The 144,179-nt window shown below is 36.0% G+C and overlaps 8 protein-coding genes across 8 annotated transcripts; 1 reads left to right on the top strand and 7 right to left on the bottom strand.

Moving 5' to 3' along the window:
• Positions 1 to 45,357: 45,357 nt before the first annotated feature.
• On the bottom strand, positions 45,358 to 46,900 carry LOC131874005 (ribulose bisphosphate carboxylase large chain-like). The gene has a single exon (XM_059217205.1). It carries the CDS (start codon positions 46,898 to 46,900, stop codon positions 46,001 to 46,003), a length of 900 nt encoding a protein of 299 aa, XP_059073188.1. The 3' UTR covers positions 45,358 to 46,000.
• A 536-nt stretch (positions 46,901 to 47,436) lies between these two features.
• On the bottom strand, positions 47,437 to 49,458 carry LOC131033488 (DNA-directed RNA polymerase subunit beta''-like). Its single transcript, XM_059217206.1, has one exon. It carries the CDS (start codon positions 49,456 to 49,458, stop codon positions 47,437 to 47,439), a length of 2,022 nt encoding a protein of 673 aa, XP_059073189.1.
• Positions 49,459 to 49,574: 116 nt separating this feature from the next.
• LOC131033489 (DNA-directed RNA polymerase subunit beta') lies at positions 49,575 to 52,402 on the bottom strand. Its single transcript, XM_059218107.1, has 2 exons — positions 51,939 to 52,402; positions 49,575 to 51,246 (listed from the first exon to the last, which is right to left on the bottom strand). The coding sequence occupies exons 1-2, from the start codon at positions 52,400 to 52,402 to the stop codon at positions 49,575 to 49,577; spliced, it is 2,136 nt and encodes a 711-aa protein (XP_059074090.1).
• A 1,015-nt stretch (positions 52,403 to 53,417) lies between these two features.
• On the bottom strand, positions 53,418 to 54,284 carry LOC131874006 (NAD(P)H-quinone oxidoreductase subunit 2 A, chloroplastic-like). Its single transcript, XM_059217207.1, has one exon. The coding sequence runs from the start codon at positions 54,282 to 54,284 to the stop codon at positions 53,418 to 53,420; it is 867 nt and encodes a 288-aa protein (XP_059073190.1).
• A 257-nt stretch (positions 54,285 to 54,541) lies between these two features.
• On the bottom strand, positions 54,542 to 55,056 carry LOC131046925 (small ribosomal subunit protein uS7c-like). Its single transcript, XM_057980760.2, has one exon. The coding sequence runs from the start codon at positions 55,054 to 55,056 to the stop codon at positions 54,589 to 54,591; it is 468 nt and encodes a 155-aa protein (XP_057836743.2). The 3' UTR covers positions 54,542 to 54,588.
• Positions 55,055 to 56,966, top strand: LOC131026696 (light-independent protochlorophyllide reductase subunit N-like). Its single transcript, XM_059217208.1, has 2 exons — positions 55,055 to 55,069; positions 55,579 to 56,966. Exons 1-2 carry the CDS (start codon positions 55,055 to 55,057, stop codon positions 56,674 to 56,676), a joined length of 1,113 nt encoding a protein of 370 aa, XP_059073191.1. The 3' UTR covers positions 56,677 to 56,966.
• Positions 56,967 to 57,843: 877 nt separating this feature from the next.
• On the bottom strand, positions 57,844 to 59,403 carry LOC131874007 (DNA-directed RNA polymerase subunit beta''-like). The gene has a single exon (XM_059217209.1). The coding sequence runs from the start codon at positions 59,359 to 59,361 to the stop codon at positions 57,844 to 57,846; it is 1,518 nt and encodes a 505-aa protein (XP_059073192.1). The 5' UTR covers positions 59,362 to 59,403.
• A 13,655-nt stretch (positions 59,404 to 73,058) lies between these two features.
• LOC131027335 (protein ABCI7, chloroplastic) lies at positions 73,059 to 91,908 on the bottom strand. Its single transcript, XM_057957357.2, has 3 exons — positions 91,001 to 91,908; positions 77,215 to 77,474; positions 73,059 to 73,776 (listed from the first exon to the last, which is right to left on the bottom strand). The coding sequence occupies exons 1-3, from the start codon at positions 91,853 to 91,855 to the stop codon at positions 73,461 to 73,463; spliced, it is 1,431 nt and encodes a 476-aa protein (XP_057813340.2). The 5' UTR covers positions 91,856 to 91,908; the 3' UTR covers positions 73,059 to 73,460.
• Positions 91,909 to 144,179: the final 52,271 nt, after the last annotated feature.

A 144,179-nucleotide genomic window follows, 5' to 3' on the forward strand; every position in this document is an offset into this window, starting at 1 on the left:
CATTCAGAGAGACCTTCCTTCTCATCTCCTCAGAAAGTAGAGAACCAACAACATCCTCCATCTTCAAGACAACTGCAGTGCTCCCTATAGCCATCACAAGGCTATCCCATGAGTCTGGCAACGAACATAGCAAGATTTGGCACCTTTCTTATTCATCCATTGGTACCCCTACTGAGGTCAACTGAGTCACCAACATATTAAAACTTTCCAAATGCTTAGAAATTCATCCACCTTCTTCCATTCTCAAGGAGTACAATTTCTTCCTCAAGAAAATTTTATTCACAAGTGATTTTGCTTGGTAGATCTCACTTAGCTTCTTCCAAAGCTTCTTCGCAGTAGATTCTTCATGGACATTAATCAGAATTGAGTTTGCAAGACACAATCTTATGAGACCTTTATCTTTTCTATCTATTACATCATATTGTGCAGCTAAAGTCAGATTTGCGAGCCTCGACTTATTCTCATTCACCTCATCCCATAGATCTCGATCAATCAAGAAATCTTCCATCTTCAGCTTCCAAATTTCAAAGTTTGTGCAAGAAAACCTTTCTACATCAATCCTCCTTGATATGCTTGCCATCTTTACGATTCTGGAATACAGAAATGAAATACTCTGCACAAGCTCCCACTCAAACCTTGATTAGCTCAAAAAACCCTATACCCAACAAATAGAACCAAAACTGGCTAGGCTCTGATACCACTTATAAGGAAGCAAAGGTGTGCGGAAACACTTCTTATGCTAATCTTGAGAGGATGATTATGCAAATTTTAACTTAACTATTACAGAGATCACAAGAAGCACATAGAGTAGAAATAAAACAATAAACACGTAACACAATGATTATCGTGGGGAAAACCCATACGGGTGAAAAACCCCACACTCTAAAACCTGCATAATATATTAACAAATCAATAAGAGATTACAATACACTTGCAATGCAAGTTCTTACAAGAGCATCACCTCAACTCAAGCTCAGAGAGACTTCACTAGCATCCTTCTAGCAACCAGCCTTTCAAACAAAAACTCCATCATACAAACTCCTCCCCAAGCCCTCATTATATAGGAATTTTACAACCTGGAAACCATTTGTGGTTTTACAATACCATGGGCAAAACCTCCATGACACATGTTGCCCACCCTTGACATTTAATTTTCCAACATAAGAAAACTAGGTTAAAAATAGTTAATCACGTCCAAACTCTTATCCCCTATTTTTAACCCTCATAATTAACATGAAATATGTCATATAATCTCTAAAAATGGTCCTCCTATACTATACTATGGATAAGGCATCTTTTGACAACTCATATACCTTTTTCAAGGCACCGACACATAGGAAACCTCCTAACTACTTTTGGAACTGTTTGCTGGAAATTGCAAGGTTGAGACACATGTATCTCAAGGCCAACAGGAAGAACGGGTCTAACGTTCGTGGCAATCTCTCGCATGAAAAGCTTACAAGGACTACGGATCATGCAACCATTCAACTATGATAGATACAAGAATTGAAGAAAGACAAACAAGTTTTTCACAGGAAAAGAGAAGAAGAAAGACTTCAATGCATTGAGAACAATTCACATAAGTTTTCACTTCAATATTACTATAGGATTAAAATTCCTTCATCTTAATGACAATGTTTATTTTCAATTCTTTATAGTATCAAACAGCATTCACACTTTTCAAATTCTTTATTGACTATTGAGATGTCTTATTTGTTGTTGACTCAATCTTATCAAAATATTTTTGTAATTATTATTTATAACTAATAATAATATTTATTAACATTTATTCACCATTAAAAAAATTTTAAAAATATATTAAAAATGTGAATGTCAAATTTAGGATCACAAGATTAGTTCATGCTTATATATAATTGACTCAAAATGAAGGAAAGATAATATATGGGTAAAGAAATAAAATAGTTAGATACACAAAATACAACAAATGTAAAATATATATAAATATGTATAAAATAAATAAAATAAGATTAGATGTTTAAAAATGTTAATGTATGGAAAATTAAATTAAATTTCATGTATATATAATTCTGTAAAAACATTCTCTCAAAATTTTAGAAAACAATATTAAAAATTAAAAGCTTCTTTTTCTTTAATTAGGTAAATGAATACTAAACAATCTAATATTGTTGTATTTTTGTGGTGGTGTTCTTTTTATTTCCAATGTTCTTGATTATATTTTTCTCCCCTTGTGCAAACACACAGTAATTAACAAATCCAGCAGAACTGCAACGTGGTTGTAGAGTGAACATAAGTAATAATAAAATAAAATAAAAGAAGAAGAAGAAAAGCAAATAGGACCTGTTGATATGTAGAGGTCTTTTGGTGAAATGGGAAATGGGGGAAAATTTTGGTGTTAGGTGTTGGATTTTTTCTATGGAGGTAGGTTTCTACTCCTTTTCATACATAGATTAATTAATATATTCTACATGAGGGAAAATGAAAATTTTGTGTTGAATTTGTAAATGTGTTTTTTGAATTTGTTGTTGCTTCCATTTTTATTATGTAAATCATGTGAGGGCAAGACAATATAAACATGGGGTTTACTACTATTTTGTTGAGTTGTTTGGCGTTTACTAGTATTTTATTATGGTAATGCTTCACTTTTATCAATCAAACTTATTGTCCACATTATTATTCTTCATAGTCATTCCACATTATTATTCTTCAGTTGTTCCACATGAAGATTCATCTCAGAGAGTCATGCTATGATTGTAATCTTAATAATATGGCACACACAAAAGTCGGACTATTATTGTGTCAGGAATGACAAATTCATTAAGATTTAATGGTGGACCAAAACCTAGGGCATCCTATAGTCATTCATAAGTTTACAAAAAAAATTTAACAAAATGTAAACTAGAAGAAAAAAAAATCTATATAATAAATAAATTCATGCAAATTAAACCAAAACAATAGTACAATGTTGATTGCATAAATGGCCTACAGATTTTACAGAATATAAACAAATAAATTTAAAAATGTTTAAGAACTACTTAAATGGGTTGAGCAATATAAAATACAATAATAATATGTTATTATAGCAATTAAAAGACTACAGTGCTTTCAAGAAATTAAATTCTTGTGTTGTGAGAATGGTAGTAGAGACTTGTAATTCCACTTGAATTCGTCCCCTCAATAATGAGGAAAAGAATGAAGATCTCAATAGACACTTACACTCAATTGGTAGATTAGATACGCCAATTTGAATAAATATGATTTATGCATGAAGATCCCATCATCACATACATCATTGTACATCAAAAGAACTATGATTTATGCATGAAGATCCCATCATCACATACATCATTGTACATCAAAAGAACAGGAATGATGTATTTCATTGTGTAGCTTCTGTAACAAGAAATAAAAAATTGAAGTCATTTTTAGTGTTTAATTTTTGGGCATTACTTCTTTTTTTTTAAATGTATTCTATGATTAAACTATTTAATATGTTTGCATGCCCTTTGTACATTATTCAACTTTGATTTAACTCTTTTAATTATGTTAGATTTGAACATAATAGGATTGTTAATTCAAGAATAAAAGGTTTTCTCAAAATAACTACATCCTATTCACTAGTTAAATCCTTCTTTATTATAACCATTTGTAACAAGATGGTATTGTGAGTATCTATAATTTAAATTAGAAAATACATTTCTTTGTAAAATATAATGGTGGTTTTTTTCTTTTTTATTTTTTATTTTTGTTTGTTGTGAAAACTGCTATCTTTAATATAATGGTGAAATTTATTTACCCATATCTATTCCCATTTAATTTTGTGTATATATTAGTAGATGATTCAATACAATTACATATTGATAAATGACACACTTTTGTGAAATATTGGGCCTATTCTTCCATGCTATTACTCATCCTTGTTTATGTGTTGTCTCGAAATGGCACCATACCATGTATATATACATGCATATTTTGACATATTTGACATTTATCGTGCCCACTATTGTGCCCCATCTTACAAAAATTCAAAATTCTTTTCTTGCATTAGATTAACTACTTTTTGGTCATGGTTTGATCTTGCATGTGTGGGGTCAATTGGGAGCTTACAAATCTAGCCCATTAAATTTTAAAATTCAAATACATTTTTTGGTCAACTCCCTAATTGCTTTCCTAGGATGAGAAGACTTATACATATGTAGCATGTTTTATCCCTATAGAAATTCAATGTGCATTTATTTAATACTGATTTCCTAATTCATTGTCAACTATAAAACTATTTTTACTAGGAGTGAACTATGAGAATTTGAGCTTAAAGAAATCATTTTGACTATAAAAGTATTTTAACTAGGAGTGACCTATAGGAGAATTTGACCTTAAAGATCTTATAACATCTCGAAACCTGTGGTGTTTCAACATTCTAATATACAATTTGAAGTATATCTCACTATCTACGTAACCATTGAATTAATTTGTTAGATCATAGAACATCAATGCCATTATTGTATGTTGTTTTCAACTTTTAATGTTTTCTCCACTATTATTTTATATGTAGAAAAATTATTAATCAATCATATAAATATATATAAAAAATATAAATTTTTATAACAAACCCACTATACATTTAAATATTAAAAATGATAATTAATATTATAAAAATCATGTTATTAAAACCAAACCACATAGAAATTTAATTAAAATATAAAAAAAGTTAATAGCTAAAATATTTTTATTTATATATGTATCGCTTGTTCATCAAATTCAAAGGTCATGGAGTGGGTATCACTTGCTTGCTAGCCATTGAGAGAATGCTTGAAAAAACATGTGAAGAAAATTCAAATTTCATGGAGCAGATAACTAACTGGAGTAAACCATGGTTTTCAGACCATGTAAACCATGGTATTCTTCATATGGAGTTCATTTTAAAGGGAGGGATGGTAATTATTAGTCATTATAGTGAACGCAAGGGCAAAGGCAGCTGCAATTGCCTGTGTTGCATTTGCTGGTTTAAGATTATAACCCTAACCTTTGTCAGACCAATTGATGTTCTTTCATTTTTCTCTTCTGTTAGTGTTCGTTCTATCTTTCTGTTATTTCTTTCGTTATTCTTTTCCCAATACATTGTTTGTTCAATATTTTGTTTTGTTTTTTATTTATTTCTTGATTTTTCCTTTCTTCAAGAGTCTGTCTATAGTGTGCATTGTGCACACTGGTCTGTTTGTCATGATTTTTAACTATTTTTTTTTTTTCCCACATTTTGTGCGGTAGAAGATAAGGAGGTAGGGATCAGGAAATAGCAGCAGATTGAGGGAAAAATTCTTCTCCCAGATAGTTCTTATAAATTATATCTGTATTTCTTTCTAATATTTATTTTTATAGATTATTCTTCTTATATGTAGCAAGGCATGTGGAGGATTTGTTTACTCTACCCACAGATTTGTGTATGAAAACTAATGGATTGTTTACCCTGCCTGAATGAATTGGAATCCCAGATAATTGATTATTTGCCCTGCTTGAAAGAATTGGAATCCTAGATAATTGATTGTTTGCCCTACCTGAATGAATTCGAACCCCAGATAACTGATTGATTATTTCTTTTATTATTTTCCAATAATTTAATGTTTAGAATATAATTTTATAGATAAAAAAATTTAGATTTGACACTTTAAAGGATGTTTCTCCTTTAATCTTTAAGTTTTCACAATGTATGCTACTTTTCTTGAAAACAAATGTTTTGATCTGTTCTAATATCTAATAGATTGACTCATGTTTATTTTTGTCTTCAGCAGGTCATCGCACTGGAAATGGATTCACTGGTGGGACCATTTCTCAAAGGAAGCCTTGCTAAGTTCTTCATGACTTCCTCTGAACCTGCTAACAGGTGAGTTGCACCATCAACTTAGGTGTTTTCTTTTTCCTATTTAAAAACTTGTGGTGTGGATTTTTGTCTTTCGCATGCATTTTTTATCCTCTTACAATGTCTTACTATCGCCTGCAAGTTGTCTTTAATCTATTGACTGACTCTGACTTCTAATAAGGGTCATTGTGTTTTTCTAGCAGTAATAGTGTCATAGTCTGTCTTGACCATCTTTGGGTTTTAATATTGAGACTAGTTTTAGGGGGTTTAACAACTTCCAAAGAACACAATGAAACTCTTACAAATTCTAATAGAGACCTTTGACTATCATCTACCCGAAATTGATCATACTTTTTATTTTACAACAGTAGAAAATGGATCTTCATTAACTGCCATGGATTATAGGCACTGCGCAATTGTTTGGACACCTTCTTTAATATTACCAGTCCACTATGTTAGTCTACTCAATATGTTTAATGTGTCTTGGTACTATCCTCTACTTGGACTATCCATGTCTGATAAATTATCATACTTGTGTTTGCAATGTAACAGCCCAAACTACCTTGCTCAACAATAGCTGATAGTGCCCTGTGAGATATTTAAATTCATAATATAACTATCACATCTTTTCTTGACATCCATCGTCCATATCAAGGCTCATGTAATGTCCCTTAGTAAATTGGTTTATTTATGGATCTCAAATCTTAGTACAAGGGTTAAGAGAAGGTACCTTAGCCAAATAAAGTAAGAAGATACTACAAACTAAGTTAAGGATTGTGTGACTATATACACTACAACCAATCTGGACACTAATAATTATGTGATAAATAATCTGAATATTAATTAAGACATGAATACTGATAATAATCTATACAAGAGCATCATACATGAGAGGGGGAACTACAGTATTAAGGCACCCTACATGTTTACATAGGGTAGGGGGAACTGATAATCAAGACACCCTACCAAATCTTGCACTATAGCTCACTACCATAATTCATGATTTTTACTCTATTAATTCCTCTTTATGTTATCCATAGCTAATTTTGTATTTATAGTCACACAATCCTTAACGTAGTTTGTAGTATCTTCTAACTTTATCTTGCTAAGGTACCTTCTCTTAATCCTTGTACTAAGATTTGAGATCCATAAATAAACCAATTTACTAAGGGACATTACATGAGCCTTGATATGGATGATGGATGTCAAGAAAAGATGTGATAGTTATATTATGAATTTAAATATCTCACAGGGCACTGTCAGCTATTGTTAAACAAGGTAGTTTGGGTTGTTACATTGCAAACACAAGTATGACAATTTATCAAACATGGATAGTCCAAGTAGAGGATAATGCCAAGACACATTAAACATATTGAGTAGACTAACATGGACTGGTAATATTAAGGAAGGTGTCCAAACAATTGCGCAGTGCCTATAATCCATGGCAATCAATGAAGATCCATTTTCTACTGCTGTAAAATAAAAATTATGATCAATTTCGGGTCTATGATAGTCAAAGGTCTCTATTAGACTTTTTAAGGGTTTCATTGTGTTCTTTGGAAGTTGTTAAACCCCCTAAAACTAGTCTCAATATTAAAATCCAAAGATGGTCAAGATAGACTATGACACTATTACTGCTAGAAAAACACAATGACCCTTATTAGAAGTCAGAGTCAGTCAAGAGATTAAAGACAACTTGTAGGTGATAGTAAGACATTGTAAGTGGATTAAAAATGCATGCGAAAGACAAAACTCCACACCCCAAGTTTTTAAGTAGGAAAAAGAAAACACCTAAGTTGATGGTGCAACTCACCTGTGAGCAGGTTCAAAGGAAGTCATGAAGAACTTAGCAAGGCCTCCTTTGAGAAATGGTCCCACCAGTGAATAAATTTCCAGTTCGATGACCTGCTGAAGACAAAAATAAACATGAGTCAATCTATTAGATATTAGAACATATCAAAATATTTATTTTCAAGAAAAGTAGCATACATTGTGAAAACTTAAAGATTAAAAGAGAAACGTCCTTTAAAGTGGTCAGATCTAAATTTTTTTATCTATAAAATTATATTCTAAACATTAAATTATTGGAAAATAATAAAAGAAATAATCAATCAATTATCTGGGATTCCAATTCATTCAGGCAGGGCAAACAATCCATTAGTTTTCATACAATAATTTGTGGGTAGAGTAAACAAATCCTTCACATGCCTTGCTACATATAAGAAGAATAATCTATAAAAATAAATATTAGAAAGAAATACAGAAATAATTTATAAGAACTACCTGGGAGAAGAATTTTTCCCTCAATCAGCTACTATTTCTTGATCCCTACCTCCTTATCTTCTACCGCACAAAATGTGGAAAAAAACAAAATAAAATAAATAATAGATAAAAATCATGACAAACAGACCAGTGTGCACACTATATACAAACTCTTGAAGAAAGGAAAAATCAAGAAATAAATAAAAAAACAGAACAAAACATTGAACAAACAATGTATTGGGAAAAGAATAACGAAAGAAATAATAGAAAGATAGAACGAACACTAACAGAAGAGAAAAATGAAAGAACATCAATTGGTCTGACAAAGGTTAGGGTTATAATCTTAAACCAGCAAATGCGACACAGGCAGTTGCAGCTGCCTTTGCCCCTGCGTTCACTATAATGACTAATAATTACCATCCCTCCCTTTAAAATGAACTCATACAAAGAATACTATGGTTTACATGGTCTAGAAACCATGGTTTACTCCTATTAGTTATCCGCTCCATGAAATTTGAATTTTCTTCACATGTTTTTTCAAGCATTCTCTCAACAGCTAGTGAGCAAGTGATACCCACTCCATGACCTTTGAATTTTTTTCACCGTCCTGCTCCATGTTAGTTTCAAATATTCTCTCCACAGCTGAATTTTTTGTTCTGTTAAAGGTTCAAACATTCTCTCTACTGTCTTTTATTAATTTGATGAACAAGTGATACATATTTAAACAAAAACATTTTAGCTATTAACTTTTTTATATATTTTAATTAAATTTGTATGTGGTTTGATTTTAATAACATGATTTATATAATATTAATTATCATTTTTAATATTTAGATGTATAGTGGATTTGTTATAAAAAATTATATTTTTTTATATATATTTATGTGATTGATTAATAAGTTTTCTACATATAAGAATAATAGTGGAGAAAACATTAAAAGTTGAAAACAACATACAATAATGGCATTGATGTTCTATGATCTAATAGATTAACTGAATGGTTACGCAGATAGTGAGATATAATTCAAATTGTATATTAGAATGTTGAAAAACCACAAGTTTCGAGATGTTATAAGATCTTTAAGGTCAAATTTTCCTATAGGTCACTCCTAGTTAAAATAGTTTTATAGTCAAAATGATTTCTTTAAGGTCAAATTATCATAGTTCACTCCTAGTAAAAATAGTTTTATAGTTGACAGTGATTTAGGACATCAGTTTTCAAATGTACATGTGCTCTATAAGGATGATGCGACCTTAGATTTATGTTGTGTTTTTTTAAGTGTTCCTAGGATGATATGAGATGTTTGAATTGATGGATGCTTGCTTCTCCCTCAATATTAAATAAATGACCATTGAATTTCTATAGGGATAAAACATGCTAAATGTGTATCAAGTCTTCTCATCATAGGAAAGCAATTAGGGAGTTGACCAAAAAATGTATTTGAATTTTAAAATTTAATGGGCTAGATTTGTAAGCTCCCAATTGACCCCACACATGCAAGATCAAACCATGACCAAAAAGTAGTTAATCTAATGCAAGAAAAGAATTTTGAATTTTTGTAAGATGGGGCACAATAGTGGGCATGATAAATGTCAAATGTGTCAAAAATATGCATGCATATATACATGATATGGTGTCATTTTGAGACAACACATAAACAAGGATAAGTAATAGCATGGAAGAATGGGCCCAATATGTCACAAAAGTGTGTCATTTATCAATATGTAATTGTATTGAATCATTTACTAATATGTACACAAAATTAAATGGGAATATATATGGGTAAATAAATTTCACCATTATATTAAAGATAGCAGTTTTCACAACAAACAAAAATAAAAAATAAAAAATAAAAAAACCACCATTATATTTTACAAAGAAATATATTTTCTAATTTAAATTATAGATCCTCACAATAATATCTTGTTACAAATGGTTATAATAAAGAAGGATTTAACTAGTGAATAGGATGTAGTTATTTGGGGAAAACCTTTTATTCTTGAATTAACAATCCTATTATGTTCAAATCTAACATAATTAAAAGAGTTAAATCAAAGTTGAATAATGTACAAAGGGCATGCAAACATATTAAATAGTTTAATCATAGAATACATTTTTTTTTTAAAAGTAATGCCCAAAAACTAAACACTGAAAATGACTTCAATTTTTTTTTCTTGTTATAGAAGCTACACAATGAAATACATCATTCTTGTTCTTTTGATGTACAGTGATGTATGTGATGATGGGATCTTCATGCATAAATCATATTTATGCAAATTGGTGTATCTAATCTACCAATTGAGTGTAAGTGTCTATTGGGATCTTCATTCTTTTCCTCATTATTGAGGGGACAAATTCAAGTGGAATTACAAAAACTTGCCACGAAAGCAAGAAAAAATTATAATCATTGTCTTTTGATTATTGTTCTTAGGATTGAAACACTGATAATTCAGTTATGTTATTCAACAATGTTGAGACATGGACCAGCTAGGACTCAAACCTAGGACCTTCCATACATTGCTGGAGTGCTCTATCACTGAGCTACTAGCCCCTCTTAGACAAGTCCATCATCGGTTCAGGTGTGGCTTATTTCCAACACCAACACCCCCCCTTAAGCCACACCTCTCGTGTGCTTGGGGCTCCTAGCCTGGACCTAGTTCTGATACCATGTTGAGACATGGACCAATTAGGACTCAAACTTGGGACCTTCCATACGCTATTGGAGTTCTCTACCACTGAGCTACTGGCCCCTCTTGGACCTGTCCATCATTGGTCTAGGTTTGGCTTATTTCCAATGCCAACACCCCCCCTTAAGCCACACCTCTCATGTGCTTGGGGCTCCTAGCCTAGACCTAGCTCTGATACCATGTTGAGACATGGACTAGCTAGGACCCGAAACTAGGACCTTCCATACATTGCTGGAGTACTCTACCACTGAGCTACTAGCCCCTCTTGGACTAGTTTATCGTCGGTCTGGGTGTGGCTTATTTCCAACACCAACAAACAACTTATGTAACTTCAATTTTATAATTTTAAATTGATTGTAGAAAAGAAACAAAGAGAAAAACCACACACTCAAAAGATTATTTTACAGACACAAATAAATCTTTATTCAATCACATGCATGGATTACATTGTGTCTTGATAAAGGTATTTCTCAAATCTATCTTTCTCAAACTTAGATCTTCATGCCTACCTAAAACAATAAAGCAGTTGCCATTATATAGAATATTGCATGCATAATATTGATGCACACTCTCTTAGAAAGAGCTTGCAGCCGCACAGGATAACAACACTTAACTCTGCTAATAATAGAGATTGTGTATTCTCTGAATTATTCGTCAAGACTACAACTAACAAATCAAAAACTAATTTACAAACTAAACTACCTAATCTAACAGTCTAAAATTAGAATTGCAACATGATGGTAACATTTAGTTGAACAGTGGTGAGACTTGAGAATCACCTACCAACATACTCTCCCTTGATTCTAAGACTCACAATTTGATCTCAAAGCATTGAAAACTAGATCTTTTCAACATGATGTGACCATTTCATACATGATAGCTCAATGTGGCAAAATTCAAACCTTATCTCCCTCATGAGAGATCACAAAGTTTTACCTTCCTTTCTCTAAAGGAGACTCCTAGTCTCTCAAATAACATGACACCATTCAACGTGTCAATCATAGCAAGTAGCCATTAACTACTTGACTCAAACATCCAAACTTTGTTTGATCACTTCTTTTTTTCATTCAAACATTTAGGCTTATACAACCTTTTGAACATATTTGTTATTTTTTGCTTGCAAGATCCATTAATCCAACCATAATCAATCTACATACAACCTTTCTTAGATTGTTTATTCATCTCTCTATTCCAACTTTACTTTTCACAATGATTTTTCAACCCACAAATTGAACAAGGGTGAAGATCCCAACAACTCTTTGCTTTATGTCCTTCTCTGTGACAATGAGAAGATTGCATTCTTTAAGTTTATTTTCTCAAGCTTGCAATCATAGCAACATCAGGTCGATCTTTCTTACCATATCCAAGAACTTCATACTTTGGTCTCATAACTGGTTGAATGGGCTCTTGAATTTCTTGTCATTGCTTTCCTAGTCCTCTTCCTTTATATCCCATTTTCTACATCATCTTTATGCCAATATTATTTCCAGAACAACAACTTACACCTGCAAAATTGGGAGATTCACACATATCCTTACCTTCAACTTGACCATCTCATATCGGTTGATTTCTCAAGGGAACAAACCAATTGCTTTGATTTCAAAAGCTCATTTTATTTTTCCAATAATCTTTAATTGTCCAATGGGTTGAGCTTAGTAGGTTAAAGCATTGAGTTCTCAATGGGGAGACCCAAGTTCAACTCCCATGAGGGACACCTTTGTCTAGAATTCTAAGTTGTGACTCTTGGTCTTCCATTGGTTGTATTTGTCACATTGTTTAAAGTGGATTTCTAAGTTGTGACCCTTGGTATTCGAATTGTTGTTTCTAGTTTGGTGCTCAAAAGGAGCTAGTATTTGTAATAAGTTTGCTCGAAAGGAGCTGGTATTTGTAATAAGTTTGTAACGTGGATGCTCAAATGAGAGAAAAATAAGCTTTGTGATTCTATGATACTTAATACAAAAAAATAATCTTTAACTTATTTTCCAAATCCCCATTCACCTTCTTGAATTCATCAAACAATTTAAATTTTTCTTCTAGATCTTCTTTTTTTGCTTTAATATTCTCCATTTCTTTTTCAAGCTTCTCAATGTCAAACAAACTCACATCTTTCTTTTACAAACTCCTTTAAATTTGTTACCACTTGTGGATTACACTTCTTAATTTCCATCCATTCTTATTTCAACACATCTTTTTCACATACCAAATAAATATTCTCTTTCTTCATTCTTTTGCAAGACTTTCCCATTGGAACAAGTTCTTTACAAAAAGAATTTGCTTGAAACTCTAATTGACTGCAATTTAAAAATTTGTCTTCACCTTGCAGGCTCTTTAATTCTCTTCTTTATCGGTTATCATTTAACTTTATCATCTTCAACAATATGTGATTGACTGATTCAAACTTAAACTGGTGATGGTTTTGATCTTCACAACTATAGCTTCACTTTCTCTACTTTGACAATTGTTAGCACCTGCAATCTTTACAATGATGACTTTTATCTTGCTTGGCAGTTGTACCTTCTTGGTTCAGTATCCTTTGTCTTCAAAGATTTTTTTGTTTTTCAATCTACAATATCTTTTTCAAACTACAAACAATTTCCATACAATATAAGCCCTAATATCCTTTGAAATTTATAGCATTGATAAACAAACAAAAATTCCTCCTTTGACAATGGCCTTTTTCGAAAACACTTCGATAATGCCTTGCTTTGCATGGCCTGATGAAATATTGTGATCTTTTGAAACACAACGCACTTCTTACCAATGTCTCAACCAAACTATGGTAGGCTCCAGGCTTCCTTTCTGCTTCATCGATCTATAATTTTGAAGGGTTTTGACACTTCCTTGATAGCAGATCTCTTTAACACATTTAAATTTTGCAGACAACCTCCCAACCAACAATAACTTTTCCACCTTATCTTTTGATAATCTTTGCAACAATCTTTCTTTTAGATAACACACTCTTTATTCAAATTGCTTCTATAATTTTCTTTCAAACCCTTGATCTAGCCTACTCTGATACCATATGTAGAAATTGCACACAATTACTGATGAACTTATAAGGCACTAAAAGTGGGGGGGTGAATCAGTGCAAGTAAAAACAATACAAATCAGATTATCAATTTCACCAACTTAAAACTCAATAGGCATATAAGAAATAACACCAAGTAATAAATCACCACATAAAGTATAAACCACATAACACAAGAGATTATACATGGAAAACCCAAATGGGAAAAACCATGGTGGGAGTTAGTACCCACAAAGATCCACTATCCGCAGTATAGAGATCTGACCGGTTAAGGTCTACAATACCCGGTTAGGGTCACACCCTGTTAGTAGTGTCTAAGCTTGATTAAGAGATATACAATAAGGCTTGTGAGGACCATCCATGTTAGGTGTTGGCATTATGTGAACCGGCATGAGCATTATGTGAACCGGCATGAGCCTTATGTAAACTGGCATGAAGACATAATGATATTGTATGTTGTCATTGATGTCAATATGAGACATAGTGTGAACCAGCACATGAGATAAGTGAAGAAAGAGGTACCGGCATATGTGTGAACCGGTATATGCCAAAGTGAAGCAGCACATTTGTTCAAAGTGAACCGGCATGCAGTTATGGGAATCGGCACATGGAAGCACTGTATGACTACCGGCTGGTAAGGCAACTTCCACTTCGGGGTTTTCGGTTGGAGTATCTCAAGTCTATGTGACTCAATCGGTGATCTTTGTGTGATGAGTTAGCAGTATGATGGAGGATAGATTGTGTTGCCACGTAAGCTCTGTGCATGTGAAGGATCTTGCATAAAGAAGACTATTCCTCTCTACCTCGGGAATGTGCGAAGTCTGCCAAATGGTGATAACGCGTGATGGGTTATCAGCCGCCATGAAAATGATGGATAATGGATGATGGAGAATGTCTTGAGATCGACTCAAGACTGGTGCATTTAATGCAGTATGTTTCAACAGTCAGGATCGAACCGTTTGAACTCAACCTAACAGGTTTAGGGTTTAAGGTTTTTGCTACCGACCTATATGTTCCCTATAAGATCGATTTTAGGTTTCTGTCTGAAGTTGTTGGCAAAAGTTGTGAGTGTGTATCCAACGAAAGTGATACAAGATTCTTGCCAGACCATAGGAGAGAAGAGATACCTACAAAGTGTATGTGCAGAAGTAAAAGAGGAGCCTAAATGGATTTGTATTAGTATTAAGTGTTGTTAACAGATCATTGTAATACATGTTGATCTCTAACCACTTCAACAATTGTAAAATCCCCTAACAGGGTAGCCTTAACTAGCTTGATTCAAAATCCCTTAAATCGGGTGGTCTTAACCGGCTTGTTGTAAATCCCTTAACCGGGTAACTCGAAGCTAATGAGTTCTGAGAAGCTAGAGAAGCTTAGGAGATCCTTTCAGCTATTGAGTTCATAAAATCCTCTAACAAGGTGACCCTACCGGGTTTAACCCTTAACAGGGTATCCCTTAACCGGGTGATCCCTAACAGGATTGGTTCCTACCAGAACCTATTGTAATGTCCTTAACTGGATAAGGCTCCTAACAGAGTGGACTTCTAAAGAGTTCAAAAAGCAACTTGTGGGTATTCATCCCCATCATGGTTTTTCCCAGTTGGGTTTCCACATGAAAAATATGTGTGTCATGTGAAATGCTTTTGTCTTGTGATGCATTGTTTTATTTGTTATGCACATGAAGGTTCTATGTTTTATGCCTGTCTATAAAACATATTGAACTTCCTGTTGTGAAAAGTTGATAGTTAAAGTCTACTAGTTCATGCATGTGAATATTATGATAATGTGGTATTGAGCTAAGAGAAAAGCTTAGTGAGTGACCGGTTCATGACTGATTGAGGTATATTGGATGCTACCAGTTGCACTTTGTTTTACCAGTATCTCTGTTTATCAGTAATTGTGAGTGTTTGTTGTCAAACCGGTTTTGGACTGTATTTGTGTCTATATTGATTCACCTCCCCCTCTCAGTACCAGTTTGGTACTATTGGTTCATCATTGAGTTATCAATTGGTATCAGAGCACTCCAGGTCCTCTGTGTTGTAAGCTTAACCGCTTGAGGAAAAGATCCTAGCCAAATGATGAAGAGGGAAGGTCCAAAGTCCAATAGGGAAAACTTTGGTATATGGAAAGATAGGATGAAGATATTCATCAAAAGCATGGGTGTTTAACACTGGAGTTATGTTGAAAATGTATATGTTGTTCCTATTGGTACTCTCACCGATGACCAAAAGAGAGAGATACAAGAAAATGGGCAAGTCATGGATGCCCTCATCAGTAGTCTATCTGACATTGAGTTTATTGATGTTCAGGACAAGGCAAATCCCAAAGAAGTATGGGATGCTCTTGAAAATATCTATGGTGATGATGAGCATGTAAAACAGGCTAAGGAAGAGAGCTTGAGAGGAAAGTTTGAAGACATGAGAATGGTTGAGGGAGAGACCATTCGACAGTATGGAATAAGAATCAAAATAGTTGTTGGATAAATAAAGAGTGCAGGTGGAAAAATAGAAGATTCCACTATGGTAAGTAAAGTCCTGAGATCCTTGTTGCCGGTCTATGCAATAAGGGTTGCTACTATTCAGGAGTTGAGATCAATAGACAAGTCTAAGGCATCCTTAGACTCCATCATATCCAAGTTGACAGCCTATGAGCTAAATAGCTTTGATGGTAGTGTTCAAAAGTCAGAATCAGCTTTTAAAGCTTCTGCTATACCATCTAGAAAAGGAAAAGAGGCTAGCACTAGTGGGGAACCTAGTCAGAACAGAGAGATGAAGGATGAAGAGTTCCTGATGGAATTTGAAGCTTTTCTAGCTAGGAGATTCCCAAAAGGAACTGGTAAATACAAAGGTAAGCTACCTTTGAAATGTTTCTCCTACAACCAGATAGGACATATTGCTATGAACTGTCCTAATAGTGACAACAAGGACAAACCGAAAAGGTTCAAGAAATTCAAAGGAGGAAATCGGAGAAATTGTTTTGTGGCAGTTGATGAAGGTGTCACGGATGAGGAATTAGAAAATGAAGAGAATGAAGACATTGTGTTCGTTGCTGTAAAGGAAGATGTGATAGACAAGAAGGCTTGTCTCCCGATTTGATGATTCCAATGAGTGGATCATTGACAATGGTTGCTCTCACCATATGACTGGTGACCGGAGCAAGTTTCTATCATTAGAAGAGTATGATGGTGGTGTGGTTCGCTTTGGCAATGATGCACCATGCATGGTCAATGGCAAAGGCTCCATCTCCTTGAATGGAAAGAGTAGTGTTGACAATGTGTATTGGGTTGATGGTCTCAGACACAACCTTCTAAGTGTTGCCCAGTTAATGACAGTGGACTCACTCTGCAATTCAAGAATGGAGTTTGCAGAATCAAAGATAAAGATGATAAATTGGTAGCCACTGGCATGTAGACTAAAGGTAACCTATTTCATCTAAATGCTAATATAAGTACATGTCTTATGGCTAAGCTTGATGATAGCTGGATATGGCATAGGAGATTCTACCATGTAAACTTTGACAACATTGTGAAGGCTAGTAAGATCAAGGCAGTTAGAGGGTTGCTGGTGCTGAGCAAACCGGATAATACCTTGTGTAGAGAATGTCAATTGGGGAAAATGTCTTCCTCAACTTTTAAATGTAAATCTTTCACTGCTGACAACTTGCTTGATCTTGTGCATACTGATTTATGTGGTCCTATGAAAACTAGAAGTGTGCAAGGTGATAGGTACTTCATGATTCTCACTGATGATTGCTCAAGAATGATGTGGGTCACATTCTTGAAAGACAAGTCTGAAGCTTTTGGGAAATTCAAAGCTTTCAGAGCATTAGTGGAAAAGGAAAGCGGTAAAAGGATCAAGTGTCTCAGAACTGATCAAGGAGGGGACTTCACTTCCAGTGAATTCAACAAGTATTGTGAAGAATTTGGCATCAAGAGACAATTGTCTGCCCCCCGGAATCCACAACAAAATGGCCTAGCAAAGAGGAATAACTGGACTGTGGTTGAAGCAGTTAGAACTATGTTGATCTAAGGAAAGGTTGCTCACATCTTTTGGAGAGAAGCGGTGAGCATTGCAGTTTACACTATGAACCGGGTACTCATCAAAAAGGGCAAGGACAAAACTCCTTATGAGTATTGGACCGGTAAGACCCCTGTGGTAAACTATTTTAAGGTCTTTGGTAGCAAATGTTACATCAAGAGGAGTGAACATCAGGGCAAATTTGAAGCTAAATGTGATGAAGGAATATTTCTAAGATATTCCACCAAGAGTAAAGCTTTCAAGTGCTACAACAATAGGACTCAGAGAATTATGGAAAGCATCAATGTAAGAGTTGATGAATCCTCTGAGAAGACTGACAAAACCGGCAGTGAGCAAGTTGTAAATGAACCGGTTGCAACCTTCTGGGAACTGGTTGTCAATCAACCGAGCACCAGTAACAGTGTTCCTGAACCAGTGAATGTTGATACTGATGAAGATAAGGATGAAGAAGAAAAGCAAGAAGAACCAATCAAGACCATTCCTTGGTATGTCAAGTTGAATCATGATCCCAAGCAAATCATAGGTGATAAGGATGCAGGAATCCTTACAAGAAGAAAGATCAGAGAAAACTTATGTATGATCTCTGAATTTGAGCCTAAATCATTCAAAGAGGCTCATAATGATGAAGACTGGATCAAGGCAATGGAAGAAGAACTTGACCAGATAGAGAAAAATGGTACATGGTCCTTGGTACCCAGACCAGAGCATAAAAATGTCATTGGCACCAAATGGGTGTTCAGAAATAAGTTGAATGAGGATGGCATAGTGATTAGGAATAAAGCCAGACTGGTATGCAAAGGATATGCTCAAGAAGAAGGTGAAGACTATGGGGAAACCTTTGCTCCTGTAGCCAAATTGGAAGGAGTTTGTATGCTTCTGGCATATGCAGCTTTTAAGAGATTCAAGGTATATCAAATGGATATAAAATCTGCATTCCTAAATGGTGTACTTGAAGAGGAGGTATATATTGAGCAACCAGATGGGTTTACCCTACCTGAAGACAGTGACATGGTATGTAGGCTACACAAAGCATTATATGGTCTAAAGCAAGCACCTAGGGCATGGTATGAGCGCCTACATTCCCATCTTGTGAAGATTGGATTTGAGAGAACAAGTGAAGATAGCAATATCTACTTGAAGTCTGAAGAAGATCAGATCCTGATCTGTGAAGTTTTTGTTGATGACATCATCTTTGGTGGAGATGACAAGATGAGTCATGAGTTTGTTGATGAGATGAAGAAAGAGTTTGAAATATCACTCATAGGGGAGATTAAGTTCTTCATTGGACTGCAGATCCAGCAGATGAAAGATGGAATCTTCATCACTCGGTCCAAATATGTCAAAGAGGTGTTGAAGACTTTTGGCATGGAAGATAGCAAACCAGTTGGTACACCGATGGTGACCAGTTGCAAATTGACAAAGGAGGATGATTCCGCACTAGTTGATGAGAAGGTATACTGATCAATGATTGGTAAGTTGCATTATGTAGTGCATAGTAGACCAAATATTGCACATGCAGTTGGCATCACTGCAAGGTTCTAGAAGAGTCCAAGAGAATCTCACTTGAGTGCAGTCAAGCGGATTCTTAGGTATCTGAAGGGAACAATTGACTATGGATTGTGGTACCCATACAACAATAATTTTAGTCTGAAAGTATTCATAGATGTTGATTGGGCCGGTAATGTGGATGACCGGAAGAGCACAACCGGTGGTGCATTCTTTCTCAGTGGTAGACTGGTCTCATGGATGAGTAAAAAGAAGAGTTGCATCTCTTAGTCTACAGCAGAAGCGGAGTATGTTGTTGCTTTCATGAACTGCACTCAGACAATCTAGATGAAGCATGTACTGGAAGGCTTCAAGATCCCTGTATCTGAACTGGTAAGTATATTCTGTGATAACACAACTGCTATCAATATATCAAAGAATCTGGTTTTACATTCTAGAACCAAGCATTTTGAGCTTAAGTATCATTTCTTGAGGGAAAAGGTTCAGAATAAAGAGATTGCACTGGAGCATGTGTCCAGTAAGGAGCAGTTAGCAGACATATTCACCAAGCCTCTCCCAAAGACAACATTTGTGCATTTGAGAGGTGAATTAGGGGTATTGCCCATTCAGGAGGTGAACTAAAAGTGGTTGTTCCACATCAGTCAAGTACTGGATAGACAAATCTTTGGTTGATTGGTGTGTTTAAGGATGCTACTCCTCAGGGGGAGTAGCATGAGGAAACAGTGATGGTTGTACCTCCACTTTGGCATTGTTGTCAAAGGGGGAGAAGAAGTGAAGCGAAAAGATATCTGCAGCAAATGGGGAGAAGATGTGAAGTAGAGAAGATATCTTTTGTATATTGCCATCAATGCCAAAGGGGGATATTGTTGGCATTATGTGAACCGGCATGAGCCTTATCTAAATTGGCATGAAGACATAATGATAATGTATGTTGTCATTGATGTCAATATGAGACATAGTGTGAACCGGCACATGAGATAAGTGAAGAAAGAGGTACTGGCATATGTGTGAACCGATATATGCCAAAGTGAAGTGGTACATTTGTTCAAAGTGAACCGGCATGCAGTTATGGGAACTGGCACATGGAAGCACAGTATGACTATTGGTTGGTAAGGCAGCTTCCACTTCGGGGTTTCCGGTTGGAGCATCTCAAGTCTGTGTGACTCAATCGGTGATCTTTGTGTGATGAGTTAGCAGTATGATGGAGGATAGATCGTGTTGCCACATAAGCTCTGTGTGTGTGAAGGATCTTGCATAAAAAAGACTATTCCTATCTACCTCGGGAATGTGCGAAGTCTGTCAAATGGTGATAACGCGTGAGGGGTTATCAGTTGCCATGAAAATGGTGGATAATGGATGATGGAGAATGTCTTGAGATCAACTCAAGACTGGTGCATTTAATGCAGTATGTTTCAACGGTCAGGATCGAACCGTTTGAATTGCTCAACCTAACAGGTTTAGGGTTTAAGGTTTTTGCTACTGACCTATATGTTCCCTATAATATCGATGCTAGGTTTCTATCTGAAGTTGTTGGAAAAAGTTGTGAGTGTGTATCCAACGAAAGTGATACAAGATTCTTTCCAAACCATAAGAGAGAAGAGATACCTACAAAGTGTATGTGCAAAAGGAAAAGAGGAGCCTAAATGGATCTGTATTAGTATTAAGTGTTGTTAACAGATTATTGTAATACCTATTGATCTCTAACCACTTCAACAGTTGTAAAATCCCCTAACAGAGTAGCCTTAACTGGCTTGATTCAAAATCCCTTAAATCGGGTGGTCTTAACCGGCTTGCTGTAAATCCCTTAACCGGGTAACTCGAAGCTAATGAGTTCTGAGAAGCTAGAGAAGCTTAGGAGATCATTTCAGCTATTGAGTTCTTAGAATCCTCTAACAAGGTGACCCTATCGGGTTTAACCCTTAATAGGGTATCCCTAACAGGATCGGTTCCTACCAGAACCTATTGTAATGTCCTTAACCGAACAAGGCTCCTAACAAAGCAGACTTCTAAAGAGTTCAAAAAGCAGCTTGTGGGTATTCATCCCCACCGTGGTTTTTCCCAGTTGGGTTTCCATGTGAAAAATATGCGTGTCATGTGAAATGCTTTTGTCTTGTGATGCATTGTTTTATTTGTTATGCACATGAAGGTTCTATGTTTTATGCCTGTCTATAAAACATATTGAACTTCTTGTTGTGAAAATTTGATAGTTAAAGTCTACTAGTTCATGCATGTGAATATTATGATAATGTGGTATTGAGCTAAGAGAAAAGCTTAGTGAGTGATCAGTTCATGACTGATTGAGCTATACTAGATGCTACCGATTGCACTCTATTTTACCGATATCTCTGTTTATCAGTCATTGTGAGTGTTTGTTGTCAAACCGGTTTTGGATTGTATTTGTGTCTGTACTGATTCACTCCCCCCCCCTCTTAGTACCGGTTTGGTACTATTGGTTCATCATTGAGTTATCATTAGGAGCTACCCATGTTACTGGGATTTTTAAACACAAGTTGATGTGTCACCTGGTTAGAGGATTTATTGATCAGACCTGTTAGGATCCGACTGCACCCTGTTAGGAGTGAACTTGTGAGAGGATTTTCTTGGTACAACTATTAGGGAGACAACAAGTTCAAATGATCCCAGTATAACGCCATTAGTGTGATAAGATCTACTTCAGAACATTACAACATCACATATACTTCATCTCAAAACTCCTCTGATCACCGCATTATCAGAAATACAAAATCCGCTAATGATTTCATACACATTCAAGGTCATACTCATAGACATCTTCATACCTCATCACAAATATTAAAAACGTCATTAGGTCGGCTAGAACCTAAGAATAATTCTCTAGGTTCAATGAATCTAGACAAACTTGCATTGCATGCCTTACTTATATCGGCCACCAACATAACAAATCAAATTTTGTGTTGTTTTATCGATCTAAGTGATTCTCATCACTACCAGTTGAATATCCATCAGAATACTTGCTCTATCAATCAAATCTCGTTCACCTGATCGAATCACCACATGTGGTCATGAACATAACTTCATCTACCAGTCTTCATTGCTGCAACAAAACCACATCATCCCATTCTTCATAAATTTCCTGTACCGGTTGTCAAAATATTATTATGTATGTCTTTTATCGGTTAAAGTCCTATTTGTCGGTTCTGATAAAATTGTCTCTGCTTACTAGTTAAGCCTTACCGGTTGAACTGTAGGACTCAGATGATTGTAGAAACATTGTTTCCATCAATGACAACATACAATATAGTCATCATATGACAATCTAATCTCTTTACAAAATAGACATGTATCAGTTGCATCAAGCAAACAAACATTCATTACCGATTCAAATCAAATGCCAACATTCTCCCCCTTTGGCATTGATGGAAACACTTAGGAAAAAAAATTGTCAACTAAGTGTGCAATACAAAAATTGACTACATGACATGTACTCCCCCTTAGCAATTGCATGTTGTTATACAAAAATGAAAGAGACTCCTATTACTCCCCCTTTACATTACATACAAAATTTTGACTGACTCTATAAGTATTATTCTCCCTTTGACAACAACACCAAACAAAGAAGTAAAATAAATGAAAGATATTTGCATTGTACATCAAAATTTGCATCAAAGCATATATAAAGATATAAGATTCATAAAGTTTTTACAAAGCAATTTTATAAAAAGCATCACTGAAATTAGACTTTAACTGCTTTAAGTCATTATCACATGTCTCTAACAATGTGTTGGTAATCTCCACATGTTTCTTTATCTGCCCTGCTAATTCCTCCATTGCATCAACTGTGCTCATTTCTGGTCTAACTAAGATTGCCTCTGACTCCTTGTAGGCTCTCTGCAAGATTTAAACTTTTGGAATCAACTTTATCTGTAGCTCCTGCAGTGATCTTACTTGTTTTACCTATTCATTCTCATAAACTTCAAGTTTGTGATGGAGTTCTACAACTGATCTACCAAAATGAATAGCTAAGTCATTCAGTGGTCTAAATGTTTCAGTCAAGATTTCAAGTTCTTTCTCAGCATCTTCTCTCTTCTTCCTTAAGTCAGCACAAAATAGTGAAAATTTGGAAACAATAGCCAAAATCTTATCTCGGGTTTCCAGTCCATTCTTCAACAAGTCCTTATTAACAGTAAGAGCTACCTTACCTTTATCTATCTCAGACATCAATTGTTTTGTCCTTTTCTTCTTGTAGTCCTTTTCAATTGATATGTATGTTGCATCTTCAAAAGTCTTGAGTTGATCTCCGACAATGGTAACCAACTATCCAAGTTTGTCAATGGGAGTAACAAAACTTTCAATATCTGTCTCTGGTAGGAGACTAGACAAAATATCAACTATTGTCCTTATTGTTTCTGCCTCTCTCTATTGTTCCTCCATTCTCTTCTTTTGAGCTCTAGATTGGATTGTTGTTGCAATCTCCATCAATTGAAAGGGAACTCAGATTGTCCATATCAATAGGCCCTTTAATACTAAGTGAGTCGACGTCATCATCATCAATTATTTTCTTCTCCTTTGTCTCCTTTTTCTCTACCTTTTCTTTCTCTATTTTCTCCTTCTTTGTCTTATCTTCTTTTGTCTTCTCTTCTTCAGTGGTGTCCTTGACCAGTGATGGTTGAGTTTCCATATTTTGTTCATTCACCAATGCTTCATCATCCTTATTTGCATCTGTCTTTTCCTTTTGAATTTCATCAATATTTGCATTTACACATACCGATGGATTTTCAGTATCAGTAGGTTGTGCGTTCATCGGTGACTTATCAAAGCTCTTTTCTTCAATTTTCCTCTCCACTTGTTCCTCTTGTTGCTCATGTTTTTCAAACATCTAAATATCAACATCAAATACATCTATATTATCAACAATATTATCAACATTGTTTCTAGTGTTATCATCATGAATGATCGATGGTTCAGTATCAATAGGATCATCTTGTATATACTTGTTATCCGGTTCAAAATATGTGATCTTAACACCTTTAGGAAGTTCTTCCACCTTTAGCCTTTCAAAACTATCTTCCTCAACTTGTTCATATTTTTCCTCTTCTTCATCCGGGATGAGACCTAAAGCCTTCTTGATCAAAATATCAGTCTCCTTCTGGACTGATTCAGTCTCTCCTATTAACATTCTTGTTAATCTCTTTTTGGATTTGAATGATGCTTTTTCATTGATCTTTATTGCTTCAATCTCCTCTTCACTTGCTTCTGGTTGTGGGTGCTTAAAGATATAATCAATGAATTCTTTGTCTTAGCTAATGACATCATGCCACCTTGCATCAATAAGATTATACAAAGAGTTTGGAATCTGCCCATGTCATTCAATGAGGGCTCTACTAAATTTATTCATACTGAAGATGATTGCATCTTCAATCTCCCTTTGTTGTCCTTCAGTCAAATAAATAAACAATGTGTTTAAACCTTTGTATATCCCATAATCCTTAATTATTTTGACCATCCTATTGAACGATTCTTCTAATGTAAATGGTTTCTTAGGTGGTTTGTTGGTTGTCTTAGGCTTCTTAACACTTTCTCTAAGTGCTCTTTTATCCTCATCTGATTCAGTAGCCTCTTCATCATTTCCCAGTTTGTGAGCTTGTTGCTTCTTCCTCTTTCTGGTTTGTACTGGTGCAATAGGTGGATCAACAGTTTTTGGCTTTCTTCAAAACTAAATTTTAGATGGTTTACCTCTTTGTGATTCAGCCATTTTGTCTTTTGTTTCTTCTTGCTTCTTCTTCTTTGTTGCTTTGGCTTTTGCAGCTCTAGTCTTACCGGTAGGTACACTAGATGCTACACCTTGCTATGTTGCATGCTTTTCCCTAGCTGTTGCTATCTGTAATTTTTAAAATCATGCCTACTCAACGATTGCTTCTACCTCCTTCCTTATCTTCTTTGCAATCACTAGCCTATGTATCTTAGAGTGGACTTGTAGTGATTTTTCTTTGTATGTCCCAAATCTCTCTACAGTGGTATCCACCAGTTGCTTTAGCAGATGATCAGCATAATCGATGATTAGATCCTTGTCTACCTCATATCCAATAGGTAATAACCATTTGGTTCTAGGGATAATTGCTTTCATCATACAAGTATCTGTATCCACCATGAAATAGATTATTTTCTCATACCGATTAACTACTTTTGCCGGTATATGCTCTCTAGCATGCATTTTATTTTGAAACTCCTTGAAGTAACCCCAAGAAATATTATCAAACTTTTCCTTCATAATCCTAATGTTGTTCTTCATCTGTAGTAGTGCAAGGGTACCTTCAATCCATTGAACATCTCTAATACCAGGGAAATAGTTTTGAAAATAGAAGAATAAACCTAAAATCAATTGACCAAATTTGAATCTCAACTTCTTGTCTTTCTTCACAGCTTCTAGATTCACCATCAATTGTCTTCTTAGTGCCTCTCCCAAATAATAATAAATGTTCTCTTTTACCATATGGTAGGTAGTATGAATAGTTGCTGCCAGTATGTCATTCATTCTACTTGAATAGTAAATCCTATACCCCAATCACCATAGAGGCATATTTCACAGTCGGATAGTTGATGTTGTTTATTTCCATGGCTCTACCATCCCATTTTGATATGGTCAACTTCTCCACATCATTCTTGGGTACTGATCTAAGTAAGGGTACTTCACTAGTTAAGCAAAATCCGGTTACTGCATGGATGACTTCCTTAGTTATTTTATGCAGTCGATCCAACCACATAAATTGATCATGAATCCAACTCAAAAAAAATCTAACTATCTCATTATCAAAATCAGTAATGAAGTTGATTGCATGATGGAACCCTTTCTCAGCGCCACTCTTAAATTGTTCTTTCAGTATACCCTATTCATCACACAATGATCTATACTAGTCATGAATAACCGATACAACCCATGTCCTCCAGTTTGCAGTGATAAAATGATCTGACATCTTCAACATGCAAAACTCCATATGGTACACTAGATAGGGCACCGACGGGGTTTGTTTCTTCTGATTTGAAAGGATGACGTTTGAACTCCGGTCGTGGCCTCTCGGTCACATCAACAAGATGCAAAGTATCCATACTAAAATATGCAAAATCTCAAAGCAAAGAGTAATATTTTTCTGATATACCTTCCTTGCTTCAACACAAGGGTTTCAACTAACAAAACCTTCAACACCGTACACCGATACAAAATGTTCTTCAAATCGCTTCAAATCTCTGCTAAACATGTTGAATGATGCAATCATAAACTTTCTCTTCTCTATTCGCTCAACAAGTGCTCTCAAGATCGCAATGTGACAAATGAAATTCAAAAGGTTCTATTTACTTGCCTTCTAACTACTACATTAAATGTTCTTTCTGACAAAACCCTAAAATGCCTTAAAACACTCTTAAGCATATTACCGATTGCTAAAATTGTATGTTATTTACCAGTTATGATTCAAAAAGACCTATAAACATCAAAATGCATTAGAATATGCAGATTTAACTTACAATACTTCATCCAGGGGTTCACCTAAAGATTTTACAATATTCACACCCCAAGTTGTAGCAACAACTTAGTTTTTCGGTGATGGATTCTCCATGCTAGGTGAAGAATTTGATTCCTCAGATGGTTTATCTATTGATGTATAGCTTTGGTCAGAATTCTCAAGGCTGATTCTGCCTTCAAATGTGTGAAGGGCCGAAATGGCCTTACACATTTAAAATATTTGATTTCTCATTTATGACATTTATAATAAAAGACTTGCTAATAAATACACCGATCACATTGGAAGTCGTGACCATTGGAATAAGACGTGATTATGGAGAGTCAAGTTAATTATAATATAACCGATGTCTAATAAATGAGACGTGTTGGTTGAAGCCGACTTTTGATATAAGTTGTGTATGTTGGGATTGGGTATATAGATCGGTGCATTCCATCTCCTTTGGTAATTTAGATTAATCATCAAGCAGATCATATTCTTCATCTACAGCAATTTGTGATATAACTAAAATAGTTCATGATATACCTACAGTAGTTCGTGATACACCTACAACAGGCTGATATACATCTATAGCAGTTGTATGTTCACAACAGTTGGATCATAGACAGCGAGTGGACTGCACTTCTAATACACAGCAGATTGTATACATTCCTCTCACTTTGTGAATGTTGGATAGAAGTGTTCAATAGTGTAAAGACATATTGTAAATTGATAAAATACAATAAGAAATACCATTGGTGGGTTTTTCACCTTCAAGAGGAAGGTTCTCCCAGGATAAACTTTGTGTAGTTGTATTTGAATTATCTCTGTAGAATTTGATCATTAAAATTTGACATGGTATCAGAGCCACGATGAAAGAAGATCGTGATCATATTCTATACAACTTCTAAGTATTCTCTCCTCCCTCTTTGTCGAACAGTATCTCTAAGTCTCGAAAATGTTGAACGGTTTTAAAGTCAAAAATAGGCTTGAAGGCGCATCTAACTTCACCTCATGGAAGTTTAGAGTTCTCATTGCACTTGAAGAAAATGAACTTCTTCAATTCATAGAGGAAAAGGATTTATCCAAACCTAGAGATCATGAGGAGAAACTTCAATTCAAGAAAAATGTCATCAAAGCAAAGAAGATATTAATCGACTCTGTGAGGGATCACTTGGTGCCTCTCATCTCAAAGATGACAACTGCAAGAGATATGTTCAAGACCTTGCAGGTTTTCTATGAGATTAACAATGTAAGTAGGGCTCTTTCCTTGAGACAGCAAATCCACCAAGTGAAGATGGCGAAAGGAGATTTAGTCATCACCTACTACATGAAAATTTTAGAATTGAGAGATCAACTAAGCACAATTGGAGATCAAGTGATAGATAAAGATCTTGTTATGCTAGCCTTTAATGATTTACCTCATTCATCAAAGCCATTTATCCAAAGCCTAAGTGGAAGGTCCAAATTACCTAAGTTTGATCGACTCCATGCAATTTGTATTCAAGAAGAATCAAGATTGACTACTAGAGGAATTGTCAAGAGTTCTCAAAATGAAGATACACATGTTCTTGCCACTCAATCTACCAAGAAACGAAAGTATTGGAAGAAGGGAAACTTAAAAAAAGTTAGATATTTCAAATAAAATTTTGCACCTGATTTTAGGAAGAGGAAGAAATATCTCTCTCGCATCTAGTGTTTTAGGTGTGACAATTTTGGTCACTTTGCAAAGGATTGTTTGACAAGACCTAATCATCAACGAGAAAACATCAATGAAGTATCATCTCAGAAGGAGGTTGAAGATAACTCCAATGGTTTTCTTTACATGTCAGCATTATCAAGCAATGTTCCTACAGACAATGATACATGGTTAATTGATAGTGGAGCCTCTCGACATATCACTGGTCATCGAGAGCAACTTTTTGATCTAGTGGAGAAAGAGTCACATCTCCAAGTCATTATTGGGGATGATACACGCTATGCTATAAGAGGATTTGGTGGTACATCTCTAAAACTTGAATCTGGAGTTTCTCTACACCTAAGTGACGTATTGTTCATATCAGGGATCAACAAGAACCTTGTGTTTATTTCAACCCTAGAGGATAAGGGCTATCAAATTGCATTTTCTAAAGGAAGAGTTCTTGCTTGGCCTAAGAACTCTAGCATCAAGATTGCTCATGCGATCAGAAATCGACATAAGATTTTATACAAACTCTCCACTCTCCTAGTTCAAGCTCTAACTCATGATTCTTCCAGTTCCAGCGAACTTTGGCGCAGAAGACTTGAACATCTTCACTTCGGGGCTCTTCCATCTTTGGAGAAGATGGTAAAAGGTATTCATAGACTTATTCATGTAAATGATGGTACTTGTAAAGGTTGTGCTCTGGGTAAAAATATTAAAAGTCCTTTTCATAGTAGTGAAAGTAGGTCTAAAGAAATACTAGATCTTGTACATTCAAATTTATGTGATCCAATGTCAATTCCATTCCTAAGTGGATGTTTGTATTATGTAACTTTTATAGATGACTACTCTAGGAATACTTGGATTTATTTCTTAAGATCTAAAAATTCTGATGAAGTCCTAGGTAGGTTTAAAGAGTTTAAAGCTCTTGTAGAAAATATCTCTAGAAAGAAAATCAATATTTTAAGGTCTGATAATGGAGGTGAATACACCTCGGGTAGCTTCCATGATTTATCTATTGAGGTAGGGATCAAGAGGTAGTTTTGTGTTCCTTACAACCCTCAATAAAATGGGGTTGTTGAAAGGAAGAATAGATCTATTGTTGAAGTTGCAAAAGCTATGATTCATGATCAAGACCTTCAAATTTTTCTATGGGCGGAAGCCTCTAGAACAACAGTGTATGTTCAAAATAGATGTCCTCATCAGATATTAAAAAATATGACTCATGAAGAAGCCTTCTTAGGTATCAAGCCTGATATCAGCCACCTAAGAATATTTGGTTGTCCTGTGGATGTTCATATTCCCAAGGACAAGAGAACCAAGTTAGAGCCTTCTAGAAAGAGAGGAATATTTGTGGGCTACAGTGAAACCTCCAAAGCCTACCGTATTTATATTCCTAGTTAGAAGCAAATGAAAGTTAGTAGGGATGTCACATTTGAGGAAGATGTTTCATTCAAGAAATCAAAGGGCTCATGCATGGAGATAGATGATGAGACTCCTCAAGACATGGATGTTGATCTTGCTCCTGAGATTCAGAGGGAGACTACAGAACTTGATATGAGTATTGACCTAATTGAACCTTTGGATCCCACTGATGTGCCTAGAGATATTGTTGTATCTCGAAAGAGAACTCTTTGGGCGCAAAACACCATGCAAGAAGTAGAACAGTTTTCTTCTCCTAGAGGCACATTCAGGGAAAGCAAAAGACCACAAAGATTTTCTGGTTATGTTGCATTAATATGAAATCTTATTGAGTCTGAACCTTCTAGTGTAGAGGAAGCCACAAAACAACAATTTTGGAAAGATGCAATGGATGAGGAGTATCAATCCATTCTCAAGAACAATTTGTGGGATATTGTACCTAGACCAAAAGGGAAGTCTGTTGTATCTTCCAAGTGGTTGTACACAATAAAACATGCAGTTGATGGCAGCATTGAAAAGTAAAAGGCGATATTTGTGGTTCGTGGATTCTCTCAACAAGAGAGAATAGATTATGAAGAAACATTTTCTCTTGTTGCTCGCTATACTTCCATTAGAACCATCATTGCCATTGCAACAGGTAATGGATGGATGTGAAGACTGCCTTTCTCAATGGTGTGATTGAAGAAGTCTACATCAAGCAACCTGAGGGGTTCGTGATTCATGGGAAAGAGTCTCATGTGTGTAAATTGAAGAAATCCCTATATGGTCTTAAACAGACTCCTCGGGCTTGGTATGAAAGAATTGATAGATGCTTAGTAGGTTTGGGTTTCTGCGAGAATGACGTTGATCCAAACCTTTACTTCAAGGTATTCAATGGTGATATGTTGATCTTGGTACTTTATGTTGATGACCTATTTGTTACCAGAGAAGATCATCTCATTGAATGATGTAAGGAGTTGACTTCCGACTTCGAGATGAAGGACTTGGGACTCATGCACTTCTTTCTAGGGTTGGAAGTTTGGCAAAGGCCTAATGGGATTATCCTAAGTCAAGGAAAATACACCATCGATATCTTGAAGAGATTTGGAATGACAGATTGTAAATCCATTCCCACACTAATGGAAACTAACTTGAAGAAATTAAGGGAAGTTGCAACTAGTTCAGATCTTGTGGACCCTACTATGTACAGGTAATTGATTGGGTCCCTGATGTATCTAGTTAACACAAGACCAAATATTTGTTATGTTGTGAGTGCACTTAGCCAGTTCATGAGTGAACCTAGATAGATACATCTAGTTGCAGTCAAGCATATCTTGAGATACTTGCATGGCACATTTGGATATGGATTGAAATACTCTTCCAGTATGGACCTGATTCTTGAAGGATATTCTGATTCTAATTGAGCAGGGAGTGTTACTGATCGAAAGAGTACTTCTGGTTGTTGCTTCAACTTGGGATCTGCTATGATTTCCTTGTGTAGTAGGAAGCAGACTTCAGTAGCTCTGAGCACTACAGAGGTAGAATACATTGTTGCATGTGTAGCAACTCGTGAAGCATTGTGGCTTTGTAAGCTCCTTACAAGATTGTTTGGTCAATCATTGGATCCTACCATCATACATTGTGATAACCAAAGTTGTGTAAAGCTTTCAGCCAATCCACTATTTCATGATAGAATGAAGCATGTAGAGATTCAGTACCACTACATCAGAGATATGGTACAAAGGAATTTTGTTCAGTTGAGATACATTTGTACTGAGGAACAGATGACCAATATTTTCACCAAGCCTCTTACGAAAGTGAAATTTGTGCATTTTCGAGACAAGCTTGCAATTGTGGAAAATGAAGCTCTTACTGAGAAGGAGTCTCAGCATCAGTAATTACTTGATATGTATTATAATGAATTCTTCTCTATGAGATAATTTTGAGGTGCAAGCCCTTGTCGTTCATTCTTCTCTGTGAGAGAAGTTTGAGGTATCAGCCCTTGTTGAGCATTCTTCTATGTGAGAGAAGTTTGAGGTATCATCCATTATTGTACATTCTTCTTTGTGAGAGAAGTTTGAGGTAGTAGCCCTTGTTATGCATTCTTCTCTATAAGAGAAGTTTGAGGTACCAGCCCTTGTTATGCATTCTTTTCTGTGAGTAGGTATGGTGAATGTCATGTGAGAGACTTCATGACTTAGCATTTATTTATACCCACCCTCTGGGAATAGCCATGATGGATATGACTATGCAACTCAAATATCGAGAAGGATTCCTCCCTATCTAAGAGGGAGTGTTGATGTATAGCTTTGGTTGGACTTCTCCGAGTTGACTCTGCCTTCAAATGTGTGAAGGGTTGAAACAGCCTTACACATTTAAAATATATGATTTCTCATTTGTGTCATTTATAATAAAAGACTTTTTAATAAATACACCAATCACATTGGAAGTCATGACCATTGGCATAAGGCGTGATTATGAAGAGTCAAGTTAATTATAATATAACCAATCTCTAATAAATGAGACGTTTTGGTTGAAGCCGACTTTTGATATAAGTCATGTTGCTTGATCATGTTGAGATTGGGTATATAGATCGGTGCATTCCATCTCCTTTGGTAATTCAAATTAATCATCAAGTAGATTGTATTCTTCATCTACAACAGTTCGTGATATAACTACAACAGTTCGTGATATACCTACAGCAGTTCATGATACACCTACAACAGGTTGATATACATCTATAGCACTTGTATGTTCACAACAATTTAATCATAGACAGCAAGTGGACTGCACTTCTAATACACAGTCGATTGTATACATTCCTCTCACTTTGTGAATGTTGCATAGAAGTGTTCAATATTGTAAAGACATATTATAAATTGATAAAATACAATAAGAAATACCATTGCTTGTTTTTTCACCTTCAAGAGAAAGGTTTTCAGAAGATAAAATTTGTGTAGTTTTATTTGAATTATCTCTATATAATTTGATCATTAAAATTTAACATTGTCATCACTCTTCTTCTTCCAAATTCTATTCATCTCAGCTTTGGTTTCTTCAATATCAACTTTCTTCTTTCCTTTTGAGTCTGCAGAATGATTCACCAGTTGGTTCTTCTATGTTTTGCAAAACTTAGCAATGTGTCTTGGTTTGTTACAATGATAACATGCCATTCTAGATGCTATCCACGGTCCTACATTGCCTCTACATATCCTTCTTCTATAGTTCATTGCCACATGTCCATAATTTTTGCAGATTGAACAAATCACATTAAATCTTCTCTCCATCTCATAGGGACTAGACCAGTTAACATAGAGTCTTTGCCAATTAGAGTTTCTCTGGTCATTGGAATTCCTTCTCCAATCACCAACAAATATTGGATATATATGAGGTGTTGGATTATTAGCTCCATACATGCATTTGATATATCTATGCCCGTGCATGTTGCATGTATAACGATAACCTTAAAAAATTCTAGGCACATATCTAGTATTAGGTCTATAAATAGCATTAGCATTAGATCTTCTTCTACAAACATCAACAGTATGTCCTGGATTATGACAATTAAAACAAACAAGTTTGTAATCTTTCTTACCAGTAGGTTTCTGAGCCTTAGGAGTTGTTTTACCTTTGTGCATGTTTCTCTTCATACCGGAAGGTTATCCTTTCTCAAATGTATAGTATCCTAACCCAGTTGTATCACCATTCATCCTCTGAGATTGGATCTGTTCATCTAGCATGGTAGAACTCTTGTTGAATTTCACAAGCTTTTCATTAGCTTATGCAATCTCTTTAGTAAGATCTTCATTCTGCTTCATAAGAGTCTCCCTAAGAGACATTGTCATATCAAGATCTGCTTTGATTTCTTCTTTCTCTTCTTTCTCCTCATGCTAGTGTGCATATAGAGTGCCATTTTCCTGATTTATCTTAAATATCTCATGATCTTTCTCTTTGATCTTGTCTTTAGCTACCCTCCTAGCTTCAAGTACTTGACTCATATAGATTGTAAGGGCTTCAAGCTCTCTCCTTGGGTTAGTTTTCTCACCATTTAGTTTCTCCACTTCCTCAACCAATGCATCTATGTTTTCTCCATCAAAAGAGTTGCTTTCATTGATCTCCAACAATTGTCCGGTCAATTCTTTCATTTTAGCTAGTGATGCCTTATACTTGCCTCTTAGGGTTTCTAGGTCTTCCTTGGTTTATGCAAGTTCCCTAGTCATCTCTCTGTAACTCATTCCTTCCCCAATATTTGCCTTAGGATTAGAGATACCTTCCAAGCGGTTAATCCTTAAGGAAGTTTGGCTCTGATACTAATTGATGAACTTATAAGGCACAGAGAGGGGGGGGTGAATCAGCGCAAGTAAAAACAATACAAATCTGATTATCAATTTCACCAACTTAAAACTCAATAGGCATATAATAAATAATACCAAGCAAGAAATCACCACATAAAATATAAACCACATAAAACAAGAGGTTATACATGGAAAACCCAAATGGGAAAAACCATGGTAGGAGTTAGTACCCACAAAGATCCACTATCTGCAGTATAGAGATCTTAGTAGTTAAGGTCTACAATACCTGATTAGGGGCACACCCTATTAGGAGTGTCTAAGCCCGGTTAAGAGCTATACAATAAGGCATGTGAGGACCAGCCCTATTAGGAGCTACCCACCTACCTGGGATTTTCAAACACAAGTTAATGTGTCACCTAGTTAGAGGATTTAATGTTCAGACATGTTAGGATCCGATTACACCCTATTAGGAGTGACCTTGTGAGAGGATTTTCTTGCTACAACTGTTAGGGAGACAACAAGTTCAAATGATATCAGTATAACACCATTAGTGTTTGATAAGATCCACTTCAAAACATTACAACATCACATATACTTAATCTTGGTACTCCTCTGATCACTGCACTATCAGAAATATAAAATTCGCTAATTATTTCTTACACATTCAAGATCATACTCATATATGCCTTCATACCTCATCACACATCTTAAAAACATCATTAGGTTGGCTATAACCTTGGAACAATTCCCTAGATTCAATGAATCTAGACAAACTTGCATTGCACGCCTTATGTTGGCCACCGACATAACAAATCAAATTTTGTGTTGTTTTACCAATCTTAGTTATTCTCATTGTATATGGTGAAAATGGAAACAACAATAATATTGAAAGACTAAATGAATTCAACTACAAAACCCTAGCCTAACAACAACAAAGATCCACCATAACATATGAAGATTACCTAAGACAATGAAAATCAAATGAAATCACAAAGATTATACCATCACATGTCCAATAGGGTTTGGATCTCCATTCTTCCTATCTCCATTGATCTTGCTTGATATATTTGCTCTCAGATTTTATATGTGCACAAGAGCTCAACAAAGAATGGAAATGTGGTTGCAAGTAGCATCGCATATGAAAGTTCGAATGCTAAGATGCTTGATTAGAATGTATATGTCCCTGGGCTAGATAATGAAGGAAGCATCTCCTTATATAGAAGACACTATATGAAATGGAGGGATAAGATTGAGAGGTGTAAAAGATAAATGGTCGGCTATGATTAGAGGGTAGGTAAAAGAAATAAAAAAATAATGAAAGGGTAGGTAGTGTAGGAATTAAGAGATGAATGACATATGCCATAGGTAGAAAAGGCTAATGAATTAATTAAATAAATAAAGATTTAATTAATTAATAGAAGAAGTGGGATCAATTAAATAAATAAGATATTTATTTAATTTAGGAAAAAGTATAATTTAAATAAATAAAAGTATTTATTTAAATGAGAAATAAGGCTAGAAGAGGATAAATGAATTAATTAAATAAATAAAGATTTATTTAATTAATAGAAGAATTAGGCTAAAATAATTAAATAAATAAAATATTTATTTAATTAGACATGACAATTTTAGGTGTCTACATTTTGCCCCTCTTTGAGACAATGCAGCTTGTCGCATTGTTTCAAAGAAGATAATATGAACTGATACAAAGTTGCCCTAAGATGGGAATGATATGCCCCCTTGAGAGATTGGATGAATATGTCTAAAAAGATTGCAGACAATCTCTCGATAAGAAAGAAAGGCTAGAATGGACTTACCGGATAGGATAGAGTGACAGAGTCATAGGATAACGAAGACGGACTTGAGAGACTTGGACTAGGGCTAGGGCTAGGGTAGTCTATAATATAGACCACGAGGGGAAAACATCCTCATTGTCATCCACACATCCAAGAGATTAGAGTGCAGAGAGAATAGAGCAGCAGCAGTCAGCAGCGATGGCATTGGTTCATAGATTCGAACGCGTTCGCCGATTTCAGAGGCCAGCAGATGCAGGAGAGTCGGTAAGTACCTCAAAACCTCCTTGTACTTTGTCGCAATAAATATTGTCATAAATGCATCTTAGATAGTGCAATAAATGTGCTTTAGGTAATGTCAAAAAATGCCAAGGCGCATCTGCGTTGGTGCCAGGTGCGTCTAGGTCGGCTAAGCGCGTCTGTGTTTGTGCCAGGTGCGTCTGTGCCGGAAAAGGCATCTATGCCAAATGCGAGCGTGTCTGCATTGTGCAGGCACGTTTATGCTTTGTGGGAATGTCTGTGCAGAGCAGGTGCGTATGTGCAGAGCATAGGCACGTCTGTGTATTTCAAGCACGTCTGTGCAGAGCAGGCACGTATATGCAATATGTAAGCGCGTTTATGTAATGTAGGCGCATTTATGTCTTCAAGGCCAAATCGACAGTTCTGTGATGAACATGCATTGTCGATTGGATAAGCTGCTGAGAAGATTCACTCAAGCAAGTCCTCTAGGGAAAACTAGGATAGATCGAGGCACTTTGTGATGAACGGTGAGTACCAAGATATAGTACTTTGTGATGAATAGGGAGTACTAATATGAGCAGCACTGTGATGAACAAGGAGTGCAAATATGAGCATCACTTTGTGATGAACGGGGAGTGCAATTATGAGCAGCACTTTGTGATGAACAGGGAGTGTTAAAACACGTAGTACTTTGTGATGAATAGGGAGTACCACTAGGATAAATAGCAACACTTTGTGATGAACAGTGAGTGTCACTAGGATAGAGCACCATATGATAGATATAAGCACTAGGAAAATAAGCAGCATTTTGTGATGAATAGTGAATGCCACTTTAACTGACACAGCTGATTTTCTTGACTGCAGGAGTACCTAGCTATGCTGGAGTCACAGGAGAGATTCCCATCAATGCAGAGGTTATGAAAAGAGATAACCTTTAAGGACAGAGCCGCGATTGAGGTTATGGGTCTACGATTTATTCTATATGTGTCTGAGTTTCAGGCGAACATGGGGTTGCTGACTACTTTAGCTAAGAGATGGCACTCTAAGACATGCACATTCCATTTGCCGATGGGTGAGATGACAGTCACCTTGGAGGATTTTTACAGGATTCTGAGGATACCGATCGATGGGGATTTGATACCCTATGATCAAGACAGAGATAGGGCTGCACTGAGATGAGTGTTTTAGGATCCAGGATTGGAGATGAGGGCAGGACATGTTGCCTGGGATACCATGACAGCAACAGGATTAGCGCTACCAGCGGTGCTAGGAGGAGTGATCAGTGGGTTCCTGTGTCCGGATAGGGTGACATGAGGGTTGGTTGTGGGCTGGGGGAGCACCTTGGAGACACTGGTGACATAGCATACTAGATATGCCTGGGGACCGTGCATGCTGGCGCATTTGTACTATGAGCTCCATCAGTTTGTATACCATGGATCCGTAGGATTGGGCTGCGGAGTTACATTATTGCAGGTATGGGCTTATGAGCATCTGCCAGTGACACGATCGATACATTTCAGAGGCAGGGGTCATGGATGCAGTTTTGTTCATTTGAATGATATGATTACATCACAACCACGGATCAACAGGTTAGAGTACTGGCATTGAGTCATTGATGAGATTAACACTGTGTTATGGAGACCATACCGAGAGTGCGAGGATGACGTAGTGGAGCTGCCATACACCTTCAGGAGAAGGTATCTGATTGGGCGGACACCCTATGTATTGGAGAGGCAGTTGGTTGATCGGGTATGCAGGTAGTTTAGCAGGATCCAGTGGATGCCACAGGGTTTCGGGATGTATGCTCGGACAGTGAAGGATCAGGCACACTTCGGGCCATTGTTATCAAATGATCAGGTCGTGATGTAGCTGGTAGAGATGACTCCCTTGTCACGGGCTATGTGGCTAGAGATCGAGGATGCGGGGATAGATGCAAAGTGTAATCACATAAATTTGTCCACTTAATTAAAATGAATATTTAGTATTTATTTGATTATTTAACCATCAATCAATAATTAATTAAATTAATATATTTAATTAATTCATCTTAACCCTCTTCTCCTATTAATTAAATAAATTATTCAATTTATTTGATTTAATTCACTTAACCAAATTCAGACCATTAATTAAATAAATAAATCATATTTATTTAATTAAATCTTCTCTCACATTTAAATAAATTAATATTTATTTAAATCCCCCAAAATCCCACCTCTCACATTTAAATAAATAAATAATTTATTTAAATCACCTTTATCCTCCCCCCACTTGCATTTTCCTACAAATGCAAGTTGCACAACTATTTTAAATAAATTATTTATTTAAAATCCTATTTATCCTCACCCACTTGAAACCTTTAATGGTTTCCCTTAAAGTCTTCAAAACATAATGGCTTTAAAGTCTTCAAACTTGATGGCTTCCTTCTATAGTCTTCTTAAGCCTTTAATGGTTTCCCTTAAAGTCTTCAAACTTAATGGCTTCCCTTAAAGTCTTCTTAAGACTTTAATTGCTTCCCTTAAAGTCTTCAAGCCTTTAATGGTTTCCCTCAAAGTCTTCAACCATTTTAATGTTTTATCTTCCTTTTTCTCATTTAAATAAATTAATATTTATTTGAATATTTACCCAAATGCAAATTACACCATTTAATTGAAATAAATGATTTTATTTTAATTGAAAATACCAAAATTCCTCCCACTTGAATTTTCCTACAAAATCCACTTGCATGCCTAAACCCCTTCTAGATTCTTCTAAACCCTTCCTAATTATCCTAATCCATCCCCTAAATATTGTCACATTCCTAAGCAAATTGGAGTCACTTCTCAAAGACTCCAAAGTCTTTGAAAATCAATTAATGCTTTGTGTGTTCAACAAATTAACCTCTAAAGTCTTCCAAACCACTTATGGCTATTACATGACCATTAATGGTTAATTCCACTTGCACCCATGGTTAAGGACTTTGACCCCTAACTTAACCCTCATGTAACCCATGTGTCTCTTCAAAGCATTTATTTCTTTGACTAGGGTAACCATCATGTCCCCTTAAGCATTTAATGCTCCTTATCACTCCTCTCAAGCCTCCTCATGGTGACACTTGTCAACATGGGATTGGGTTGAAAGTCTCACATGGATTGAATATCTTTCAATCCTAACCATTGTTAAAATTACTCAATCTTAACCCTTCATTTCCCCATTTCTTCTATAAATAGAACCCTTCTCCTCAAGCAAAGAGGAAGCATTAGAGTATTGTTGTTATACTGGAATTAGCATAGAGCTTTCTCATAGCATCACTATCTACACTTGCATAGCATTTGCTTATCATATTCAACTATCTTGAATCTCCATATGGCATCCATGGCTAGTGCTAAAAGCTGAGAGCTACACTCATTTGGGACTTGGAGAGGAGAGGAACAAGGGAGGAGCAACTATGAGCATCTTGATTAGCTATTTTATTCTATGTTTATATGCTTTCTATTTCATGCTTAATATCTCTCTTGATATGCCTGTTTAGGATAATCTTTTGTTGCTAACACTAACGTTTGTTTCTTGTGCTCTTGTGTGTGTTGCCATCAAACAAATCTTCTAATCCTTTTTGCAGAGCATCACAGAGTATACTGCATATTGGGCTGAGCATCCATTTCCTCGACTGACAGATCCAGGAGAGTTGATAGATGGAGATGGCAGAGGTGATGATGAGGATAGAGATGGCGGAGGTAGAGGCCAACAGAGGAGGTGGGGTGCAATAGGAGAGAGGAGAGTGGCTCCGTGGAGAGAGGGTGGAGAGGATAGACAGGCTCGGGTGGTGAGAGGCCAAGGTGGTTTTCCATTACAGGTGTCAGCAGCACAGGGTCCCAGACAGGTGCAGGGACAGGTACAGGGGCAGAGGCAACCATAGGAGTAGCCACAGGTACAGGGACAGGAGCAGCCATAGGTATAGGGGGTGGAGGATGAGGCGGATGAGCTACTGGAGTTGAGGGAGATCTGTCAAGGATAGGCAGATGAGATCCAGGATCTCAAGCGGGAGAGGGATCGACTCAAGAGACAGCTCAGGCACACTGAGCGGGAGAGAGATCAGGCTATCCAGCGTTACACTGAGGCTGAGACAGCACTGAGGGCTGGGAAGCAAGTGGCAAAGGACACAGGGGCCAGATACACCTATGTTAAGCGGGCAAGGAAGGAGATAGGCTACTAGCGAGACCTATACTATGGGGCAGTCCCACCAGATCAGCGGGCTAGGAGCTGCCACAAACCATCGCGAATAGTGACGACCACTGGTGGGAGTCGACAAAGACAGGCATCTAGTGGTGGGGTTATGAGTCCTCCACCACCACCAGATAGGGGGGGTAGGAGAGATGATCCTAGGGTGGGTCCTTCCAGGGCTCAGACTCCATTGAGGCCAGGTGGCTCCGAGGGAGGGAGTTCATCATAGCCTTAGAGGGCTCCCTATGTATCAGTTTTGTACCATTTTGTATGATGATGTAGACACCTACAGGTGATTGTAGCCATATGTATTTTGACATCATTGTATCATGACACTTATGATTATATATATATGAGATGATTCATCTTTGCGGCAGCTATATGCATGTGTACCTATGTGATGTGATGTTTTATGATGTATGTTTCTATGTGATGGTTATGATATGGATGCAAATATGTACATGATGAAATGCAATATTTTTGTTCTTTTATGTTTTTAATATGTTATGCCAATGCAAATGTGAATGTATGAAATGTAGATGAATATGATAATGCAAATAACTATTTACATGATGAAAATGTGAAATGTGCTAACATGTGTTGTGTGAAGGATGTGATGCAATTGTGATATCTATATGTATGTATGAAATGCTTAATATGTGGTAATGCAGGTGCAACTACATGAAATGCAAATGTTTTTGGCATGTCATTATACTCAGTCATGTGATAGCAGGCTACACGGACTCAAGAAGGATGATGGACGTAAATCAAGAAAGGGGAATGGAAGATAGAAGATATGAAAGTGAAAAGAGCTTCTTGTGCGTTATCATCATTGAGCTTTATTATGGCAAGTAGGTTATGACAATCAAGGCATATGTTCGACCCAGAAAGTCATTGTACCTATTTGCATGGAGATAAGACAGTTGCAAACAAAGAATGCCCCAATTCATACTAGACTCACAGTGTCCTCATATCCTTGGACAAGTCATAGCATTACTAAGAGACAATCCATAGACAATAAAGAAAAATAGGTGACGATACCCTATCCTCACCTTTCTAGTCAAAGACATCCCAGAGATAAAATCTCTAGTCAGAGACATCCTGGAAAAGCTAAAAGACATGCCACCAAAAAGATAAAATCAAAAGAAAATCAAGACTCGACACCAACATCTACTGTAGTCCTCAAGTTTAGTGTCTCTTGTCACTTGTATAAGTCTTATTTGATTGTGGTCACAATGTTTACTTTCACAAAAAGGATAGATAGCACTGAACCATGTGTTGTCTAAGTCTATTGAAGCCCATTGTTGCTGCTGTGTCTCATCTGAAACTGACTGAATCCATGAAACTGATATTTTATTGTGGAGAAGATGAAACCTTATTGCGGATTGGTGATGCAAGTGTTGCTTTATTGCGGATTGTGTACTGATAGATTGAAGAAAAGTGGAAGAAATTGTACTCCTCGGAACATGTGATGCTCTCAGTTCCACACCCATCACTAGACGTAGGATTTGCCTTAGCCATAGATAGGAGCTGATTTATTATGAATGGAAAGGGGTGAAAGGGAATGTTTATTATGGATGGCTAACCAATCTTAGGTAGAGAAATAACAAGCCATGATGGGAATGGGTAAGTTTATTGTGGATGAATAGGTTGTGAGTGTGTGCAAAAGTGAAAGATGAGATTGAATCCTGAAGGAGGGAGGAGCAATGTCTCTACACATGGCACTGGTGACCCAGTTTTCACCATGGTACTTGCCCAAGGCACCACCGAAGTGGTTTTCACCGTTGGATGAAATGTTTTTTCTATTTTTCAAATTTTTTTAATTTTTTTTTTGTTTTATGATTTTTTTTTATTTTTTTATTTTTTATTTTTATTTTTTTTTTGAATTAGGATACTCTGAAGAGCTATGTGTAAAACCTACGAAGATGCATGTTGTTGATAGGATCCTCCAAAGGTTTGTCACCTAGAGTTGAAAGCTAATATGCACCAGATCCATATGTTGTTGTGATGATGTAAGGACCAAGCCAGTTTGGTTCGAACTTGCCCTTCTTCTCTCTGTCTTGTTGTTTTTTAAGATTTTCTCTAAGAACCAAGGCACCCACCTCAAATGTGTGAGGCTTAACCTTATGATTGTAACTGCAATGTTCCTTGACTGAATGATGTGTATCTCGAGTGACTGTCCTCCTTGATAAAGGAACTGAGATAAAATTACTAGCGTGTGGACTACACAGGCCCATTTGTGTGTCACCTAAAGAAGTTTGGACATCCCTGATAAAAAAGTCTTTTGAGGAAGCTCCATTAAAGGTCCATGATGTATCTCCAGAAGAGAAAGGATGTATGGAACAAGTGGATGAGTGATGAAGGCTTACGATTGCGAAAAGAAGTGAAAGTAGGATAGCGAGATGAAGACTTAGGATCAACAAGTATGTTTTTTGGCTTAAAATTTTAGAAGTTTTGCCCCCAGTTATTTTGATATTAGGGGAGATCATCTCTTTCTCTTTTTCTTTCATAGGATTTTTATCCTTGACCTTGATTTTTTCCAAGTCCAATAGCTTTTGATTTTGATTTGGACTAAAGGACTTTTCTTTATTTTTGACTTGTAGATTTTTCTTTTCAAAGACTGATTTTTTATCCCCAATGAGTAAGGGCTTTTCTGATTATTGTTGATCCAAGTTTGGGAGAGAAGTGAAAATGGAATGAGTGGATGATATGGTAAAGCTATGTGAGTTCTCAAGAGGGCTGGCGATACGCTCAATAGATTCTTTGTTGGAACTACTCTTAGGACTATTGATACCAAGAGGTACTTGCACCACTAGAGGAGATTTGCATTCAGACTTAGTAGCCACAAGACTAGGTGGTTCACACCCAATTCCTTACAAATTGTTTATAGATTGTTCATGTTGACTGAATACCTTAGGAGATAGTGGGAGTTGATCAACATGAAAGATATACTCACCACATCCCAGGTCTTTAACCTTGAATTTTTCTTTGAGCTCTGTTTGTTTTGATGTGGAAGCTTTCAATGATTTTGGATCCACATATGCTGAAGATGGAACAACTTCTCAATTGACTAGGATTGTTATTTCTGATCTAAGTCGCAAATTGTTGCAATATATGAATGGATTTGGGTTAGCTTTGACGGTCACTTCAACTCCATTGTGTGGAAACTTGATACACCGATGATATGTAGATGGTACTGTGCTCATCTCATGAATCCATGGACGTCCTAGCAATATGTTGTATGTGAGCTCTATATCAAGAACTTGACAAACCACATCCTTCATAACTGGCCCAACTCTGAGAGGTAAGGTGATTGTGCCTTTGGATGAATGCTCTTCATTATCATATGCTTTGATGGTAATTTTGTTTGTAAAATTCACAGCTTTTTCTGAATATCCTAATTGTTTAATAGTGCTCAATGTGTAAATGTTTAGACCTACTCCTCCATCTATCAGGACTCGTTTTATTCGATTTTTTTGTATGAAGGCTTCAATGTGTAAAGGTGCATTATGTGGCTGACTTACGGAAGCGTCATCGGCTTCTGTGAATGTAAGGGAGTGTGGAATGGAAAGGTATCCCACGATGGATTGAAACTAGTCCACGTTCAAATCAGTAGGGACAGAAGAGTTTCTCAAGATTTTGTTAAGAATATCTTTATGTGTTGGGGATATACGTAAAAGCTCGAGGATGGAGATAAGCGCGGGTGTCTCCCCTAACTGTTCTACAAGGTCATACTATCAGAACCAAACCGAGGAAATTCTTCTTCTTCCAGTAAACCACAATAACGATTTCTAAACCAATATTTAAATTGTTTCAAGACCAGATATCTTTCCATCAAAGAGATCGCCATATGTGTTCGCAGCCATAAAAAGTAATCTGTCTCTGGGTCAGTTCCTGGATAAAAAGGAAATATTTTTTTTATTTTCCTTGTTTTTCTTTTGTCTTCCGGAAAATAAAGTTCTTTTTTCACTAAGCTTGTCGCCACTGCTTTCAAGAACTTATCTTGTGATAGTAATTGTTCTTTTACATCGGCTAATTGTGTATTTAATTTCAATAGTGATTCTAAAATGAGGAATTTTTGAAGTCTAAACGCCATTCTATCAAATTCTATAGAAATGATTTCAGACTCGTCATCCCTCCTATCTTCCAAATTTTGAGCAAGCAAGCTAGAAATTTGCTTATTTTCAAATGCTTTATTTAAAAGCGCAAACCTATAGAATTCATTTTTTATTTTTTTACGTATTTCAAATAGTGCAAATTGAGTTGTTTTCAACCCTGTATCAATAATATCTTGTAGTATCTTAATAGTTTCTTTTGAATCTAAATTCAAATATTTTATGAATTTCGATCCTAGTGCAACCTTAAGGATATTAACAAGAGTATTGTTGTATGCTACTAATATTCTCAACGCTTTATTGTAATATTTATTTTTAAAAAATTCTTTGTAAAAATATTTGCCAGAAATTACTTTGTACAATAAAATTGAGGCCTTTCGAACCATTTTGATGTCAAACGTCGTATGTTTTTTCTCTAAAACATCTATACTAGATAACTTCGTGTTTATAGAACGCCAAGTGCCATTATCAATTAATAGTTCAATTCGCTCTGAACTAGTCATTTGCAGAGTTGCTCCACATTCTGCACAAACACCTTTTTGTTCTAGTAAAGATTTCTTATATATAAGGGTCTCACAATTCTCGCACAAAAACCACAAATGCTTAAAACGTTCCGAATTGTATCCGCTTTCTACGGGGGTTGTTTCGATATATTTAGAATCCTTGTTTTCGTTTTCCTCACACATTTTCCTATATTTTTTCTACATATTGTTAATGTACAACTTTTAACAGATAAAATACAAATTTTGCTTCCTTTTTATTCCATTTTTATTTCTTTTTTTAAGAAAAAAAAAATAAATTGATCCATCTGACTCACTCGACTTAATCGGGAATTAATTCGATCTTATCGTCGTAATTCATTTATTTGTTCAAATAGCGTACTATTATATATATATATAATAGTATTTCATTATACATTTGATTCCTTGAATCAAATTCCGCTTCTGATAAAAAAAAAAAAGAAAAGGAAGTCTCCATCAGGTTCTTTCTGATCTGTCCAACGAATTCACGATGATTCATGAAAAATAATGAACAATTGACTTAATAAAATATCTATTTTTACATTTTTACATAATACGCTATTGTAGTTTTTTTTTTTTTTTTTACTAAAGCTCCGGACAAAGCCGATTAAAAATGAGCTTTTATATAGATATAGATTAGAAGAGATTTGAGCGGGATTTAATTTGTTAAAGATAACAAATTTTGAACCTCCTTTGAGCGCGTGGCTAGAAGAGATTGAAGGCCCTTGCTCCCTGGGCCTGGATCTAGTGATCCACCGACCCGATCGAATAATCCAGAAAATATATTTCTATATTAGTAGGTAAGAGGTAAATTTCTTTCCTCTAGCCGAATTATCTATTCCCATCCATTCGGTATTCGGCTCAATCTTAAAAGAAAAGATTGGGCCGAGTTCGATTTGATTAAGGGACCAAACAGACGAAAGTCACTCGATTACAAGCGATCAATCGTATCAAATTCAAATTTGATTTCTTTCCATACTTCACAAGTGGCAGCTAGTTCAGGGCTCCATTTAGTAGCTTCGCGGATCACTTCATTACCTTCACGCGCAAGATCACGTCCTTCATTACGAGCTTGTACACAAGCTTCTAAAGCGACCCGATTAGCCACTGCACCAGGTGCATTTCCCCAAGGGTGCCCCAAAGTCCCTCCACCGAACTGTAATACGGAATCATCCCCAAAGATCTCGGTCAGAGCAGGCATATGCCAAACGTGAATACCTCCTGAAGCTACAGGCAAAACACCCGGCATAGAGACCCAATCTTGAGTGAAATAAATACCACGACTTCGGTCTTTTTCAATAAAATCATCACGCAATAGATCAACAAAACCCAAAGTCACTTCCCGTTCTCCTTCAAGTTTACCTACTATAGTACCAGCGTGAATATGATCTCCACCAGACATACGTAGTGCTTTAGCCAGTACACGGAAGTGCATACCATGATTTCTTTGTCTGTCAATAACTGCATGCATTGCGCGGTGAATGTGAAGAAGTAGGCCGTTATCTCGGCAATAATGAGCCAACGAAGTATTTGCCGTAAAACCTCCAGTCAGATAGTCATGCATGACTATAGGAACTCCCAATTCTCTGGCGAATATTGCTCTTTTCATCATTTCTTCACATGTACCTGCAGTAGCATTCAGGTAATGTCCCTTAATCTCACCCGTCTCAGCCTGAGCTTTATAAATTGCTTCTGCACAAAAGCAGAAACGATCTCTCCAGCGCATAAATGGTTGGGAATTCACGTTTTCATCATCCTTGGTAAAATCAAGTCCACCACGGAGACATTCATAAACCGCTCTACCATAATTCTTCCAATTCTGCCATTGCATAGTGAGGTTCTGCAAAAATCATTACTCCAAGTGCATTTTGCAGAAAATAACCGCATGTCTTTGTACCCACAACTAAAAAGAAACTATCTTCAATCTTTTGATATAACCAAGATACACAGCTAATTGGACAAAAAGTATGATAATTACCTGTCTCACATTCGACAGTGAGAGTTTCATCAATTTTCACTAACATAAATGATTATAACTATGTTGATTAAATCGTCGTAAATCCAAGTAAATTTTCCTTATTATTTTTATGTTTCCCCTCATCAATAGGATTGAGATAAAGGTCAGAGAGCAAACTGAATAATTCCCGATCTGGAATCTCCTTTGGCACAATACCTTCTGGTTGGGACAATATTTGATCCGCTATGTCTAAATAATATTCACATACATAGTTAAGTGATGGTTCGGATCCAACCATTTCAAATAAGGTTTTGCCCTTTACTCTCGAAACTCGAATATCTTCAATAAGAGGTAACACTTCTATTACGGGCATTGGACAGGCTTCTACATATTTATTGATAAGAGATTCATTAGATGCTAATTTGAATCATATTGATAATGATCTCATTTGTTCCTACTGAAATAAGAGAAGCATAAGTCTTTTTTATTTTTAATCTGGGCCCTCCGTCTAATTGATTTTCAAGAGAATTCCTTTTTTTTTCAATTGAATAACCTCCAAGAATATTCCCATATTTTATCATTTTTGAACGGGGGTCATTCAAAAAAGCAAAAATGTGCTTTTTATTTAGTAAAATACCTTGTCCTCTGGGTATTCTAAAAATGAAATCAGGACAAGGAATTCTTCGCTTTCCCCATTGTTTATAACACCATAATGGTACGATGAGTTTATTTTTTTCCTTTTTTACACTCATATGGGTATTTTCAAAAAGAATGGCGGAATAGATAGAGTCTTTATGTTCGTTAGGTATGGTTCGATCAGTTTCGAAATAATTCAAGATTTTTTTTCCTTTTTCAAAACAGTTTGAGTCAACTGATTCGTGTTTCACTTGATCCACCGAATAATTTGAAAGTGATTTATGTTTGTCAAGAAGAAGTTCTGGAATATCCACTTGATCTTGATCTGAAGAAAAAGGTACTACAACGAATTCATATATACTTCCCGATAATACCCATAAATGAGTTGTCTCTAATATAAAATTAGACATAGGGATACTCCGGTGCATTTCTCCTGTCAAGTCAGAATATATATGTTTCTTTACTTTTTCTTTAAAGGGGGATCTTTTAGCACGAACCTCGGCAATTACTTGTTCCGATTCGACGAGTTGATTATTCCGAATGAATAGCAAACTTTCTGGCGGAATCGTTAAGTTTTGTACTTCATATTTATTATTGATAGTCACGTCTAAACTATTATGACATATATAAGCAGGATGTCCATGACGGGTACGGGTAGGATAAACCAAATTTTCATTGAATTCAATTTTTCCGGTGAACGGGGCTCGTACATGTTCTGCAATATCACCCGTGAATACTCCACCAGTATGAAAAGTCCTTAGTGTTAGTTGAGTTCCCGGTTCTCCAATTGATTGGCTTGCAATAATGCCGACTGCTTCTCCTAATTCGATTAAGTTGCTATGAGTAGTATTCCGACCATAACATAATTGACAAATCCAATATATACTTTTGCAAGTAAAAGGGGTTCGTATATATATTGGTTGTACTTGGAAATAATATAATTGATTGGCAAGTTTAATTCCAATATCTTCATTGCGCGTGGCAATACATCTCCCGTGTATATATACATCATCTGCTAATACACGACCAATTAGTGTTTGTAGAACAAATTTATTTTTGATTGTTTCTCGATCTTGAATGAGATTTACAAAAAGACCTTGGATAGTACCACAATCTACTTTACGTACAACGAGGTGTTGTACTACTTCAACAAGTCTACGTGTGAGGTATCCAGCATCTGCTGTTCGTATAGAAGTATCCACAACTCCTTTACGAGCACCGTAACATGAAATAATATATTCCGTTAAAGAAAGTCCTTCACGTAAATTCCCTTGAATGGGTAGATCAACAATTTTTCCTTGAGGATCTGACATTAATCCTCTCATACCTACTAATTGGTGAACCTGGGATGTACTTCCTCTAGCTCCTGAAAAGGACATCATATGTACTGGATTAAGAGGATCAGTCATCCTAAAATTCAGATTCATTTCTCGTCTCAAATATTCACTGGTAGCATGCCATACCTCAATCAATTGACGTAATTTTTCTACTGCATGTACATTCCCATAATCATGATGTCTTTCTGAAGCAAACCCTCGTTGCTGCGCATCTTGGATAAGCCATGCTTTAGATGGTGTTGTTAAAAGATCATCAATTCCTAATGAAATAGCTGCGTCAGTAGCTTGCTGGAAACCTAAAATCTTCAGTTGATCTAATATATGTGATGTATATGTCATTCCAAATTGATTTACGAATCTTCTAATAAGGTGCTTCATAACAAATTTATCCATCCCTTTATTAAAAAAGGGCACTTCAAAGGGAAAGGGATGGACAAATTTGACGGGATTTTGTGTCATAAGAATAAGATATCCCCATTTTATTTTGGGGAGCAGAATTAAGCAATGGGTTTAAGCTGGGAGGCTCCCTTGATCTTTATCTCTGCATCAATGAGATAAGCGTAAGATTAATAACATTAAATTCTGAATAGTAACATTTCTTGTCGGATATCATAAGTCCACAAGCCTTTTATAGCTTCTTCTATTTCTCGATTAAAACGAATGCGACCAACGGTTGTTCGAATGTATTTATTAAGTATTTCCCCCACTCTACCTTTTCTTATTCGAAAATGATCATAGATTTCGTAGAAGGTACCTAAACATTCATATTGAATTTCGATAGGAAGTTCTCGGTTTACTGAATTAATAATAGAGGTATCTATCTCTCTCCCCCATCGGAGCCATAAAGGACTGTCTAAATCAATTTGTTTTTGTTCATAAGCTTTAAGCGCATCATCATAGCTATAAAACGAAGGCGAGACGATCTTCTTTTTTGAGCTATTTGGATGGTACCTATTTTCATAAATACCCTGGTTTTTTTGAAGAGTTGATCTATAAAGTCCTAGAAGCATATCTTGAGTCGGTACACAAATAGGATCTCCTATGGTTGGAGAGATAAGATTGAGATGAGAAAACATAAGTAAACGAGCTTCTACTTGAGCTTCCATAGATAAAGGTACGTGGACAGCCATCTGATCTCCGTCAAAGTCCGCATTAAATCCTGCACAAACCAATGGGTGTAACCGAATGGCACGTTCGTTTATTAAAACAGGTATAAACGCTTGTATTCCTAATCTGTGTAAGGTGGGTGCTCGATTTAACAATATGGGATGTTTTTGCATAATCTGTTTAAGTACGTTCCATATAATAGGTCCCCTATCTCGAATTAAAAATTTAGCAGCTCTTAGATTGGGAGCAATCTGTCGTTCAACCAGATCACGAATTAAAAATGCTTGAAAAAGCTCTATTGCGATTTCTCGGGGCAATCCACATTGATACAATGAGAGAAGGGGACCTACCACAATAACAGAACGACCTGAATAATCGACCCGTTTTCCAAGTAAATTTTCACGAAATCTTCCTTCTTTACCTTGGATGAAATCTGAGAACGATTTATAAGGTCTATCGTGACTATCTCTCACCGGTTGTGTGCCTATACTGTTATCAAGAAGTGCATCTACGGCTTGTTGGACTAATTTCTTTTGGTCAGGCAATAAATCCGGTATTAGAAATACACTAGTGGTTTCTATGAATTGTAAAACATTATTATTTCGACGGATAACCGTTTGATAAAGTTCATTAAGATCCGAAGTAATCACTCCACCTTCATTTAATTGAAACATTGGCCTCAGGTCGGGAGGAAGAACTGGTAATAGGCATAGAACCATCCATTGTGGTTCTACATTTGTTCGAAGAAAATATTTAGCAAATCTCATCCGTCTAACCAAAAGATCCTTTCTTCTTCGAAGTTTTTGAAGTTTTTGCTCCTTAAATTGAGCATATATTTTTCTATTACTAAATTGATTCTCTGGCTCCGAAAATAATATAGATATTACCTCATCTATTTCCTTCCATTCTATATATGAACGATCTATAATCATTTGCAGATCTAGACCAGCTAATTGTTCTCTGATAGCTTTTCCTCCAGTGGCAATTTCTCGCTCTTGAACTAGCCCAAAATCCCAAGAGAGATAATAAGCAATCTTTTCTGCCCAGGATTCATACTTAGATGGACGTAAACCCTGAAATCGCAATAAAGTTGGCTTTTTAGCTGTGGGCCTAGTAATACAAACATTTGGATAGGTTTTTCTAATCTGTTCCCCCCCCTCAGAATCGGACATGAAAGTTTCCTCTCATCCGGCTCAAGTAACTATACCGAAATGGAAAGTGATTATGTATCATTATGCAAAAAAAATGTTTTTTGCTCTCTATTCAAACTAAATAGTTACTCTTTGCTCAAGTTCCAAGTGAATTCGATTATTGGTTTACGATTCGTATTATGACATAAATATGGAATTAGTGAGCAGTCTCCTCCCTTTTGAACGATACATTTCTTTGTGAAAGACCTTCAATTCATTTGAAATTCATAAGGGATTTACTTGTCTGTATCTGGTTATAATCGATCCTGTAGGTTTCTGTTTTACTTCGATGGTTACAATACTATTTGAAGCATATGTGCGATGAATAGACTCCTATAACCATATCTTCTTTTTGGTCTAGATATAAATAAAGGATAATAAAAATGAAACAGATTTTTTCATTCCATTTTTTATTTATAATAAAAGAAGTATTTTTACGAAGTCCAATTAGCAATTTAATAATGTACAAGATATTAACCCTAGATTGATTCCTCTTTATCAACATCTTTTTAAGATGGTTTTAATTCTGAGCTTCATACTACTCTTCCCGAGGAGCGTGTCAGAGCTAAGGACATCCCAATTAGATTGAATAGGATGACAGTTCCTACGGATCTGTATAATCGGAGCTTGTGATCAAGTCACACATCGCAGTATACTGGGTCTTCTAATTCTTTACGAGTTTTATCTAATAGATCCGCGATATAACTGGGGCGTCGTTTGAAATACCAAATATGAACAATTGGACATGCCAGTTTAATGTATCCCATTCGATATCTTCGAATTCGAGGATCAATAGCAAGTTCAACTCCACATTGAGTACAAAAATTGGAGTTGTAGTTTTCCTTGTCATTTTCCATCATTCGAGGTTTTACACAAGCACAAACTCCCCTTTTCTTAGGTCCAAATATTCTTTCACAAAATAATCCATCTCTTACTGGTTCATAAGTTCTATAATCTAAAGTGCGTTCTGTAGTAACTTGTCTGACTCTTTCTCCATTAGGTAATATTCTTTCAGACCAAGCGAGAATCTGCTCGGGAGAAACTAATCCAATTCGAAGTTGTTCGTGTTTATCCTGGTCACTCATAAAAAATAAATTTTGATTCATTTTGATCAAACTTCCTTCTTATCTATCTGAAAGTCTATCTCAGATAGAATAGTATGATTCAATTCTAGAGCTAAAGATCGTAGTTCTCTACTGAGCAATCGGAAAGATTCTGTAGGAGTGCTAGGTTTAGGCATTGGTTCTCCATTGAAAATGGCACCAAATATTTTTTCACGAGTATCCATATGGTCAAATTTTAAAGTAAGCATCTCGTGTAAGATATAAGCAACACCAAAACCTTGTAAAGCCCAAACTTCCATTTCTCCTACTTGTTGCCCTCCTCGGTGGGATTTTCCTTTGAGAGGTTGTTGTGTAACCAGTGTATAAGGTCCACTGGAACGTGCATGAATTTTGTCATCAACTTGATGGCACAATTTCGATATATAAGCTATTCCTATTGTAACAGGTTGTTCAAATACCTTTCCTGTTCTTCCATCAATTAATCTATGTTTTCCAGGATGATCAGGTTCAAATACCCATGGATTAGCTGTTTGCTCGCTAGCTTTATAAAGCTCAGAGAAGACTAGTTTTCTAGAAGCTTCTCGCTCGTACCTTTCGTCAAAAGGTGCTAGTCTGTAATGTTTGTTCATTAGTTTTCCTGCTAAACCAAGAAAACATTCAAAGATCTGTCCTACATTCATTCGTGAAGGTACCCCTAATGGATTTAATACCATGTCCACTGGTGTTCCATTCTGTAAATCCTTTTTTTTTAAGTTCAGCAGTTATGAAAGAATTTAAAATAAAAAATAAAACCATCTGATTTAAATTGTTCTGAATAGTCATGCGATGCTCATCTTAGGGTAATCTTTTTGTCGACGGATGCCTTCTTTTTTACACTCGTAGTTTTTGAAGAATGAAAACTTACTATGTAGCATCTACGTAAAGAATAAAAATATTGTACACGTCATTAATCTGATCCTTTGTAAAAACTACCCGTAATAACTAACTTGTAAAAGCTATTTGTTGATTCAATCAAACAATTTAGTTTGTTTCTTACTTTGCTTTACCTTAATTGAATTCAATTGAATTTTTGGTAAAAGTGATGTCTTAGCCCAAGTGGGAATAACAGTCTTTTTTCCACATGTCTATAGAGTTTTTTATAAATAGAAACATCTCTAAAAAAGAGATTTAGAAATGTCATAATTTGTAAAACGAATCGCACTCCTTCATATACATCGGGGGTCCATTGATGAAAAGGAACTAGGGAAAGCTTGAATGCAATTCCTACCGTTATAGATAGAAGTGCAATCCAAATTCCTGGAGAGTTATACATTTGTGTATTTATAAGACCATTGGCTATTTCTTGAAGTTCAATCTCTCCTCCAGATAGACCATATAGCCAAGAAAGACCATAAGCAAGAATGGAAGAACTTGTTCCACCCATAAGTAAATATTTCATAATAGCCTCATTAGACCGTACATCTCTTTTGGTATATCCAGATAATAGATAAGAACATAGACTTAAACATTCTAAAGATACGAAGATAGTTGTTAAATCATTAGCACCACATAAAAACATTCCTCCTAGAGTAGCTGTTAATATGAAAAGCAAAAACTCTGTTACAGCCATTTCTGTACATTGAATGTATTCCACGGATAGAGGAATACATAAAGTGGAACATAATAAAATTAGAAACCGAAATATTTTATTAAAATTGTTTGTTTGGAAATTACCAAAAAAACTGATTGTAGGTTCTTCTCTCCATTGAAATAGCAAAAAGGTTGTGCTTAGCACTAAACTGGTTAAAGAGATGAAATAAAACCAAGTTGTCTTTTTCTGATCAGAAATGAAGTCGATCACTAGAAGAAGGAATAGGCTGAAAATCAGGATACATTCTGGAAAAATGGAACTTCCATAGAAGAGAAGCAAATGAAATTCTTTCATAAAAATGATTTAAAAGTATTAATTGAAAATGAGTTTTTCATTTTGTCCGAATCATAATTTAGTAACTTCAATGAATCTTCGAGCAACATTTTCTTTCATTTACATTTCTATAAACCTGATGAATAAGATTGAATATTCATCCATAATCTCCTTATTATCATTTATCTACGATTTATTTTTCATTCTTCTTTTCCTTTCGTTTTCATTCCAATAAAAGAAAATTTGGATAAATTTTGACAAAGTAAGTTTTCTTTTATTGGCCAGAATGCAACAAATCTGTGGATCTATTTATATAGTTAGTGGGTTAATGGTAATGCGCAAAAGCTTTATTGGATTCTGCCATTTTATGAATCTCCTCCTTCTTGCGTATAGCATTGCCTTTCTCTCTGGCAGCATCCATTATTTCGTAACTCAATTTGAAATGCATATTTCGACCAGAACGTTTTCTGGATGATTCTAATAACCAACGAATAGCAAGTATTTTTCCTTCTTTCTTTTTTATTTCAATGGGAACTTGATAAGTGGATCCACTTACACGTCTTGATTTTACTATCAATTTGGGAGTTAATTTTTGTATTGCTTGACGTAGAACAATTAGTGGATTTTTCTCTTTTTTTTGTTGAATCTTTTTTAGAGATTGATAAAAAATTCGATAAGCTAATGATTTTTTTCCGTGTTTAAGAATACGGTTAACGACCATGTTAACTAATCGACTATGATAAATCGGATCAAATTTCTCAATTTTCTTTTCTACAGTACTTTGGCATGACATGAGTGTGAAAAAGGTTCATAAATTTATTTCATAAAGACTAATAATTACTTATTTCGGCTTTTTAACTCCATATTGTAGGGTGGATCTCTAAAGGTATCAAAGATCTCCCTCCAAACCGTACATACGACTTTCGTCGAATACGGCTTTCCACATGATTCCATCTGCATATATAAGATATTCATTCTTATGCATTCAAATTATGTTTACTCATTCTCATATTGAGTATCCGTTTCCTTTCTTTTGCTATGATTAGAAATCTTGTATTTTCTATATCTATACGATTAAGTCCTTAGGTTTAAAAAAAGAGTAAAAAAAAAAAGAAGGTGTTTTAAATCGATGCTATTTGAATTGAACCTGTTCCAAAAAGGTCAAGACATTTCCAATTTATATGTTAACACACACTACAGTAAGGGAAAACTTATGAAATGAATTCAATACAATATTAAACCTTAGACATATAATATCCTTACAAATTAGTTTGTTTTAGCCTGCTCTAGTCCCCTGAAAACTCGCTTCTGACAGAAAACTTTGAGTATTCAGAGATGCGTGATCATATGGATAGGTACTTGTACTACAGAGATAATCAAAATGGATTTGGAAGGTATGGCACCCAAGCTAGAATGGGAAATTGGAATCCCAATTCTAGTGGCAAGAGCGAATGGACTCGATTATGCTTTTACTCAAGGAGAAGATACTGTGTTAGCTGCGATGGCACATCGTTGTCCAGAACCGGAATTCTCTGTTCGTGAACGAAAAGAAACTATACAAAAAAATTTCATTTCTCATTCTAGAAAAAAAGAGGAATTGGTTGAATATGCAAATCACCCCTCCTTAGTTCTTTTTGGATCTTTGCCGTCCAATGTGGCTTCTCAACTAAATCTAGAATTAAAACGTCAATCCATCAAGGTATCAGGTTGGTTACCTGCTCAAAAATACACCGATCTTCCATCATTGGGTGATGGAGTTTATGTTTGTGGTGTTAACCCATTTTTGAGCCGGACAGCTACAACTTTGATAAGACGCGAAAAATGTCAATTAATTGAAGCTCCTTTTCCTATCGGTCCAGATGGAACGCGTGCTTGGATTGAAAAGATTTGTCCTATATTTGGTATTGAACCCCAAGGTTTGGAGGAAAGGGAGGAACGGATATGGGAAAGTTTAAAGGATTATCTTGATTTGGTACGTGATAAGTCTGTCTTTTTCATGGGAGATAATCTGCTAGAAGTATCTCTAGCAAGATTCTTAATAAGATGTGGAATGATTGTTCATGAAATTGGCATTCCATATATGGATAAACGATATCAAGCTGCTGAATTATCACTTTTACAAGATACATGTATGAAAATGCGCGTACCAATACCACGAATTGTGGAGAAACCAGATAATTCGAATCAAATACGACGTATACGCGAATTACAACCCGATTTAGCTATCACGGGAATGGCTCATGCTAACCCGCTAGAAGCAAGAGGAATTAGTACTAAATGGTCAGTTGAATTTACTTTTGCTCAGATTCATGGGTTTGCCAATGCAAGAGATGTACTTGAATTGGTTACCCGACCTCTACGACGTCAGAAAAATTTAGAAGACTTGGGTCCAACCACTTTGGTCAGAAAATAATAAGTTGAAATTCCAGTAATTGAAAATATCAACATATAGATAATTTTGTGAAATAAAGATCCAAATTGATTCAAATTCATATTATTTTGAATGTTATTTGTGGATGTGAGCCACAGCTAATATTGATTTATTTTTACGGGAGATCCCAAAAATGATTTCTATAATCATTTCAAATCTCCCCATGCTTATATGAGAGATATAAGGGTCATTTCTCTCATTTCTAATGTGTGTTACACCACCGATGAACACGAAAACATTATTTATTTTATTTATTAGATGGACTTAGACAAATGTAGAAGTACAAGCATGAGATTATAAAAAAATGGATATCAAAACTTTATTTTCCATAAAAAAATGGAATTCGCGAGTAATAGTCATTAATTTTATTCTTTTCTTATATAGATATATATTCTATTTTTTTACATGTATCACCTATGTAGATAGATAGACATAGATCTATACATATAGATCTATGTCTACGTGCATAAACTTTTTTCATACTGGGATTTCATTCTTTTTTTTTTTTTTGCACTCAATGAGAATCTTGTATTTCATAAAAATCAGGTGGAGTACGCCATGGTAATGTGCCTTGGATGATCCACATCTCTGGGTCAGGCGTTGATGAGCACATTGAACTATCCATGTGGCTGATAGCCTTCACAGCCCAGGCACAACGACGCAATTATCAGGGGCGCGCTCTACCACTGAGCTAATAGCCCAGTAGGCCTCCCCAGTAGTAGGGGATGCCTGCCAAAAGCAAAAGAAATCCTCTTGCTCGCTTGCCTTTTTTGAGACCTTATTTGTGTGTGTGTTTTTTTTTTTTTCTTCCTTCTTTATTAATGAATGAAAACTTGTTTATTATGTGAAGTTTTCATTCATTAATAAAAACTAAAAAAAAAAGAATAATCAATATACTTTATTTTTCCCCCTTGCTTAGCAAATAGTGAAACTTAACTTAACAATGTTTTTATAAGTATGATTAAGTATGATTTTTACCTCTTAAAAAAAGAGAAATAGAGAAATTATTGAAATAATTTCTCTATTTCAAATTCAATATTAAACTAAAACAAACACAGAAAATAGGAGCCTATCAACTTGTCTCGACCTGGGAAAATGAGCTTACTTATGAACTTCATTCTTACTTACGTGACTATCAAGTAGCGAACTTCACTGCCGATAAACAACAAAAGACTCCATCTCTTGCAGATGGATCCTCGTGTCACTCGCTCTCTTTCGCAAGCGTAACAGTGTATGAGCAGATTTAGCTAGGACCTGAGCAGTCTCCTGAAAACTCGCTTCTGACAGAAAACTTTGAGTATTCAGAGATGCGTTTGTCATTCCCAATAAAATGGTTCGATAGTTTATTCTTTTTTCTAGAGCGCGATCCATTATTTGTACTCGTGATAATCCAACGAGTTCTCCGGGTAAAAAAAGACTACCTAGTCCATTTTCCCAATTTTTATTTTCGGACCTGTCAACATCTACAACTAAAACTTTCGATGTAATTTGGCGAACAATAATTTCTATATGTTTATCATAAATTTGTACCCCCTGGGATCGATAAACCCTTTGAATTTCATCGACCAACTGATTCTGACTATCCTCCATAGTCATTCTAACACTGGTGAATGACCCCCAAAAGTTTCCAAAAAATATTGCTAGGTATCTGTTCAATTTTTGAAATCTTTTTTTTCGATTTTTTGATATTGAAGTATTTGAGCGGGCTTCTGACAATTGTTCAACTTTAGGAAGACCTTGAATTATATCATCGGATTTTAATCTTTCGTATAACAGAGTTATTAATGTATCTCCTTGGTAAAGAATTTTCCCATAATAACTATTAAGAGTTGCTCCTCGAGTACCCAAATAGGGTTTAGCTAATCTAATGACGAAAGATTCCTCATGAACAACTACAATTTGACCAGATCCTTGGAGTTGTTTATCTTCGGATATCCATATACTTTCGGAACAAAATTGTCCAAGGCTGACTACTGGAAATGTTTTTTCCAAAAAATTGGATAGGCAAAAGTACAAATTCAAATTGAAGAAATTGAAAATAATATTCCTGCATGAATCAAATTGATAAATTTCCCTCTTTTCGTCCATAAAATAGCATTTAGCTAATTGGAAATTATTCGAGTCATTGTTAGAAATTGAACGTTCAGTTAGTAACACTTTTTTATAAGTCATGAAATGAGAGTATGGGAAACGATTAGCAATACTATGTAAATGACCCAGGAGACCTAACAATTCAATTCTTTTTTTATTTGCATCCAACTTTTTTACTGTACTCAAGCATTTTAAATCATGAAACAAAACGATTTGCAAAAAATTAGAAGGAGAAAGAATAGTAAAAGATTCATCTTTTTTATTCTCATTAGGTAATGAACGAATAGTTCCCTTACTCAGTAATTTACTTTGATCATTCAAATTAGTGTGACCTAATTTGTTATGAAACAAAAATGGAGAACTTGCTATATTTTCCCTTTTTGCGATATTGAAAAAAGGGTATTTCAGCAAGCTAATTTGAATCATATTGATAATGATCTCATTTGTTCCTACTGAAATAAGAGAAGCATAAGTCTTTTTTATTTTTAATCTGGGCCCTCCGTCTAATTGATTTTCAAGAGAATTCCTTTTTTTTTCAATTGAATAACCTCCGAGAATATTCCCATATTTTATCATTTTTGAACGGGGGTCATTCAAAAAAGCAAAAATGTGCTTTTTATTTAGTATTCTTGGTTAGATGAGTGTCCTTCAATCTCAATGTCACCTCTATCAATGAGATCTTGTATGATGTTCTTCAGTCGATGGCAATTTCATGTCTTATGACCTTTTCTCTTATGAAATTCACAATACTCATCATCATTCCACCAATTTGGTTTAACCTTTGGCTCATATGGAGGTAGATCTGGGATTGTTATTATTTTGTTTGCCACTAGCTTCTTGAAAGCTGATTCTAGTGGTTCTCCCAATGGGGTGTACTTCCTTCGTGACCTTGAAGTTGTTTCAGTATTCACTTGATTGTTTGTAGAGCTTGATCCCAAAAAAAGGATTTTGGGTCGTACTGTATTGGCCTCAACAACATCATCATTGACTGTGTTCTTGTTTTTGTTCCAAAATCTTGGCTTGTCTTTTCCTTTATAGTCCTCTTTGTTTTCTTTGAATATCTTAATGATGCCTTGCTCAATTAGGACCTTTTCTATCGCTAATCCTTTCTCAATGATGTCCTTGAAGGTGGACAAACAAGCTTTTCTTAGATCATAACCAATGTCTTTGTTAACATTCTGAGTGAGCATTTCTACCATTTGTTTCTGTGGAATTTCACAAGAGCATCTACTGGCTAGATTCCTCCATCTTTGTAAAAATGATGAAAAAGACTCTCCATCCCTTTGTTTGGTGTTGCACAAGGTAGTGACTGATATATCTGTCTCTATATTGTATGAGAAATGTTGGATAAATGCCTCTGCTAAGTCATCCCATGACTTAATTCCAAGTGGAAGTTGGGAGAACCATTCCATAGCTTGATCACCTAAGCTTTGTGGGAATAATCTCATTAAATATGTCTCTTCTGCTGCTACCTCAATGCAAGTTGTGAAAAATTGTCTTATATGTGCCTTAGTATCTCCTTTGCCTCTATACTTATCAAACTTAGGTGTCACAAAGTGTGTAGGAAATGGAGGCATTGGAATGCTTTTGTCAAATGGATAGGGACATATGTCTCTCATTGTGTAAGTTGGCTTCGGTGTATTTATGTCCTCCATTTTCTTTTGTAAGTCCTTGATTTGTTGTTCCAAATTATTCTTAGGTGGAGACTGACTTCTTGGACCATACCCCATGCCTGAACTACCGGGTGGAGGAGGAGAATGTTGCATATATGGATGGTATTGATCATAGACATGTTCATATGGAGAAGGTCTACAATGATGCTGCATATATGGACCACTTGGTATGGATTCATGGTGAGGAATAGAATATCTGTTTTGTCCATGTATACCATACTCTACAATGTCATGAGTTTGTTCTAATGTGTTGCCCCCAAATTTGACATGGGGTTTTCTTGTGTCCAAATTTTGAATATGCCTTTGGATATCCAATTGCTTTGGCGGTTGATCCATAGCATTGGTATGTGATTGAGTATAATTTTCTGCATACGACTTCCATAATGGTCTGCGAAGGTGAGTATCATAAGCTTGACCATGTGTGTATGGGACTTCTGGTTTTTGAAACAAAGATGATGGTGATTCAGGCACCATATGTGGTCCTCTATTGCCTCCACTATTAGGCCTCCTTTGATCCATGTTGAGGTGAGGTTGTTGCAAAGGTCGATTTTCCATTATTTGAAACATGTCAAAATCATGAGGGATCCTGGCTCCACTTTGTGCCATCACTTGTAAGAAGTATTGTCTATCTCTCCTCATTATTTCCTCAACCAATCAATTAAAACGGGGATCCATAATGGAGTCTTCCACTTCAACTGAATGTACGAAAATGTTGTCCATATTGTCATTGTGTGTATCATTATTGTTTGTAGTGTCCATGTGCTCAACATTTGGAATGTTTTTATAAGCATCTATGTCAGGTAATGTAGTATGATCAGAATTGAAAAAGATATCATTGTCATACTCATAGGAACTCATGTTTGCGGACTCTTGAACCTCTTTAGCTTCTCTCCTAGATTTTTGGGAACGAGTTTCAACCATGAACTAGGTATTGACCAAGATGTGTGAGACTAGATGAAAATGGAAAGAGTATGGAAGACCAAGAGTTGGATGGAATGTAAATGAATCTGAAGTTTACTTGCAATGTCCAAAGTGTAAGACCAAGTATGCATGTAGTAGAGTAGGTGTGACTTCCAAAGAGATGATAGTTTCTCTTGATGAGGTAAGTTGACCTTAACTCTAAGTAAGACCAAATGAGACCCAAAGGTGATAGACCTTGATGAGGGACCACTTAGCAAAATGTTGTTGTATGTAGTGTGTTGACAAAGTATGATGAGGACAAGCAAGTGACCTTTTGACTCAAGTTTAGACAAATGTGAATGTAATGTAAGGTGTAAAGCAATGATGGACTTTGTGAGACCCAAAAACAGGTTGAATACTAGATGAAAACCCAGAGAGATACCTAGGAAGCTCAATAAGTCTGAAACTAACTGTTCTTGTTTGCTGGACTGTAAATTTTTCCAAATTGTGAAGTTGTTATTGTGACCCAATCTGAATTTTTGACTGTTTTTCTGTGACAAGAGGACACAATGTTGATGAGGACTCAATGTTTGCAAGTGTTTAAAATCAAAAATGACTCAAAGAAAAGTGTGTTGTTTGATATAAAAATGTTTTGCATAACTTGAAGACACAAAAGACAAATGTTTTGATGTTTGATCTTGAATGTTTGATTGTTCAAAATAAGACAAGCACAATTCTTATGGCTAGCCAGGACAATAGTTGTTGATCCCACATGGGGTTTCCCGCGAGGCTACGCTATTCAGAGCAGATACTTAGATGCTTGACCCCACTGGCTCCACCCTCGGCACTCACTTCTCAGGGCAGCCAAGCATCAGCCCCCACGAAAAACTCCCCGTGGCAAACTTTGTATCTCTACTAAGAACTGTATGTGTGTGGGTCGCTCCAGAGGTCCGACCTCTTAACCCAACAACTAGAAGGATTTTGGCTTCTAAAACAAAAAGGTGCTAGTAAGGGCATCTGCTCGTGTGGCCATACATGTGGCACTTTCAGCTTTGTAAATACAGAAGGCTCCCAGTCGGTAAGGGTTACGCCCTACAACTGATCAAATAAATTTGATCAAACAGGTTTATGGGGAGACATAGTGTCGATATGAACTAATCAGCACACGTTATCCATAGTTTTCACCATGGATACAGTTATTTATAGTGGTTCGAAAGAGGTGGGTTTTCCTCACTACCACTTGGGTCGTTCTCTCCTCACTAGTAGTCCTAATGACCACACGGGGAGACAGGCCCTCTAAAGATGAAACAAAAAGAGCCTATTGCCTAAGACACAAAGGACACTGGTTCAATTTTAATGCCCCAATTGAAGTGTTTGCTAATCTATGAAAACAAGGCACACAATGAAAGATCAAAAACCATTGCCAAGGTCCTGCAACAAAGATTTGTTAGTAGTTTGGATTGTTTCAAATGATCACCCCTTCCTGCAAGCACACAAGTTAGGTAAATTTTAGATCCAAAAGACTTTGTGAAATAGGGGCCTTCAACAATGCTTTTTGTTGACCAATTCAAAGATCCGATTCATCACAAAAAAAGACCACCTATAAAATTTCAAGAACTTTCCAGAAATGTAAGAAAATCCAAAAAAATTGCTAATTTGCTCCAAAAATTAATTTTTTATGAAAAATCATAAAAAAATCATATAAAATGAAAAATGGATCCAAAAAATCTGGAATTTTTACTGGACACCTTGATGGTCTTCCAAACCTGCATAAAACAATTCTCGCAACAAATCCGAGCAGTATGTGAGATATGAGCAAAATAATTCAATTGCATCAAATGTAAAATAACAAAAAATAGAGTCTGTGTATAAATCAGAGAGCTTTCTAAAAATATAAGAAAATCCAAAAAATTCGCTAATTTGCTCTCAAAATTAATTTTTCATGAAAATACATAAAAAATTCATAGAAATTTCAAATATGCTCAAAAAATTCAGATTGTTTTACTAAAAATCTTTGATAATCGTCTTGACCTGCAAAAAAAATTTGATGCGAAAAGTCAAATCCGTTTGTGAGATCTGATCAAAACAATGAAAAACCTTAATTTTTAAAGATCCGATTTTTTAAGAAATATTTTACATCAAACTTAAAATCACAAACAACAGATCCTGTGTATAATTATGAGAGATTTCCAAAAATGTAAGAAAATCCAAAAAATTCGCTCATTTTCTCTCAAAATTAAATTTTTATGAAAAATCATAAAAAATTCATAGAAAATTAAAATATGTTCCAATAGATCTGAATTTTGGTTTGAGAGCTCTTGATACTGTCCTCAACCTGCAAAAAATAATTTGGTGCAAAATTTCCAAGCCATTTGTGAGATATGATCGAATCTCTCCAAGATCTTGATTTTGTGTCCAAAACCCTAGTTGCACGAGTTTATTCTCCAAATTGTTTTACAAAACAGCAATATAGGGTTAGAAAAACCTGCAAAAAACACGGATCTAACAAAAATCCATGTCCCACCGGGCGTGCCAAAATGTATACGGTGAAAATGGAAATAACAATAATATTGAAAGACTAAATGAATTCAACCACAAAACCCTAGCCTAACAACAACAAAGATCCACCATAACATATTAAGATTACCTAAGACAATGAAAATCAAATGAAATCACAAAGATTATACCATCACATGTTCAATAGGGTTTGGATCTCCATTCTTCCTATCTCCATTGATCTTGCTTGATATATTTGCTCTCAAATTTTATATGTGCACAAGAGCTCAACAAAGAATGGAAATGTGGTTGCAAGTAGGATCGCATATGAAAGTTCGAATGCTAGGATGCTTGATTAGAATGTATATGTCCCTGGGCTAGATAATGAAGGAAGCATCTCCTTATATAGAAGACACTATGTGAAATGGAGGGATAAGATTGAGAGGTGTAAAAGATAAATGGTCGGTTATGATTAGAGGGTAGGTAAAAGAAATAATAAAATAATGAGAGGGTAGGTAGTGTAGGAATTAAGAGATGAATGACATGTGTCATAGGTAGAAAAGGCTAATGAATTAATTAAATAAATAAAGATTTAATTAATTAATAGAAGAAGTGGGATCAATTAAATAAATAAGATATTTATTTAATTTAGAAAAAAGTATAATTTAAATAAATAAAAGTATTTATTTAAATGAGAAATAAGGCTAGAAGAGGATAAATGAATTAATTAAATAAATAAAGATTTATTTAATTAATAGAAGAATTAGGCTAAAATAATTAAATAAATAAAATATTTATTTAATTAGACATGACAATTTTAGGTGTCTACACTCATCACTACCGGTTGAATGTCCATTAGAATACCTGCTCTATCAATCAAATCCTGTTCACCTAATCGAATCACCACATGTGGTCACAAACATAACTTCATCTACCAGTTTTTATTGCTGCTACAAAACCGCATCATCCCATTCTTCATAAATTTCATGTACCGGTTGTCAGAATATTATTTTGTCTGTCTTTTACCGGTTAAAGTCCTATTTGTCGGTTTTAATAAAACTCTCTACTTACCGGTTAAGCCTTACCGGTTGAACTGTAAGACTCGGATGATTGTAGAAACATAGTGTTGGCATATGATGAAGTGGTGATAATGTATGTTGTCATTGATATCAATAGGTGAATCGGTATGAACTGGTATGAAGATTGGAAGTGGTTATGGTCAATCAAGATGGAGTGGACCGGTGTCGGGGTTCACTAAGTGTGACTACCAGTTGGTAGTCTCTGTTCAGCTCTAGGGTTTCTGGTTTGGCTTATGCCATGCAACCGATGACATTCTATGATGAGTTAGTTAAGAGATAAGGAAGAGATTGTGGTGCCATGTCAGCTATGTGCATGTGAAGGATTTCCTTGAGGATCTTGCACGTGAAGATCGAATGCATTGAATGTCTACCTCAGGAATGCGTGATGTTATGAGCGGTGTATGAAGAGCGTGTGATGGGTTACTGATTTTCAGATGTGGTAAAGATCGGATGATGCAGAATGACTTGAGATCTGTTTTAGATCGGTCCATTCTATGCAATGGATCTAACGGTCAGGATTGGACCGCTTGTAATTGTAAACCTAAAATGTTTAGGGTTTAGGGTTTATGCTACCGACCTAATTGTTGTCTATATGGTCAATGATGTTTGTTATTGTTAGTGTTGGAAAATGATGTGTTTGTGTCCGCATGTTGAGACACTTGCCAAAACAGAGTGTGGAACCTGTAGAGTGTGATTGCAGAGGAGAGGAGCGAAAAAGGATCTGCCTTAGCAAATAGTGATGTTATCAAATCAAAGATTTACGTGTTGATTTCTAACCATTTCAACAGAAGGAAAATCCCTTGACGGGGTAGCTTTAACAGGCTTGTTGCAAATCCTCTAACCAGGTGACTCAAGTTCATTGAGTTCTTTAAATCCTCTAGCGAGGTAACCTTTAACAGGGTTTATAGCCATCCCTTAACCGGGTGATCTCTAACAGGATTGGTTCCTAATAGAACTTTATTGTAAAGTCTTTAATCGGACTAGGCTCCTAACAAAGCGGATTTCTAAAGAGTTCAAAACAAGTTTGTGGGTATTCATCCCCACCGTGGTTTTTCCCATTTGGGGTTTCCACGTTAAAAAATCTGTGTTATGGGTTGTGAGTTTTCATGTGATGATTGAGTAGTTTTTTATTAAGTTAGTTATGCATGCAGTGCTAAATGATTGTGGTATTGTTGATACAACTCATGCTTGATTATATCAGGAAGTAGTCATCAAGATTTAAAGATCTGTTAAATGTTATCTGAAGTATCTGTGTTTAACCGGTATACTCATGGTTAAGTTTAGTGGTGAAGACAATCGGTCAAGTACATTGTTTTAATACGATAAAGTGTTGAGAAATTTTTTGTTTGTATTGATTCACCCCCCCCCCCCCACCCCTCTCAGTACCAGTTAGGGTATTATTTGTTCATAATTATTCTAACAACATACAACATAGTCATCATATGACAATCTAATCTCTTTACAAAACAGACATGTACCAATTGCATCAAGCAAACAAACATTCATTACCGGTTCAGATCAAATGCCAACAATTACAACAAAGAAACAAAGAGAAAAAATACACAGAGAGAAGATTGTTTTACACACGCAAACCAATATTTATTCAATCAAATGGATGGATTACATACAAGTGCCTTGAAGATGTCTTTCTTAGATTCATCTTTCTCAAACTTACATCTTCATGCCTACCTAAAATAGTAGAGAGGTTGCCATTATATAGAATATTACATGCATAATGTTGATGTAGTCTCTTAGAAACAACTCATAACCTCACAAGATAACAATAGTAAACTTTGCTAATAATAGAGACTACATGTTTTCTACATTATTCACCATTTTTACAACTAACAAATAAAAAACTAATTTGTAAACTAAACTACCTAATCTAATAGTCTAAAATTAGAACTGTAGCGTGACAATGTACGGTAACATTTAGTTGAATAGTGGTGAGACTCGAGCATCATCTACCAACAATAATGAGGTATTTCATGATTATGTGATCACATTTGCTCAGTGACATTTTAGATTTGATTATTGTGGATTCATCAAATTCTTCTTCTATCTAGTTGAAGAGGCATATAGAGGTGAGTCTGGGTGTAACTGTTCTTAAATAGTTATCAATTTGTTATTGGTTAAAGACAGTTGGTTTGGGTCTAATTGTCTTTGACAGTTATTAATATGTTTGCAATCAGTTCTCTACAATTGAAATTAGTTGCTTTTTCCACCGATCATCAACACATTGTTTATGTCTTATTCAAAGTATTCACTATATCATTGAATAAGATGATGGAGAGGATGTTGTGGATAATATTTGTTTCTACCAACGAGCGTTGGTGTGTAGATTTGTTGGGTTTTGGCCTTCTCTCTTTAACCTCCATCGTTAAGTGAGTGATTCCTGGAAGTTGTTGGTTGCTCATGGCATAGAGCTTTTTCCTTGTGACAAAGGCTTTTTCATTGCTTCCTCTCATGATCGTGATTTGGTCTTGGGTAAGTTATGGGCTTTGGGAGATCACTCTCTCTCTCTCTCTGTCAAGCCCTTGACAACCTCTTTTTACCATCTTACTGAACCATTTAATGTGCATCTGGTTTGGGTTCGCCTCCCTAATCTTTCCCTCCACTTCTAGGAACAGTCTTCTTATGAGGCCATTGGTAACTCTATTGGCCTTTTCTTGAAGGTAGATGATGCCATGTCTTCCATGAGTCACTCTACCTTCATCTGCATCTTAATTGATATTAACACCTCTTCACCTCTTTCAAAGGATGTGGTTCTTATGGTTGTGGATAGGCCTTGGACTCAACCATTGGATTTTGAGGGCCTCCCCTTTCGCTGTCAGAGATATTTCTTAATGGGTCATTTAGCTTCAAACTGTTCTCTCCCTCACTACAAAGGTGTTGCTACTTGGTGGAGGGATGTTACTGTTGATCACTTGATTGTCAATGTTTCTGATTCTAATTTTGTTGGCTCCTCTCAGGAGGATGATGTTTCCTCCTGGGATGAAGTTGTACCTTTTACTACTACTAAATCTTCTGGGGACCCTCTCGCTACTAGTATTGTGGCCTCCTTTGTTCCTAAGGCTCCACTTTCGTTGCTCTTGTACGATAGCTTAGATTTCTTCTTGTCGAATCTACTCCTGATGTTGTTGTGCGCCTACAACCTACAATTGTTGATGACAAACCCTTTGCGGGTTCCTCCTCGCTTGATTCTTCTTTTGTTGGCCCCAATGATAGTATTGCTTGGATTGTGGTGTGTCACAAGCGCAAGGGGAAGTCTTTCCCCCTTCCCCAAATCCCTCCTCCTCTTAGCTTGGGTGAGTGTGGGATGTTATAAGTATGCAAACTTAAAAAAAGATTGAGGTATACAACAATTATACAATCTATATATTTTGACAGATCAAAGCAGTGTTGCAAGTACATGTTGATTAGTTGATTCAATAGTGAATAAGGTCTGATAATGCAAGGTATATAATACTTTTTGATGAAGTTGTGTATGTTGGTGTGAACGGAGCTTCTCTAAAGATTGTGGACAAAATACAAGAGTTCATTTGCAAATTGATAACTTTGTGGAATATAAAATTGATTCATATATTTGAAGACATAGTATTCAATTTGTAATTTTTTGAATGTATGCTTCCAATATTGTAATGTTTCAGATTTGAAGTCAGTAATTCATTTATTTGTAACATCCCTATGGTTGGTGCCTCAAGGATGTTGAGTTGATGCTCAGATTGAAAAGGTTGTGATTGTAAGAGTTAGTGCTCTCAAGCAAGAAGTTTGGTGTGAGTTGGTGCCCTTAAATCCTATACATGTTAATGCTTTGTGAGGCTGGATTAGGACAGTAGATCCTAGTAGCTCTTCTCATTGTGGTTTTTCCTAGTCTGATTTTTCCACATATTTCATGTGTATTGGTTTCATTGTGTGGTTGCATTCTTTTCAGTTTCAGTTTAGAGTTTTTCTAAGTTCATCAAAAAAAATTAATTGGTTAAGGATTTGAATCATATATCTTCTACTGATTTAACCCTCCCCAACACCCCCCCCCTCTCAGCAGAAGAATTGTATTCTACATGTTTCATGCCCCTAAATGGTCCTACATCAGATAGCCTCATACAAGAAGTGGTAGAAGTGAGCTAATTGTCATCCACAAATGCAGAGGAAATGAATAGTATTTGTTATGGTATCATTCCACCAGATTATCCAACTAGTCTTGTGCATGGGGAGGAGCTCTAAATTCCAAACACTTTGGATGTGAGCCAAAGTAGCCTCATGATTGAGCATTGATGTATTAAAATAAATGTCCTCGTGGCCTTAGGCTTAGCAACTTGCCAAAACCATATTGGCCAACAACAACTCTATTGGCAAGAGATAGCAACTAGCAAAGGAAAAAAAGGTTGAGCCTACAACATAGCACAATCCAACCTCTTTAATACTTTGTGAGGCTTGACCCAATTACTCCAACTATGCCACGTCATATAATCTCAACAATAGCCAATATTGGTTCAAAGAGCCCTAATTTATTGCACATAAAAAAGCAGGCCTCTCTTTGGCCAATTGTTCAATGCATAAGCATAGCCCCACATTTATTATGTCATTTCGGTCATGTTGAAATCTCTGCATAGAACCCCATGAGTGATTATTAATGTTAAAAAAAACATAATGTTCGATTAGTGGGGTCACCATCTCGGTCAACTTAATGTTGATGCCATGTAAGAGACAAAAGGGTGAAAACACTACCCTAACTTGTTTTATAATGACTACATAAAACATTGTTGGAAGACCAAATCAGACAACATGCAATAGAAAGTAAAATCTAGAAATTTTAACTTCTTGTAAGCATAAAATATTTAAACCTAGGAAATACAAAGGAACATCAAGAATGGAGTATTTCCATGAGAGATCTTTTAGACCTTGGACATTCCAATAAATATAGTTCATAAATTAGTATCAATGACATCTACGAGTTATCTAGTTCCTCAAGACCAAAGTCATCATTTTACAAATTCACTTCATAGGCATCAAAACTTCCTTTCTAAAAGTGAAGAAGCGCCCATTGTTACTTGGTTGGCATAATTCTCCTTCATGCATTTGCCTAGGAAAGCTACGAGACCTCCTCTATCCAATAGGAGAGAAAGCAAGACAAGCATTGACAATAATCAATCAAGATAAGGTTGACACCACAAGTGGGGTTCAAATCATTTTCACCTAACCAAAAGTCTCTCCTAAGGAAGGTTCAACTTAATCTAATTTTGGAAGTTTTGAAACATTTTTATAAGCTAGTTCCCAAAGCCAAAAATACAGGTTTTTGTTACTACATTTCTTGGCTTTGTGATTGACTACAATAGACAAACCTTCATCTTCCTTCACAAAAGGTGGTGACCTACAAGAGGGTTGTGCAATGGCCTTTGGACGCGAGGAAGATAGAGGATGGTTACCAGTCTTGTGTTTTAAGCATTGACACCAATAATAGGTTTACTAAAGGTTGATATAAAGGATGTGTTAATTATATCTCATGTGGCCAACTTGAATATCCACAATCTTTGAGGCCCTTGGATAGGTCTACCTCAACATAAACCCATCACTGAGAACAAACTAAATAGAACCATCATAGTTCAACACAAACAAGTATGCCTACAGAAGAGGTTATCTTGCTCAAAAAGTTCTAGCATGGATGTAGTTCAAGAAACTCAACTCAAACAGAGACCTTAAAAGTCTTGTCATCCAAGGTTTGAAAACAAGCAATGAGGAATGGACAAACCAGGAGCCACAATTAAGCATTGCCTTAACATGATTTCCTTCAGCAAAGTGAAAAAGAAACTAAGCTTTAATAAGGTTTTGCATGGTGACAATGCAATGTCCCCTTTTTGAAATGGGATTTAATAATAAATCAAAATATAAAAAATTATAATATAATATAATTATAAAATATAAATTTAATTAAGTTTAATGAATGGTCAAAGAGCATGCAATAAAGAGTTATGACTATTTGAGGATTAAAGGTATAAAAAGAGTGAATCAATCATCAACTAGGAAAGGAATTGACGAAAATGTAAGTGACTTGAGGAAATATAAAATAAAAAATTATTTTCAAAAGACAACAATTAAGGATGAATAGTTGGGATTCTTTGAATGGGTAGAAATAATGAAAAGGTGTGACTCCCTCCCAATTTTAAGATATAACGAGATCAAATCACTTGGAGAGGCATCAATTCAATTCATAACAATTTAGAGTAAAAATTCAAAATGACACTTACAAATAAAGAAATCCAAGAGATTTGGAAAATGATTTATTATTCTCTAAAAGCAGCAATGAAGGGTGGTGACCCAATTCTTGTGAAAGGTGGTGACTATTTCACCAATAAAATATTCAATCATCTCTATCAAGAAGAGATCATTACAAAGATTCAATCATTACTCTCAATTTAGTATTCAATCATCACTCACTAATACATCAAATCAACAACCATTAAATCATCACTCATGAATCCATCAAAGGAAATCATTCGATCATCCATCAATCATTAATTGGTAATAAAGAAATCCACCAAACAATCAATCAATCATACAACCATCAACTATTTAAACATCAAACATTCTAGCACTAATCATTTGAATATCAATCATTAAGATATATAATTCAAGCATTAAATCCTCCAAGTATCATTTAAGCATCCTCCCATCGATCCTTCAAGAAACGACAACAAAGAGAAATCAAGCAATTAGCAATAATCTAGCAAAACATCAAGATATCAATTTTGAATTCTAGTTAGTACTTATGTGTCAGATAGGGTTTGCACAAACAGGGCGGGCTAAGGTTTGGAAGGAAGGGGTATTTCCTACCCTTTGGCAAGCTAGTGATGAGGTCATTGGTATTGTCACCGGACAAGGTCTAGGCTCACAAGGTGAGCTAGGGTTTGGAGGGACAAGGTCTTTTCCTACCTATAAATTAAAAAGAGGGTTTTTTAATTAAAGAAATTTGCAAGGTATTTACATGGAATTCACAACGTGACCAATTGAGTATGTACTATGATTTATTGAACTAGGTATTATTCATCCTTGGCAAGTATGATTTATTGAACTAGGTATTATTCATCCTTGGCAAGATAGTCTAAAAGAGAATTATTGCAAAAATTCAAAATAAATTCTATTATTTAAAGAATTATAAGTTAAATATTATAATAAAATTTCTTACTTAAATTATATTTACAAATGTATTGCAATTCTAATCTTGAGTTATAAGAGTTGTTTTAGAGGCGAAGTAAGGAATATCACAAAAAGAGGGCAGGGACATTACACAATGCGAGGTCTAGGCCCTACCAACCTAATTTTTAAGAGTTGTTTTAGAGGCGAAGTAAGGAGTATCACAAAAAGGGGGCAGGGACATTACACAATGCGAGGTCTAGGCCCTACCAACCTAATTTTTAAGCACGCTTTCAAGGGGGTCGTGCACACAATAATTAATCAATGTACAAGACTCTAGTGAATGGCATGAATTATTCGAATTCTGGAAAGGAAATAACATATGGTATGCCATTATCGTGAAAGACCTTGGGTATGATTTTTCAGGGTCATTTGGGTGGAGATGCCACGAACCTTCACCTCCAACAGCTATGGAGGAATGAAGATTGAAGCCCTTTAACATGCGCAAGAGATGCCCACAAGCTTAGCAACAAAAAGGGTGCCACAATAAATGCAAGTAAAAGCCCAAAAATGTTGATTTCTAAAGCAGTGACATTGAGAAAGACATGCCACACGTAATATTTTCAATTCCCATGAAAAAAAATATTAAGAAAGTTATGAATTGTCCATGAGCAAAAAAATAATCACATGCATTTTTATAAAATCTGGATTCCCGGAATTTTATTGCGTTGTAAACAGTATTTTCTAATCTTTTGGAGTTGTAATTGAGTGATATTAGCAAAACTAAACAATAACACCATGTTTGGCATAGCATATCTAAAATGTGAATTATAAAGCCACGCGGGTTATCACATTCACGGAAGAGAATATCATATATAAACAATAAACATAAGCCCATAAAAGATTTGTCTGGCCATGCTGTTTGCCAAAACTATGTCCTTTGATGCCAACACAACTGATCATTGATACCTGCACAAGTATATAAGGCTTCATAGCGAGTAGACCATATTTTGAAACTTCATTGAAATCAATATTACCCATGACCAATTACAAACATCAAACTGAAATCATTAGGATTGTGTCCTAAAGATTGCTACAAAAAGAATAAATAATCTGTAATGAATGCATCTCTATGAATTTTTAAAACATATCTAAAATAGGCTTCTGCTGCTCCTTTTGACATAAAAGCTCTTCAAAATTTCATAGCACATAGGCCATGCTTCATGAAATCGATTACCAGAGTACTACATATTTCTAGTAGTAAACTTATACATTTCAAAACAGAACAATAAATGCCTTCAAAAAAAGGTTGATGATTATCCTCAATTCTTCTAATTAACTATGTTACTGAGTCAGTTAAGACTTCAACCTCCGTCCATGATAAACTGGAAAGAGTTCAACGAATCGCTCCCTCTGCAGCCAATAATTCTCTGACATCATTTTCAACCCTCCTCCGTAGATCTTTGTCGAAAATGCGCTCCATCACTTCTGCCCCAAATGAAAATACAAGTGCATTCCTGGCTGTTTGTGCATCAACTCCACGTGCTAGAAAATAGAAAAGCTGATCCTCATCAAGATCACTTATTGCAGCTCCATGAGAGCATTTGACATCATTAGCTACAATCTGTAAATTCGGCTTCACATTCACAGTAGCTCGAGGTGCCATAAGCAAACTTCGGCTGAGTTGACCAGCATCAGTAAGCTGGGCATATCTGTCATAAGAAAACACAGACAATCGTCACAGGATTGCCTTATATGCCTTGCCCATTATTCTCCCTTTAACCTTAATCTAAAAGAAAAAAATGCATTGGACCCAGATTAAAATGCCAATGAAATAACTGATAAGGCCTGCACAGAGAGAAAAAGAAAGAGTGGAGCAGTATAAAACAGCTTTTCATCAACATGTATTTTCAAGACCACCCCACCATGTATTTTCCCTTTAACCTTAATCTAAAAGAAAAAAATGCATTGGACCCAGATAAAAATGCCAATGAAATAACTGATAAGGCCTGCACATAGAGAAAAAGAAAGAGTGGAGCACTATAAAACAGCTTTTCATCAGCATGTATTTTCAAGACCACCCCACCATGTTGGGGGAGGAAAAAGTGCAAGCCAGTAAAATTAATTGGCATTAAAAAATAAATCTACAATTGCCTGCAATAACTTTACGAGAAAATGTTTTTATAGGAAAAAAGTTCAGAGATATAATAGGATTAGAAGAAAGTTAGAATTTCCTGGTCTTTTTTATTTTACCGCTACTTTTTAATCTAGGATCAAATTGGACAGATTTAACAAAATGTGAAAATAACATCCAGTCATATCTACCATACATTCTCTTGTATATATGTGGGCCATGTCATAGAGTTTTATTACGGATGCACATGTAGAAAAGAAGGTAACTAGAGTAATAAAATCTGCGGGACGGAAAATAAAATGTTACATTAAAAATTAAATTTACAGTCACTGCAGTCAATACAAGCCTTATTTATGTACATTATTACCACATCGATAAAATCCTGACAGACCCCAGTTATAAGTATTAAGCAATTAGAATGAACAACTAAAATATCCTTGATCCCATTAGAATCTATTTGATATCAGTTTCTTTTATGTTTACAATAATATCTATCAGATCTATTTGAATAAATTTGCAATCAGTTTGCTATGATGCAGCCCTGTAATATAGGATTACTGTTAGTAACTTAATAGTCTTAATTTGTTGGTATTGTTATTTAAAAGCAGTAATTGCACAAAGATGTTGACAACTACTTGACAATTTCAAATCTGTAGTATCATGAAATTTTATGAGACTTGTCAAAGATGTAGCCAAAATGGGATTATAAATAACAGAAAAAAAGGGCGAGATATTTATCGGGCCATTTGATTAAAGACTATTGAAAATTTTCATTCCCATGTTCTATGGTGTTTGGAGACAGGGACGGTGGGATGGCGGGAGATGCATTTCAAGGACAGCAGTCCGGAGGCCTTTTTTGGGGGATGGCAGAGGGAGCAGCACTATATATATATATATGAGAGAGTCAAATTTCTGCAAGTTTAACTAATAATTAGTAACAGGGCATCAAAATTAAGAGAGTGACAGCAGTGTAGCAGCAATAAATATATCATGACAACAGCAAAAGTATAACAGCGATAAATATACCCTAATTCAGATTCATAGCTAATAACATAAGTAGATAACAGATAACAGTTTTTTTAATGTCATGAAAGAATTTTAAGTTATATAACATTTAACGGTTATGTAAGTTCTTCCGATTCATGAAGGAATTTTATAACATTATTTATTTTAATGTCATAAGAACTTATTTTTCAAAAACATTATAAAAGTTGCCTTGCCATTGGGGATAAAAGTTGCCTTGCCATCCCCAGGACGGTCGAGGGATATCTCAGACATCCCCAGCCACCTCAGGGATAGCCAAACATCCCCACATTGTTTCCTGTTCCTGCAACGCATTTCCCAAAACATATCAGAATTTTGAATATTTTTGGTGATGGCCAAGAGAGGTCCCCTGCCATCCTGCCATACCCAAAATACCATTGGGGGACAGGGACATGAGTTAAAGGGCTGGGGATGTACCCCCATGGAGTATAGATAAACTTCAATTGCAAAATATAAGTTGTTATTGGATTAGTTAAAGGGGCTTTATAATGAATGGAAGCACAACACTTGCTAAAGGTTTTACAAACGGAGTAACAAGTTAAGTGAGCTTGATCTTGGATGAAAATAAATGGTTAAGCATGTTTGAGTTGGAGTAGTACTAGGATTGGGGTGACTTCCAAAAAAATCTTGATGCTTCACCCTATGAGCATCACCTAGATGTAAAGAGTGCTAAGTGGACCTTTCATGCTAATGAGAAATTTGTTAATGAGCACCACTATGCATGAAATCAATGGTCAAAAGTTTGACTTAAAACCATAGCAATTTGTGTTTGTTGAAACAAATTTTTCTCATAATTTTACAACGAACTGAAAAGAAGTGTAAGAGATACAATTTTAGACATTTCCAATACATAAGAACTTGACGTAGAATCAGACAATGATGTAAAATTAGGAGTATTAAAGATAATATGCTACAGAACATCTAATTATCAATCAATCTTATGAAGCTAAACCTGTATAGAGATAGGTATATAAATTTATTCTAGGAAAAATTCACTCATGATGAAGAACAATGTAATTGCAGATAACAAAGACCACCATTAAATTAACATAATATTTTTAGTTTATTGATCTGTTACAATAGCAATCTCACACTATAAATTTTTATGTTAAGTAAGCTTGATCTTGGGGGAAACTCCATGGTTAAACAGGCTTGAGTTAAGAGTAGTACCAGGACAGGTGACCTCCCAGGAAGTTCTGATGCTTAACACCTATAAACATCACCTAAATATAATGAGTGTTAGGTAGACCATCCATGCCCAGGAAAGATGGGTTGTTGTGAAACACTACTCATGAAATATGGATGGATAAAGATTGGCCCAAAACTGCAAAGTTGAATCCCAAAAATATATCATGTAAAATAGGAGAAAGTTAATAGGGTCATGATTTATTGGTAAGTTAGGAGTACGCTAGAGCTCACTGTTGTTCTATTACTGCTGAGCCAAGGCCCCAGCAAGTTTAGATGGTACGAGGTCAGGTGCAAGTTCTATGCAGATTTCAGAAAAATAATTATTCCTCAAACCTTGACATCTTAACTGAAATGAACTGCACTTATTTGTGCAACCGTTTAGAGCCTTGTGTCAGGAAGCTTCTAACTACACACACACGGACAAATTAAAATCAACACTATCAATTATTTCACCATCACACTAGCAATCTGATCAATCTTCATATCTTGAAAGACTTCCAACTAAGAAAATGAGTATGAAAAAATAATCATATTTTCATTAAGTATTTATCAGTATTTACCAGAGACAACAAGTATAATATCAAAAGAGACTAAATACATCATTAAGGTTTCAAAAATAGTTTAACAAGCTCTTCATTTCCTCCTATTTAACAGGCAGACTTGAGCTTCATGTCAGAAATGAATGCATCCAGTAACCAAAACAAATATAGAACTGATTTAACATTTAATAACTCCCCACTATATGACAATAAATTAGAAAAAATAGTAATTTATACATGCTCACCTGTTAACCTTCACGTTACCATCAAAGACGGCATGCCCAGAGGAATGTGTCACAATACACTTATGGAGCTGCCTGCTATAGCCTCTTGGATGGTCTAAAATGATCTTACTATGTAGATCTTGTATTTGGTTTTCACCAGCTAAGTGGAAAGTAGACAACTCTGTCACTGTGTCAGGGCCCAATTGTTGAATCTGTAGATTATGCCTGTTCAATCTGCCTCCAGTACTTGTCTCTACCAAATTGTAGCTACTGGATGTACCCTGCATTATAGGAACAACCTGTAAAATCACATTGATGGGCTTGTAGAAATGAAGATATTTACCACCTGGATCACATCTGATATGATATTTACATATATATTGCGCTATACAAAGAAAGACTTTACCACACTTTTATGTGATAATAAAATGTAGGCAGAAAGCAGACCTCAAGTGCTACACCACATATGCATCATATTTTTTTGACAGACTAAGATTACAATGTAATTCATCTCATTAGAGAAGAATTCAATAATGGGAAAACTGCATGCATTGAACATCTAGGTTAAATCAAATGTGCAACACATCTGATATAGTATTACAAATAAATCGCACTATACAGATAACTTAAGTGCTACACCACATATGCATCATGGACAGACCAAGATTACAATTTGATTCATCTCATTAGTGAACAATTCAATAATGAGAAACTTCATACATTGAACATCTAGGAAATTTTCATCTACTGGCCTGACAAATAAAACTTATTTAACCAAGACACTGTATCCAGTTGGTTTGCATGTCATTCTTTTCAACAATAAACAGACAAGGCAGTTAAATTTCCTGGAGAGATTCTTTGTAGTTTTAGCCTCTCTCGAATCTCTGAAAAAAAATCCGCAAAGGAGTAATATTGGAGGCATTTATCCATAATTTTTTGTCAAAATTTAAAACATAGCTACACTGAAATAAATTCCAAAAAGAGGAGCATAAAAGACACAGCACCATAGTAAATATGTAAGAGCGACAAAACAATCGTAATTTACTGTTCCCTTGGTCATTTTCCTTTCTTACCCAAACAGAGAAGATGTAGAGGAATTAATTTTGGTCTTTTTTGTTGCATTTACGAAATTCTACACAACTAACCTGCACTGATAAATAAATTCGAAAGAAAATAAGAAGAAAATGCTTACCTCTAATAAATAGTCTCATGTTCCATTTATCTTATTAAATCTAAGTAAATTGAAAACATTCTACAATTTTTGCCAAACTGGAAATATTTTCCAGATTTCCATTGTTTTTTAAAACGAAAATAAAGCAACCCCTGTTCATGGGGTGGTTAGGGTTAATCCAGCTCCAAACCCAAGATTAAAAAGCCAAGTGGATCCCACCTCCCAAAGGCTGGTACAAGCTCATCTTCAACAGGGCTTGTAGAGGTAACTCTGACTGCTCAAGGGCAGGATGCATGATCAGAGATCATGAAGGTAAGTTCATTGGAGCAGTGGTGAAAAAACTCAAGTCAAGAACTAATAACAATGCAGAAGACCAAGCCATTTCCTAAGACACAAAACTTGCAAACACTTTGGTCTAAGTCAAGTATGCATTGAGTGGGGCTCTTCAATCATTACCAATGCCATCCACAGGATATCCTTGCTAAGCTGGAAAAAAATAATATTCTTGTCCAATGCTGGCCCTTATTGGAAGACTTAATGGATTTCACAATTTGCTGCATCTATAGAAAAGCAAATGGTGTTGCAGATGCTCTAGTAAATGTGTAAATTGAAATGAATGTGGATTTTATCATCAACAGTTCCCCACATGTGTGGCAACAGGTAACACCAGATATATCATATAAATTCCCACAATCTAACAATTGGATTTCATAATTACTCTATGTTGAGGCTGCATTTGACTCATTTCAAACTAGAGAGTGTATGGAGAAGAGTAACAGAGAGTACACATTTGATCATGGCAATAAACATCAAGAAGCCACCTCCAAGGTCTTTATAAAATTGCCTTATTTCCTCCCTATTCTTAGAGAGCCGGAGATATTGACAATGGATACTACGGTGCAGTTGATGGCAAAGAAAAGGCAAATCACTTTTCCTTAAATAAACTTTAGATTTCAGGTTGAAAAAAAACTTCAAGACTACGGTGATCATCATTCTCCATGCAATAAAAGTCACTTTGAGTGAGACTTTCATCTCCACATCCCATCACTATAGACTTAATTTGGATGTTTATTTGATGTTCATTGCGGTCTTTTTCAAGGCAAGGGAGTCAAAGGATGTCATTAGAAGTATAGTCAAAGGTCTAAGAGAGTCTTAGGCAATTTTAAACAATGTCATGTTTGGTCTTAGTTTTCACCTTGGTGATGGGATCTGGCCACTCATCAATTCATCATATACTGGACCTTTGGTCTCGTTTGTCATCTTGGCAGTGGGTCAGAATGAAGCATAGAGGCAAGAAAAAACAAGATTGAGAACCGAATTCCTTGAGGCTACTTCTAGTGCAGCTCTAGTGCAAGAGGTAGACTGGTCTTTTGCATTTGAGCGTGGAAGCTTTGAATTGGGTTTTGGTGAAGAATTTGATATGGAGGAAGAGGTATGAACAATCCCAAAATATGAAAGAAATGTAATGGGTTTTCTATCAAACCCATAATTATAGTATGTAATAGATTAAGCAATGTAACGAAACTCTATCACCCTAGAGTTTTTGATAATGGACCCTCCACAAGAGCAGCCATTCAAAACTATAATTTTTTTTTTTTTGATATTGATTCAGGAAGTTAAAGCCACGTTTACCTATCAATAAAAAAACTAGAATAAAGTAACCCATGTTTTTTTGAATGGTAATTTTGTTCCTAGAGTACATACATATATTCTTCTTAGATGAAAAACATAAAAAAAGCAAGTGCAAATTGTCCAATGTGGTTCTTGTGCAATTTGTAATCTCTTTCGACATCTTGATGATTTGTGACAAAACTTTCTTCTTATAAGCAAAAAATACAGCTAACGTATATCACCATCAAACATGGAGTATTTGATGCCCATTTACGTTTCGTGCATTGTTATTCTTGCACAACAAAATCCTCCTCAGTATTTTCTCTATTACAGTGAAGCTTGGGAAATCTTATGCACTAAATTGAAAATTTGACAATTTATTGATGCTTTGAATTTGAAATATCTTTTATTCTGTCAAATTTTCTGCACCATAACCTTTGATGAAGCTTTGAAACTTAAACAATTTGATGAACACTATTCAACTTGAATGTTTGTTTACAAATGTGTTTCTTTAGACTGATCCCAATCCAATTTTGAAAGGAATTGATAGAAGAAAAGAGTATTTGATGGAAAACGACTGTTGTTTATTGTTCAAATTATGATATTCCCTTTTAAAATTTGGTATCCTACAACTGTAATCTGAAATACCTTTCCATCAAATTTTCTGCACCATAATCTTTGATGAAGCTTTGAAACATAAACAATTTGATGAACACCCTTCAACTTGAAAGCTTATTTACAAATACATTTCTTTAGACTGATTCCAATCAGATTTTGCAAAGAATCAAGAGAAGAAGAGACTAGTCAAAGGAAAAAACTGGACCTAAATCTTATAAAAATCTCAGAGCTTCTCAAACTTGCATGTGGCAACAATTGATATCTGTTAGTAGATATGTAATGGCATTGATTTTACTAAGGGTGGCACTTCTTCAGCAGTATTTTCTACTTCCTTCAGTGCCGCATTCTACCTCCATTATGTGATTCCCATACTCTATCTGCATACATGTTCAAACTGAACAGTCACACTACCCTTTGTTGTTGACGGCAGCATGTAGTCAATGATTCAAGGACAGCATTTTTTAAAACCTTCACATAAGGCAGAATATAATGAGCTGGTGGCCACTACTTTTGGCCTAGATAAACAGGTTTTTTATGCACTGTTTGTGCTATATTACACACTTCTCTTTTGTCGCAATTCTCCATTCTTAGGCTGCACTGACTGCTAATTCATTTGCATTTAAACAGATCCAAGTTGTTTTGTCTTCTTCTGTGCGGCAGACAATACATTTGTTTCAAATCTTCCGGGTTTTATGTTACCCTTGAAGTATCTATCCATTGTCTATCACACCACCCACACCAGAGGTGAACACTCTTGACCTCCCCCTTAGCCCTTGAATTGAGCATGACTGGAAAACCGGAAAAAAAAAATCAAAGATGGCAGCACGTATTTCGATTCTCCAAATTTTTGTTTCAAAACTTCCAGGTTTTATGTTACCCTTAAGTATCCATCCATTGTCTATTACACCACCCACACCAGAGGTGAACACTCTTGACCTCTCCCTTAGCCCTTGAATTGAGCATGACTGGAAAACAGAAAAAAAAAACATAGATGGCAGCACTTATTTCGATCCTCCAAATTACTGCTATCAATTCCAGTGGGACCGAATTATAATTCACTCTGATACCATATTGCAATCATTGTAGAACAATGTTTATTGAAGTTTGTAAGAAATATATACATGAGAAACAGTTGGTTATCAACCAACCATCAACCATGCAACTAAAACCTAATAATAAACTATGATTATTAGATTAGTATTATTGTTAATAGTCATTTACATTAATATGATGTAATATATATTTTTATTCTCATAATTTGGATATGCAAACTTCCCATTTTTTTTATTAAACTCTATCCATAGTAATTGTTAAGGAGAAATTCTAACAAATTCAGTTTGTCACTTTGCACCTTGCAGGGCATATGATTGGTGGCGAATGATTGAATGCCAATTGGACAAGGGCTGATAGAAAGGGGATGGCAAACCAGAAATAACCACTTCGGAATGATTTATGACTGCCTTCAATAATGCTCTTGAAGCTTATATCCAAGAAAGACTAGTTCTTGGCCTTCAGGAATATGAAGCAAGAAATTGTGGCCTTCTACAAAAGAAAATTTCCACCAAGTTGGATTGTTGATGTATAATATTTTTACCATGCACATAGTTGCTATGTGCATTGATGAATTAAACAAGTCCATCCAGGAATATGTCTAGGGGCCATGTTGAGAAATTGTGGAGTTCCCAACATAAGGATATGTCTAGGGGCCAACTCTGAAAATCTTTCTTCACAAGAAGCATCATCAACAGCATCTAGCCTTCTTTTATCTAGATGAAAACCACCTTGTGAATGAGTCATTGATAAAAGACCAAAGAGGATTGTAAGTTGATGTCCTGTTATTCTTTTGAACAATGACAATGAGAAATTCCATTTTCTTCCAACAAGTCAGATTTGAGCATTTAGATCCATCTTGTGTTCAGAAGAACTCAAGCAATCGGATTGTAGAGCATCATTGGTTGTCCAATGATGAAGGATTGTCATAATTCCCATTTGGCAAAGCATTATCAACAGCAGGTTTATCATCATTGCCATGTTAAAAAGAATCATCAATAGCATCTAGCCTTCTTTACCAGGACAAAGCCAACCTTGGAAACAAGCTACTGTCAAAAGGCCAGAGAGGCTCTAGAAGATTATCTCCTGTTATTCTTTGGAAGAATGATAATGAGAAACCATTTACCCAAGGATAGTCCATTTTCTTCCAACAAACTAAATTTGAGTCTTTTGGATTCCATCTTGTCCTTGGAGGAGTTTGAGCAATCAAAATATGGAGCATCGATGGCTGTCAAGTACTGCAGAATTACCATCATTACCAGAATTTTTCACTACATTTGGATTCTAATAAAATCTCCCTTTTATTAAAAGTCATCGAGAATATTGAATAAAAGTGAGAAAATTTGTAGTGACCTCCTTTAAATTCTGTTTAATAGTTCCCCTCCTCCATATGTGAAGTGTAAGACAAGTAATCTATTAAGGAGGCCCATTTATACTACTAGCATGCTCTTTGATCTCATCCATTGGATTACCCTTCTGAATCAACAGTTAAAAATTGTCTTTCCTTTTGTAGCAGTCTACAAATATAAGGTTCCAACTCTATGTACTCAACTTTGGGTCCATTAATCAATAAACAGTCTTTGCTTTTGTTTTTTAACAAGTTGTCTCAGGGAGTGTCTTTTGTCTTGATGTTATGTGTGTGATGGCTGCCTGTTTGTGGTCCTCAAGAAGAAGTAGAATGAACCAGCCCCAGCTGCAATCATTATATTTAGATCAAATGAACGGTTGAATGTTATAAATGTTGAAATATGTAGCTAAGATCGGATTCTAGTTTAAGTTATTCATGTAATTGGGCTGGGCCCCATTGTAACTTATAATAATAGGGCAGGCCCTATTTGCGCATTCAACTTATGTATTATGTAATTGTTATGGGGCAAGACCTATCAAATATGTAGCTTGTAATTAGACCTTGACCTATATAATTGTAACGTGTTAAACTCTTGGCATAATATTCTTGCAAGCCAACTTGGGAAAGTTAAAGGGCTAAGTCGCCTATAAATACAAGGCATCAATCATTATTCATACACACATTCAGGAAATACAATCCCTACAGCGAATTATACTCAGAAGTTAGCAAATTACATTTAGAGGACAGCGAACCTTATCAAGGCACAGCGAACTCCCTTGAAGGACTGTGAACTGGTCTAAAGGGGGCAGCGAACATCATATGAGAGTCAGCGAAACATCATCCTTGTGACAGCAGATCAATCTTGTAGACAGCAACCTCAATCTACCATCCTCCTTGCCACAGCAACAGTCGTATTGCAGATAAGTTTATGATTGCTATCTGCCCTAGGGTTCTGTGCATATTTGCTGACAGCTTCATGTGTTGAAGCTCATTGTAAACTCAATTGGTTATTGCCTAATCTAGATCTTTGGTTGCTGGGTTTTTCCTCCAAGAGGGAGGTTTTCCCAGGGTGCATGTGTGTTATGTGTATGATTTACTTTGCATTCTGATTTTCCATTCTATATTGCTAATCTGATTACTTAAAATCAACAAGAAAGGGGATCCAATTGATCCATTATTTTGGCATATCACATCCTTTTATTTATTTATTTTCTTAGCCCCCTTTCCCTCTCTTCTTTTCCCTGCAATTAATAGCTTAGATAGGAAGTGAGGAACTGACCTTCTCTTTAGGTTGATTGTGCATTTGAGCTATGCGTGTAGGCATCCAACACTAATGCTCAAAATTGGCATATCCTACTCCCAGCTGGGTTTGTAATTTTGAAGTAAACAACAGTCAGTCTTAAACCAATGCACTGGAAGAGCAGATCTACCTGCTGTCATTATAGTCACAAAGTTTGGCTTATATGATTCTTTCAAAAAAAAGCCTTGAGGAAAGAAGAAATAAGTAGCCATGAATTTTTCTTAAGACAGATTCTTCTTCTCCCATTTTCATTGGAATGTCATCAGCTATATTCGAGAAGCATTTGAGAAGAGGTGTCTTCACATTTAGCTATTTCAGAGACTCAGTGATCAAAAGAAAGATTATTTTCCCTTAATGGATGAGGACTGTAATACCACCAATTAGGGTTATTGTATATTTCTATTAATTTAACTCCATGGAACACCAATGACAGCAACTTAATTCCAATCATATTTAATGCAACAACTAATAAACTTATCAGAATATGCACAAATGAATTATAAACTCTTAAAAATATCAGTCAACGCGCAACTCACCGTAACTGATTACTCCTCTTATTAACGACGGAAATCACACTTGCAGTCAATTCAGTTTACCAGGCTTTTGGGAACAATAGCAGCAATAATATTATCAAGAAATATGATAAATCACAACCTGAGATTTACAAACCCTAGGCGCTAATAAAGACGCCTTAAATACAAACAAGCAGGCACTGTAAGAGCCACCCTAACAGCAGATCAATGAAGCTCAATTACAATGCTGTGTAGAATTGCTCACGTAACCAGGATTTAGGTAGCAACCACCCTTAGAATAGTAGGAGCCCTGCCACCCAGGCCTACTTTTAGAAAATTAGGCCCAACCCAACTATATCCTCCCACCCACCTCCAGTAGTTGACTTGCCGTTGCCCGCCCCCTCAATAAAAAATTGGTTGTATGGCAAGGTAACTTGGTCACAAGTTGTTCCCCACAAACTTCTTGGCAACCACACTTGCTCCCGGTGTCCTTGTTACCCTTGTCCCCCACCAACTAGCTACCATTCACGGCATTCACTCACGAAACAACTATGGGAATCGGGGAATTTCCATCCTCCAATATCCACTGATAGATGAACAGGGTGTTCAATCTATTTGAGTAAAATTAATGGATAAACAAACATTGCCTTCTCTTGATCCCTAACGTAACCGAAGACTCACCAGGCTGACTTCTAAGTCAGTTTTCTGCAGGGCAGCATTTCTTTATTTTTAGAGTTCTCCCAATTTTAGTTTGTTTCCGTTTCTGCCATTTTTTGAGGCATCAATCTTACCTTTGGTGTGCTGCGGCATTAGTGGTGAGGTGGGGATCTAGTTATCTATGGGGTTTTTTTGGCTTTGGAGGTGCAGATTTAGGAAAAGAGTTCAACAAGTTTGTTTTACACAGTTTTTGGCTCTGTATTGATTTTGGTATTGCTGAACTCAAAGAGATGGAGAATATAAATAAATTTCTGAATTCTGGTGAACTATTTTCTTGTTTTTCTTTTTGTTCTTTGGAATCCTATTAGAGCTGACTTGCAGGGCTGAGGCCTTTATCTGCAACAGTTTTTGGTATGAGAGCAATCCATGATGGCCCAAAGGGGAGCCCACATCAATTTGTGGGGGAGGGGGGGCGCAGGAGGAATGCATACCCTCAAAGAAACGCTGATGAATTGCTTCAAAGTTTAGAGACCCTTGAGGCAAGATTAAAATTGGAAGAGTCTGAAAAGGAATCAGAGAACTTGAAGAATGCTACTACAATATCAGATCCTATGGAGAGGCTTATTGAGGCATTGACAAAACAAAGATCCAAAGTAAAGGTGGATATTTCTAATTTTAAAGGTGAGCTTGACCCTGATATTTGTTTAGATTGGATCCAGGAGTTAGAGAAGTACTTTCATATAGAGACATAGATGAAGATGACCAAAAAAGAGTAAAGACCATTGCTTCTAAGTTGAAGTCGCATATAGCCCTACGGTGGGAAAACGTGCAGAGTTCAAGAAAGAGACAAGGAAAAGAAAAAAATGACTTTGGACTAAAATGTTGAAACATTTGAGAGCTCGATTCTTGCCCTCAGATATCCAACAAAAATTGTTTAAAGAATTTCGGAATTGAAAACAAAGAGATCAGTCAGTACAGACTTATATAGAATATTTTTTGAGGCTTCAAATTCAGACAGACATAAAAGAAAGTGAATAGCAGGCTGCAGCCCGATATGTGGATGGACTCAAATTTCAACTTCAAGATGAGGTTGCATTGATGAAAGTTCCTACTGTAGATGAGGCATGTGGATATGCCTTAAAGGCTGAAGAAAAACTGAATTGTAGAAACAAAATAGTGAGTAAAAGGGGTGATAGCAATCAAAATAAGGGAAAAGAGGTTTCTCTAGAACCTACCATGAGTGAATAACCAGAAGATGGCAAAAGTGTGAAGGCTGACTTTGGAGTAAGGGGAGGCTTTAGAGGTAGAGGTTGAGGACAGCTGCCTTCTGGAGAATAAAAGCCCTTGAAGTGTTTTATTTGTGATGAAGACCATAAGGCCATAGATTGCCTTCAAAACCCCAAATGAGTGATGGTAGCCCAAGAAGAAGAAAAACCCTGGTTAGATGACACTGAAGCTGAGTCGGTAGAGAACCTGATGTTGAGAAGAACCTTAATATCTTGAAACAAAGAAACCCTCAAAGCTAACTAGAAGAGGAAGAGCATCTTCCGAACAATATGTAAATGTAAGGACAAAGTGTGCAAGGTGATCATAGATGATGGATCTACTGACAATCTAGTAAGTACAAAAATGGCTGATAATTACAGCTTTCTTGCTTTCCAAAAGCTAACCCCTACAAAATTTCTTGGTTAAAGAAAGGTCATACTGTGCTTGTGGATAAGTTTTTGTCTTTTTGCTTTCAAAATTGTTCCCTGTGAGGATGAAGTAACATGTGATGTGGTGTTGATGGATGCATGTCATTTGTTGTTTGGAAGGCCATGACAATATGACTGGAATGTAATCCATCAATGTAGAGAAAATACTTATGAGGTTCAACATGAAGGAAGGAAACTATCTTAAAACCGAGGACAAAGGAAGGAGCATTTGAAGTGATAGTTTTGTCTCTTCTAACAGAAGCTAGATTTGAGCTTGAAGAGAAAGGTGAAAACCCAGAAGGGAATTGAAAAAAAAAGTGAGAACAAAAGAGAGAAATTATTCGGATAATGAAATTCAACCAAAATTGAGGCAGAGCTGCAACAAGATTCAACTAATATAATTATTGGTGAACCTCAAATGTAGATGTTGAAATTTCAATTGATAGTAATGTAGCTAAATGCAATAGTGAATTGTGGGGATATGAGCATGATCATAATAAATCTTCCATGGATGTGATAAATTTGGTAAAAGTGCCTATTTAACTCAGTACAATAGCAATGATGTGAATTATATTTGGAAGAGTAAAAATTTAAAGTCCATTAGTGATTATTTTGTGGATTCTACATTAAGGATTTTGCATAGTTATATCGGTCCAATTGAATGGTGGAATCAGCACTGGGCTCCCCACTCCAGTAACAGTAGGATTGGAAAATTTGGTCATGGCTCAAAATTGTGTCAAGGAATCCCAAAAGACTACCTTGGTGACAGGTCTACTGATAAGTTTGTTCCCTCATATTGGTGGCAATGTTGTCCAGTACTTCTAAACCAGGAGGTTCAGACTTTTCAAAAAGATGGAGAAGATAAGGTAACCGAAGATTCACCAGGCTCACTTCTGAGTCAGTTTTCTACAGGGAGGCGTTTCTTATTTTTATTGCTCTCCCTATTTTTAGCTTGTTTTTGTTGCTGCCTTTTTCTGAGGCATCGGTCCTATTTTTGGTGTGCTGTGGTGTTACTGTGTCAGTGGTGAGGCGGGGGTCTAGTTATTTATTGGGTCTTTTTTTGCTTTGGAGGTGCAGATTTAGGAAAGGAGCTCAAGAAGTTTTTTTACACAGTTTTTGGCTCTGTATTTATTTTGGTATAGCTAAACTCAAAGAGATGGAGAAAATAAATAAATTTCTGAATTCTGATGAACTATTTTCTTGTTTTTCTTTTTGTTCTTTGGAATTCTCTTGGAGCTGACTAGCAGGGGAGATGCCTTTATCTGCATCAATCCCTGTCCTGAATAAAAATGCAATTTTCAAATTCTTCTCCCTTCCCTCCAAAATACACCCGCACAAAATCCTGTTGTTTATAATTAGGGCCTGGCGGATTCCAATTGCCTTGGGCAACATTGGAATCCGCCTAAGGGGACCAGCCCCTTCTCCAATATATGGGGCCAGGTCCTATACTCTTCGGCCACTCCAAAAGGACACCACGCTACACCTATAGGTCCCCACGCCACTCCTTGATAGGGCCGACCTATCCTCTACAAACAAAGGAAATTAAATAAACTAATTTGCAAATTAATTGGGTAAAGCCGACTTGGTTAGGGGTGTTTGATCTCCTATACATAAAGCACACATTCATCATAACATAATCAAGTAGCTCAAGTAAAAGGCGAAATACAAATGCAAGATAAGCGAACTCCTGTTGTATGTAGCAGAACATAGCGAACTTCCTTGTGAACAGCAGCAAACTTCATTCATGCACAGCAGATCACAGCGAACTCCATTTGTCACAGCAGATTACCAGTTAGGTGGCAGCGAACTCCACTTATGTGCAGCAAATCATCAATTAGATCACAGCAAGACAAGGTAGAAGGGCTGCAAATCATAATCACTGCCAGCAAGCTAGTTGTGTAGTTCTCTGTAGCATCTTCTCTATGACTGCAACTTCTATACTTCAGATAAGTGTGTAACTATCAATTGAATCAAAACCATAATCAGATCTGAGGATCTTTTCTGGCTGGGTTTTTCCTCTTAGGAGGTTTTCCCAGGGTATCTTGGTCTTGTCTTTATGCATTCATTTCTTACTATGCTTAAATCTGAAAATCAATAAGTCTAATTAAACCTAGTTAGAAACAAATTCTGATTTTCTGAGTGTTATCTAATCTGAAAGTACTAAAAATTAACAAATCCTTGACTGACACCATTATTTTTAAAATATTAAAATAATCAATTTGTTACATTACACTCACGGGCCCCATAATGTGGAACCCAATTTAAACACTTGCATTTACCTATGTTACTTTCTCTCACGGGAAATGAAAAATGAGCTTATAGATCAATCCAAAATCTTAGGGAAGGGGCAGATTTTGAGAGCTTGAAAGACAAAATAATATTATTTCTTTTGATTGGACGATTTTCAGCCTCTTCGTATTAGGATCTGTCAGTATGCTTTAGTTTAGAATGATGCTAGATATGCTTTTAGGAATCAGAAGCCGTGATAAGAACTGGAAAGTCATGAACATATGATTCTTTCTCCCATTATCCCAAGTACCTTTAATGATTTAATCAGAAAAAATCTACTGATATTCTTATTTCAAGACTGAAGAAGATAAAAAGAATCAAAGATACACTTATTCGGTCTTGTAGTTCCATTTATTAGATAAAAAAATATATAAAACATTAAGTTAGTTGGGAAAATATTCCAAGCGTTTGCCAAAAAAATAATATAAAACAAAAACTCAAGCACATTGGAAACCTTATCTACACATTGCCAAACATTTAAAGAAAAAAATCTTTTTCTGATATCAGCAATAGTGAACTAATCAGCTATAGTATTTCTTAAAAGTGTGAAGAAATTCTGCTGGGTGTTTCAACTGTTTCATGTCTGTGTTTTCATACAAATCGAGTCTTGTCTTATTTCCTCCAAGTGTTTGCCAAAAAAAATTATTTAAAATAAAAACTCAAGCACATTGGAAACCTTATCTACACATTGCCAAACATTTAAAGTTCAAAAATAAAATATACAAGATTTTTACTTTTACTTGTAACTTTCTTCTTTGTAGGAATACACGTTTATTTAAACTTGAAAAAATGAAAATGATTCGGTTAGTCTGTTAAATAAACTCTCTTTGGTGTTGGTAATCTCTGTGAATTTTTCAAAAAGCAAGTTCTCAAACGAGAAAAAGATCAACAACATAAACAAATGCACATTCACGTCGAGGGTAATTTAAAATTTGGAATTTATAGTAAAATATATTATATCTAAAAATTTGTAAGAAAAAGAAAAAATTATGATACACAATGAGTTTGTTTGCATTTCTGAAAAAGGCTTGAGTGAAAATTGAGAAAAAAAAATTATGTTGATGAATCTTACAAATACAGACAATTTTGTGTTTGGTTATCAAAAGAATAAAATTATATCTTTAATATTGTATAACGTTTTTGGATTTGATTGTGTGAGCAATTTGATTCTGAATTTAATGGTTAAAAATTGTTCACACAATCAAATTCAAAAACACTTTATACAATATTAACATGAATTGTGGAAATCTAATAACCTTGATTATATCTTCAATTCTCATATCTAATAAGATCTTCTAAAGACTCAGGGTTTAGTCTAGAAATACAATAAAGCCAAACACAATTTTCATAATACAATAAATTCAAATACAAATCTCATAAACACTAGACAGCTAAATACAAAATACTCTTGAACGTCTGACTTTAATTGAAAGAGAAGGTAACGGTAAGGGTAGTAGAATGTAATCCCAAGCATATTTTGCAAAGCAAATCTATAAAATCAACGGCAAGAATACATCCCACATTGAAATTATAACAGGCATGTCAGAAGCTGCCTACCTGTTGCACAAAAGTCCACTTGATATGCACGGCACCGGGCTTTTGCAACTGAACAAAAGAATGGAAGAGCTTGGCCTCCTCTTCCAAGTTGACCTGTAACACAGAATTAGTCCAGTAAGATCTCTTCTCACCCCCCCGAAATTCCTCCACAATATTCAATTCTGCGCCCTTCCCCAACACCACAACAAGCCGAGGATTCGAAACCCAGATCTCCGACTGCAAATCACTACCTTGCCGCGAAAAATAAACAATATACAACGGCTGCTCGACTTTCAAGCCCTCGGGAACAAATATAATCCCCAGGTCGCGGGTTCCAATCCCGTTCAAGGAAGAAAACAGGTCACCGCAATCATTCTCCAGCGGCGGCAGCGAAAACGTTTCTGGCAGGGACGAGAGGCTTCCGGCAAACACTCCGTCGGGCAATCCGGCCGTGTGCGAAAGGGACTTATTCAAGACGCCGTCTATGAGCACCACTCTCTGTGATTTTGCGTCCAGGGATTGGTCCAAAGAGTTTGAATCGAGATTTTCTGTTTCCTCTTGTGAGGCAACCTGTATTGTGGCTTCTTTGAGAAATTTGAGGTCTGTGAAGCGAAAAGGCTCGTCTTTTGCAGAGGGCCATTTGCTAGATAGCGCTTCTTGCGTGCATTTTTCTCTGAGGGTGGAAAGCGTTTTAGTAGACTTAGGGTTTTGGAGAACCGATTCCTCCAGCTTCTCTGCAAGCTCTAGCACAAAGGGATCCGCTATGGCTTTAATTGAAAGACTTCTTCTTCTTTGGAGTGGCAGGAAGTTCGCTGTGGGTCTTCTCCTCCATTGTAGACATGGAGGAGAAGCAACGAGAGATGTGGCCAACGCCATAAATTATTCCTGAGGCAATTATGAATGTCATCATCCATGGCCATAAACACTTGAAATTTGCTGCAGTGAGCGCTAACTAGAGGACAGAATCAGAGAATCTAGCAGAGTCCAATTAAGTACAACTCTACAGATTTATCATATGGGTAAGAATTTTGGTAATTTTATTTGGGAAGTTTAACCAAGTCTAATTTTGAAGTTCACAGTACTTTCCTAATTTTGAAGTACACAATACTTCTCTAAAATTATTGGACAGAGGATCTATAACTCTAGAGATTTATCATATGGGTAAGAACTTTGGTAATTTTACTTGAGAAGTTTGACCAAGTCTAATTTTGAAATTCACAATACTTTTCTAAAATTATTTATACACAATTTTTTTTAATATCATCTCATATTAATATTTAATACACTTATTATATACACTCTATCAAATTAATTAATCTTATCTTAAACTTATTGTTTTATCACAATTAAATTTATTTCATATTTATTTTATTTTATTTTAAATTTAAATTAGTCACAAATATTTTAAATGATATCTTATAGATTAACTATTCAATCAAAAAAAATTAAATAATTAATTTAGTTAATTTGATAATTAAATCTATTGATGAATCAATTTATTTGATTAACTTCATATTACAAATTAATTAATTAATCGAATTATTATCAACTCACCAATCAAAGGAATTGACTACCTAATCACATCCATCCAATTGGCAAATTAATTGCCACCTCTCTATATTACATCCATCATTAGTGGATTCAACTCGTGATCCAATATTAAATTTTCATCATTCAATTTCTTCTCAAAAAAATTATAAATTTGAGTCTAATTCTCCATTTTCACCATCCTCAATCAAGCAAGTAAATGATGTCGTGTTGAGCAATAAACATCCCAAATCATTTGAACACATTTACTTCATCAAAAATAATGAGTTGCAACTTGATTTAACCTTTGTAATTTCATTCATTTTGTTTTGATGCAATTTGTTATTGAGCTTAATCAAAATGTGAGAGTTTCTAATTTCATTTGGAGTTTTTAAGTTGAGTTGGAGAAGACCTAAACCATTAAAACTACTAGACAAAGACAATTTTCAAACCAATCTCACACTTCATTTTGGATAAATTAAATTGATCGATTCACACTTTACTTTGGTGCTTAGTAACTAAACTTATTAGCTATGTTTTTTTGTTATTGATTAGATTAAAGTATGTCTTGGTAATTGGTTGTGGATGTTCTTTCCTCACACCACAAGGTGATCTTATAAATCAAAAGCAACTTAAACTATAGCTTTGTGCACCAAGGACACTCCATGTATACTATTTTCTTGCATAGCAAGATTATCTTAAGGATCATTATTAGCTTGGACTCTTGTGACTCATACCTCATCATCAAGCATTCATATTTTATTATTTTTAGGTTTACTAGTATTTGGATTTGTCATTGGATCTAGTGAGAGCCCATGTATAGATGATCTTTGTAGATTCAAAGAGAATTTATCATTATTGTCTAACTATAAATGTTTCAAACCCTCCATAAATGAGGTGGTTTCATCCCACCAATATGTAGGCATTAGCAAACACCCCTGCAACATGAAATTGGGCCTCACATACCTTCAACTATATAGAGGACTCTTAGACAATGCCCCTATAACATGAAATTGAGCCTCACATACCTTCAACTATATAGAGGACTCCCTTAGATTTCCTGTTTATACTAATTGGCCACTCTTTTGTCATTCTTCTTTGTAGTGCATCTACCCATGGACAATGTTGGGAAGTTACTCATAACATACCTAAATTGTGTTAGTAGTAGAGCATAGGATAATCAATGTCAAGGCATTAACTACTCAAACATATGATAGGTTTGCTAGAAATATATTGACCCTGGGCTCAAAAAAATATGTTGAGGCCACCCACCTTTAAACACATAGTATATATGTGAGCCTACAAGGAATGATACGCATACATGTCTAGTTTAGGCTTGTTCATGTGCATTGTGTGCATTTAAGTGTTTAAATAAACCATACCCACTTCAAACTAATCCAAAGGGGAAGTTTATCCATCTTGAGCCTTAGAATTTTGAATTTTGTCATTGTATTTCTATGATACACAACTTGGTCTATGACTGCAACATTGATCCAAAATCAAAAGACATAGTCACATACTTGGTCTAAAAACAAATTCATAACCTTGAAGCAAACTTGTTCCATAACCAAAGACAAAACCATGCTTCATCCTCACCCATTTTTGTCACTTTAGTCCAACATACCCCAAGGTCTTAAAACCAAAATATACCTTCATCCAACCTAGCCTTATATCATTCGACCCATAGTCAACCAACCCTAGATTTAATCCGCCCTAGTTAGTTTAACTTGAGCCAATTTAAACCACAATTCAACTCAACCTTAGTTAAACTTCACCATAGTCCATGTCCCACTCATGGTAAACCAACACTTAAGATTTACTCATTTAGAATGTTTCATGCTTCATTAAAGGAAATTTGGATTTGAAGTTGTGGCAATGTAGGAATGTTAAATATCTTGGTACTATGACCATGTCCTCCTAGTCTCTAATGGATCCCCAATAAGAGTGCCTACATACTTGAGTGTCTAACAAACCAAACAAAGCATAATAGAAGGGAATAGAGTAGGAGAGTCATCAACCTTTAATTGTGAACTTGATCAAGGGAGAGGTGAGTTATTATGATGAACCCTTTGAGTAGAAGAAGTTGAAGTAAAATCCTCAAAGTCACTATCATCTTAATCCACTATAAAGGGAAGGAAGAATGTCGGAGAATGAGCTTGGCGGAATTTCCTCAAAATAGACACTACAATTAATGAAGAGTTCACGTGTCTCAAGATTTATAAAGTGATATTCATTGACACCATCTTGTTATCCAACAAAAATGTATGGCTACTCTAAGGCTCCAAGACCCTACTCTTCTCTAAATAATGTGTTCCCAAGCAAGTGAGCTAAGAAATCTAAAATGTTGCACAATAGGTTTCATATTATGTTGAGCTTCAAAGGGAGTGATGTCATTCAATTCATTATGGGGATTCTTGTTTTTGATGTGAACAACATATGTGATGGCTTTAACCCAATATTTAGGTGCAAGGGAGTGTGTGAATCATGCAACCAATGATATATTTCAAGTATCGACTTTCTCTCTTTTCTACATTTTTTAAAGATGTGTAGGCAACAATGTGTTGAAGATCATCCCTTTAAGAGTGCAAAATTGTTTAGTGTTGGTTCACATTTTCTTTACCATTGTTAGTGCAAAGAATCTTGATTTACTTTCTAGATTATTTCTCAACATTATCCTTCAACTCATAAATTCCATCAAAGACTTCCCATTTCTATCACAATTTGAAGATTTGTGTATATCTAAAATAGTCATGAATGAAAGTGAGAAAATAGAAAGATTTACTAAAAGACAAGGATGAAAAGGGACCTACCAAGTCATTATGAAATAGCTCAAGGAATTTTGAAACCCTCCAAGTCTTCCGTTTATTGAAATTGTCCTTAGGGTACTTCCCAAGGCTCAACTTGAACAAATGCCATCAAAATAATTGATCAAAGGAGACCTATGACCATGTATTTCATGTTGAATTTTTGAAGGTAGTAATAGTTGAGATGGTTGAATTGCTCATACTGTTGTTTTTGAGAATCAAGTATAGAAAGGGACAAAGAATAAAACTGAGAGTGATGGTTAGCCTTTCTCATTGTCAAAAAAGTGCCACATTCAATATCTCTAATGGCAAAAAACTCTAAAGTGAAGTCAAACTTCCCACCATTATTGAGATGAGTGATTTGGTAGATGAGAGAAGGTTGGCTAACAAGTTAGGCACATAGAGACAATCCTCAAATCTACCAATTTCAACATCAATTGGTCCCTTCCCTGCAACATTCGTTGAAGAGTCATCCATAGTGAGAATATGAGGCATGGAACAAGGTTCCAACAAAGAAAACTATTCTCTATCAAACCCCATGTGGTGTGAAGAAACTAAGTCAAGAATCCATTGATTGGAAGAATCTACTAAAGAAACAAGATTAGTTCCTTTCCATTTGACCTATTTTAGAAGGAGTGGAGGATTGTGCAATAGAGGATGATGTTGTTCTTTCTTAGAATATGTTTCGTCTCATTGATCTACAATATGTTTCATCTCATTGATCTACTTATCATGAAATGAATGTTTCTCATGACAAATTTTCTTATTGTAGCTACAAGTTGTCCTTTCCTTCTTCTAAGAATTTTCCTTAGATGAAAAGGATTTGGAGTTTTATTTTGAAGTAGACGAAGATTGTGCTTGTCCTATTTATGAATTCTTCTTGATTTTTTTTGTCTCTTACTAGATTAACTTTGATTATTTTATCCTTTCAACTAACCTACCATTAAAGCCTAAGACTATGATGGCTTTGGGAGACCCATAGAAAATATATTTCTCTATCCATACACCAACATCTTCAAGAAGGATGTGTTGGAGTTGAATCCTCAACCCTACAACTCCCATAAGCCACCTATGATCAAATAACTAACACAAAAAGAGAGAAAAAGCAAAAAAATTATTATAATATCGCAATCTCTATAAATTCAAAAATAATCATGAATAATAACACAATATTTAATATAATACTCTTGGTGATGGATAACAAACCATAAGTGAAACCCTAAGTCGAGATTAAATTAGAACATGAACATCTAATCCTATGACTTAAGACAAATAATCACATGACCTAGTAAGCTTAAGTATGATAGTGTGAAAAGGGACCCAAGTAAATAATTAATTAGGGAATCACCATTTTTTCTAATACCCCCCTCAAGTGTAACTTAGGCAAAAGCTAAATAATGCATAAAAAGGCAAAAAATAGGTCCCAACAATTAGGTCTGATGAGACTTGCTCATGTACAAATTAAAGAGAAAATCTCTCACAACCAAAGAAAATGAGAAAATATCATTGGAAAAACTCCTCTCCAAAAAAGAGATGTAAAATGCGAAGGAAGGAAGACTCAAGTACATCTCCAAAGGAAAAAAAATCCTTTAGCTTGAACATCGATCACAATTGAAAATAATAAGGTGACACCAAATTTTTAGTGAAGATGTTTACAACCTACTCCTTAATAGGAAAATACTGCAAGGAGAGATGGCCATCATGAATGAGTTGTTGAATGAAATGTGCATCTTGATTTACTTCATCGTCTAATGCTTATTTGGGTTGTGTGTAATGAAAATGACAATTTAGTTATCACACCAAAGAAGCATAGGACCATAAAGTGGAACACCAAACTCTATCATAATTCATCAAAGCCACAAACCTCCCAATTAACAAGAGATACACCTTGATAATTAGCTTCAATGGATGATACTATAAAAAAATTGCTTCTTCTAAGAGAAAACAACTAGATTGGAATCAAGGCAAAAACAAACCTAGAAGTGGACTTCCATGAGTCAACAGATCACTTGCCCAATCTAAGTTAATGAAGCCTATGTTATCTCTAAATCTCTTGGTGAGTAATGAATGCCTCTGAATCTCTTGGTGTGTAATGAATGCTAAAATGTGTGGTGACCCTAATGTACCTCAAGATGTGTTTGGTTACCTTCCATTGACTCGCATGAGGATCATGGAAAAAATGAGATACAATCCCAATAATAAAGGCAATATCAAGTGTGTGTGTGTGTGTGTGTTTGAAATGCAAGAGACTACCCACCAAATATGTATGTAAAGTAGCATCAATGCTAGGTGTGGTTCAAGTGGCAATAAATGTGACACATGAGTAAAATTATCTAGGAGTTGGCTTGCAATCAACCATGTTAAATTGATGAAGTAAATCAATGGTATTTTGGTTGATTGTAAGCCAACTCCTACACCATTTTAGTCTAGTGTCACATTGACTGCCACTTGAACCACACCTAGCATTGATGCTACCTTATATAGATAGTTGGTGGGTACTCTCTTGCACACACACAAACACACACACAAGCACACATGATATTGCCTTTATTATTGGGATTGTATCTCATTTTTCCCATGATCCTCATGAAAGTCGATGGAAGGTAACCAAACACATCTTGAGGTACATTAGGGGCACCACATGTTTTATTATTCATTACACACCAAGAGATTTAGAGGCATTCATCTCAAACACATAAATATTAAGCTTTATGTGTGTGTGTGTGATGAATGCTAAAAGAAAGAAACGTGTGAATAGTATACTTATGATGAATACCATGCTCAGTAAAATAATCCTAAAATGCTCGGTTCACATATTTCCCCCAATATTTGTGCAAAAATGCCAAATAGATTAACCTAATTGTATCTCCACAAATGCCAAAAAGGTCTTGAAAGTGGTGAAGAAATTACTCATGCACTTGATAAAGTACACCCATGCATGACAAGAGAAATCATCAATGAATGTAAGCATATACTTAATGTTAGAAAATGAAAGAGTGGGAAAGTAAACAAGGTCACTATATACCAACTTAAATAATGTAGAATCATATTGGGCATGACCCTTGGGAAAGGGATTCTAATATTATTCTCCAAGAACACAGACTTGACAAGAACCCTCTATGCATGAAGCCTTAGGAAGACCAAGTATCATTCTTGTGAATTTAACTATCATAGATACCTATTATTAACATTACCAAAACACTCATGCCAAAGTATACTGAAGAAATCCGCATGAACCACTAGATGATTAAAAATCATGGAACCTATACAATTTGAAGTAATGGTTAGCTCTCCCAAAAACAATAGTTATATTTGGATGATAGAGATCGCGAATTACAATATCATTAGGTGAAAACTTAGCTATCTTACCCCCCCCCACCCCCCTCAATGTGATAGATCTAGTAGATGAAGAGTAAATTAGTAGAAATATTAGGAATAAGGAGAACATTCTCGATGTGATTGTTAGTCATCTAAAAAGTCCTTGAACCCAAAAATAAAATATGTGAGGAGTTATCCAGTATAACTTGAGAAATACTAATATCTAAAGAGATTCAAGTTGACACGATGAATTATTTGTATTATGTAAGGCTCTAGGATATATAACTAACTATATGTTAAGGATGAAGCCTATGTTAAGGATTAAGTTTGTGCTAAAAGTTCATGACTATTGTCTATGTTGGTGGAGGAAGACTTAGAGGGTGAAATAGTGTGTTGTTGCATGACCTCCTCTAATGCCTCTAGTCTCTTCCAACATACGATTTCTACATCTCCCTCCTTGCCACAAAAATTGTAAGGGTCTCCTAATTTCTTCTTTTCCTTAGAGGAAGACTAGCCAAGCTTAGAAAATTTTTCATTTTCAAAAGTTTGGATTGATGTTTCTAATTTGAATTCTTCGTGGGCTTAAAGAAACTCTCACTATTTGATATGGAATTTATCATGGGATTTAGCATCTTCTTATATTTTCCCTTGAGTGACTAGGCAACCCATGCACGAGTCTTGGAATTGGGAAGTGAGTCCAACTATGTCAACTTAGCATGTTCTTACGTCAATCAATCACAAATGGTAATATTTTTTTTAGGTGGCCTAGAAACATTTTCAAGCAACCAAGAGTTGTTGACTAGTGACCACCGATAATATGGTTTGTTGGAACCCTAACATCGATAATCCATATTTAAACAAATTGGTCACCTTAAAAACAAAGATCTCGTCATGAGTAAAAATTAGTTGTGAAATGATAAAACCATAGTAAAACCAAGACATTAATAAAAAATGAATAAAATTGTTGCAAAAAAATAACAAAAAATCATATAGATAAGTATCAAATTTTTATGTCAACAACATTGAATGTTGTGCAGCTATGTGGATCTATTATAATCATACATATTTTTTCTCTAATTTCATGCAACCTCCAAAAAAACATCTATTTTTTCCTTCTTGGATTTTAACATTTGGACAAGTGATCTTATGGTTTTTGGACATTCTAGACACAATGGTGAGGTTTGTTTTTATCTAGGAAGCATTGTTTGAACACTCATGGCTAGATCTCTAAAAAAAGGTAAATAATCATATATTTGGAGCTATAATACCATATTGTAGTTGAATTCTCAACCCAATACCTCCTAGAAGTCATATATAATCAAACACTTCTTATAGAAAGAGAAAAAACAAATGAAACTATTGTAATAGCCTAACCTTTATTGATACAAAAAATCATGAATAATGATACAGTATACAATGAATTATCCTTGATAAAGAATAATAAATCCTAAGTGGGGATTAAATTTGATCATGACACGTGTCCTAGTTCAATGACTTAAGACAAAAATTCACACAACCTAAGTATGTTTAAGTATGTTGGTATGAAAAGGGGCAATTATTTAAATAATCAATTAGGAAGTTTTATTTTACTCTAATAATGAATGAAGGCATAGTGTATGTGGTACCCATAGTCAACCTTGATTATGAAAGCTAGAAAAAAAGGTTGCATTTTTAGGACTAGATTGATGATATCAAATATAAATTGAATGTTTTTTTTTTTTTCTTTATGTCACATTATTTACATTCTACCTTAAGGTCATTGCCCTTTGTGATGTAATATTAGATGTTATCAAACAATCTTTAAGCAAGCCTCATTAATTCAACATTAATATGATAGCCTCAAACTCCATCAATTTTATTATACAATTTCAAGTTTTTTACAAGTGTGATGTGTATTTGTACAAGATTTAATCTAAAACATAATATCAAGGGAAATGAAACTATAAGGCATCTAAGTGCTTTTATAGATTCAAGCATCCATTGTATCTTTTCCTTATCATTTGTGGGTTCAATTACAATTTGTTCAACTTATGGAGTGTACCTTTATTGGATTAAGATGTTCCACGTAAAAGATATTAGATTTCCACTGTGTAGACTTTTGATGCAAACAAAAGCCTACATAGTGGAATCCATAAACTAAGCAACAATGTTTCATGTATTTTATGCATTATTGAGTATTTGTATGGAGTTAGCAATGAAACTTAAAGTGGACCATAATGAAGAAAAAGTAAAGCACAAGTAGAAAGATAATAACAAGCACAAAGAATGCCAATAGACCCCCCCTAGATTCACTCAATCAAAGAAATCTTTTAGGTAAATATAGTTTGAAACTTTATAATTAGTGTGATTGCAACTACCACAAAAAATGTATGCAAGCTGGAATTCATTTTAATGCATATAATTGATCAAAATAAAGCCTTGTGCTAGAAATATATTTTTAAATTATAATGAGTACAATCTCATAGCACTAGCGTGAACTACACAAAAAATTATGCATTTTTTTAAAGTCACCTCAAAAAGAACTTGTATGAACCTAAATGAGACCCTGAATGTTTCCTTAATAAAAATTATTTAACAACACCTAAATTTTAATTATAATTTAAAAACATTCATACATCAAAATTAGAGTGTGATTACACCAATGCATAGAACATAAAAGTTAACCCAAACAAAAAGTTTAAAAAAAGGAAGTCAAATGCTCATGTTATTAGCTTCTAACGTTGAATTTGTATGTTAAAATTACAATGGAAAAGAGGACCTAAAAAAATTAACTACCATGAATCTAAAAACTATCTAAATTGAAGATTTTGTTAGAATATTTCAAATTCCTCCATGAATCTAAACACAACCTTTGATTTTCCTAGAAATCGATGTATAAAGCTAAAACCATTGTCTCAAGTTGGAAAACTTCCTTTAAGTTGGTGCAAAAAAAAATATTTTAAAAATAATGATATTTTAGAAGATATTCTCTAAATATTCCACTAAGATAGCAATGGGGTGTGGGCTTTGATGATACTACTAGTGGTTTGCTAGTGGCACAAGCAATAAAGGTTGTTGATATACCTATTGGTGGTACAATGGTGACTACATGATAGTGTTGTTAGTGCTACTGGTGCAAGAACTACGTAAGTCACTCATGGTGGTGTTCTTGTGCTACCACTATAGTGTGGTGCACATGTTAAGCAATGATTTTTTTTTTTAATATAGTCATATTACATCGTATTGTGCATAGGTCAATAGGTAAAACATTTGCCTCAAAAATAAAGTTCTTCAAAATTAATGATTTGAAAATAAATACTAAGGGTTTTGGTCCTTATGCATGTGATAGTAGGATCCATTTAGCCTCAAAATGTCCCAAAATGGTAACTATCCATAAGATTTGGTGAGACTTTTTTTTTTCTAAAAATCTTTATAGATCTAACTTTTAATGTTTAACTAGGATGAAATAAAAGGATAAACTTTTTCAACTACTCTAAACTTAATGACAAGCTTAGAATTTTCTTATGAAGATAGAATGTACCTAGAACTTGCAAGCTTAAAAAGGGGAACCCCACTCCAAAAAAAAAAAACTATTTTTTTTTCACACCTTTATGATTCTCTAGACCATTCAAGGATGCAAGAGAAGAGCATACTCAGAACTTAAAAAAAAAAACACTCTACACTACCAAATTTCTTAAAAAAATGTTAACCCAAAACTCACAATCTGCTTTAATACCATGTAATATTTGACTATGAAGCCACCCCCAAAATAAATGACTTAAGGAATTGGCCTATTTTAGAGGTTGTTTCATTAAAGAAATCCCACACCAACAAAAATTTCCATGTTTCCAGAAGTTGTGGTGAGCCTGATCAAATAACTATTGTGAACAACACACACATTTTGTTTTTGATTTTCATGTCCACTCCCATAAGAATTTATAGTTCTATGTTACATTGTCAATTCTTAGCTCTTATGTTTAATTGATACAAATTGAAAAAATACTTGCATGTTGTAGATTTACAATAATTTTTAGTTTATATTTTTAATTAAACATTTAAAAGGATACAAATGTATTTATTTTTTTAATTTCTTACAATCATACATAAGTATACCAATATTTTTGTATCTTTTAATAAGATGAATTGAGTGTGGTTTGATTGTACACTATGGAATATTTTTATTAATTTGCTTTTAAAGTTGAATCTATAAGATGTTGAGAAGGAAAAAAAATATCAAAAGGAAGACATGATTAATAGTGGTAGAAACCAACCACTTAATGAGAAAACTTATCAATGACATGAGGGAGTATCAAGAAATACTAAAAAGGAAAATGATGGACATTTAGTGGAACATGTTTTATATGTGAATGAGCTAATCACTATGCATTAGATTATCTTCATGCTCAAAACGATGGTGAAATAATAAGATATGGAGGTAGTACACAAGTTGCATTAGTAGATACAAAGTCTATGATATCATCATAACACATTAAAGAGCTTGAAGTAGAAGATAACTTGTTATCAAGGAGGGTATTATTGTTTGATAAAAACAAGTATACTAAGAGAAACACATCATTAAGATGAAGTACAAAAAAAGGCAAGTTTTGAAATGTTTCAATCGATAATGGAAGCACAAAAAATGTGTCTATCAAAAATGTAGATAAGCTATATTTGACATGTACACATCACCCAAAGCCATATGGTAAATTATGGGTTGACATTTCATAATATTACTATGTGCAAATGTTCTGGAATTGGTATGAATATTGGGAGACATAAGGAGAGTCTTGTGTGTTATTTGTATTGATGCATGCACTATTTTTAAGGAAGATATTGGCAATTTGATAGTTAGATTTCTGATAGAAAAATCAACTATGTGTGTCTACAAGGATGGACAAAGATATATTATATCCATTGATGGAGATAAAAACAAACATGATATTATGACAACAAAAGAATGATGCCAATCCAATAATGAAAAGCAATACAAAAGGTACATCCTAAATGTTAATAAATTATGAAGATGTTGAATTTAGTGCAATATAATTTCTTTGTCAAAGAACAAATGAGAGTAATTGAAGTTCTATTTGATCCAACTAAGAAGGATGTAAGGAACCCATAAAATAATTCATCGTGGATGAGGATATGGAGGTGTTAATTATTCAATTTGAAGAAGAGGTAGCAAAAATATATTCTTTAGATGGCATGGAAGTGGAGGTTCCAAAAATGAAGTGCAATTGAATATACATGAAGAGAACCTTGATAGAATACAAGGTGAAGAAAAGAGTGTGGTTATATTAGAGGAAGCGCCATGTTAGAGGGAGAAAAAAGACTAATGATCGAATAATTATGTGCAAGTTGAACTATGAGGGAAAATATGAGAAATCTAGAAAATCATAAGTAAATAGATAATTAAATCAAGATGTAGAAAATACACAAGAAGAATAATTTGGTGTTTTACAAGAACAATCATTGGAAAACTATGTAAAAATAAATAAGGATGAAATTATCTCAAGCAACAATTACAGTTGTTATAAAAAATGTTTTGTGGTAGCCACATGATTGTTGTGGAAAGTCGTCTACAATAATTACATAATTACAAAAAAAATAAATCAAAGTTACACATTGGTTTCATAGTTAAATTACAAAATTTCATTCACACTAGTTACATGGTTGTTACAAAAACTCATTTAAATAGCTACATAGCTATTGTTTATAGTCATATGTACTAGTTTTATAGTAGTCACAATAGGAATTTTGGAAAAATCAAACTAAATTTTAGTAGTTTCATCAAACCTAGATGTAAAAATCAACCTCTTCCAAAAGGGAAGCACATAATGCCAACAATATTGTTGTAATTGCAACTCATTCTTCTTCATGATTAGCCTATAACACATACTCATATCCAACTTCTCTATTTTGGAGAAAGGAGACATAAAATTCCAAGAGGAAGAAGGAATGTTGATGCAGGGGCATATCCCTCCCTCTATTTTTGTTTTTGCTTTCTTCTTAGATTTTGCTTTGCTTCTTTATTTGGTTGAATAAAAATTATCGTATCTCCTTAACGACAAGAAGCCTTTAGTCCAATAGTTGTTTGAGACCCAACCATTGTTGGTCAAATGGTTAGTTCTCAAGGAAGGATGATAGTTAGTCAGTTGGCAACTAACTATCTCCTCTTCTTCTTAAGGCGGTCTCATGGATGGCTATTGGGGTTGGTTGGACTAGGAAAAGAATTGGTCAATCCACATAGAGAAGAAAAGGTTGTTGGTCGAGCTTTGGAAAATAAGAACTAGTCGACAAGTAGAGTAATGCAATGAGAAAGACGAACGACAGTGTGACTATATATGATAGGTAGAACCTATATGGAAATGGGCCAAAGTAGCTAGTAGGAGGTTGTGGCTATAGATGTTTGTCAGACTGATTCTTGTGAGGAGCGGTATACCTTGTAATAACTGGTGAATCAAATATGAATAAATTCTCACACTGATCTGTTGATGCATATTATTGATGTATGTACAAACACATTTATTCCTATCATATTTGAAGCAGTCTAACGATGATGTGATTGTTTTCCTAATTAGTACCTGAACTTCCTATCATTATTTCCCTATAATTATTTGCAATTTCCCTATGTGCTCTTGTTTATTCATGATTGGCAAGCATGCCATCATAGTTGTATTAGAGTCTAAAAGAGATCAAGCTTGAGTTTTTTGGACATAATGCCTCCAAGGAGAATGGGTAGAGGAGGAGCCCGAAGAAGAGGTAAAAGAGGACCTGGTGAAGGAATCAAAGATTATTATAACATTTGATGGTTTGAATGGATGACATGGAAAGGGCATAGAGAAGGGGAACCACTGATGATGATGTGAGTGAAAATGAAGAGGAAGAATGACCCCAAGATGATGAGAGGGAAGAACATGAAGAACCAGAAATGTTTGAAGAGAGGTTGTTGAGGACAGTGTTGAATGTGGGTTCCAAACCCAAGATAGAGGTTCCTACATATGTAAGAAGCCTCAATGGTAAGACTTAATTGACTGGATAAATGACTTGGATAAGTACTTCTAGTATGAGAGAGTGGTAGAGGAAATAAGAGTGAAATCTGCCTACACTAAATTGAAGGGCCATGCTTCCATGTGGTGGGACTTTGTCCAATCTAAGAGAAGAAGGAAGAATAAAAAAAGATTAGTTAATGGGATCAAATGGTTGCAAAATTGAAGGCCAAGTTCCTTCATGGAGACTATCAAACAAATCTTTTCAAAAGATTGCAGAATTTGAAACAAAAAGACATGACAACCAAATATTACATTGAAGAATTTTATAAGTTGGTGATTCGTTCTTGCCACAGTGAGGAAGATATGGAGAAAATAACCAAATATTTGAATAGTCTGAAATATATAGTTTACAAGACAAATTAAGTCATGTGTCCCCTAGAATCCTTGAAGATGCCTATCAACTTGCCTTAAAGGCAGAGGAGAAATTGTAGCGTAAGTAGATTCAACATGAGAAGAAGAGAGGGAGAGGTTTTAGAGGTAGGGGACAATAATTTAGTAAAGGACAACAACACCATCAAGGAGAAGAGGCTAGGAGTAGCAGTAGGACAACCAACAATGATAGAGGAGGTTACCATAACAAAGGTGGAAGATCCTATGGAAGAGGAGGTTCACAAGGTAGATAAAGAGGATTCGTTGAAAAATGTTTCAAGTGCAACCGAATTGGGCATAAGAGTTGGCAATATTTTGAGTCCTCTCAAGGAGGGCATATGAGGTTTGAAAGGAGTAATCAAATTGTCCATGCTGATCAAGAAAGTGTGGGGTCACTCGTTCACCATAAAGAGGAGCTAGAATCCATATAATCTTTGTTACTTAAGAGGATATTGTTGAAGCCTCAAAAAGAAAACCAAGAATCCATTCAAAGGAGAGCCTTATTCAAAACCAAGTGTAAGTCCAAAGGTAAATGTTGTAGATTGATTATTGATAGTGGTAGTATAGATAACATTGTTGTAGAATAGATGACCTAGATAAGTTAGACCTTAAAAGGATCAAGCATCCATCTCCTTATAAGGTATCATGGTTACAAAAATGACATCAATTATTTGTAAATGAGCAGGCTTATGTTGATTTTTTAGATTGTAAGTTATAAAGATAATGTGTTATGTGATGTGATGCCCATGGATGTTTGTCATGTATTGCTTGGAAGACCATGGCAATTTGACAGGAAAGTAGTGCATAATGGAAGGGAGAATAGCTATACAATTGAGAAAGATAGTGTGAAACATACTTTGATGCCTATGAAGGAGCAAGAAGCGGACAACAACAATAGTAGCAATAGTAAGGTAATGTTGGTAAGTGGTAAGAAATTCATACATGAAATGAAGAGTGAAGAAGTAGTATTTTCTTTGGTTCTTAAACCTAGGCATGCTTTTACTACTACAAATCTTGATGATTTGCCTCCTGAGGTCCAAGGTATTTTGGATGAACATTTGGTTATTGTTGCCCCAGTGAGTTTCCACCTATGAGAAGCATTAGCCACAATATGGATTCGATTCCAGGAGCTTCCCTTCCCAACAAGGCAACCTATAGGTTGACACCTATAGAAAACAAAGAGATAAGAAACCAAATGGAGGACATTTTGAAGAAGGGTATGATAAGGAAAAGCCTAAGTCCTTGTGCTGTTTTGACAATACTTGTGCCAAATAAAGGAGGGGAATGAAATATGGGCACTGATTCAAGGGCTATAAATACAATTACTATAAGATATAGGTTTCCCATTCCTAGAATAGAAGATTTAATGAATTGATTAAGTAGTTAAAAGTATTTTTCTAAGATAGACTTGAAAAGTGGCTACAACCAAATAAGAATCAGACCAGATGATGAATGGAAGACAACCTTTAAGACTAGTGATGGTTTGTATGAATAGTTAGTTATGCCTTTTGGATTGTCTAATGCACCCAACACTTTTATGAGGCTAATGAATGAGGTTTTGAAAGCATTCTTTGGTAAATTTGTGATTGTATATTTGGATGACATTTTGGTGTTTAGCAGGTCTAAAGAAGAGAATTTGGAACATTTGAGGTAGGTAATGAGGAGGCTACATGAAGAGAAGTTGCAAATAAATCTCAAAAAGTGTGTCTTTTAGTAGACCAAACTTATTTACTTGGGTTTTGTGGTGTCCAAGGAGGGACTAAAGTTGGATAAGGAAAAAGTTAAAGCCATACTTGTTTGGCCCACACCAAAAAGTGTAATGGAGGTAGGGAATTTTCATGGGTTAGCAAGTTTTTACAGAAAATTTATAAGAAATTTTAGTTATGTTGTTGCTCCTATCCTTGAGACTATTAAGGGTAATAAGAGATGTTTTGAGTGGACTAGGAAAGCTAAAGAAAGTTTTTAATTTTTTAAACAAAGGGTAAGTGAGCAACCCATTCTTGCTTTTCCTGATTTTGACAAAGTCTTTCAAGTAGAGTGTGATGCTAGTGGATTGGCTATTGCGATAGTCCTAAGTCAAGAAGGTAAACCAGTAGCATACTTTAGTGAGAAATTAAATGAGGACAAAAGGAAGTATTCTTCTTATGATTTGGAATTTTATGCTTTGGTTCAGTCCTTAAAGAAATAGAGGCATTATTTGGTACCCAAAGAATTAATTTTGTATATAGATAATCATGCTCTACAGTTTATAAATAGCCAACACAAGTTGAATCAAAGACATGCTAAGGGGTTTGAGTATCTCCAAAGTTTTAAGTTTGTTTTGAAACACAAAAGTAGGCAAATGAATAGAGTTGTTGATGCTTTGAGTAGGAAGAATTTGTTGCTTTGTGAAATACAAACTAATAGTTGGGGTTTTGGAAGTTTGAAAGAAGTGAAGCTTGCAGTGATCCAATTGCTAGGAATAGATAGCCATGGGTGAGCTTCATGATTCAAGAAGGTGTGTTGTTCAAAGGGAATAATTTATGCATTCCTAAAGGCTCCACAAGAGACAATTTGTTGAAGGAAAAATATTGTGGTAGTCTTGTTGGCCACTTTGGATAGTATACCACCTATTTGTAGTTAAGCACTCATTATTATTTGCTCAAGATGCAAGCAGATGTGAGAAGATATGTGGAAAGGTGCAACATTTGTCAACATGCCAAAGGGAGAAGCCAAAATGTTGGGCTATATCAACCACTTATAGTTCCAACTCAGCCTTGGGATTCAGTGAGTATGGATTTTGTGTTGGGTTTTCCTCAGACACAAAGGGGCAATGACTCTATTTTTTTTGTGCTAGATAGATTTCTAAAATGGTGCATTTCATACCCTTCAAGAAAACTAGTGATGCCATTAACATTGCAAAATTTTTTTTTAAAGAAGTAGTGAGATTGCATGGAATTCCTAAAAGTATGATTTCTGATAGGGATACTAAGTTTGTGGGTCAATTTAGGAGGACCCTATGGAAGAAATTGGGCACAAATTTGAGTTTTAGTTCTTCTTACCACCTCCAAATGGATGGTCAAACAGAGGTTGTTAATCGAAGTCCTGGTAACATGTTGAGATGTATTGTTGGCAAAACACCAGGTACTTGGGACCTAGCTTTGGCTCAAGCTAATTTTGCATTTAATAATTCTCCTAAGCGAAGTACTAGATTTTGTCCATTTTATGTTGTATATGGTATGCATCCAAGGGGGGTGTTGAATTGAGAGATCTTAGTAATATGTAAAGGCGTAGTGCAACAGGTGAAGATTTTGCTAAACTCATACATGATCTCCATGAAGAGGTCAAGATGAACATCTAATCTAGCAATTAACAATATAAATAACATGTTGATCAGAAGTAGAGGGAACTTCATTCATAGGTTGGAGACCTTGTCTTGGATCATTAGAAAGGAGAGGCTTCCTACCGGTATTTACAACAAACTTCAGTTGAAGAAAGTGGGTCCTTATAAAGTTCTCAAAAAATTCTCTGACAATGCATATGAAATAGCTTCAAGCCTTCGGATTTGGGTATCTCTCCTATTTTTAATGTGGAAAATATTTATCCTTGCAAAGGAGATGGACAAGAAGATGTAGTTGAAACCAAGTTACTATTCAATATGGAACATAAAGGAACTACTTCCACTCCGTAAAAATTAGAATGCATTCTTGCTACACAGTTCTTGAAGAAGACCCAAGGCAAAGAATATTTCAGATGTTTGGTTAAGTGGCAACATCAACTAGTGGAGGATTCTTCTTGGCTTATTGAACTAGATATGATTATGCCTGGTCGTATTGTTATAGATCTCACAAGCAAGAGCTCATAATTTTATTTCTATCTGGGGAGTCTGATGCAATTCCTGCTTTCTTCTTAGATTTTGGTTTTCTTCTTTGTTTGGTTGAATAAAAAATGTCATCTAGGAGAGGATACAAACTTCCTGTCTCCTTAGCGACAGGAAGACTTCAGTCCAATAGTTGTTTGAGACCCATCCATTATTGGTCGAATGGTTAGTTCTTGGGGAAGGATGATAGGTATTTGATTGGCAACTAATTTTCTCCTCTTCTTCTTAAGGTGGTTTGATGGACGACTGTTGGGGTTGGTTAGATTGGGAAAAGTGTTGGTCGATCCACATAGAGAAGAGAAGGTCGTTGGTCGAGCTTTGTAAAAGAAGAACTGGTCAACAAGCAAAGTAATGCAAGGAGAAAGACAATTGATAGTGTGGCTGTAGATGATAGGTAAAACTTGTATGAAAATGGGCTGAAGTAGCTAGTAGGAGGTTGTGACTATAGATGTTTGTCAGACTGATTCTTGTGAGGATTGATATACCTTGAAATAATCGGTGAATCAAATATGAATAAAGTCTTATACTGATCTTTTGATGCATATTATGGATGTCTATACAAACACATTTTGTTTCTTCTCACATTTGAAGTAGTCTGACGGTGATGTAATTGTTTTCCTGATCAGTACCTGAACTTCCTATCATTATTTCCTTGTAATTGTTTGCAATTTTTTCGTGTGTTCTTGTTTATTTGTGATCAACAAGGTGTGCCATCAAATGCATTAGTAAATGAATAAGGAACATCAAAAGGATCATAGATATTGTGAATAAAATCACATAAGAAAATAAAAAATAAAGGTATTATTTTATTATGCGCACAAATTGTTGGATTGGTTGAAGGGACCAAAATACTGAGAAGGGGGGGGATCAATATTCCCACAGATACTAAAAAATTTCTTACAACTTTTGAATCCTTACTGATATATCAATTAAGCATATTAACCATGAAATAGTAAATGCAAAATAAACATCAAAACACAACCACAAATGGAACACCAGATTTTATATGTGGAAAAACCAAATAGGAAAAACCATGGAGAGCATTAACTCTCAAGATAATATAACTAGTTATATGGTGTTTACATAAATGGGTGGTTCACTACCAATTTACAAAAATAACTCATTGTCGGATTGCTCACTACAAAAGATAAAAATGAACTGAGGAAAGTTGTATCTCCAAATGCATGAAATCAGTTCTAGGTTAAGCTCAGATCTCAATACACAAAAATTACAACGGATCCGATAAAAGATCTATGTATCACTAACAACACACACCTGCAACAGATCTGGTAAGGGATTACTACAATACCATTCGCTCTGATTTTTTTTCAACTGCTTTGTTGTCCACAACTCACACTCCACACACTACTTCTTACTTGTCCTCATATACACATACACACCTTTACCTATATCCATGCATACATATACTTCTATATATATATTGGAAAGCTTACACACCAAGATAATATGTCAGCCAAGCACAAGTAATATGCTACTCAGATAAACACATTATCCAATAAATCTTTAATAAAAAACATGATAACCAAGTCGGCCTTCACAAGATCTCTACACGTTTCCTTTACACAATCCATTCACCGACGCATATACCTTAATTACTGGAATAGAACAGGGGTCATCCAGACCCATAGATGCTAACCCATAAACACAAAAATCCAAGCATAACAACTCCAAACTCCAAAATATGGATGCCACGCATACCACAAATATCAATCCACAAAACATGAAAGATACAACTGACATAACTGAAATAGCTGATACTTGAACACACAACTGATACTGGGGCCAAAGATAAGCATAACTAAGGATTTCAAAGATGAGGATCTTCTAGAAGTGACTCTAGTAGATCATCTACACCTTACTGCATCGTATTCCAACAATACAAAAACTGCATACATCATCTACACATATATATTATTCGGACCAAACCACATAACTAGTTTGACATCAATGACAACAATGACAATATTCACACGTCTAACACAAATATACTAGGAGAGGGTGGGGGTGAATTAGTATATACCAAATTTAACTTCAAAATCAATACAACATTAAAACCATTACTACATCACAATACCATCAATACAACTATGTAAGAAATAAAAACATTCACACATAAACATAAGAGAACACCAGATTTATGTGGAAACCTAGAAGGAAAAAACCACGGCGAGAAATGTTGCTTGCATCTACTGCCCAAATGCAGCCTCACAAAATTATAAATAAATTACAATGACTTTGTAGGTACCAACCCACAAGGATTTCAACCTAAGGAGACATTAATCCCCTAATCCAAATAATTGAGCACCAACTCAGATTAAGGAGGTACCAACCTCAAATACAAAGAAGATATAGGAAATACAAAGGATACATCATGCAAACCTTCTAAACTCAAGCTTCATCATCTGTCTGATTCGATCTACTTCATAACACTCTCACCGTGGATGTAGAGTATGTATCTTAGTTCACACACTTCACAATAAACATACTTCTCTTTATTGAGTACACAACTTACACAACTACCCCTTATTGGAATGGAAGATTGACATTAAATATGAATTCCAATATTAATTACACCTCCATGTCAGCCAAGGATCTAATTTTAACGTTTATAAGTTGGCCAAGGATGAATTCTTCAATTCAAATTATATGTGTAGTCGGCTTGGTCCTATCACCAATGCATTACACTAAGAGTAATAACATGCTATGCATTTCTTACATTGAAATCAACTGTTCCAAAATTACATTCGCACACTTCATCCAATTGGCGCACATTACCTTTCTTTGGTGTGTTCAATAGAACATTCTACATAGTCAGTGAACTAACACTTTGAACACTCTTTCATTTCCAACTTTCTAAATACATAATTAATACCTCTAAAAATTTGGAATATTTTTCTTCATGTATAGCCTTACTTATCTTCCAAATTGCATGCCAAAATACTTTACTATAGTATAATGTGGTATCACAAGCACCATCATCACAACTAGATGCGTATAAAGTCTCTGATTAATAAACCTTAAAAACACAAACACTTCCAAGCCACAATAAATGCATTAGACATATAGGAACCACTAGCATTGGTGCATAATGATATTAAGAGAGCTATCCAATCATTACTTGACTTTGCCCTTCATTTTTCCAAAGACTCTGACATGAGTCAATCACCTTGACATCAACAATCGATTTGACATTAATGACAACACTATATTCAACAATTTTGACTATTTATCGCTTTCATGAGAACATTACAAAATTTATGGCTCCATAAGTGAAAGAAGGTGAGAATTATAGGAATTCCAAGAGTCAACATGAAGGATGAAGATTCAACATAACTAATGTTTGAATCCTAATCTCTATATTTTATTTTCAAATATTCTTTGAGGGTTTCTTTTGGGAAAAGTGATCTTATTCTTAGAGAAAAGTAGTTGATAATTAATGATATATAAAGTAATTTGTATGTAGCATGTTCACAACAATAACTTGAAGCACGTTTCGTAAGAGTTCCCTATAGTATGGTATTTAATAATAGCCTATAACATTTTTTGTAGTAATTCCTTGTAGTATGTTTCTTAATTGTAGCCTATAATATTTTTTGAAATACTTAAAAATATGCAAGTATAACAATAACTAATAAAATATCGTGATCCAGATATTGTGGAAATTTTGGCTAACCAAATGGGTATTTTTATCAAGCATGATCTTATCCCATACGAACTTGCCCATTCAACCATCAGGGTATGCTTATTGCTAAACCTCACAAGCCCCTTCCCAAGTCCATTATAATGACATCCTCCATAGGGAAATAGAATCAAGACTTTTGCATAGAGGGTACTAGAGATGTTGATGACCATATGGATAAATTGGGTCATTTAATTCACAGTGTCAAGGATTGGGTATTGATGTTGTTAGGGTCTGCAAGGATTTTGTGACTAATTTCCATAAATGCTCCTTTTATCAGTCTACTCCATCTCCTCCTTCTACACCAAGTGGGACAACAAGTGTAGTTGACTCAACAGAGAGCTTCGTACCTCTGAATAATGTTGATAATGTTGCAAGACCTTTCCAGGGTGTTCAGTTTCAGGCAGTTCCTCCTCTTTCTCTGATTCCTTCTCAAGTATTTTTGGGTTGTATGACTGACGTTTTACTTCCAGCAGAAAAAATAACAAAGCCCTCCAATTGGAATAAATCTCCTCAATATCAGGTTGCTATTTTTGGTTCAAGTTCTCTGCAAAAATTTGGGGGTAGATTCAAGAAAATATATTTTAAGATCCACTGCCCTTCAATCCTGGTTGATTGGTTGTATAAGAAAATATATGCTTCCTCTCTCTTTAGGCAACTCACTTCTTCTTTTCTGAGTTTAACTTCCATGGGAACCTCAGATACTCAATCCCAGGAAATCTCTATATCACAGAATGCAAAGGATAACCTGATTCATAGCTTGATGTTTAATTGCCAACCTTTCTATGTGGTTGATCGCAGTCTTCCCACTGCTGGATCCTCATCGGATACTCCAAAGATCAAATTAATGGTGCTTGATATCCTTATCTATGTTGCATCAAACTTGATTGATGAAATTGCTCTCGAGGAATTTTTGAAAATTCAGGATGTCCCTTCTGTTGATGCTATGCCTCTTGCTCTCAATACTTCACCATCCATTTTCTCACCCCTATTAGAATCTAGTCATGTTGAACACCTTGTGGCTAAAAATAATTCATATCAGCCCTTTCAACCTTCCACACAACTTGACTTTGATTTTACTCAACATCTCTCTCTTGCTCAAACAATCTCTTCATCTCCTTTGTTATCTAAAACACCTAAAAAAAGAGGTTGGAAGCCAAAGATTCTTAAAATCCAAGAAGAGATCGCAGTAGGTATCCAAACTACAATTATAGATAAGTTTTCACCCCACTCAAGACCGAGAAGAAAATGTTGTTCTTCTTGGATGCAATGAGGATCATATCTTGGAATGTTAGAGGTTTGAATGCCTCTGACAAGAGGGGACAGATCAAGAAGCAATTGGATTCCTCCCAAGCAGACATCATTTTATTACAAGAAACAAAACTTTTAGATCAAGCCTCTCAAAAGATTTTTAAAAAATGGACTTTATGGGATTTCATACATATTCCTACAGTAGGGGCTTCTGATGGTATTCTGACCTTGTGGAGTTCTAGGACAATCAAAGAAAAAACTTTGAACCAAGGGACAAATTGGCATCTTATTCTTATTGAAAATTTTGATTTATCCTTTGTTATCTTTAATATCTATGGTCCAACAGCTCCTCAAGAGAAACATGCTCTTTGGAATAGTTTATCTTGTTAGATCCAACAACAGGGAGTTCATAAAATCATATTAGGAGGTGATTTTAATGCCATTTTGTCTCAGGATGAGAAACAGGGAGGCAATCCTACTGCGTCTAAGGTGATTGAAGACTTTAGATCTTTTGTGTTTGATAACGCCCTTTCTGACATTTCACCTTCTAATGGTCAATTTACATGGACAAATCAGAGAACTTCCCTTCAAATTTCAAGTAGATTGGATAGGTTTTTCACTTCATATGAATGGATCCTTCAGAAATATACTTTCAGCTCTAATATTCTATCGTTCACTGGATCTGACCATTTTCCTATCTCATTATGCTTGGATAAACATGAAGCTTCTCATCATAGACCTTCTTTTAAGTTTGAAAGAATGTGGTTTCGGTACCCACACTTTCATGCTCTGCTTCGTCAATGGTGGGTAAGTACTCCCTTCTGTAGGGGGAACAAAATGTTTCAACTTTATATGAAAATGTAGTTTGTAAAAGCAAATATCAAAGTTTGGAATAGGGAAGTATTCAAAAATATCTTTGCAGAGAAATCAAATTTAGAGAAGGAATTAAAGGACGTCGATGAACTTAACTTTTCTACTAGGATTAATCCAGAAACCTTCTCAAAGCAGAAGCATTTATAAAGTTACTGGGAAGAATTGTGCTCTAGAGAGGAGGAGTATTGGAGACAAATATTAAGGGAGCTATGGTTAAAAGAAGGGGACAAAATTACTAAGTTCTTTCAGGCATCTACAAAGATTAAGCAAGCTACATCTACTATCTTTTCTATAAATGCCTCTTCTTTGGGGTTAAAATTAACTAATGAATAAGAAATCAGGGAAGACGGTGAACTCTTCTATAAAAATCTTCTTGCTCTCTCCCTTCCTTTTGTTCCTGAGGAGTCTAGTGTCGAGATATTGCTAGATTCCATCCCTTATTTGATTTCACAACGTGATAATGATTATCTGATGCAACCTTTCTCTCTTGCTGAATTACAAGAGGTGGTAGTTTCAATGGCTCTTGACAAGTCTCCAGGCCCTAACTATTTCACCATACTATTCTTTCAAAAGTGTTGGGACATTTTAAGCTTTGATCTTTTAATGTCTTTGGAGGAGTTAAGACAAAAAGCTTTTATTCTCAAGAACTTCAATTTAACTCATCTTTCTCTTATCCCCAAATCCAATAACCCTCAATATTTTGCAGACTTTACGCCTATCTCCTTGTGTAATACATTGTACAAGATTTTCACAAAAGCTATTTAGCTTCGGTTAAAATCCTTGATACCTAAAGTAATATCTCTTCAACAAGGAGGTTTTGTTCCTAGTAGGGAAACATCAGAAGGTGCGCTTGTGGCCCATGAAGTTTTTCACTCAATTAACTCTTCATAATCCCCTGCTTTCATAGCTAAATTAGACATGTTGAAAGCATATGATAAAGTATGTAGGTATTTTCTTTTGAGAGTGCTTAAAAAGTTTGGCTTTTCGGATAAGTGGTGCAAATGGATAAAAAAATTTCTCTCCGGGGCACATTTTTATGTTATTGTTAATGGTAATCTTTATGGTTTTTTTCGAGCCACTCAAGGAGTTCGACAAGGTGACCCACTATCACCTTTTCTCTTCATTATCATGGCAGAAGCTTTTAGCAGATTGGTCAATAAGCAGTTGAGTCTGGGTCTTTGGAAGGGGGTATGCATCCCTAATACCTCAATTTCTATCACTCACACTTTATTTGCAGATGATACACTTTTATTTGGTTGTTCCAATATTCAAGAAGCAAGGCATATTAAGAAAATGTTGGACATATATACTTCCGGATCTGGGCAGAAAATCAGTGCTTAGAAATCTAAATTATTCATATTCAATACTTCTGAAATGGTGTCTAACAACATTATCCAGACATTGGGCTGATTTCCAATAGATTCTCTTCCATCCTAATACTTGGGTATCCCTTTCTTTATGGGAGCAGGGAAACCTTCTTTTTGGAATTCTGTGATTGACAGATTAAAAAGAAGAATTTATGTGTGGAAAGCTAGATGGTTATCTCTGTCAGGCAGAATCCTTCTTGTCAAAATTGTTTTGGCTACAATTCCAAACTATTACATTTCAGTCCTTCAAGCCCTGAAATCTATTGTTTCCCATATCGAGAAAATTATTCAAAATTTTATTTGGAAAGGTAATCTTTCAGAAGATAAAAGGATCCCGCTTGTGTCTCTCAACAAAATGACTCCAAGTAAATCTACGGGTGGGGTTGGTATGCACGATCTTTCAAAAAGGAATAAGGCCTTTGGGGGAAAGTTGGTTTGGAATATTTATGTAAAACCACATTCTTTGTGGTATCAAATTATGCAAGAAAAGTATTTAGATACTCCTACCCCATCACGTATATTTACTATCCTTGATCCTCCATCAGGGTCTGCGGTTTGGAACTTCATGATGGCTTCTAGGAATGTGATTACTAGATATTTATCATGGCAAGTATATAATGACAAAAATGTCAACTTTTGGCATGATTCATGGAGTGGTCTCCCTCCTCTTAATCTTGAAGAATCTCTAGTAGATGTGATCCTTATATTTATTGCTCAATGGGGTTCTCACCTTTATGATTACATAGATGATCTTGACAAGCCTTCAAATCGTGTCATTTGGAAGAAGCCAACTCTACTCCCAATCTCCCCGGGTCAAAAGGTAAAATTTTCTTTGATCCTCAAGAACCACATTATTTTTATCTCTAATGGTTTGTACAAATTGATATGGTGCCCTATGAAGAACGGAAAGTACTCTATCAAGGAAGGGTATAAAGCAATTCATCAAATGTCTGTTCAATCAAATGTCTGTTCAATCCTATTCACAAAGAGATTATAATTTCTATTGGAACAACAATGTTCTTCCCAAGGCAGGGATGTTTGCTTGGCTTTCTCTACACAAGAGAATACTCACCAATGAGAGACTTGATAAATTGAATATTGCACATCCATTTGCTTGTGTACTTTATGGTGAGCACAGTGAAACGTTAGATCATCTCCTCCTCCAATGTGATTTTGCTCATTATTGTTGGATGTTTGTGCTTGATAAGATTTCCTTTAGCATCCCTCTTCCAAATAATGTATGAGATTTGTTCGTCATGGCCAGTCTTATACTCATCCTCTTTTTTTGCATGCATTTGGAAAGTGATCCTATCCACAGTAGTATGGTCACTTTGGTTGGAAAGAAATAAGCATATTTTTAGAAAGCAAACATCTCCTCTTTCTGATGTTTTCAATTATATTGAAAAATCACTATCAGAACTGGTTAATGCTCATGTTTCAAATCAATTCAATCCAAATAGGGAATTTACTTCTTGGGATGGTCAAGTTATTAATAGCTGGAAGGGCATTTCTATTCCTATATCACCTTGTTTTCTGAGAGTGAGAACTAGTAAAATTGATAGAAATAAAGTGAAATGGTGTCCTCTGGATTCAATGCATTTCAAATTGAATTTTGATGGCTCCTCTAAAGGGAACCTGGGTGATGCAAGAATAGGAGTATGTGTAAGGGACCACACAGGGTGTGTTTTTTGCTTTAAAATCTACTTCTATTCCACCGGGTACTAACAACTTTGCAGAGGCATATGCTTTGCTTGAAGACATTCTACTAGTAAAAAAATTGAACATCTCTTATATTCACATTGAAGGCGATTCAACTATTGTTATCAATGCTTGCATAAAGATAAATATTGACAATTGGCAGATAAGATATTTACTTGAACAAGCATGGACACTTATTGATACATTTGTAAACTTTACCATTTCACATGTGTATAGAGAAGGGAACCGGGTTGCAGATCAGTTGGCAAATATGGGAAGTTCCAAGGTGGAACTTAATATGATGGGTTCAAATTGTGATCTTGATTATTTTCCAATTCCTAAGGAAACATTTTTGGAGGACATGGGTACAAGATAATATTACACATGGCTATGCAGTGGTCTTTTTCATAATGATAAAAATTAGTATGTGAGGTATTATAAGTGCAGGGTCTCGTGGTTCTGTTGTATCTGTATGATGTGAATGGATGTCGATTTGAGCAACTAAGAAGCGTGTTGGATTGCAAGTTGAATAAATGCATAAGTGAGACAAACTGTGATGTTTTGGTTCGGACTTCATCTTGTTCAACATATTCCAGAAAGCATTCGATACTTGGGGATGATTTGTGGCACTCGGTATTCTAGACATTATAAGATAGATTGTACTTTTTGGCATACTAGGGATTTAAGTTTCACAACCTTTCTATGTATTATAGAGCAAGGATTGGAGTTTTTCTTATTGGTTCTTTTCTCCGGGAGCTCTTTGAATCAGCTTTTGTAAAAGAAATATATAAATAAATAAAATATATTAAGTGGCACTGCCACCTTTTAAAAAAAATAAAACAACTAATAAAATGTTAAATTGGTGCTATGGAAAATCTTTTTTTGATCTTAATTTTGCATAGCTTCTTTATTTATGTATATTGTAGATGTATTCAATATTGATTCAGGTCCACTAGGAAAACATGCGACGTGACTATGAGGAAAAAATTATTAATTTAGCCCCCTTTCCTTGTCTACATCAACACTTGTGTCAAGGTTGCAACAAGTCCATGCTTTTGAGATTGTATCAAAATTTTGAATCCTAGTTAAGTATTATTTCCTAGATTTATGTTATAGGGTTCACCACTTTTCAATTCAAAATTTTAATTTACCATATCAACTTTAGATTTGCTCCTAATATGCTAAACATATTGCAAGATGTTTTTGTATGATCTAAAATCATTCTTCATTCCATCATTCTTTATAATAAAATTTCCACCATGGGAAACTTAATTTGATCCATTAACACTATCTATGAATGTTGAGTACAAATAGCTCCTATGAATCACATGCTTTAGATTTCTATAATTTATATTTGTAATAAATTAGGATATTAGGTTACTAAACATAAAAAATAAATATAAAATAATTAAAATGAGAGTTACAAGATATACCAATTAAAATATTGCATAATGTTTACATGGGAAAAACTATTTCAAACAATTTTTTTTCATAAAGCGTCATTATATTGTAAAACATTTATAGAATGATTATTAAAATATAGACTAAACCCATGGAACCACTTGTCCTTTCTCTCAAATGACCTCTCTAGGCTCATGAAGAAACTCTATTTTTTACCAACCCTTAATGAGAGAGAACTTGCTTAAAAATAGAAGGGGTGGAAAAATACCCAAATGGGTATTAGTCACACCTACTCAAAAATAACATTTACAAATAATCAATAATCTAATAGTTATTGGACTATAATTACTTTAAGTGGAACATGATTTTAATAAAAGCATATACTACATGTAAGTTTTATAACCTTATCTTAAAATAAAATATGCCCTAACACTCCCCCTTAAAGTTGATAGGGCCATCACTATCAATTTCAATAAAAGATAATATGAAATACCCTAGTAACATAGGTCTTATTTGATAGTGATAAATAGACACAAATATGTGTTAACATGAAGAACGTACAATTCGAGCTACATGAAAGTCATCTTATCATAATTTACAATCCCAATTTTTTAAAAATTATGCTTCATACAAGGTCTTATAATTTTTTAATTAGATATTAGGACTCCTTAAACTAGCTTCCCCGATATTCATTACAAGTGAAAGATTTAAAAAGAATAATTTACAATATTTCCAAATGACATACAAATAATGCTTGGAAGTCTTATGTTATTCTTCTTAGGTCTTATATCCATGATTTAGTCATTAGGTGGTCTCATTGACATGCACACTCCTTCTCAATGACATCGACTAATGTCAGTTATTGATTTGAATTTGGATGATTGGTGTTACACAATAGTTTCATATATGATGTTGAGATTTCAACCTACTTCTTCTTGATCATAGTGTATCTTCCACTTGATAATCAAATGGATATAATTGGAAATAAACTTTATTGTGGAATACTTCCCCTTTAATTTTAATGAATTTTAATGTGCTTTATTGCTAGGAATATAAGTTTTTGGGTAAGAGTAAACAAACCCAATTATTGTATAATAAAGTGGGACTTTCACTAGTACTCTGATGAAAACTTTAAAGATTATTTCCTTTATCACTCTCTCTCTCTCTCTCTCTCTCTCTCTCTCTCTCTCTCTCTCTCTCTCTCTCTCTCTCTCTCTCTCTCTCACACACACACACACACACACACACACACACACACACACACACACACACACACACACACACATAGTAGTTAGCTTATGGAAGGCAACTTTTATACATCCCAAAGTAGAATTTCCTATTAATATAGGATCACCAAAATAGTTAGTTTAACATTATATTTACATGAAGTTGATTTTTTTTAGGAACAATAAAGACCAGGATTAGTTAGATTTTCTAGATGTATTTGTCTTTATTCAATTGGTATATAGTATTCCAAAAAAATCTAAAATATAGAAAATTCAAGAATGTAGATAAGTAGATGATCATTAGCAACGAGATCATATAATATTTTCATGAACATAAGTATGAATAATTTGTCATGTTTCTTTTAAGGAAAATATAATTGTCCTATTAAAAATATATTTACTAATCTAAACAAATTTAAACAATTAGTGAGCTACATTTTATAGGTTTGCTCCCTAGACAGTTTATTAGGGTGATAGTCATCCATTATAAATAGATGCTTTATACAAAATAATTTTAAAATTCAAAAGCTCAAAAAAAGATTAATTACATGCCAAAACAATGATGTTCTTCTTAGATATTTATTCATGTGAAAACATTAAGATGTAAAATATCTAAATTTCACTATGATATGGTTGAACCCAACAAGGAATCAATTTAAGTGTTTGGAGAAGCAATATCTCTACTCCCACATAAGATTTTTAATATATAGTCAAAGGCTTGATCACTACTAAATAAATGAGTTTTAAGTGGGAAAAACAACACATGATAAATAGTCATAAATTTGAATAAAATTGTGTCATTTGTTATCAACACATATATTAAGATATTATATTGGAATACTAGGAAATTGTTGAATGATAATAACTACCATAAAATTCAAAGAAAAAACCCTAAAAGGATAATAAATCCATGAAGGATATAAGCTTGCACAATATCACTTCAAAATATTATAGAATATTAATGCAAGAATAGGAAAACCATTCAATAAAGGATATACTATCAAAAGAAGAATGTAAAAGAGATTTGAGAATTGTATTGAGCTATTGGGCACAATAACAAGGCTAATCCCTTATAACTAAGAGAATTTGAAATAATTGAGAGCCCTAGGATGTCTTTTAAGATGTTATTGTGATTTTCATGAGGAACATATAAAGACCCAAAGAGAATGATCATGTGTATCATACCTTATGTTTCTAGGGATATGTCTAGAATGATTCAAAAAGATAACTAAGCATGAAAAATAAAAGTAGAACTAACATGAGGTGGAATGTGTGAAGGAAAGTTATTCAACAACATATGATACAATTAGAATTAAGCACACTATTATCACTCTCGTATAAGAGATATATAAAAATTGTGATCATGAAGATGGAATAAGATTAATGCCATTATAAAAGAATTTTTAAAAATAAACTTTAAGGATGAAAATATAGTTATATAACCATGAAAAGAAATAATGATCTCTACGTTAATCTCCAAACTTATTGCACCATGTGGTACATCCAATAATTTTTTATATTGTGTAAAGGATAGGCTCTAGGATAATTTTATATCATGATTATGTACATTTTTATGAAGCCAATAAGTCTAAAAGGAACATTATACCAAGGTGTGATTATGTATACATGATTGAATGTGATAGGATAGTGTACAACATGCATTTACTATGGTGTCTATAATTTACACACATTACATATGAATTATGTAAATAATGTGTAATACTATGATTGCACCCATGTGAAATTAACTCTTTTTAGTCTATTACATGTATGAAATTATGGGATAGGTAGAAGTGACATTTTATGAATTAATTAAAGATTATATAATTATTGTGAAATAAATTTTGAGATGTATTGCATGATGGTTATATTTGATGCATTCACGGATGGGGAGTTTTATCAAACCATCCATCTAGATAGCCAAAACAAACCAAAACTAAAATTATAACTAAAAAAAAATTTTAAATGATGTAAGATTGCTTGTGGACCCAAGTTCTCCTACATTAAACACTTTGGGTACGAGGTTTTGTGAGAATAGTTCATAAATCGAGTTGAGTAGGAATACCCTTTCAAGTTATAGAAAAAATTATAGCATATTCCAATGCTATGAATATGTACCCTATAATACTTTTTTTCTTTTCCTGGCATTTAGTAAGGACAAATCCTTTCTTTCTCTGCCAATTTTTTTTTGCTTTCTTCTCTTCATTCGTGGACCCTTGTCCACCATACCTTGACATCCTCAACCTAAATATTTTCCGCATTCTTGTAATGCCTGCCAAAATACCCTAGAGAAACTAACCATGTAATATGCAAATATAGATTTTCTTTTAAAAAACATCATCTAATGCATGACAGATAACTAAATACTCATGAATTAAACAACTAAATACAAGATATACACAACACCATCTTTCATAACATAATCACAAGGCATAATACGCAAGCGGAAATGAACACAACTCTATAATTAATCTTTCCTTAGGGTACCTCAACGTCATTACTTACAACCTCATCAAGATCGTATCCATATAAGCATAACATCATATTTACTACCAAAACCCAATGCATTATAACTCAACTAACCTTTCTCTTTTCATGCATACATAAAATACCTCACTAGTATATCTATCATGAATAGATCCATTAATAATGCAAATCCCATTAAACCCCTAAGATTCATTTTTAAACACTAATTCCAAATGTTTCTAATTCTAATCACTTATTCAACATCCTATCATCATTATTCCATTTCCAATACTAATTACTAAATTACTAATATTTTTCCTTAATCATCATAGACATTCAAATAACACTAAATGCATATCTATAGAACCAATTCCATTAATGAGCATTATCTAAGATACAAGCAAGATACATCAATATGTTCACCTAATATATCATCTACCATTACATATTAATACTATATCCATTTACATCAAGTAGCATAACTCTCAACCACAATACAATTATCTCCTTAATTATACAAGTACACATGTCATATGAAGCGTATACATCAATCTGCTACAAATGTCCATCAATAGCTAGAGAGATAAGAGATCCACATCCATGCAAGGACATCCCACAAAGAACATCCTAATGGAAGAAGGCATCAAACCACCCGACCATGTGAAACCAATAAGGAACCACCCCCCGTGCTGGGAGATGACACAAGGTCCCACACACACTCTAGATCTAGGTTGACACCAAATAACATAGACATACTAACAACCACAAGGAAAGGCAACCATATGAAAATATGCCCAACGCTTCACAAGGCTAATTCAAACACAAGACATGACATAAACATGATACAAGACATCCAGAGGCACCACAAAACAATGCATAAGGAATTGGGATCTACATGTAGGCAAGATTGTCATCACATGAGCTATCACCAACAATAAGGGATATCCTACAACTCAGTCTTGACATCTGTGATACACATGCGAAACCATCTCAACCTTTGAGGAAATCGAGGGAGTTCGGTTTATCCAGTTACCAGATCTTCCCATACCTCACTCTGGTTGCACTAGCAATCCAAGCCATGAGATGGGGCCTCACCAATCCATTTCTTATCTTATTAAGATGAATTACTACTACCCATCCTACCTAAGATTAATTTATTATGTTATCACTTGATTAAACAACAAACTCCCAATGAGCTATCTAAACAGTCTAGACCCCGACTTGTCACATAAGGAATCCTAGTGATCCATTCCTCATGAGACTCTCCCTAATCATGCACCTAGACCTTAGGGTAACATGCACTCAAATACACAAACAAAGGCTCTCAAATGCATCATAACCCAACTAACCAAGATATCCAATCAATGAATGCATAACAATGCCAATATTACCACCTCATAGGCAACATGAAACATACATCATCCAATATGAGCCCAAAGAATAAAAACAAGGCATTTCTCATCTTTCTCAATCCATTAGTACAATTAATAATCTAAAATTGATAAATCATTCCCGGAACAATATCAGGAAACTCAAAAAAGCCAAAAGGATAGCCTTTGGACTGGAAAAACTAAAAGAACATAAAGCCAAGACGACACAAAACATAAAAAAACAGCCTAGCGCCTATGCAGACTGTCTCGGTGCTTATGCCAATAAAAATAGTGCTTTTGTTTAACAATTTAGCCCATACGAACAACATTACAATGCATTCACAAACTTCTGCATCTCATACACAATACTCTGTGATGCACATATATAAAAGGGAAATTTTGATTTGGCAATTTCCAACATAGGAGGGAGAAATCACAAAATCAATTTCGCTTGGAAAACCTTTACATTCAAAAGAGGGAAGGGAATCCACTAGATTCAATCCTAAATAAGACAAGTACTGAATACAAAGTGGATTGGATTGATTTGGGTTTTCCTCTTTTTTAAGTTGAATTGTTGAAATAAGTAGAATGCTAAAATTAAAGGAAAAAAAAGTGGAAACAGTGAGCTACAGGTTCAGGAATCTGTCGTGCACCTGGATTTGAGTAATATGAGTTGATTCAAAACTACCTTGTAAAAACTGCCAAAAATAGCATGGACCAATTGTAGGGACTAGGATTCCCCCCCCCTCTTGGTCCTCCATAATTTCCAATCGTCGAAAAGGGTTTTCCCAATTTTGTGTCTAAAGCGTATTTACAGAAGTACAGTCACACACCTATTTCCTGCACACAAAAGGAAAGGGAAATGTGTTGCGAATAGGGGTTTGCCTAAGTCAAATCCCGGTTGAGGAATCAACCTTGAATGAAATATTGCAAATACTAAAGTAAATAATGGAAAGGTATACCTTATATCTGCAATGATTGATAATGATGCTTTGCTTCTTGAATGAAATCACATATGTTGTATGAAATGTCATGAACATGACAAAACCCTAACACACACACATTCTTGCAAATGAATGATGCAATATTGCTCCACTGAAGAATATGCAGCCTTGAAGAATGCTTGATGAAGAATTCTTGAATGCTTGATGTAGTCTACGTGCCTTCTCCACCTTGCTCACCTATATGTTCCTTATGATTGTTATGATGCTATATCAAAATGAGAGGGGGAGACCTCCTTATATACTTTCCTATCATCAAACATTCTAGTTTTCCGACATGGGCTGACATGAGGAATTGTTTTCCTGCTCAAATTTGACATAGGCCCTAGGGGCCAAAATGGGTCCTCATTAGGGAGGACTAGGGCGTGGTGCGCTGGTCCTACCCCAAATTGGGCCAGGATCAAGGGGTTGTGCAAGCTAAAAGATGGAAAAATGAATCTTGGTTGCATGGGAGAGACATAAATGGGTCCCGATCAAGCATGAGGATGAGACCGCTAAGGTGAGGGCCTCGAATGCGGTCAAAATTGCAAGGGGTGCAATTTTAGGATACTACAATATACTAATTTAAACAGTGCAAATACCAGACAAGGCAATGCATATACAATGCATGCACCCAACATGGTAGTGCATACAATAGATAGAGTAGTGCATATATGAAAAGGTTTAGCGCATACAAGTAATACAATAATGCAAATAAGATAGAGCACAAAAAGGTCTCAAAATGACCTAGAAACATTTGGCCAAGTCCGAAAAATAAATTAAACACTTAAGCCAAAGTCAAACTTAACAAAAATGAGGCGTAAATAAGTTACAACATGAAATAGATTGAATTAATCAAAATAACACCAGCAATCCATCCATCCAAAATTCACGACAAGCATTTCTAGGAAAGATAATCACAAATACAATAGTCCCCATAATATATTATTAAACCATATAATTGAGTTAACAACAACATCAATTTCTTATCCCCACAGACAATCTTTTACAAACAATCTATTTCAATAACAAAAGAAGTAGATCTCCAACCTGGTATTAGAAGTTATGGAAAGACAACAATCTGATGAAGCACAATCCTAACTCCAAGATCCAAAACTAAAAATCCCAAAATCTTCAAACAATGCCAAAATTTCTCAAACCAAGCCCACAACACGACAATCTCAGTAAACCAAATAAATAGAATTCCATTCAAAATCCATGGAACATGTCGACCAACAAAAAATAATTAGAAATTTAATATTTCATACCAACCCCTACCCAAATTCAGGGTAAGAAAAATATAAAATAATATTACTTAACTTACCGAATATCTCAACCAATAATAAAATAGGGTAGATAGGGTAAATAATTAAATAATCGATAAATAATTAAACCAAATGGAAAAATGGAAATTAAATAATAATAATAATCAATAAATAAAATATAAAGGCTTAGTAAGATAAACCCAATAAATCAAAATGCCCAATAAAAACAATTCAAAACACTCTATTTCTTACCAACCATTTTGAAAATTAAAACAACAATAATATAAAATAATATTATTACAATCTCCAACCTCACAGCCAATAATGAGAGAGTGTAGGTAAGATAAATAATAAATAAATAATGGGTAGGAAGAATAAACAATAATAAATAATAAATAAATCTATTAACCAATAAATAAAATAGAAAGGGCTAATAAATAAAATAAATAAATCAAAAGCCGAATAAATGTTAAACTACAAAGGATGCATGATTCTTCTATCCATGGTGCGCATGCAGGAGGTGTCGAGTGGCTGAGCTAGGGTTTCAAAACCCTAGCTCGTGGGAGGTCTCAGGTGCAGGTGCTGCAGGGGAGGGGAGTGAAGGTTGTCGGGGGTGAGTGGCGAGCTAGGCGCGGCTGGAGGGAAGAGCTACTGCGTCGACCGTTGGGGGAAGATTGGCTGTGCGGGTGTTAGGGGTGACGGCGCGGGAGGAAGGGCTTCGGTAGGCTGCGGGTTGTGGGCTCCCGGTGGGACTCTCGTGGGGTTTGGGGGGTCAGTTTGGGGGTACTTTTGGGAGGAGCTTGGAAGGGGGAGCTGTTGGGGCGGTGTTTTCCCTTGGGTTTCTTCAGGTTGGGGTTTTTGGTTGGCCTTCGTGGCCCTTTAAAACTTATTGAGTTACGATGTCGTGTTTTGGTGGTGAGGCCTCTCAAGGGGCTCCAGCCATGGATTTCCATGCAGCGGTGGGCTCTAAACCCCCACCTCAGAATATGAGGACATTTTCCAATACCCTTTTTGCCTCAGAACCGGGGATTGGAAGTAATGGTAATTCTCGCCTTACGAAGATTAACGGGTGCCTGGAGAGATGCAGTGAAAGGCTGAAGCTGGTCATTCCTCCAGAGATGATAGCGAAAGATGTGGAGTACTTTTCAAAACACTCGGTCTACTGCAAATTTCTGGGAATGAGGGTCTCCCTGCAGTTCCTGGAAAACTGGGCGTAGAGGTCTTGGGCACTAGATGGGGAAATGGAGATTATGCTGCTGGCGAACAATTATTTTATGGTTACTTTCAATTGTATGGAGGACCGAAATAGGGTTTTTGAAGGAGGCCCATATTTTCACAATCAGGTGGGGTTGTTCATCAAACCTTGGCATGCGGGGTTTAACCCTTCGGAGGAGCTCCCAAACAGGGTTCCTGTATGGGTTCGGTTACCACGTCTTCCAGTGGAATGTTGTCGAGAGGACGTGTTAAGGATGCTAGCAGCACTGCTGGGGAAACCAGTGGGATCTTCATCGCAAACCTTAGGGAGAAAGGTAATGACCTTTGCACACATTTGTGTTGAAATTGATCTCAGTAAACCATTACCAGATGTTGTAGATATGTGTGTGGGCTCTTACTCATGGGTTCAATAGCTAGACTATGAGACTCTACCCTTTCGTTGTCGACTGTGTCATGAGTATGGTCATCTTCAACGTAAATGCCCTAGATATAAACCAGTGGTGTCCCAACCTCAACATCAGGCTCAGGGTCAAGATAGGGTGGATAAAGGTAAAAGTGCTATGGTGACTGATGTTGTGGGGGCTGAGGGGTTTGTTCCAGTGAAGACAAGGAACAGAAATCGGGGCCAGAAGAGGTCCCTTCAGGAGAGACAGGAGGAGGATACTTTTAATAGATTTGAAGTGCTGGATGACCTCTGCCATCAGGAAGTGAATATGGGATTTACCCCATTGGATCAGGGGGCTTCAGGGGAGGCACCAGAAAAAGATAGGGAGGACTTTTCCCAAGCCTTGGTAGTGACTGGAGACCAACAAATGGAGTTGGAGCAAGCTATAGGGGCTGAGTTGGAGCAAGCTGTAGGGGCTGAGCTAGGACTCAACCCTGGTTCGGAGGCGATTTTGGGTGGGGGGGAGGGGTCCCCGATAGCCCTGAAATTGGAACCGGTTGGAGCTAGGACTAGTAAGGCCTCTGTTCACCTGGGTCTTTATCAGAAAGATTTTAAGAAAAGTGCCTTAGAAAAAATCTCAAAGGCTGGCAGAAAGAAGGATGTGGATAAAATCAAAATGATGGGAGAGAATTTGATTGAGTCAGGGTCAGTAAAGACCTTGGATTCTCACTTTTCCAACCCTCCCAAATGATCGTACTCTCATGGAATGTAAGGGGCTTGAACAGTGACCCTAGACAAAAAGTTGTTCGGGATTTGATCAGGAATCATGCTCCTGATATCCTTTTCTTGCAAGAAACTAAACTGTCAGTGGAGAGTATGATGGGTCTTGTGCCAAAGCTGTGGGGGCCTGGCAAATGTCAGTGTGTTGGGGCAGCTGGATCCACTGGAGGAGTTGCCTGTCTTTGGAACCCTCTAAGGCTTCACCCTGTCTGGTGGGCCGCATCCAGATCCTTGATATCCGGGGTGCTTTCTAGCCTCGAGACTGGGGAGGTCATTTTGTTTTCAAATATCTATGCTCCCAATGATCTTCAGGGTAAGCATAACTTATGGTCTCATGTTGTTGGTATGCGAAGGTTGGCCCCTTTTCATCCTTGGATTATGGCAGGAGATTTCAATGTCATTCTGGAGTTGAGTGAGAAGAAGGGGGGTGTCATGCGGTTGGAACTGTCTTCAGTCCTCTTCCAGGATAGTATCTCCCGACTACAGTTGGTTGACATCAAGCCTAGCAATGGCATGTTCACTTGGAACAACAAGAGAGTTGGTGAGAATCGGATCGTTGAGCGGTTGGATCGCTTTCTAGTGTCTTGTTTTTGGATTGGCGGGGGGTGGTCTACAACTTCTGAGATTCTTGACTAGAGAGGGTTAGATCATTGGCCCATCAAGTTGGTTTCATCCTCAGCTCAGGTTGCCCACTCGCCTTCTTTCAAATTTCAACTTATGTGGCTTAGGGACCCCTCTTTACAGGATCTGGTGGCGGACTGGTGGAGGAAAGGCAGGCCGACCTTTGGCACTGCCATGTTCTCTTTTGCCAAACAACTGCAATTTGTTAAGCGCCAGCTTAAATAGTGGAATCAGCAAGGGTTTGGGAACATCTTTCGTGAGAAGAAAGCTGCCCAAATTGTGTTGAGTGAGATCACCAGGGAAATCAGAGAGCATGGGTTGTCGGAGGATTTGCTCAAAGAGGAAGACAAGGCTGTCAAGGTGGTTGAGGAATGGGAGACTAGGGAAGAAGTTTATTGGAAGCAGAGAGCTCGCATTGATTGGCTAAAGGAGGGGGACAAGAATACGAATTTCTCCTTCAACTCGGTGAAAGCAAGGAGACACGGAAATTCCATTCCTATTTTGGTTAATGATAGAGGTGAGCAGTGCTTATCCTTGCAGGGGATGTCTAGGGAGGCTCTTCAGTTTTTCCAGACCCTCTTTAAGGAAGAATCACAGGGGGAAAAACAGGAGGAGAATTTGGTTCTTGCCTGCATCCCTTCTCTTGTCTCGAGGGAGATTAATGAGCAACTTCTGGGGCCTATCTTGATGGAAGAACTTGAGAGGATTGTCTTCCATATGAGGAAAGGGAAGGCTCCTGCACTGGATGGGTTCCCGGTTGAGTTCTTTCAAGAGTTCTGGGATATTATCAAGCTTGATTTATTGGATGTGGTCCAGGAATCCCAGAGAAATAAGCAGATGCTTAGGGCTTTGAATGCGACCTTCATTGCTTTAATCCCCAAATGTGAAGGGGCCGACCGGTTAGGTCAGTTCCGCCCCATCTCTCTTTGCAATGTGATTTACAAGATCATCTCTAAATTGATTGCAGACAGATTGAAGAAGTGCCTGGGGAGTGTTATTTCAGAGGAGCAAAGTGGGTTTGTGGAAGACCGCCAAATTCTAGATGGGGTGGTCATTGCTACGGAAACCATCCACTCTATGGCAACCTCCACGGAAAAGGCTATTTTTATCAAGCTGGATATGGCCAAGGCTTATGATAGAGTTCGGTGGTCCTTCCTTCAGAAGATCCTCAGGGCTTTTGGTTTTGTTGATGAATGGATCCAGCGGGTGATGAGTTGTGTTACGTCCACCTCTTTTTTGGTGCTTATCAATGGGGATCATACTGAGTTGTTCGGGGCCTCTCGGGGTCTCCGCCAGGGGGATCCCCTCTCCCCTTATTTATTCATTCTTCTTGCTGAGGGTCTGGGGAGGTTGATTAAGCATAATGTGGCCCTGGGTAATATCCAAGGGTGGAATTGGGGTAATGACCTGCAGTCGCAGTCTCACTTGCAGTTTGTGGATGATACAGCCCTTATGGGGCTAGCCCAGATCAATGAAGCTTCCAATTTATGGAAGGTCCTAGATGTATATCTTGCGGTGTCTGGCCGGAGGATTAATGAGGATAAGTCTTCTATCCTCTTTTTCAACACTCCAGAAGACATCCAAAGGAGGATTGCTGTTATTATGAGATTCCAAATTGGCTCCTGCCCTTGACCTATTTAGGAATCCCTATCTCTCCTGGAAACCCTCCTAGGGAGTCGTGGCAGGGGATTTTGGATAAATTCTGATCGAAGGTTGATCACTGGACCCATAGATGGTTATCCTTTGCAGGGAGCGTTCAACTGATTCAGTCAGTGGTTTAGGCATTGCCGACCTATCGATGTATGCTTCAGGTGGCACCTAAGTGGTTCTTGAAGGGCTTGGATTCTCTGGCTAGGCAGTTCTTATGGGTAGGAAATCTTTCAGCTTCCAAGTGGAGTCTGGTCAACTGGGACCTGGTATGTAGCCCAAAGCAGGCAGGGGGGCTTGGGTTAAGGCAATCTATTCTTTTTGGGGAGGCTCTTGCAGCTAAACTATACTGGAGGTGGTGTGTTGAGCAGGATCGAAGTTGGGCCAGGATTCTGGCCAATAAATATATGCAGAGGATCCCATTGGAGGAAATCCCTAGATATCCACTTGAAGGAAAGGGCTCTTCGATTAAGTGGGGGGCCTCTCTCATTAAGGCAGGGCTTTTCTGGATTTGCAAAAGGGGGGAAGAGGTCCTTTTCTGGAAGGACTCTTGGGATGGTTACCCTCCCATCCTTGATCAGTTTCCTAACCTTGGAAACCTGGGCCAGAGGTTTTTGGACGTAGGATGGTCAAGGGTGAGTGATTTTAAGGTGGTCTACAGGTGTGGTCAGCTGGATTTGGAAAGGTGGAAGAATCCTGATGAGTGGCCGGTGGTTGGGATGGAGGAAGAATGTGCTGAGTTGCAGGGCATTTTGGCAAATAGACACTGTAGCTCTCTTAAGGGGAGGGATGGGCTAGCTTGGTCCCCAAATCCTAAGGGCGTCTTTTCTGTGGCTAGTGGTTACTGGGAATTGATGAGGCGAAGACTTGAGGGAAGGGAAGTGAATTGGTGGAAACAGGTATGGAATAATGCTTCTTGGCCGAAGTGTAATTGCTTTGCTTGGACTTTGGCTTGGAATAGATGTCTTACATGGGACAATATCCGCAAGCAGGGATTCTTGGGGCCCTCTATCTGTGTTCTGTGTGGTAACGAAGAGGAAGATTCCTCTCATCTGTTTTTCAGATGCCCTTTCTCTATGCTTATCTGGCACTATTGGTGGGGGGTGTGGAAGCATCCTTGTGTCCATGCTGATTCTCTGGTGGAATTTTGGAGCAGTTTGGGTAGACCTCCTATTCCGTCCTCCTTTATCCAAACTGTCTGGTATATTGGGCCCATTTTCATCCTATGGCAGATCTGGCTCGAAAGGAACAGGAGGATTTTCCGTGAGGCCAAATTGTTTGTTCAACAAGTCTAGAATAGGATCACAGTTATGATTCGGGAGACAGTGGAAGCTAAGTGTGAGGTGACCTTCCCGCTGGGTAGAGACGAGGCAGATATTGTGAGTAGGCTTGGATTGCAGGAGCTTTCTCTGACCTCTGCCTGTGTCCGAAGAAGTAGATGGGCTATTAAGAAGGTGCAAAGGGTGGGAAGGTGGGTACCCCCTCAGGAGGAGTTTATCAAGATTAACACTGATGACTCATCTAGGCGTAACCTAGGCCCGACTGGAATAGGGGGTGTTGGCAGGAACAATAGGGGGGAGGTTGTTTTCTTTTTCTCGGTTCATAAAGGATGGCAGTTTAATAATCTTATGGAGGGTTTAGCGATTCTTTATGCTTTGGAGAGGGCTTTGACGTTGGGTTGTAGGAAGGTGATTTGTGAATCAGATTCACAAATTGTTGTTAATTTGTTGACTGAGCAGAAGGTGAGTGGGATTCAGTGGCAATTGGCAGGGATTGTGCAACAGATTCTCCAAATTAGCTCCTTAATGGAGCAGGTATCCTTTATCCATATTCCTCGGGAATGGAATGGAGGGGCGGATTGTTTGGCCAAGTGGGCCTCAGATCATGATAGTGATTGGAAAGTGGAAGGTTGGGAGCATCTCTCTGGGGACTATTGTCAGGAATTGTAGAAGATTTTCACTGAGGACATGGATGGTAATGAAGCTGGTTGAGGTGTGGTTGGCTTGGTTGTTTTCTCTAGGGGCCTTGGGGCTTTGCCTATTTGTGTAATGCATTTTTCTGATGTTCAATAAAGTTTTTACCCTTTTATTCAAAAAAAAAATGTTAAACTACAAAAAATATATAAATAAATAAATAAACAATAAATAATATTATCTCACAAACATGTCTCCCAAAAAGGTCAATCATAACAAGGGGTAAGTAAATAAATAAATAATAACAAATAAATAACCAATAAATAGATAAGCCAATAATAAATAAATAAATACACAATAAGCAGATAATTAAATGTATAGATAGCTATAAAAATACTCCAGACAATATAATTTAAACTCAATACCATTACTATCTCCTACATACATATAAATTATAATAAATAAATAAATAATCTTTCTTGCATAATTATGAATGTCAAATATTATGACCCAGAAAATAACATTAATAAATAATAACCCTCAATAATTAATTACGCAATTATATTTAAATGCCAATGTCATCCAATAATTTAATTAACCAATAATCACAACTACTCAAGACAACCCATCATAGGGTAACATAAAATATCACAAGACAACTCTAACCACAAAACTAAGACTGACAGTGTACCAACTTAAACCTAGATTGTAGAATGGGATTTCATGTCATCTTCGATCAACTTGCCATTGGGATAAAGACATGCTCAGACCTATGAAGCCGAGTATAGTTGATGTTTAGTACCTAAAAACCTATCACCACCAATACACGTACAACAACATATATCATGAAATGAGAAGACAATTGAAGGGGAATCAAAATGTCATCATGCTCATGAATGAGTGGTATGACATCATCCCTATCACAAACGCAATAGGAGACAAACACAACAACCAAGCACTATCATAAGCATCATCATATCCAATATAATCATGAAATAGGGTTAGTACATAGTATGATACCATCAAATCATCATAAAATAGACTAAGCTATATCAATATGGTGTATTGATGTACAAAAATGCAAGAAGAATCAGGGAGGGGCACTACATCCTCCCCCCCTTGGAAGTCGCAAGGGTTAAGTTAAAAACATGCACATATTAATCCAAGACTTCCTTTGAACATAGATAAATTAAATTATTTCCTTTAGGACAATTACAAATAATACACATAATCTTTCTCATTTAAGGATTCATCAATCCAGAAGACATCTTAGTTCAACTTTTCCTAGCTCAAACTAAGATAATGATAATAAAAGTTTCCTTCCTATGCTTCAATTATTCAAGATAAATACATTACACAAGACATAAAACAAGTCACAAAACTCTTACTAGTTACATTGAACATGTTAAATCGTCAAATTATCTTCAAGAGAACTTCATTTAACCATATTTTGTGAGACAAAACTCTAAATCATGTCACCAAGTTAGTATCTATAAGAAAAAATCACAATAACTCACACCATTTAAGCATGACAACACTGCTTTAATGTCTAATTGCACGTAATTAAGAAGACAAATATGCATTTTACACAACATTTTACACAAGAACTGTAATGCTCGCCAAAATACCCTAGAGAAATAAACTAAAATCTGCTAACAAAAGGAGATAATTTTCTTTCTTTCTTTAATTTAATCTTCATTACAATGCTAACACTAGCATCTAGAAGGAAACATTACAACCATTAATCATCAATGCATCATTAACTATATACATGATTACATGAATCAACATGAACTTAACCATGAAACCATATTACGTAAGCATAATGACCATTTAATTATTAACACAATTTCTATGTAAACTCATACAATGCAAATCCATTCCCTAGGGTATCTCAATGTCACTACTTGACAAAATCCTAACACATCATATATCCATCCTAGAACATCATATTCTATTATCCAACAATTCATTTACTTCTCATGCAATTATAACGAATCGTTAACACTTAGGTATAATTTAATCACATAAATTACCCTTTTAGATTCCTTTAGAAACTACCAAATCAAATACTTCTAATATCCATTCTTTATCACTCAACACTTCATTAATCTAAGTGCATTTAACCTTCTCCTACATATGGAACTAGATTATTTCCTTAAGCACAACCTTTACGCAACTCATCAAGATTACTTTTCATATTCATATGCAAGATTATAATAGCAAGCACTTATCTATTTCCAAATAAGATTTTGTGCCACTAAGCAAATGCAAGAGTCATATGCTACCTACAAGAATTAACACAATCTAGTATTTCAATCCCCTAATCCATCATAAGATCTCATTCCCAGCATAATAAGGATTTCTACAACACAATCCATATATGAATACATCATCTTATTACAAGAACATGGTCCTATAACATCAAGTCCAATATACAAGAGCCCATGGAACAACACATTGTCTATTTTGCTACACCCCATCCTATTGCATAATCATACAATTTATGTAAGTATACTTTCTTATTTCACATTTACAAGTCATTGTAAACAACATTGTCACTAATACATAGAATTCAACTCAATAGATCTTCCACATATTGAAAAGTCATACAATCCATACAACCTACAATTACACATTTATTTTTCCATAACTCAAGATAACTAACATTGAAGATTAACATCTTTCCAATCAAGTCATACACAAATACTAACATATCCACTACCATCCACAAGATGTATACAAGACATTGAATTTATATCTCTCATTCATTTCATTCCTCTCTAATAAAAAAATCATATACAATAGAATATATGATTATAACCATCTCACTCAATACATCTCATTCTAAATTAAATCTACTACAAGTCCTATTATACATGTTCTCAATATACAAAATACATAATCTTCTCTACAATTGCATCCTTCATTTCCCATGATATCAATTCAAGTTACCTAGAATATGCTCCAAGATCCATTCACATGATGAGATAATATAAATCCATGTCCATGCACACTAACATCCAAGGAAGAATATCCCAATGAAGAAGACATCAAACCACCCGACCATGTGGAACCAAATAGGAACCACCCCCCATGCTAGGAGATGACAAAGGTTCCAACTCACACTCAAGACCTAAGCTGACACCTAACAACCATAGGATACAACATGACACCACAAGACTCCAACATAAGAAATATAATATCAAAATACATCACATGGCTAAATCAAGAAAATAACCTCCAAAGGCACAAATAACAAATCAAGGTATATGGATAATGGACACATGTGGGGTAGAGTGTCATCACATTCTAACCTCATGTGGCATATGTCTCCACCTTGGAGTCACTCAAGGGAGATTGGGTATACCGCTCCAATGATCTTCCCAATCTAGGATCCCAAAACCACCTCCTTGGGTCCGTCCAATTGGGGCATACAACATCATATTCCTTATCTTTATTAGGTGAATTCCTAAATTCCCAACCCACTAATCAATTATTAATAATTTTATCACTTGTAAATTAAACCATAAACTCTTCATGTGGTTCCATAGGTCTAGACCCCCTTCCTAGAGATCTAGTGCTCATAACCTAGGTCTAACACATGCAAGAGTTGACTCCCCCAACCATGGACCAAAGCATAGGGTAAAACTTAACAACATGAAGCTCAACCATGGGCTTTTAGGGGGTTAGGGGTTTTGGTAGGCTCCCTCTCACAATGGGCTTTGGGGGGGGGGTGGGGTCGAGGGTTCCGTGCTTTCCCGAGTGGCCCTTTGGGGTGTGGGCCTTTTTTTTATCTTGTTTAATTTTTTGAAACTCCGATGATGAGTATTGGTGGTGAGGACTTGCAAGTACCTCCAACCATGGATTTTCGCGCTGCGGTGGGCTCAAAACCCCCATTCCAGAGTATGAAGACTTTTAACAATAACCTTTTCTCATCTAAATCAGGATCGGGGATTGCTGGTGGTTCTCGCATTATGAAGATTAATGGTTGCCTAGAGAGATGTAGTGAGAGACCGAAGCTGGTTATTCCTCCTGAACTGATTTCTGAAGATGTTGAGTACTTTTCAAAACACTCACTTTATTGCAAGTTTTTAGGAATGAGGGTTTCTTTGCAGTTTTTGGAAAACTAGGCATAGAGGACTTGGGCTCCAGAAGGGGAAATGGAGATTATGATGCTGGCAAACAACTATTTCATGGTTACCTTCAACTGCATGGAGGATCACAATAGGGTCTTTGAAGGAGGCCCACATTTTTACAACCAGGTGGGGTTGTTCATCAAGCCTTGGCATGCAGGGTTTAACCCTTTGGAGGAGCTCCCAAACAGGGTTCCCATGTGGGTTCATTTGCCACGTTTTCCTGTGGAATGCTATCGGGAGGATGTGCTATGATTGCTGGCCGCACTGCTTGGGAAGCCAGTGGGATCCTCAATGCAAACCCTAGGGAGAAAGGTAATGACTTTTTCACGTATCTGTGTTGAAATTGATCTTAGTAAACCTTTGCAAGATGCTATAGATATGTGTGCAGGCTCTTATTCATGGGTTTAACAGCTTGATTACGAGACTTTACCATTTCACTGTCCTTTGTGTCATGAGTATGGTCATTTACAACGTAAGTTCCCTAGATATAAACCTGTGGTACGCCAACCTCAACAACCGACCCAGAGTCAAGATAGGGCTGATAAAGAAAAAGCTACTATGTCAGCCAAGGTAGAGGGTGCTGATGGTTTTGTCTTAGTTAAGACAAGGAACATGAATCAAGGACAAAAGAGGTCCTTACAGGAGAGACAAGAGGAGGATACCTTTAACAGATTTGAGGCCTTAGATGACCTTAACCATTAGGAAGTGAATCCGGGGTTAACTCCTTTGAAACAAGGTGTATCAGGGGGGGGGGGGTCTGGAAAGAGGTATTGAGGATTTTACCCAGGCCCTGCGAGTGATTGGAAGCTAGCAAATGGAGATGGATCGGATAGTAGGGGTCCAATTGGGAATCATTCATGGTTCGGAGGTAAATTTGGCTGGGGTGGAGGGCTCTCCAATAGCCTTGAAATTGGAACCGGCTGGGGTTAAAATTAACAAGTCCTTCGTTCACTTGGGTTTGCATCAGAAAGATATTAAGAAAAGTGTTGCGGAGAAGAACTCAAAGGTTGGCAGAAAGAAGGATTTTGATAAAATCAAATTGATGGGAGAAAATTTGGTTGAGTTAGGGTCATTAAAGACTTTGGATTCTCACTTTTCCAATCCTCCTAAATGATTATGCTCTCATGGAACGTAAGGGGCTTGAATAGCGGCCCTAGGCAAAAAGTTGTTCGAGATTTGATTAGGAATAAGTCACTAGATGTCCTGTTCTTTCAAGAAACTAAACTCTCGGTGGAGAGTATGATGGGTCTAGTGCTGAAGCTCTAGGGGTGAGGCAAATGTCAGTGTATTGGGGCTATTGGTTCCTCTGGAGGGGTGGCTTGTCTTTGGAACCCTTCAAGGATTCGCCCTGTCTAGTGGATGGCTTCCAGAACTTCGCTATCCGGGGTTGCCTCCAGTCTTGAGACCAGAGATCTTATTTTGTTATATAATATATATGCCCCCATCGATCTTCAAGGCAAACATAACTTATGGTCTCATATTTCTTGTATTCGAAGGCTGGTCCCTTTCCATCCTTGGATTATGGCAGGAGATGTCAATGCTATCCTTGAGTTGAGTGAGAAGAAGGGGGGTGTCATGCGGTTGGAGCCCTCTTCTCTCCTTTTTCGGGATAGTATTTCATCATTGCATCTTGTTGAAATTAAGCCTGGTAATGGTTTGTTCACTTGGAACAATAGGAGAGTGGGGGAGTGTTGGATTGCAGAGAGGTTGGACCGATTTCTGGTTTCCAGTTTTTGGGTTGGTAGGGGGTGGTCCACAAGTTATGAGATTCTTAACTGGAGAGGGTCAGACCACTGGCCTATCAAGTTGGTTTCTTCTTCTGCCCGGGTTGCTCGCTCTCCTTCATTCAAATTCCAACTTATGTGGCTTTGAGATCCTACTTTGCTAGCTCTTGTTGAGTAGTGGTGGAGGAAGGGGAGGCCGACCTTTGGCACTGCTATGTACACTTTCATCAAGTAGTTGTGGTTTGTTAAGTTCCAGCTTAAACAATGGAATCATCATGGTTTCAGGAACATTTTTCACGCTAAGAAAGCTGCCCAAACAGTGTTAAATGGCATCACCAGTGAAATCGGAGAGCATGGTTTGTCTGAAGCTTTGCTTAGGGAGGAGGAGAGGACTGTCAAGGCATTAGAGGAGTGGGAGCTCAATGAAGAAATTTACTGGAAACAGAGGGCCCGTATTGATTGGCTTCAAGCGGGCGATAAGAACATGACTTTCTTTTTCAACTCTGTGAAAGCAAGACGTCATGGAAATTCCATTCCTGCTCTGGTCAATGATAGAGGTGAGGTGTTATTATCCTTGCAGGAGATATCTAGGGAGGCTTTACCATATTTCTGATCCCTCTTTAGTGAGAATTCTCAGGGGAAATCGATGGAGGAGAACCAAGTTCTTGCTTGCATTGCTCCTCTTGTTACTGGGGAGATGAATGAGCGGCTTATGGACCCTATTTTGCTGGAAGAACTCAAGAGGATAGTTTTTCATATGAGGAAAGGAAAATCCCCTGGCTCGGATGGGTTCCCGGTTGAATTCTTTCAAGAGTTCTCAGATATCATCAAACTGGACTTACTGGAAGTAGTTTAAGAGTCCCAGAGGAAAAAATAGATGCTTCGAGCCCTGAATGTGACCTTCATTGCACTTATCCCTAAGTGTGAGGGGGCCGATAGGTTAGGCCAGTTCCACCCTATATCTCTCTACAATGTGATTTATAAGATCATCTCGAAGCTGATTGCAGAGAGGCTGAAGAAGTGTCTGGGGGGTGTTATCTCTAAGGAACAAAGCAGGTTTGTGGAAGGGCATCAAATTATGGATGGTGTGGTCATTTCTATGGAGACCATTCATTCTATGGAAACCTCCAAGGAAAAAGCTATGTTTATCAAGTTGGACATGGCTAAGGTTTACAAAAGAGTTTGTTGGTCTTTCCTCCAGAAGATCCTTAGGGCTTTTGGCTTTGCTAAGGAATGGATTCAATGGGTTATGAGTGGAGTTACGTCCACCTCTTTCTCAATGCTAATCAATGGGGATCATATTGAGCTATTTGGTGCGTCTAGGGGCCTTCGTCAGGGGGACCCCCTCTCCCCTTACTTATTCATTCTCCTGGCTAAGGGCATGGGGAGGTTGATCAAGCATAATGTGGGTCAGGGCAGTATTCAGGGTTGGAGCTGGGGTAATGACTTGCAGCCGTAGTCTCATTTGTAATTTGTTGATGACACGATCTTGATGGGACTTTCTCGGATCAGAGAAGCTACAAATGTGCGTAAGGTTTTGGATGTTTATCTGGCGACCTCAGGCCAGTTGATCAATGAAGATAAATCTTCTATCATTTTCTTCAACACCCCTGGAACTATTCAAAGGAGGATTGCTCTTATCTTGAGATTCCAAGTTGGCTCTTTGCCCTTGACTTATTTGGGTATTCCTCTCTCTCCTGGTAACCCTCCTTGGGAGTCATGGCATGGTATCTTGGATAAATTTCGCTTGAAGGTTGAACATTGGACTCATAGATGGTTGTCATTTGCTGGGAGGGTTCAACTGATTTAGTCGGTGGTTCAAGCTCTTCCGACCTATTGATGTATGCTTCAAGTGGCTCCTAAGTGGTTCTTGAAGGGCTTGGATGCTTTGGCAAGGCAATTCTTATGGGCAGACAATCTATCCTCGTCCAAATGGAGTCTTGTCAATTGGGACTTGGTGTGTAGCCCGAAGCAATGGGGCAGGGGGCTTGGTTTAAGGCAAGTTATTCTATTTGGGGAGGCTCTGACGGCAAAATTGTACTGAAGGTGGTGTGTCGAGCAGGATCGTGGCTGGGCTAAGATTTTGACCTTCAAATATATGCAGAGGATACCAGCTCAGGAGGTTCTAAGATATCCGCTTGAGAGTAAAGGCTCTATGATTTGGTATACTTTCAAGAAGGGGGCCTCTCTCATTAAGGAAGGACTCTTTTGGATCTGCAGGAGAGGGGAAGAGGTCCTTTTCTGGAACGACTCCTAGGATGGGTACCCCCCCATCCTTGATCAGTTTCTTAATCTTGGGAACCTTAGCCAGAGATTTTTTGAGGCAGGGTGGTCAAGGGTGAGTGATTTCAAGACTGTTTATAGGTGTGGGCAGCTAAAGATGGAGCGGTGGAAGGATCTTAATGAGTGGTCGGTTGCTGGGATGGAGGAGGACTATGCTAAGTTACAAGGCATTCTGGTGAGTAGACACTATAGTGGCATCAAGGGTAGGGATGGAATTGCTTGGTCTCCAAATCCTAAGGGTGTCTTTACTATAGCTAGCGGATACAGGGAACTATTGAACTGAAGATTGGAGGGAAGAGAGGTGCACTGGTGGAAATAGGTTTGGAACAACTCTTCTTGGTCGAAGTGAAACTACTTCGCTTGGACTCTGGCCTTGAAGAGATGCCTAACAGGATAATATTCGCAAGCGGGGATTATTGGGGCCTTCGATTTTTGCTTTGTGTGGTAATGGGAAGGAAGACTCCTCACATTTGTTCTTCAGATGCCCCTTCTCTATGCTTATTTGGCATTATTGATGGGGGGTGTCGAAGTGTCCTCGTGTTCACGCAGATTCTCTGGTGGAGTTTTGGAGCAGTTTGGGTAGACCTCCTATCTTATCCCCCTTCCTCCATACGGTCTGGTATATTGGGCCCATTTTCATTCTCTGGCAGATCTGGCTTGAGAGGACCAGAAGGATCTTTTGCGAGGCTAGACTGTTAGTGCAACAAGTGTGGAATAGAATCATGGTTATGATTCAGGAGACGATGGAAGCTAAATGTGAGGTGAATTTTCCTTTGGATAGAGATGAGGCAGATATCATGAGTAGGTTTGGTTGGCAGGAGTTGTCTCCCACCTCTACTTGTGTCAGAAGTGGTAGGTGTGCTATGAAGAAGGTCCAAAGGGTGGGAAGGTGGAGACCCCCCCAAGATGAGATTATCAAGATTAACACTGATGGCTCCTCTAGGGGTAACCCAGGCCTGACAGGGGTTGGAGGTGTTGGTAGGAATTTTTTTGGGGAGGTGGTTTTCTTCTTTTCAGTGCATAAAGGGAGGCAATCTAATAATTTTATGGAGGGACTTGCTATTCTTTATGCCTTGGAGCGGACTTGGGAGTTGGGTAGAAGGAAGGTTATCTGTGAATCGGATTCACAAATTATTGTGAATTTGTTGACTGAGAAGAAGGTGAGTAGGATTCATCAGATTCTTCAAATTAGTTCTTTAATGGAGCAGGTGTCTTTCATCCACATTCCTCATGAATGGAATAGAGCCGCTGATTGTTTGGCTAAGTGGGCTTCAAAACATGACAGTGATTGAAAAATTGAAGGTTGGGAGCATCTTTCCCTGGATTACTGTGAGGTCTTGCAGAAGATTTTTTGCTAAGGATATGGATAGTAATGATGTTGGCTGATCTTGGTCGGAGCCCGAGGCTCTTTTTTGGAGCCTTGGGGCTTGGGCCCTCCTTGTAATTTTTGTGTCTATGTTTCAATAAAGTTTTTACCCCTTTTATAAAAAAACAACAACATGAAGCTCAACATATAACAAGGATCATAAATCCAACAACATAAAAGATAACCATCATCATTCCATAAAGCCTAAACATCAAGTAATCAAGTCATAAGCTCATAATGCCATAATACTCCTCCACAACGAGGCACACCATATCATCTCGCTAGAGCTACACATAAACCTCCTCAACAACAAGGATACACTCAACTTGCTAGATAAACATAACAATACCTCAACGGACAAGCGCAAAACCACTTGCCGGAGCCAAAATGGATTCACATGTATAAAAAATGAATAGCACAATGCCCAAAATCACCAAAAATGATAGCACATAGCCTCTGGAGTAAAAAAGAATCAATAAAAGTTAATAGGAAAGTAAAAAACCTAACCAAAAACATGTTGACATTGTTTCAGAGCTTTGTTACTACTTTGGCATTATCGACTCCCAGATTAGCGCTTTTGTAGCCTATTTTAGCACTTTTGTACTGAGTTGCAACTTTTGAG

The sequence above is a fragment of the Cryptomeria japonica genome, chromosome 3 (genome assembly GCF_030272615.1).
Source record: "Cryptomeria japonica chromosome 3, Sugi_1.0, whole genome shotgun sequence".
Taxonomy (NCBI): domain Eukaryota; kingdom Viridiplantae; phylum Streptophyta; class Pinopsida; order Cupressales; family Cupressaceae; genus Cryptomeria; species Cryptomeria japonica.

Bases quoted from the DNA above. Each gene is read 5' to 3' on its own strand.
- LOC131027335 (XM_057957357.2), bottom strand. From the start codon at position 91,855: ATGGCGTTGGCCACATCTCTCGTTGCTTCTCCTCCATGTCTACAATGG. The intron at 77,475-91,000 runs GTAGGCAGCTTC...CCTATAATGCAG, and splicing joins AGTGGACTTTTGTGCAACAG to GGTACATCCAGTAGCTACAA. The intron at 73,777-77,214 runs GTGAGCATGTAT...TTCTTATGACAG, and splicing joins GGTAACGTGAAGGTTAACAG to ATATGCCCAGCTTACTGATG.
- LOC131874007 (XM_059217209.1), bottom strand. From the start codon at position 59,361: ATGATAAAATATGGGAATATTCTCGGAGGTTATTCAATTGAAAAAAAA.
- LOC131046925 (XM_057980760.2), bottom strand. From the start codon at position 55,056: ATGTCATGCCAAAGTACTGTAGAAAAGAAAATTGAGAAATTTGATCCG.
- LOC131033489 (XM_059218107.1), bottom strand. From the start codon at position 52,402: ATGAATCAAAATTTATTTTTTATGAGTGACCAGGATAAACACGAACAA. The intron at 51,247-51,938 runs GTGACTTGATCA...GGAACAGATTAG, and splicing joins GACCCAGTATACTGCGATGT to AAAAACCTATCCAAATGTTT.
- LOC131874006 (XM_059217207.1), bottom strand. From the start codon at position 54,284: ATGAAAGAATTTCATTTGCTTCTCTTCTATGGAAGTTCCATTTTTCCA.
- LOC131874005 (XM_059217205.1), bottom strand. From the start codon at position 46,900: ATGCAATGGCAGAATTGGAAGAATTATGGTAGAGCGGTTTATGAATGT.
- LOC131033488 (XM_059217206.1), bottom strand. From the start codon at position 49,458: ATGACACAAAATCCCGTCAAATTTGTCCATCCCTTTCCCTTTGAAGTG.